Raw genomic sequence first — 144,179 nt, forward strand, 5'->3', positions numbered from 1 at the left:
TACAGCTCTATACGCCATACCCTGCTGGTCTTCCTACCGCTGTCGTAGGATTAAAATCTTCCTTGATGACAGCGGGAGTGGTGCAAGTCCAGAGACATAATTCAGATAAATGAACAGAGATAGCAAGGGAGAAGGAGAGTCAGCAGCACACTATTGCTGCGGTAAGCACACAGCAACTGCCAGGCTTTTCCCTGTCTTTGTCTTATTATCTAGTACAGTATGTAATTTCTTTCCCTCCTTACTTATTTACACCTACTCTTTTTGTATGCAGTTGAAGCTCAGGGACGTATCTGAGCAGCGTGGAGTCCCCTAGCAGCTGTGCTGTATGTTCAAGGGTGTGGGTGCCGGTCGGACATTGGAGCATATGGATGCTTTTGGATTGCTCTTATGCATTGGACCGGGGGACAGATTGCTGCATACAGCACCTTGTGAGCAGCATCTCAAATCAGCCGGCCGAGTAGTGAGAGCTGGAGAGTGGAGGGAGAGATGGAAGATGGAGAGAAAGCGGGAGAGGGGAGGGGAGGGGGATCCTTTCAGTGACAGAGATAGAAAGAGTGGAGAGAGGGAGAGGAGGAGGGGATTGAGAGAAACCGAGGTGGGGGTAGTCACCAAGAGAATGAGTGAGTGAGCGTGTGTGTGTGTGTGTGTACGTGTGTGTGTGAGAACAAGTAGTGCTGCAGTGCGAGGAGGACTGCAGTTTCTGGTGCTGATGGGAGAGCTGTGGAGGGACGTTATTAAGGCATTGTTACATTAACCCTAAGTGCCTGTTTGGTGAATGGGTTAGCCTTTTGTGGAGAACAGGATTACAGGATTTCAGAAGTGCTGGTAAGGGCGTATTTCAACTCTCTTCACAGCATCGCTTCAACACTTCCTTTGAGGAATCTAGACTTCTAGGCTTTACAGGCTGGATGTGCCGAGTGTAGTTTTAACAGGCTGTGTCTAAATAGCTTTATGTCGGTTTTACCATGGTGCTGTGTGCATGTTACTCTCTGGCGCATGTGGTCCAAAGTTTACTCTAAGCTGATTCATAAGCCTCGTGAAGGGAATACTGATCTGCACTAGGATCCAGCTGGGGACCTTGCCTTCACCTATTTTCTTTGCAATCCGTTATGATTCCACACCAGGCAGTGGTTTTTAGATTTTGGGGGATGTAGCTGTGGATCAAATTATTCTCATTGATCATGCCTCATTTAGCTCGCCTGGCGGGTGTAGTACTTCTTTCCTGGAGATTGTCCAGGAGGCTGCCCTGCTGACAGATGCTCTGCTTGCCCCTGTAGCTACATGGTGTCTTCTGCAAACCTCCCTGAGCACGTAAAAAACAAACAACTGGAGCCAGATAAACGGCACATCACATTAAAAAACCTCAGGTGTAATGTATTATAATAATAATGTCACAAAACAGACTCATGCTACGGATGTCTTTGATCTTTTCAGAGTGTTAAGTCAGACATAAAGAGAGGCTGACAGTTGTGCTGAGGAGTATAGAGAGTGGAGGGTGGGGATTTTATAAAGTGCTGCAGGATGCTCTTTTTTTCTGCTGTCTCTCATGGGACATATAGCACAGGCAGCACTGAGGTGACAGTACCAAGGACAAAACCTATCTTGGGCTTCTATACTTCTCACTAATAAACCCATTGCTGACTCTTGTGGGTCTGTATCAGGCTCATCATTAGCACAGCAGAGTATTCATTATAATAAATTAATTCAAATTCATTTGAGCAGACTGACTAAAAATAGATATGGTTATTTTCTGACAAGGAGCAACTGAGGTTTATCGCCAAAACAAGTCCAAATATAACACACTTCTCACATTATGCACAAATATAATTATACCGTCCTGAGGTAACATCTTGAAATACAAACCAGGTTTGGTCCTTCCCCGGGGTCTCTGGTGTTGTAATTATCATCATTACAGTCAATGGCTTGTGTATGGCGCCGTCACATGATCACTGAGTTAAGTAAACAAACACAGTGCAGAAGATGTGAGGACAGAAAATATACAGCTGGGTATATATACAATGACTGCATACATGTTTACTCCTCCAATACCCGGAGTGCAGGAGACTATTTGATACCGAAAAAAGCTTTGAAGGTTCGGTTTTTGTCAGGCTCTAAAACATTCAGGCAGGCTCATTAAGTCTGAACCTCAGGCTGCCGCTCCCATTGGCTCTCACACTGACAAATATTCTCCGAGTCTCTCATACATAACCAGAAAAACTGAGAGGACGCTTTGAAGTTCACCAATCTTATTTTTTTTTCTTTCTTTTGGCTCCCTGCAAGAAGGCAGCTGGTGCCCGATTGCTGAGAACTGCTCAAAAGAAGAAACGATTCTGTGCAGCATCCCAGAGTGTCTTACTTCAGTGGGTGTGCCCTTTTACACCCACATAACCATGTTTTTGTACTTCCTGGTGCTTCATTAGGTTGACATAGTCAGCTTTTACTTCACAAAAGCATGTTCAAAATGACAAAGCCACCCATATTGGACTCGTAGTATGAGCCAGTGATTTTCTCTCTGACACATTAACACAACTATGATTGGTATTGCTCAGGCGCAGGCAGCGTCTCACTCCAGGTGAGAGGTTTGCCCTCCCAGTCCTGGCCCCAGCCCATCTGATGGTGCGTCGCTGGCAGACGACGGCAGAGAGCTTCGGTGTTAAACGGTCAGACTCTGTCACCAGTCACAGCTTCCTGCTGCGCTGATGGGACATTTTCACCACTCTTTAATCTTCAGAGGGAGAAAAGCATGCCAATTTTGTTTGTGAGACCTCTGGCACACATTTTTTTTTTGCACCATCTAGCCTCTTGGAGGAGAGGATTTGTGATGGTCACAGAGAGCGTTCTACAGAGCAGGGTAACACTTTGCTGTGGAGAAAAACATTTTCACTGTGTTTCATCATACTGAGGATGTGTTGTGTAAAGCCTACGATGTTGCAGCAAAACATTTGAATGTAAGATTTTCTTCATGGAAAGTTGAAGATCTGTTCAGTACTTGGTCTAAATTAACAGTTTGACACTTATTCGCTTTATATCGATGAGAAATTAGGTATTATTATTATTTCTGTGCAACTAGCTGCCTGTTAGCTTAGCTTAGCACACAGCTAAAAGCATGGGGAAAAGGTAAGCATGGCTCCATCCAACAGTAACCTACCAGCACCACCTAGGATCACTAACTAACATATTTTCTGTGGGTTTGCGTCATAAGGTTAAATCAAAAGTGTAAAACATCTGTTTTAAAGGGGTAATATGTCATGGCAACTTTCTGGAGTCTCAGCTGGTTGCCTGGCAACTGCTCATGCCCCATATAAAATAATCCGTTACATACAAATGGTGAACTGTCATTTTTTTACCCAGGATTAAACAAAATATGTTAGAAGTTTTAATTAGAGAGATTTAAAGGGACTGGAATTCGGATTCTGCTTTTCCTTTGAACAGAGCCAAGCTAGCTGTTTCGCCTTGTTTTCATGGTTTATGTTAAGCTACGCTAACTGGTATCTGCTTGTAGCTTAGTATTTCATTGGCAGACAAAAAAGTGATATCTATCTGCTTATCAAACTCTCAAATTGAATGTGATCAAGCATACTTCCAAAACCATTCATTTGACTTGAAATACGATATTCTGTTCTTGCAGTCTCTACATATATTCCCTCTCAAAACTATCAGTAGATGTGGCCTATCTGCAGTGCTGCAGAAGCCCTTTCCTCTTTCACAGTTTCTCCACACAGCCTTACATGCAGATTGGGTCACTATCTCTGTGACAGAATGATTAATCGACCTATCAGGGGACAGGGAAAGGGGTTGTGCTGAGGGGGGAGAGGGGGGATGTATGGCAACTGGCTGTAAATGATCCCTGCAGCAGCATTAAAACTCTGGCGCCTCCCACCTCCTTTTCAAGGATGCCTCTTGATAATAGCTGAGTCACATTCAGCTGCAGGTGAGAATAAGCATTGTTTTATCTACAAAAGCAGGATTGTAAATGAGCCTCTCTGGACCGCTCTTTGGGTCAGCACACAATGAGTTATATGAGGAAGAGGCCTTTCTCTCATTCTCTTCAGTGAGACGATGCACAAGGCACCTTCTTGACACCTTTATCTCGGTTGTTGCCCTCAGATCAGCAGTGGCACCAGCAGGATATCCTGATGCACTTCTACTTTGTTGATAAAGGTGTAATTGCCATGTTGACATCTGTGATTGATAGTCGAGGCCTTTTCTTGTAAATGCTTGTATTGTAGTTTGCATTCTGAGTGTTTGTGCAGCCCTGAGGCTAAACACAGGGGTCTGATGCCTCGGTAAATGTCCGGTCCTGCATAAGCAGTTCTGCTGACTGTGTTGCAGATTGCTTGCTGAGTGAATGTGAAAATGTCAGTTGGTCTGTCCGTTGGCACAGAGACTACTAAAAAGGAATGGCTACATTTTTGGCGTCTGAAAAAATACAAATGATATCAGTTAATCAGAATCAGAATACTCAATATCATCCCAGGGTGAGATTTAATTAATTGCCTCATTTTAGAATAAAAGAATGTGAAATAAAATATAAATATTCATACAATAAAGACACTTTGGAGCTAATTGTACTGCAACATATCACAACAATTGATATCGAAAGATATGTATTTGACTATATATACAGTATTGTATTAATAGTAATATGGATATTAATGCTAAAAAGCAGAACATGTAACATGAACTACAGTTATAATGTAATGTGGTATGACTATTTCACTGTTAAGAAGTTCATATAATTAATCTTAGTAAGAAAACAGGAATTATTTTGAAAATAATAATATATAATAATAATAAACAGTGAAATAACCCTTTTTAATGTAATGTTATTTTAAAGCTAACACTAATGCCACAATGATAGGCTGCTTTAAGCTATTTGTCCACCAAACGAGGGGACATAGAAACCTTCAAAAGAGGGATGGGCTGCAGGATTTAGATGATCATTGATGTCAGCGCCTTGTTAGCTGAATGTTGTATTTTAATTACAGATAAGTCACATTACCTCGTCCGGACAGATGCTTGGCACGCTCCCATCGATGCATTGTGGCAGGAGACTTGAAGGCTCTTGGTCAAGAGTTTCAGAATCTGGCTCTGGCACATGTTGTGTACCGTGTGCTGTCTTTTTGGATTTGGCAGAGCTTTTGTCAGTCCCTTGGCTCTCCACCATGAAATGACAATGACAAAAGAGGGAGTGTTCTGCAACTACAGTAGGCCACCTTGCATGAATGTGTGTCTGTTCATTTGACTGTGCATGCCAACTGAGATCTTTTCAGGAATGCACACTGGCATTATGTGCACAAGTGGTGTAGAAGAGATGTCTTTATGCAGCCTAGGATCAAGGAAAAAGCACAGACAAATTCGACTAGCAGCAGCTATAAAGACTAACATGTCAATCAACTGAGGCACCTCAGCTCAATATTTTTAATTACGTTGAGGTAAATGACGCAGAGCATTTTGTAAGAGTTTTATGAGTAATGAGTTGATTTAAATAACTAAATGGCAATCATTATAATGAATTGTTGAATATTCTCCTAAATTCGGCTCAAGCCAAGTTCCATACAGTATCTCATCCTTCCTTGGAAAACAACAAGTAGTTCAGCCATCAGCATCCGCCCTGTAATCCTATTAAAACTCGGCCAAAATGAGACCATTATGACTGTGGGAGCCCCAAGTCCATTTCAGCAGGGGTGAATTACCATAGAGTAGCAAGAGTTCAGGAACAAAGCTGCACATTAGCTCTAATTGAAATAACTCACCATCTCAGCTCAGCTTCCCGTCTACAGTAATGCTCTGTCTTTTGGATCTAATAAAATAATGTGCCCCCCGTTCTCTAAATGTTCCAATACACATTTGCAGCTGAAATGGAGACCAGACAGATCAGAGGTCAGCTGTGACTCAGCATTAGTTGAGGCAATATTCTCTTCTTCGAGTGTGTTTATCATAAATTCAAGATGGCGGGATGTCTTTGAACACCTTCTAAATTATATCCTCGAGATCTTCCACAACTTGGCTCGCACCTAAAATAGCTCAGTGGGATACAGATGAAAGAGTCAGTCCGCATAGCAAATACAAAATGAAAGCATGCAAACGTTCACACATGCAGCGTCTCTTGATCTGCCCACTGTAAAACACATACCACTTTGCACGTACATTTCATTTGCCTTATTCTGAAATCATCTAATTATGATTCTCTCTACTACATAAATAAGTTATTAACTTCATGTACATTTCTTAAATAATCCAACCCAGTTTACTGCAGAAATCGCATTAGTGAGACTTAAAGGAAATGAAGCTGCACAGGATGCTCAGCTACTACTGCTGGAGGCCAAGCACTCTACCCACCCACACATAACCCGTAATGTCACAGATGGCGGGGGCCTCAGTGGGGGCTGAGTGATTTCATTGGGGACACATTATTCAGATGACTTTGTATCTTTTGAGGGACCCGGTTGTCTGGTGGCCTTTGACGACCAATGGTCGCTGCCGCTGTTTCTCTTTGAACACAACACACCTTTCCACAGTGACTAATATTCAATACTTAATTTGCCGCCCCACTGCTCCTGACTGTTGCCCCGAGCTGCAGTCACATGACCTCATGAAAATGTCTCTCCTTTTACAGAAGCCATTTTGAAAGTGTGTGGTGTGCTAAGATATTTGAGGGTTTAAAGCTATGTAATGAAGCATGTGTATATGTAACTCGTATGTATTTGCCACTTAGAGACAGATGTGTGAAATGGTATAGAGGCGAGTTGTAAGGGCATGAGGAAACAATGGATGTCTGGTAGGAGATTGTTAATGAATTGCTGTTCAGGGTACATGTTGTCGTTTAATAAAACAGCTGCATGACTTTAGCTCACTCTCCTAAGGTTGTTTTCTCTTGTATCTGACCTGGGTGCTAATAAGCCCGCGGTAAACCCTCCCCCCCCCCGCTGTCACATCTGCAGGCTGGGGTTTCCTGTCACTGGAGAGGATGTCACATAATGTGGTCAGTAGGTCATCACACGTCACATCAGACAAGGAATCAGCGTTTCTTTGTCATGTGAGAGCAAGGACATGTACTGATTCTAATTAAAGCTTGACAGGTGGGAGGTAATTAAGTAAGAGCACTTAGCCTGTAGGCTTCTTTGAGTGTTTCTAAATGACTCATATTTTTGCTTTAATGAAGATGAAGACAACATATGATGTGATACTCCATTAGGGTGCATGAGTCGGATTAAAATATCTCCTACTGATCTCATTGATCTCTCATACTCTTATTCACTGCATTCAAGTTCCGCCTATTAAATATTCTGCAATGTGCATCCCTGTAGCTTTGGGGTTAAAACGCCCAGTCATGAACCAGAAACGCCCCTAATTGGAGTACAGCTCTTATTTCCTTTCATCTCCTCAGGAAAACATTAAATTATGCTGCAACTGAAATCACATCAAAGCTGTGAAAGATGTTTTCCTATGCTCTAATGATACAAATCAAAGTAAGTCATCATTTCTTATTGTTTTTTGACATTGAATCTTTACAAATGACATAGAAGAAGGTGCGAATAGCTAAGATAGAGAATTATTTGTTTGAAAGCACAAATGAAGAATGATTACTCAGTTTAAATACTGTATGTAATGTCTGTTCCCTGGTGATGGAGAAGGTATTTTTGAATTTGGGTTTATTAATTCAGTGTTTTTGTTTAATCCATTTGAAGAGGGATTTTTTCTTGAAAACAATATTTTTGAAATGAGAGAACCACACAACACAGCCTCTGCCAGTTCCCTCTGATTGGTCCTCAAAGACTGTGGTTTGTTTAAAATAAAAAAAGAATGCAGTTTGCTTTCACCTTCATGAGCCCTCCAGTGACTTTATGTGACACGTTAAACCTTTATGTATCACATTTCATTTCTCAGTAAATCTACTGTGTTATTACGTGTGGCTGCTACACCCTGTTTGTTCGTGCACCAAAGATAAACGTGCTTGATCCCCATCCAACCCCGAGCAGTGTGCTGAGAGATAAGGCCAGATCATACCCATAGCCGCGCCGCTCAGGGCCGGGAAGCCGAACCATTTTGTTTCAACACATACTGATGACTCAAACAGGAACAAAATGAGACGCACATAGGGAGATGGAGCTCAAAACTCCCAGAGATTTTCAGTAATCGAGTATAACATGGAATGCATATTGGATAAGAGGTCTATTTTTAACTTGCATTCGTCACAGGGAACGTCTCGTGTACATGAATGCTCTTGCTCTGGAATCGCCCTGCTCCACACTTACACTGTTAAAACGGGAGCAAATGGAGATAGAGACCCTTGCTTATTATCACTTAATACGAGCTTGCAGCTATCTATCTTATTTTTTTTTTTCTGCATGCATATTCCAGCATCCATCTAAATTGAAAGCCTGATTGCAATGTATTTTGCTGGTCCACCACTGATCCCAACTAAAATACCTCAAAATCATTTGATGGATTGCTCTGAAATGTGGTACAGACATTTGTACGCCTAAGACGATGATTCCTAGTGACTTTGTTGATCCCCTGAAATTCCCTCTACAGTCCTTAGTTATACGTTTCCCCATACCATAATAAAACGGCACACTTTAAATGTTAATATTCCACCATCATTTGCGTAAACATGAAATGTATCCAATACTCAGATTTATGATCAAATCTGCGAGCTATACTTTGTTTTTACAGATCATTAGAAAATGTTAGAATACAAACAAACTAAACTTAGAAGGTTAAAATGAATCTTGCTAAACATCCACGTTTGCATTGTCATTGTTAGCTTGTTAGCTTGTTAGCATGCGGACATTAGCCCCACAGTTATGCATTTTAAAGCTCCTAAGTAGAATCTTAGCATTGTTGTGTTTTTGATTTAGTTTATAAAACCAGCTAGATTGAATACCTAGCATTTTTTCCCTCTGTTTAGAGATTTCATGATTGGTCTACTTCAGGGGTACTCAAATACAAATGTTAAAGGTCCAAAAAAATGTTTTTAATAAGACAAAGCTCCGATGATTACGGTCATTCAACATTTTAAACAATTGCAACAAGATTCTTAACACGAGGTTGCAAAAACAAAAATAATCTGTGTGCAGCAGTTTTCATTGTTATTGCGTCTGTGCTTGATCCCTCAGAGTCGCAGAGCTGCACAGTTATGAATAAAGGCAGCCGCACTCTCTTTCATTCAGCATTCCCATCATTGCTTTATAAATGTCTTGCCCCCTTGTGTGTCCACTGAGGTTCGTCAGGCCCAACACATCTTCAACAAACTCCCCCTTTGCCTCATCATAAAAACTCACAAACACCAGCAACTGAGCATTGTCAGTGGTGCCAGTGGACTCATCCACAGCTAAGGAAATGCACTGTGCATTTTATATTCCATCACAAAGCTGATTAATCAAATCACCAGCCAGTATTTATGTTCTTCTGGTTGCTGTGGAATCTGAGAGGGGGATTTGCTTTATTTGACCTGTCATTTCCTCTTTTTGTTTGCCTTCAAACATGGTCTCCATCACTTCAGTCATGCATTATTTTATACTTCAGTTATTATCCAGTGGAAAGTCCTTACCTACTGGCCTAGTTAAAAAAAAGTGGTTACTTTTTTTTGGCTGGGCAGTGTAGTTTTACACACCGTCTTATTTGACTTTCTCAGGACTTAGAACAGTTTTTTGGGGGCAGACCCCCACAAAGAAAAAACACGTAAGGTCATCATCTTAACAGTTTTGTATGCTCATCCCGTGAGCAGAGCATCATGTCTATTACAGCTGAATGCCGCGATTACCATTTTGTTCAGCAAAACGCCTCACAAAATTAGTAAGATCCAAAGCTTTAGTGCGTTTTGATTCAATGTACAGCCAAACTTGACAGTCTCTTCTCTGTCATTGTAAACCGCAAATACCTCATTCCTTCAGTACTTAGGTCCGAATCAGTCTATGGTCCGAATGCTTCTCGTTTTGCGCCGTACCGTTCAAATGAAATCGCTGCCAATCATATTTCAACGCTCGCGCCATGGGTTGACGTGCGTTACAAGACGTGTGTCTTGTGCTGCATTCACTTGCACTCGGACATTAGAGACGTTCTCTCATAAATGTCCGATGAGCCACAACTTTTCTTTCAAAACAAAGCTGCCAACTGGGGTGGCAGCGCCTATTTTTAGGGTGGCAGTTGCCACCCCATGCCGCCCCGGGGTCCCCGGTAGGTGAAACTAGGCTGCTAGCTACAGTACAGATGCAACTAGATGAGCTGTTAACTCTCGCTCTGACTTTTTTTTTTTTAAACACACATTTTTCCCACCCGCATTCCGCGAAGACCCGCCCTACTGTGCCTCTGATTCGCAGAGTGTTGGTGGGGGGGAAAAAACGCTGACGGGATGCTGAATGTGATTGGACCAATGCGTTGACAGACACACACAGACACACACAGACAGACAGACAGATAGAGCGCTGTTTGTACACAGCGGAGAATTTTGACTCGTTGCGTTGTCTCAAAAATAACACAGATAATACAGATAATACATATGAAAAGTATAATTTCGCTCAGAGTCCAGAGACAGTTGTCGTGCGGTCCGGATCCGGACCGGAGTCCGGACTTTGAGGATGCCTGGGACTCTACTTGATATTCAGTAGGTTAAGTTTGTTGAAATAAAAATCCTGTGCGTTTTTGCAGCCTCAGTCTGCAGATAATTTACAACAAAAGACTAACACTTCCTTCTTCAAAGGAAAGAGGGATTTATATAGTTGATTTGTCTGGAGTGACCACTAATAGCTGACTGTGAAGCAGGACTAATGGCTGTCATAGAACAAAAGCGTAGGTCTGTGTCCTCTCTGTCCATCCTCACTGTCGCCCTCAGAGTGGAGGAGATAAAATGTTGGAGCACATATCCATGAATGTTAATTTAATTGGTCTGGCCTGGTCTGATGTGAGGGGGCGCACCGGATAAAATGCACATAAACCTCCGATTTAATTTGATGTTTTTAACAAGTCACAATATCTAAAGTAATGTTAAATAGAGAGTGGAGAGAGTGAGGTCTCTGATTGATGATTTTTTGAGGATCATACTTATTTCTAAATGTTTTCGAGAACTCTAAAGAGTGCATGTGGTTCAGTTTCCATCTCAGTATATATACGATGTTGGGTGTTTAACACCAGCCTACATAACGGCAGCACTAAAGATACTTATATTTTAAGATATTTAAAACCTGCTCTGGCCCCTTTAATAATATAAGCTCATCCATCCCGCTGTCAGACTCAATTTAAATAATTTATACGCCGCAATAAATAGAGGTAGAATCTGTGGCACCAACTTGGAGAATTGGCACTTGAGAAATAGGATATTCCGCTCTTATTTTTTTGCCCATATAAAGATAAATCTAATAAAATCAACAGCAGAAGTATCCTCTTGTTATGCTTATCATCTTTTTCTGCTTTCTGAATGGAGGTCTCGCCCGATCACTCATCACTCTGTCGGCAGGCTGCTTTCAGCTGCACTTGTCACACTGTGATTTCTGGAACCGATAAGAGCTCTGATTGAACATTTGTTTGGCCTGCGGAAACACCACCGGAGACCGGCTTGTAGTTGTTCATTTATACGGTTAAACATCTTTCCTGGTCAGGCACTGTTGGCCTGAGTACAGGCTCCAGACAAAAACCATGAGAATTGATAGTTATTTCTCATAACTACTGTCGGTAAATCATTGTCCAGTGACCCTCACAACACTAAAGTCGGAAAGTGGCAGACTCTGGTGTAGATGTAATAATCCATCATTTGATGAAATGTATTCTTGTGCACTTCCTCAGTGGAAATTGATTGAATGTATCAAATCCAAAAGGGTTCAGACCTTGGCTGGGTCATAAAAAAACTTTGTCTCAGTATATGGCACTTCCTGTATCGTCATGGAGGATAAGTGTGAAGCTCTTATGATATGACACTTAATCATACAGAAGACAATATGTCAGATTAACAGATATCTTGACAACTATTTTTAGTAAATGTGTCACTCGTGTCATAAAATACCTTCCTTTATTAGTCATAACATATATTAGCTATTTAATAATAATTGAATCTGTGTTATACCGCTGCCGCCTTTGTAGAAAATATGATATTTTTGATACGTTTAAGCTTCATATGGAACATAAAAGGAAATTAATTTCTTTGTAGTATGAAGATACAATCAGAAATGTGTGTGTGTGTGACTGCCTTTGTGCATATTTCTGCATATTATATTAGAGCTGCAGCTGTTTACCTTTCGCCACATTATCCAGAACAGTATTTCAAAAGCTTCAATAGAAAACTAAAAAAGTGTTATCCGTATCATTTTATTTTCTACTAAGACCTCAATACTAGAACAGACTGTGGAACAAACTGACACTAAAGACATTAGTTCCTCCGGAGGACTCATGTATAAACAAGTGGAGCTTGTTCCTATCTGTATTAGTGTTTTTAAATATTTTAATTACTGTGACTGGGTATGATGACTGCTGTGTATGAATTAATTGCCCTTTAGTGATTTTGTTTACTTGTTTCAAGGTCTACCTTTGAAAAAAAAGTCTTGCTATCAAACAGACCTCCTGAATAAATAGAGCTGAACAAAAACTCCTTTATTTCACAAGCTTTTGCATTAATGGAACTGGAGAGACATCAGTGGAAATGAGCAAAACCAGTTTCTGTTTGTTTGTCCGTCTGTGTTTGCTCTTGTGGCAGATGTACAAGAAAGGATTAATGGATCAGGCGTGGACCTTTTGAAGAGACACTCTCTCGAAACCAGGACATATCATTTATGTGTCTCCCATGCAATATGATCCTCTCGGAGATACAGTGCTACAAAGCAACAACACATCACTTACATTGTCTACCATGCAGACAAACTTCTAAGTGAATTGTTGTTACTGAAGGAGACTTCTACGTGTAGACAGGGCTTGGATCAAACAACCAAACTCTGTTCTACCACCTGAGCTACATGACCATTTTGATCCTTTTTCATTATTTAGAAACTTTCAGAAGACTGAGAGTGAAGTGGCTCTGCTTCGTGATTAATTAAGATACCAGTCTTTTATTAAAAAACAAAACACTATTAACAAGATACTCAGCAAATGTTCTCCATCCATCAGAGTGCTCAAGTTAAACAAACCATGACGAGTGGCATTTTGGAAATCCGCCATAAACAATTCCATCATTTAATTTTTTTCTGGTGGATTAATGGATTTTGCTGATGGATTTTATGGTTGTATTTTTCTGATGGATGTGTCATTATGTACTTCATAATGTGTGTGTTATTATTCTTTTTTCTCCTTTTAAATATAGCTTTAAACAAATATGTGCACAACAAACTTGAATCCTGTCTCTTTTTCAAAAAATGATTGGGACACAAACATGAAAATTACTTGACTGATGCGTCAATGCATGTGGATTTTGACACACGTAACAATGACTGTCTTAATCAAAGTGTCTTCCTGCTGTTTTTCAGGGACCTTGTGTGCAGCCTAAATGACGAAGTGGAACTTGTTCAAGCACCAAACAACGCCCATGGTAGCTGCTGACCCAACGGGAGCCAGTGCTTTGACTGTGACTCCAGCCCTTGACGCATTAGTCTCCACTGACAACTCCACCGAGCCCGTCGAGAAGAACGATGGCTTCGACGAGATCAAAAACAAATTCCTCAATGAAATCGACAAGATCCCACGTGAGTGCCACACAAAACACCAATCCTGTTCCGATCAACCAACTTGTATTAATGTGACTCCGAGCAATGATTTCGGAATGAGATTTACTCTTTAGCTGCGGGGCATTGGCAGCCTCATAATGTCTTTATTCAGTATTGATCACTGGCTGCCCTTCCTAATGGCAGCGAAATCTAATTTTCACCCAATGTAATTGCTAATCTTGCACCTCTTACTAAATATATTTGGCCCAGGACATGACATGAAAGTAGGCTAAATGATTGGTTGGTCAAATGTCAAAGTATTTGCTTCTCTCTTCTCTTTCTGGGTGTGGATGTGCCGTCTATACATCGGTCTGTATGTTCTCCTCAGTGCCGTCCTGGGCCATCATTGCCATTGCCGTGGTCGCTGCTTTACTCATTCTAACATGCTGCTTCTGCATCATCAAGAAATGCTGTTGCAAGAAGAAGAAGAACAAGAAGGGCAAGAAGGGGAAGGGGGAGATGGGAATGAAGAACCTGAAAGGGGGAGAGGTATGTTTTTCCGCGGGAGGCCACATCACGGCCGAGGGGATTTACACGTATACTGTATACGAAGCAAAGCACAGCTAACCTGTTTATGAGCGTATTATGTAACAGCTATGGGGCTTTGATACGGGAATAGAGAGAAAACATGCATGCCATGATACTGTCTGTTTGCCTCAGCTAATCATATGACAGCAGTAGCCCTTGTGTGATACATATCTTATCCTAGTTTCCTATTTAAAATGTATTAGATTTCATTTTATGTAGACAGACTCTGTTGGCTTTCTAACCCAGTCAGTGTGTTCTCCGCAGGTGTTAATTATGTTCTTTATCCACCATGATTATTTTCATTTTTATCTTTCTTTCCTTTCAGTTATTTAATGTATTTGTCATTAATGTTATTGTTGCTCTCTCTCTCACTTATGCTTTGGGCTTTGAGTGGAAAATGACAGGACTCTTATCTATTCAGCCCAGCCATTGTTTCCCCTAGTCATTAAAGAGTAATTATGAAAATTAGCAGTTAGCACAATGCTGTTGTTCTCGGGCCTATAATTATTATTCCTTTCCACATACATGATTGACGACATTGACAATAAGTATAATCTAAACGTGGAGTGGTTTGAGCGGCCCTGCTAGATATGACTGTGCTAATGAGGAGGCTTGTCTATCTGTCATTTTCCGCGCTGCCTACAGTGTAGCTGACTACATTTGCTGTGATTACACTTCTTTGGTGTCTGCTGTGAGTTCAATCTCTTCCTTTGTCTCTGCTCTCCTCCTTCCTGCTTTGTGTCTTATGTGTGCTCCGTGTATCTTGACTGTGGTGGACTTCTTTGCCTACGGTAGGTCTGATAGCACGAGGCGCCCCTCTCTGGCCGCTCTGAGTAAGCGCAGACCGGTGGTGGTTGGGGGTGGGGGGGTGGTGTTGGGGCTTGAAAGGGGTTGGATTGCAGTGATGATGACAATGAGTGCTATGGCTTTCTTAGAATTGTGCAAGCTTAGCTGCCGCGGGTGCTTGAGGAATCTATGGGAGCGATTTTAAGCTGCTTCGCAAACAAATCTACTGAACTGATATGCCGCACCGACTGCTATGTCTTGAATACTTAGAGATTGCAATGTTTTTGAAAAAACTATAGAGCAAAGATGTGTTTAGGTGGTTTGAAATGAAATCTCATCCTACGATTGAGCCTTTGAATGACGAGTGCACTCAGCAACTCACTAGAGATCACTAGCATGCATGTGCAAGGGGTAAGCTGGGTATTTGTCAAATAATAAGCGGGAACTTTACCTAAACTGAGAGCTTTGAGCATGTTTCCACCATGACCAGGCCTCGATTGTTGAACGCAACCCAAAAAATGGACAAATTATAAGACAATTTTGGTCTGAAATTCACACGCTGCGCCACACCTGTGCAAACACGCTCCGAGTTCCACGACAGATAAAGCTGTCTGTATCTCTTGACAAAGACCAGCATATTCCCTTGCAGTAGGTACCATTGAATGGCCACAACTTGACTTGAGAGTAACTTTCCTGGATGACCCATGCTGCTGACATACTAGGTGACAGTCATCGACCCCCCTCTCTCCCTGAAGCACGGGTTTCACTGAGGAGAAATGGTGGGCCAGAATGTTTGCCGACAATTTCAGTCGTTTCAAAGTTTAATTTACAGTCAACCAGCTGTTAAAAATACATATTTCCTTTGATAAAACCTCCCACAATTCATCCCATTGAGTTGACCAAAGGGCATACATTCAGACAAACCATGTCTTTATTTTTGAACCCCCACAGGAAGTTTGAAAACAACCGTCTCATTATAGCATGATTTTGCCATGGATGTGTACATTTCACTCAGAACACATTTCTCGCAGAGGTTTGAAAAACAAAGATAAGAAACATACCAGAAATTATGAAATCTGTCTTCATAAATAAGGTAATCCATTTTACATTTGCCGTCAGAAGGAAACTTGGATCCTGCATTGTGTGGCCTGGCATGCTTGAATGAAAAGCATTTAACACAATGAAGATAGAGAATGCCACATAAAAGGATATTGTGTGAGAATGCGTGTGTGTGAGAGAGAGAGAGAGAGTAATGAGGTTTTAAGCATGCATGAGAGCCTGCATGTAAGCAAGTGTGTGTGTGTGAGTGTGTGTGTGCAGTACAGTATGGCGTGCAGTGGGTGTGATAGTGTGTGTATTATCTGTGTGTGTGCCCTGTTCCTCTTCCAGCTCATCAGTGAGTAGCTGGACCCTCCACTCTTACGAGGACATCAGTGTTTTTTCAAGAAGACAGCCATAGGAAAGTAGGCCATACTGAGATACCATCCAGATTCATACAGTATCAGAAATGAAAGTTGACTTTAATATTCATATCAGAGCAAATTGCCTTGACTCGATTAGTCTCGGCCGCCTCTAAAAAGATGACAATCTGAAGAGTCTCTTGGTGTGATGTAAAAGCAAGAGTTATCCATCTTCAATTATCTCAGGAGCATTTAACTGTCAGTAAACTGCAGATTTCTATTCCCGCACATGATCAAGAATCACAATATTTCACATTAGAGTATCAGCCGGAAAAATCTGCTCTCTGTTTTGGAGGTTTTAAATCACATCAGCAATTCAGTTAACTACAATAATCAGGCTGGAGCAGCAGAATCCTATCAGCAGCACAAGTGTGCACACAATAATCAAAAGAAAGCAAACAGTAATATTGTCTGGCCTGAAATAAAGCTGTTTGTCTAGCAGCTCATATTATCAGTGAGACGAAATTCGCCACCAAAGCTTCAGAGCGTTTCAAGAAAAGTGTCAGGAACGACTTCGTCAGGGGTTTCATCAAATCACTTCTATCCCTCAAAGCGCTGTCCTCCAGTTCCTCTCGGGAAGGACGCGCTGCTTCTTGTGACAGCGCCTGTTTGAAAGGCTGTACACGGGGGGTGGACACTATAACAAGAACGCCTTGCTCTAAAGTGCTATGCAGTGCAAAAGCTCTGCAATAAATACTAGTGCTCACTTTTGTATCCAAAAGACAGAATTCTGTTGAGAAAACATCCCATAATGTCCCTACGTCAGCTCTTGCTCATCTTTGCTGATGCAGCGTTGTGCTCTGTGGGATACGTAGGCACCATTTTGTAGACTTTAAAAAAGTTCATATGACTCATTTTGGTTGAGTTTTTTGATGATTGTGTAGCTGCCTGTTTATCTGCCTGTTTAACTGCAATGCAGTCCCTTTACAATCCTAACAAATCCCATTATGTCCTGTTCCTCTTATTTTATCCAACCCCATTACAATTACAGGCAGTTACACAAGTAAATCCATATACACGTTTTAAGAACCACTGATTCATGAGTGCAATTTGACAACTCCCAGAGGTTTTTGCATGGCTGTTGTGTAAGATTGCAGTGTATTATAAGGTGTTCCTGTTTTTCTGTCCACCCCCCTGCATATTGACTATGTATGTAATGTTGTTTCTCTCTAATTTCTCACCCTTGGCCTTTTATCTCTGTCTCTCTCCACTCTTTACACACAAAATAGTCATATTAAAATGGCATTTGTACACTTTCTTGTAGAGAAATTCCCTACATCGGATTGTATCAGATTTGATCAAACCAAAATATAAAACAGCAAATGGTGTCACCCAAGAAATAGTGAAATCAAGTCAGGTTGCAACCGTGGTCACCGATGAACTGATTGCACTAGTAGCAGCGGGGTGACGGGGGTAAGTGGCAGGTAGGTGCTGTGGCTAACCGACTGCTGATGCCCGAGGTTTAGTGTTCAGCACGGCCGCCACCTCCCAAACTCCCTCTCACCCTTCTTCTTCTGCCGCCCGTCCCCTTTTTTCTCTGTTCAGAAAAACCAGGATGATGATGATGAAGAGGACGATGTGGAACCTGGACTGACCGGAGACGAGAAAGAGGAAGAAGTCAAGGAGAAAGAGAAGCTCGGCAAGCTGCAGTACTCCATCGATTACGACTTCCAGGAGAACAAGGCATTTATTTTTCGTCCATTCGTCCAAATGAAAAGCCTTTGACCTGTTCTTTCATGGCTCATTATGGAAATAGAGAAACAGGATCAAGCACACAGTGAAGGGCTTTTGCGTTTGAGCTCGGGGAAACGCGCAGTGACTTTTAATCTCTTCCCTTTGTCCCCAGCTGACTGTGGGAATCCTCCAAGCAGCTGACCTCCTCTCCATGGACAGCGGTGGAACCTCCGACCCCTACGTCAAGGTGTTCGTCCTCCCCGACAAGAAGAAGAAGTACGACACAAAGGTTCACAAGAAAACGCTCAACCCCGTCTTCAACGAGACCTTTGGCTTCAAGGTAAGCTGAAACACGACCAACCTTTTACCTATTACTTATTAAACACAAGCCGTTTGATTCAGGTCCTGTTAGAGGAGAAATGTACCTCCTGTCTTCCTCTATGTCTGTCAGCTTTAAGAAGCTGCTTTCAAACACCTCTGGCCAGCAGTGATGAAAAAATTGCAGCCGACATATTGAAGGAGAATGTGGTAGAGAATCAAATTAAAGGAGAAGGCCACCTCATTGCCTCCTGCTGACACAGCGCTATATAAAAAAGAAATCCGTTTCCTTGTCAAAGTCAGACGAGCTCTTTTGAAGCTGCCTGTTATTAAGTCAAGGCCATTTTCAGCTCCAGGCCAAAGTCATAAACCATATATATTTCTGATCTTATCTGCACCGAGATTTGTCAAAAAAAATAAGGCAACTCCTACACACGACACAGATGGGTGAAATGGGACTACTTTCTGTCCTCTAGATTCCATTCCAAGAAATCGGAGGAAAGACACTGGTGATGTGCGTCTACGACTTCGATCGCTTCTCTAAACATGATGTCATTGGAGAGATTAAAATACCCATGAACACCCTGGACCTGGCCAAGCCAATTGAGGAGTGGAAGGACCTGGACAGCGCCGATCAAGAGGAGGTGAGAGTCCTGCAGTGACGTATAGCTGTTCATTCTTAATACTTACTTCAATTGATATTTAAGGGCAGAAACAATGTGTTGATTATAAGAAAGCTTTCATTTATATGTTTACAGTGTGAATGTGTTGAGAATCACCCTCTGAATCTGCAGCTCCCATCGACTTTGCAGAGCTTTAAATTGGGTTTCCGCTCAATGTAAAATTGTATGTCTTTACTTTGCTGTTGAGCTTCTCTCTCATCGCTCTATTAGGTGCAGGTTTTTTACCAAACCTGCTCAACACCAAACAACAGACAAACACAGTTATAATAATAATCTTTATTTGTATAGCACCTTTCATACAACGAGTGCAGTCCAAAGTGCTTCACATAGACATTTCACAGAAAATGTATCTCACACAGAATACAGATAGCATTAAAAGACCTCAAAACAAACAAAACATTTCAAACAATGAGATTGTACATATAGACTAGTTGGTAAACATAGTGGAGTATTGAGCAAATAAGTTGATCAGAAGAATTAGTGGAAATATTGGGCTTACATCCACCAATGGCCACACACAATATCCCAAATGAATCACAATGTCACCCTGTAACTGACAGATGTGTAAATAGTAACTAACCACCAGCTTATATCCCATATACTTTGCAAACTGTAGTCATAATGCAACATGTTAAACATCCTGAAATATAATAATTAGAACTCAAATACAGTTTTTACTATTTAGAGCAACCTGAATATCTGATTTAGATAATACAAAAATAACCACGGCGACAAGGTAGCATGTTTTCTGTTTCCCAGAAGGACTCAGAGGGCTGAAGGACAAAACTTCTAGTCGTCCTCTGTCGCCATGCAGACGCTCACGTTACTTTTTATCACCATTATGTTGTCCCAGATTATGAAAAACAGCTTTTAATCAATGAAACCTCCCCAGAGCCACCTTGAGATGTAATAATCACTCTAAATTTGCTTGCTGTTTCAGAAATGTTATTAACTTTGTAAAAGGCCAACGAGCTGTACTTAAGAATACTAGTAATGGCTGCTAAGACAAGTAATGGCAGCAGGAATTGTTTGTATTGACAGTGAATGTTCAAATGTTAAATGGGATTTCAAAGGGGCCGTTTGTGAGTTTTTTCCAGCACAGCCAAGACATTTATTCTGCGTCAGACCTGCTTTAACTTTCTCTCCTCATCCCTCCTCCTCACAGCCGGAGAAGCTTGGAGACATTTGCATCTCCCTGCGTTACGTCCCCACGGCTGGCAAACTCACCATCTGTATTCTGGAGGCCAAGAACCTGAAGAAAATGGACGTGGGAGGACTGTCAGGTACATGAGCATCAGATTCCTGCATTTCATCTTCACACTGTCGCATTTGAATCTATTTCAGGGTTCAGAATTTGGCAAATATCACAAGAGCTTAGTGTGTAATGTGGGAGCTTGCAGCGTGACTGCAGAGTAAACAGGAACGTGCCTGAGAGCGCAGCCATTAGGGCGCTGTGCTCATGTGCGACGCTGCAGTGCTCCATGCAGCAGCTCCACCCCCCCCCCCCCCTGGTTCAGCATTGGCCCCATCTGTTGGTGCCTCGCAGCACTGCAACCCAACCCTGCAAAAGATCTCCTATCATACTATTTTTAGGCAGTATATATATTTTTTAGGCATATGTATTTGCTCAAAATACCAGACATGCATTTTAGACGTTCCTCATGTCCCTCTATTTCAGCCCTATTGGAAATAAAAGAGGGGGGAAGCTTCTTCTGAGTATCTGATCAGGAGAATTCGACCCAGATACAGCTAAATGCTGCCGTGATTAAATGCCATATCATGTTCAAAACCACATTAAATCAGCTTTGACACGATTTGACATTCTTTCTGGTTTTTAGATCCCTATGTGAAAATTAACCTGCTCCAGAATGGAAAGAAGCTGAAGAAGAAGAAGACCACAGTGAAGAAGAACACTTTGAATCCGTACTACAACGAGTCCTTCAGCTTTGAGATTCCTATTGATCAAATGCAGGTAAGGATGGGTCCTGCTTAATACTGTATACAAGTAGAACATGGGTGTACTACTTACTGTACAAAGGCAAATGTGTACCTCGATCAATACCAGTGTGCACTAACAAGCAATTAATCATCAGGCAGAGGAAATCCATTCACGCTTGGAAGCAATTACATGGACACAATGATTCTTGTCCCATGCCTTTTATTTAATTTTAGCTGAACATGACTGACAACGCCAGATGGTCTCTTTCAGATAAATCAGACGATGGGAACACATCTGTTTATATGAACAATTTATGTGTTTACACTTTGTTGGTTTTGTACACATTTAAACACTTACTGTATCTATCCAACTCTCAAGAGAAAATGGCCTTTTTCACAAAATTCCAAACTATTGCTGTAATATTATCCTATAACTTACACTTGCGCTACTCGCTATTTATACAGTAGATAGAAATATTTTTTTGTATTTATTTAACCTTTATTTGGAAGCTGTGCAGTGCTTATTAATATCTGAAAATGTTGACAGAAATTAGCCTCAAAGATTTATATATGATCTTTAAAATATGGTTAGCAAAACCTACAATACGAAACTCATTAAATATTGAATATCTAGGGGACAGAAGTGAAATTAATCGTAATTGTATCAAAATCGCGTTCACAATAAGGGTTAGTGGTGCTTCATAAATGTACCGGCCTACAATTTGTATTCTACAGAGTTAGTCAAATATCATTGTTTGGTACAGATCCTCTTACAAAATCCAGCCATGATCATCATATGTTTTAACGATAATGATAATGAGATAACAATGATCAATCCCTTCAATGTGGTGAGTCATATCACACTGCTATATCAGTCAAAATAATCTAAATCGAAATCGTGCAGCACTAAAGCAGGGCAATGAACATTTAAAAATTCCAGATAAATGATCGCAAGTCCCATTTCCCAACACCTAACCAGAGAAACCCCTGTGCTGACACCTCACCATCTGTACGCCCAAACCCAATGTGCAACATCAACTAATAGTAAAGGAACAAACCCTCAAAAAAGGTTTTAGTTTTTTTAGATACCCCTTAGTAGAACAAAGCACAACCATGTTTTTGTATTACTTAAATATGTTTAGTTTATGAAATGGATGGTTGTATACAAATATTTTGTTGCAAAATGTATTTTTTTGGTGGATGTTTGGAACCTTCCCATAACCCGAAATCAGTGAAAATGAAGACTCCTCTGAAGGGGGCTGTGTCTGCGGTATTTCCAGAGATTCTTCATATATCTCTGGAAATATCAAAAGATATATATAAATCACCTGCCTCTTAAAAGTAAAGCCTCTTTCCCCTCCCTCTCATCCATTTAATCGCTGCATCGTTCTTATTGTCCTAATGCTTTCTCTCCCAGAAAATCCTAGCTGTGATCACAGTGCTGGATTATGACAAGATTGGCAAGAACGATGCCATTGGGAAGATCTTGGTGGGAAGCAAGTCCACGGGGGCCGGGCTCAAACACTGGTCCGACATGCTGGCCAATCCCCGCCGCCCCATCGCCCAATGGCATCCGCTGCAGCCAGAGGAGGAGGTGGATGCCGCCCTCGCAGCTCTGAATGCCAAGAAGTAAAACTCCCCCCTGAACACATCGTCCCCACCTCCACCTCCACCCCTCCCCACCATCTCCCCCCCGGCCCCACATATCAGTGTATATTCCAGAAGAACACCCCGACTGTACATCTGCTCCCTCCAAAACCTCCAAAACCCACACCACCCCTTCCTCTCCTCCTCTCTCCCATCGCCACCTTTCAAAAAAGATCCATTCAACATGATGGGAAATATAGTTTAAAAAAAGAAGCATCATGTAATAAGAAATCATGTCATTGAAAAAAGAAGACAAGTTACAGGATGGACAGATACTCCGTTGATTTCATTTAGATCTATTTTTGTATTGGGGTTGTGGTTCCATTAATAAGAATACAGAGTAGACTACGAAGAACAGTAAGAGTGCGTTATGGGAATCTGGTGATAGAGGGGATAAAACATACATTCACTCGTATTGTACTTCTCACCCCTTCCCTTTAGTGACACAGTTTGCTTAGAATAGTGCTTAATAATAAAATGCTTTATACTGCCATATGATAGAGAAATAACACAAGCAGGTCCATTCCTTAGGTGTTTTGTGCACCATTTTCCACACCTGCCAGTTATCATACTAGCTGATTCTATTAGTTTGAGTACATTCCTAGAGTTGGGTAGTGAGTAGGGATAGGCACATATCCAGTTACCCACAAACACACTGCCTTTTTGATTAGTTAACCTTTCCACCCATCGTCTCAGGAAAACTGAGAGGAAACTGAAACTCCATGCCTTTTTTTCTAAACGGGTTCTTATTATTCAAATACTCCACTTGACGAGAATGAAAGGTTGGATCCAAAAGCTTGAGCGCTTGTTTTTTTCGGTGACGTTAGGCTTGCGACTAGTAAAAGTTCATCCATCAAACGGTACGTTAGGGAACAGGGACTGGTGGATTTTCAGTGAAAAAAAAAAAAAAAAAAGGGTATTTGTGTATTTTTTTGACTGCTCAAAAACGGCTGTGTCTGTCATTTGAATAACAACAAGCGAGGAAACATCAGAGCGGGTGCAACACAGACTGATTCCAACCACCGATGACATGATATTTGCAAGGTGTCGATTACTGCCTGCAGTCTACCACCTCCCCTCCCTCCGATTCTGTCTCTCACTCGTTCAGTGTTACTGCCATTAGTCATGGACTTGACACAAGGGTTTTACTTCAAAGGAATCCCTATAACCGTCTTACAGTCATAAAGGAGACAAGCCTTCAAAGTAACAAAATAAGCAATTTTCAACTACCAGGGACGCCTTCCAGTTAGCGGTGTTGTTCTCTTCATTTCTTGATTTTTTCAATCTTTTATTTATCCAATTTTATTTGAACTTTTTATTCCTCAAGCACTTTAAATCCAAATGTTACTTTTAAGTACCCTCAGAAACCAGAGCTTTAATTATTTATGTCATTAGTAACAGCTGGTTTAAGGAAAAGCAAAAGAGCAAGAGGAGTGCATTATGTGAGTTTCTTTTTTTGTTGCTTTGTTTTTTCGGCTCAGCTTTTTGTGTATGTGTTTTGATTGTTTGAATATGACGTTTCTCACTTGATTGCAAGGATATGGTCTGGAAGAAGGCACTGATCCGTGTGTATTTTATACACAGCTTACCAAACTGTTGAATTTAATTGCACTACTGGGTATTATTCTGTTGTGTGTTTTTTTAATGATAAAATGTTGTGAGATTGAATTTTTCTGTGGCACTTGTGGCATGCCAGACAGGTCTCCTCATAATAATGGACTCCTCCAAAATGAAAAGAGACACATTACAATCTAATGCTCCCAGGCTACTTCCATCCTTGTAATTGGTTCAGTTTATCTATAAATTCATAATTTGTTGAAGAAGACTTTTGAGGAGAAAATTCAAACCGTCGTTTGACCAAAACTCCTCAGCCCCGAATAAATTGGTGGAAGCTTGATTGTTCATTAAGGTTCTGACATGTCGGGTGCTTTCCCCCTGCTTAAAGGTCAAGTTATTAATTCAAATCAGGGCTGTCTTTGAACAACATCAGCAAAAAGTAACCGTTGACTGTGTGCAAGAAAATGCAAAGTCAATGTAAATCAAAATGTCGACTTCATTTGGGGTTAAACTAATGTTGGCTCTCGTCACTTTCTCTGTTGGAAATTGTATCTCTTTATTTTTTTATGACCAACATAGACCAGGTTCAGTTTATCATCCCACATAATCCTTTTTCCTCTGTTGATGAAGCAGCACTAAAGAAAAGGCAACATGGAAGCAATCAAACAACCCATTGGTGTGTAGTTCTGCCTATATACATAGTTCATACACGTTGATACTGCATGTTTATACAAAATACTGTACATAGGAGCATGTTTTAGAGACGAAGCAAAAATATCTCGTGTACGTAAATGGGTGTCATTTGTCATTTTAATAACACAAACGAAGGGGAAAAAAGATGCACTGTATATTTTCTAAATGAAACAAATGTGTATTTATTTTCCATGAGGGTCATTGGAGAGAATGTCGTACAAACATTAGAGTAATATTACTAATAACAACCTTTCCACGCCTGAAATTGTTAAGCAAGTGTGTCGTCCAGTACTGTGTGTGAGTTCATGTAGGATGAAAATGTAGCCGCATGCTTGCTATATAATTCCTTGTGATCAAATTTTTTTATTTTGATACCATTTATCTGCCATACGTTCTGTTTCAGCACTTATCTGAAGGCCAATGTGTGAATTATTTCTGGATTTTATTGCTATTGCTTTTTTTTTTTTTTTTATCAAAATATGTTCCAACTTTTTTAATGTTCAGGATGTGGCGGGGGTCTCCAAGTCTGTAACTATTTTCTAATAACAGATTTGGCCTGATGTTATCTGAAATAACTTCTTAGATGAAAGTTGAATAACTCTGCGATCTATAGGTGGATTGTAGGAGTTGTTATATGAAGTCTGTTGGATCATATCTTTATGTGTTTAAAGGGGCCAAAGGACACTGATGACTTGGAATCCCTTCTTCTCCTTTTTACTTTACTTGGAAGTTCTTAATTTCCCACTTCTGAAGTATTTAAATGACCTGAAACCCTTCACGGCTGTGTCTCTTTTACTGTGTTTATTATACAATACGTGTACCTGTATACAAGATAAATGAATAAGTTATAAAACTAAAGCCATAAAACTCTAGCACTAACTCCTTAGAGCTCAGCTGATTAGCTAGAGTTGATTTATGAAGAAAAAAAAAAAGCTGACGTCTTCATTTTCCTTGGCCAGTGTTTCTCTTTTACATTCCGTTCAGAGATCTTTGTTCATCAAGAGGGCAAAAATCCACTTTTATGTAAATGTGAGCTTTGAGAGCAGTTGTGAGTTTAGTAGAGTGAGTGTGTCTTTTTCTACTTTCAGAGCTGTTGATGTCCTTGTTTCATAGAGGTAGCTGATTTTACAGTATCGTGATTAGTAACGTATATGCCTTGTTTTGATAGCATAAATATAATATCACAAATCTCAATAATACTGCTAAAATGATATGTATATACTTATATAAATATGAGAGCGTGTTCTTTTTCTTGGGCTGTGTGCAATTTATGAACCAAACCGGGTCACTTCTTAAGTTTCTCTTCGTCGGATTCAGCAGCAGGAAGTACTAGTGACCACACGTACAATCAATAACACACTGCTCTGAGCTTTGTTGTTGGTTTGTTTAGCATTTTTGCTCTAGCAACGAAACAATATAGTTGGAGATCCAGTGATAGAAAAAGCAAAAAGAGAGAAACTTAAAACAATGGCACCCAAATTGTAAGCCTGAATCCCTCCCATAGAACTATGCATAGTATTACGATTTAGACGCATAGCAGAAAGTGTGTAAGATATAGAGATTATGTCATGATACGGCACTAAAGGATGATCCAATTGTTGGTAAATATCTTTGAGAAGATCAATACCACTGTCCTTCTAATGTGGTATCAATCTTCTTATTTAACTATTGGCAACATGTGTATAATTATTTCCTGAAATGAAATATTCCTTTAAGTTTACCTCCGTTGCTGATATTTCTCTGAAGTAAACATTTAAACTGCCATCCATCTAGTCTGGAAACGATCTCCAAGGTGTTGCACATGATCTAATGCAATATTATATTTACTCACTGTCCCATCACTGTTACTGACTGTGACCAAACGACGCACTGAGAACAATTCAAATACAAGATTTCAGTGTGTTTCTTAAAATACTGCCAGTACCTGGTCACAGTTGCCTGCATTTGTCTACACTGTTTGAATCTACAAAAGCTAAAAAAACGATTCACGCAAACAGAACACGTGAGATGATGAGGCAAATGTGATCACAGGTGAAGTTATAGCACATTTAAGAGATTTATTTTATTTATTTTTATTATACTGCCCGGGTCACAACGGTCATCTAAGTTCTATGGGGGACAGAGAGTGGGAGCTGTGTGTGTGTGTGAATATGTGAAGCAAACAGATAAAGTGTAGGCCCTTTAGCAGAAATGGTGCAAAAACACAGCACTAAGATATATAAACACAATATACAGTACAGGTCTGCATGCAACGGACACATTACTCATTCCTAAATGTACATCTTGTGTATGATCGTAATACTCAAACAATCTTAGTTTCATTTTAAATACGGGGGTTATTCTGTTCTGTGTAGATGTACAATACCTTATGCACAACTGCATCTGAAACTGTGAGCTGTTTCAGCCGTGCGGACAGTTTTCGAGCACCGTTCTCACAACTCTCTGTTTTTGGTTTGTTTTTGTTTTTTGAACAAACGCTGGGATTTAAAAAGGGAAAACATCCAAAGTTCAGTAGATCATTAACCCCCCCAACCCCCCCCCTGTCTAAATGTGTTGAGAAGCCTCTCAGCGGGTACAGACGCCACTTTGAAACACGTTGTCTTGTCTCCTCTATTACTCGCTGTATTTCTTCTTTGTATTCTTGTGCATATGTGTAATCACTTCTTCTGTCCTTATTTGTTTCTGTGATGTATACTTCTAATGTAGAATGTAGGACTGTATTTGAATCAATGTCAGAATCACATTTGCTTTCTGTTTGTGTCTCTGTCCTGTTTATGTGTAAACCAGCTATGTACCATCAGTATGATGATGCTGACTAGGAAGCGGGCTTGTTGATTTCCTCCTCTCGATCTGCTCTTGCTGAGCGTAAAGAATGCCGGCCTTCATGTTTACAACATGGACATACCGTATACTGCCAAACATGCAGGACCGTACCAAACTCCCCCTCTTGAGCGCTTAGTCCTCCACCTCTCATCCCTGATGCAACGAATCTTCTTTTTTCACCTCTTTCTCTTCTTCATCATCTTTTAAAAGCGTGGGAGGACAGTCAGGTTGTGTCCTCTAGCTGTGTTTCTTCGTGTCTAGTGTCGTGGTGCGCGTGTTCATGTCAGTACTTGTGCCTACTGTGGATCGCATGCTTTAGCCCTTGACTGGACACAAACGTTGCTCACCAACTCCTCTTGACCCTTATGTGGACAAACGTTGGGGATCCTTATAAAGTTATCAAGGGAACCAAATAACTTATTACAAATTTATCATATGTGTTACCAGTTCTGTAAAAAAACAAATAGGAAATAAAGGCCTTTTAATTACCATGACTTGTTTGTGTTTTAATATGCAAAACGTTCAGCTCAGCCGGCTGCTAATAATGTGTGTGCCTCTGATGCATAATACATTAATGTCACACTGAGACACACTCCTTTCCTTTACAGTTTATTAAGCAAAGTGTATTATCATTGTGTATTAAGCATGGACACGTTACACACATTTTAACAATAGATACTGTATAGTTCAATATGCATTCTGTGTAGAAATAGCAGACCAATTAGTAGTTCTGAGTAAGTGACCGGTGTGACAAAGATAGCCCTTGTGTTACAGCATCACATTGTTAAAGGAATACTTCAAACACCGGGGACTTTCGCTACTCATCCATTAAAGTGAAGAGAAGACGGGTACCTAAATTATTCATGTCTCTGGCACATTATCCATCACTTGTGCCAACACGAAAGGAATTTTTATGCAAAAGTCTGGCTGTTTCATACATTAAATATGATAACACACTGTTTTAGACCAGGGAGGACTTCCTGTTGGATGACAGTGAAGGCTCCATGACAAAGGAGCATCATGGTTGGAGACTTGTTAAGATTAAACAAAAGTTCAAATATTGTGTTGAACCCAAATAATGAGAGTTAATCCAAACCATTTTTTTTGAAGCACCAGTAAACATGGCCTCCAGAAGTGACCAGAACAAAAGAAGATTACCTTCATGAAGTAATGGTTTATTTCAAAGCTTTATTTTAAGATGTAGCCAGATGTACCAAATAAGTCAATGAACTCAGGCAGTTATTTATGTATCTCAATATCAACACACAACAAAGGATGATAGCAATCTGGACCGAATATAATTAAAAGTGCAGGCAACAGTTTATTCCTCAAAACGTTAGATTGTGCTTGATATTTATTTCGTTGTTGATCACACAATATTGTGAGGTTTAAAATGTCAGCAGTGATTTACGTCGCAATTTTGACATTTGCATTTTCACCAACTAACAATAAGATGGGCAGGAACTGGAAGTCAAAATTATAGATGTATTCCTTAAAAAAGTAAACAAATGATTGAAGATTAGAACTATATGAAATGCATAAATAAATAAATATATCTCTATCACACGACATATAGGACACTGTTTTTTTTTCTCCACAAACACACACACTGTCTCGTCTGTGTAGCCGTTCTGCTGATTTGAAGCTGAATGCTTTACACTTCTCACAAACATTTAAGAATTGGCGACTGAAACTGACAAAGAGAATCTGGCACAAACTGAATTATGTTATCATGGAAACTGACACTAGCGAGCATAAAGGAGTGTTGCTAGTGATGCCCACACACTGTCCACTCTGTAGAAAGTGCATTACACAAAGTAATCTGCATTGCATGGCTGACATACGAACCCCTTTCTATACCAAATACAGGGAACATTTTAGGGTCAACAATTATGTCATATTCAAAATAATAAGGATTTCTCTAACAAAATGTATCTAACTAGTTCTAAATAGTTTTAAGGCGACAGAACTTTATAACAATGTAGTGGCATAGGTATTGTAAGCAGGCACTGCTGAGTGGAAAACCTGAGAATTGACAATCAAGGCAATCACAAAGCAAATCATGCATCTCATTATATCTTTATCATAGAGTAAAAATGTTCAAAATATTATTTTTTTTACAACATCACTAGTCTTATATTAAAGTGTATGCCAGAAGCCGGAACATTTAATTTTCAATGCATTCTTAGACCGGAGCAAACATGTTCTTACCATTAGGAGAACTGCATCTAACAATCCTGTGATGGCGTCAATGATGGTTCATACTTATAGTATGCCTCGTTGGATTCATATCAATATCTAGCTTTTGTTTCTGGAACTGGAGCACCTATTTGTTGCTTGGTTAGGCCTCATTTAACATGTGGTCATTTGTTCTGATTTACATTACAATGATTTTAAAATACAGTCCTATGCCAATGCCAAAGTGGCCTTGGTTTCCTCTATCTTCTGTCACAATTAAAACAATATTAAAAAAACGTTTCTGCAGTGCAGCAAGTAACGTGATGTTTCAGTGTAATGTGTGGGTATAATATTGAAACAGTACTTTCATGCAAACCCCTGGATGTGTTTTATACGGGTCCCTATTTAAATACTGTGAATTAACCGTGTAGATATATTTGTTGCAACTCCATCGTCACACACGGTGAAAACGTACTGAAAATCTTCATAAGTCCCAACAGGAATTTATTTCGGCAGAGCAGAGGAGTCACAACTTGGGACGTGGTGGATAATGAAACTGCCATATCGGGGTTGGAGCGTCCACAGACACAGAACAGGAGCTTCAGACATCTTTTTATTTGGACAGTTTGCTGATGACTCGAATCAGAGCCCCGTTCTCATCCTTCAGCCTCTGGTTGTCTGACTTGAGCTCTGTTAACATCTAGGACAGCAGAGAATAGGAAATGATATTAGAACACAATATAATGATCACATATTCATATTTGTGAAATGGTTTGTTGATGGTTTCTCATTTAAAGCTTTGCACATTACCAGCACTGTTCACTCTAATGGTAAAATATCTTCAATGATAATTAACCACAACAGTGGAGGACATGCTCTAGAGTACTTAATCATGCAAGTGAGAAGTGACTTTGTCAATATGGTCTGCATGTGAAAAGTGAAAGAGAACAACGTCAGAGAGAGAAACTGAGAGAGGGTCAATTTCCCCAGAACTAGGTCATGTCCCTCATGAGGAGCGATGACTAAAAATGTCCAACCTCTTTGCCAAAATATTTCCCCCTCTACTCGAGACAAACAATAAACCTCTGCTCTTAAGCTGTCACACATTACTGACAACTGGTGAATGAGGCGCTGCATCAATATGTTCCGTTTTTAGTCATTCAGATTAAAAAATAAAGTCCCATATAAATCTTATTACTATAGTAATGCCTCGCTCTGAATGTTTTAAAAAGGAATAATTGAACATTTCTGGCTAAACAAACCAAGACACACCCAGTGCTTCCCCCACTGGTACAGGCCTTGCTCATTTGGAAAGTAATGATCTCACACATTTCATTTCCTTTGGTAGATTGACTAGGAATGACTATTTCCCTGGCAAACAACTTTGCATTGATTACACAGAACATTACACAGGGCCCACATTACATTTGACTGCAAGATCAATAACGGCTAAAAAACGTGTTTACTTTATGTTACACACCGCTACTGTTGATGTCTAAATCAGAGGATTACCAAAGAAAAAGAAAGCTCCTAATGCAGTTTTCATGTCATGTGAAGCCCGATGAAACATGGATGTAGCTGAAAATACACTTCAAAGTGAGACAGGTTTTGGGGGGGAAGGGGGGTCAGAAGGGGTTGCCCTCTGTTAGCCATAAAGCAGATTGGGTTAAAAGAGAGCAGAGGGAGATGCATTGCAGTGGGGGGGGGGGGGGGGGGGGGGGGGGGGAGTGAGCATTGGGGAGGGAGGTGCAGGACCTGCCTGAGAGAGGAACACAGCAGAGGACGAGAAGGGCTGTAGAGGCACCAGAAGGAGAGGGGAGTGTAGACGTTATGTGGCTGAGAAGGGGGAGAGGAGGGGAAGAAAGGAGGACAGATGATGTCAGGGGATCAGAGGTCCTCTGTCTCCGGCATGGAGGCCGTCTCAGAGAGGCGGGCGAGGACGCGCAGCATTGCTTTATTCTCAGCCAGGAGACATTCGTTCACCCTCCGCAGGGTCTGGGCCTGAGCCAGAGGAGGGAACGCCTGCACAGAGGAGGAGAGAGATACAGAGGGGCTGACAGAGAAAGCATGCAGGGAGGCAGGCCGTGTGCAAAGAGAAAGACTCACACAGAGACAGATCCACTCACACAGGCACGCGCCCCACTCACTCGCCCATATAGGGGAAGAGAAATACAGAGCTGAGGGACTCGTCAGAAAAACGTACACAGGGAGATATTGAGAAGAAATAGCAAACGTTGAACGAGCAAAGGGAAATATGACGCCAGTTCTCCTTTGGGTTTGAGCTCATCAAACCTGGGCTGTAGAGTGGTGAGATGCTGAAGTGTTATGATATGCATAGCTTTGCAAAGGAAAGGGAATATCAATTCTATAAAAATTGCATAACCTACATTTCTACTCTTTCAAACGTTCGCAAGAGCCTGGTTATAAGTCAAGGGGGAAAAAACTATGTACTCCCCCCGTCCTCTCTACTCGGCCTACTTTTTGAGGTGAACCTCAATGTGGTTTGAAAGAAACATCTGTGGTTTGATGCAATTCCTGAGTGAAAACCACACACACACACACACACACACACACACACACACACACACACACACACACACACACACACACACACACACACACACACACACACACACACACACACACACACACACACACACACACACACACACACACACACACACACACACACACACACACACACACACACACACACACACACACACACACACACACACACACACACACACACACACACACACACACACACACACACACACACACACACAGGGCTCTTTTTATGTTTCAGACTACCCAAACACAATTGTGTTGACATGAATTGACCCATGATAAATTTACGGATGATATCCAGCTGCTTCTTACAAAACCAAAACATAATGTTTTATAGACATTTGGAATCATTCTTTCATTAATTCAGTTTTATTTAATCTGGAAAGATTATGGAGAGCAGGCTCCTATTTACAAGATTTACAGAATATTTAGCATGTGATAAAAACTAAACAAATACAGCAAAAGTCGGCTGTAAAAGGCGCCCTTGGCAAAAGATAAGTGAAAGAGTGAGGAGTGAGAGTGAGGCAAGAATGCATAATGAACCACACACTATTGAGCTCTGTGATGTTAAATTAGATCCGACCAAACTCTCACGTCCTGTAGATAATTCAACAGAGTTGCTATTAATTAGGTTTCAGAGGCTGTCGAGAATAATCTCGTGAAACCCTGCAAGCGGACACGCAGACATGGATACTATTACAGAAGGGAAATGAAGTACAAACATGGCTATAGATGTAAATCCCCTGAAATGACCTAAGTAAATAGTCATTATCCAACCCGTGCTTTCTACTGGAGATGAAGCTCATGTGTGCCATCCAAGGGAGTAACTTTGGTTTGAGAAGTGGGGGGGACACAAAACAGGGGGTCCTCCGCAATGAAACATTGTTATAGATTTAATTCCATTTCCTGCCTTTCTGCAAATATATATTATAGGGACTATAGTGTTAACTAATCCAAGAAAAATGTGTAGTGTGTATAATGAGTGTGCAAACTTATCTATCCATGAACCTGTTTTATTTGTGATGACCTCACATCCTATAGGGGGGTCCGGGGGCATGCACCCCCGGTAAGATTTGTTTCTTTAAATTGAAGTTAAAGGCATCAATCTGGTGCACAAATTAAGAGATTTATGGATACAGCTCTCTCAACACTCATATGAAACAGAACTGTATATATTTCAATACTCCAAAAACCATTATAATATCCTCACAACCAATAACACATCATTGATATACTCCTCTCTCCTATCTTTATCTTACCTAGTCTGCATTCTTTCTTTTTATTTATGCATATTTTACTAATCACTCCCTTTCCAAACTGTGTTTTTAATTTTTTACTGACATTGGAATGACTTTTTAACTTATTTTGAACAACTATATTAAATAGATGGAAATATTTGTTTAGACCAAACCGTTTGAGACCCACTGAGATACCTTAGACTAAAGTTTACAATATAATCACTAAGCGAGTCCTTTACCTCCCTGAGCTGATGTTATCTCAGCCTCTCAGTCCGACAGGAGAGGACTCTCCCTCTTCTTATTGTTGAAACAGCTTTATAATCTAATCTCTGAGCTAGCACCAGATACTAACAACAACCCCCGTAACTCTCTCTCTCTCTCTGTCTCTCCCTCCCTCTCTCTGTCTCTCTCTCTCCCTGTCTCTCCCTGTCTCTCTCTCTCTGTCACACACAAAATGCGCTCCTGCCACAAACACACACAGACGCTCCTCCGTGACGATGACCACTTGCGTAAAAAAAAAGAAAAAGAAAAGAAATTTGAAAAGTGGGAGGGACACAAACGGGATTTTGAAAGGTGGGGGACATGTCCCCCCTGTCCCCAGTCGAAATTACGCCCATGGTGCCATCTATAGCGAGGGAGTGTAATAGCTTTGGTTTGTTGACGCTTCTGTCTCCTGCAGACTCACAACTGTCAATCTCTTATATTACACACAAAACAGCAATATGTGTAACACTCTCACACAATGGTGTAAGTGTTTACAGCTCTTACTAGAAAAAAACACAAATATTTTTGCATCTAAAAGGTGTTGCTTCTATTTTTCCTTTCCAAGTGACCTTGTGAGTGAGTGGCATTACATTCTACCTGAGCTTATCATGTGACGTGTATATGTGGGTCCACACGTGTAAACATGCCTGAGTCTCTGAGAGCATAATCATGTGAAGGTGACAGGCAGGTGTCAATCACTTGTCCGCGTTTTAGCAACCACTCACCATCCCCCTCCCCCTGAGACACCCTGCTCTCAGGGCTGGTACCCACAGCGGAACCGCATTGGGGGGTCCTGCTGAGGGAACCACGACAACACGGGGGTCACATATTTGCTGGTTACAACCACCCTGATGTATGTGTCCTATTTATACTGTCCAGGTCATTGTCTGCATAGTGCACGTTCTCAGACTGGTGCTGGCATTTTATCTCTAATGAGGAGGATAACAATGTTGCTGTAATTTGCCATAACAATGGCATTATAATCGTAAAGTGTCATGTGTGACAAATAAGACCGCGTCTTCCCCGGGCCTGAAATCTGCCCTGTATTTCTTTGATGAAGCAAAGTCCACACAGTGCAGTGCAGGAATTCCTCACAAAAGCAGGTCTTTTGCTCTTGGACAGGGTTTTGGTATTCAGCTGGAACTAGGTCACAATGTTCACCCCGACTGTGGGATAAGTGGAGCAGAGGAGCAGCAGCCCGGACTCCTCCTCAGCCTGGCAGGAAGTGGCCCAGCAGAACACTGTGGGTAATGAGCCTGAAGCATTAACCTTCCCTCTCCTTGACTTCAATCCCACCTGGCTAACAACAACCCTGGAGTGTGCTAATATGTGTCTGTTTTGCTCTGAACACTTTAGGCGTGCTTGATTTAGCATGGGTAAGAGGGGCTTGGTTGGAGGTGTTCTTTCAAGCACTGTTAGTGTTATGGTGTCGGAGGGAAAAAAAAATCTGAGGTAAATTCACACAAAAGAGACAAAATATGCTGTTTAAACCCAGGGTGAGTATGCACAATTGATTTTCGCATGCACTGACCTTTATCTCATCCTCCATGTTTGACACTCTTTTCTCAAGAGCTTGTTTTTCCTGCAAATAAAAAGGAAAAACTGAAATAAATACCATGAGTGAAACACAATGTTACGGTCTGAAGTAGTCAGGAAACATAGAGGGGAAAAAAGCGAAGAAAGCATTTGGTCATCCATCTTCATAATGCAGGAGCATGATCTTATAAAAAAAACAAAATGCCAAAAGGTTTGTAAAGCACTTACCCTTTTCTCAGATTCGACGGCTGTAGATCTCTCTGATATTCTGTCGTGCCTCTATAAAGTAAAATGATACTGTTATTTTTGAAGAACCGGAAGAATTATATTTATTTTGATCATGATTTCACTAAGTAATCAAACGCGCCTTATAGTTCCACACATACATGGAAGAGGATAAGGGTGTAACATCGAAATAATTGACAGTTTTTCTGTACCTGAGTGACTTTGTCCAGCTGGGAGCGTATCTTCACCAGTTCCTGTTTGCTGTCCTGCAACCTGGACTTGAGTTTATCATTCTCATGCAATGCCTCTGCATACATCTGGAAGTGAACAAAATGAAGATTAAGGAAATGAAAGAAAGATGTTCAGAGAAATGTTGGTTTTTCAATACCGTAAATTATTTTAAAAATGTTCAATAACACATTAGTCATTATAACAACTAAATGTTATCAAGGAAACATATTTTCTTTTTTAAATGGTTTTGATATTTGTTTAGTTTTTGACAAAAAGGAAAATGTATAATAAATATAGAAATAAGAGGTTACATACAATAAAAAATATATATACTTTTGTTCAATGGTATTTTTATTATTATTGTATCATTATTTTCAAATGTGCTATATTTTATGTTTATTTATTTAATAATTCAAGATGACACTTGTTTAGTCCATCTGCCTCTCTTCAAAGCAGAGAACCGCAGTGACGCGTTCTAAAACCTGCCTAAAACCCGGAAGTAAACTCCTTCCGGTTCCTTCGCCAAAAAACAATGCAATTTCTCCATAGGATTTTGGAAAATAGTTCGAAATAAGGTCTGTGGTTGACACACATTTAAGAGACGGATCACGTTTTGTTCAGCCGGATAATATCCACATGTCTACCCTACTTTTATCATTTTCGAATCATAAATGTAGTCGCCAGAAGCAAAATGCTAACGTTATGCTATAAACGAACTACAGCAGGGTCGCTGCTTCAACGTCACGCAACTTAAGATCCATATTCAACATTACATTACATTTAGCTGACGCTTTTATCCAAAGCGACTTACAATAAGTGCGTTCGACCAACAAAGAAAACAGAATCATATAAGTACATCAGGTTTCATAGAGCTAAAACATTTCAAGTGCTACTCAACTGGTTTTAAATAAGCCAGCCCTTTATTAGTATATATGTGCTTTGTTAGCAATTCTTTGTTAGTAATTCTATCGATCGGGAAGTGGAGTCGAAAGAGATGAGTTTTCAGTCCCCCCCGGAAGATGTGCAAGCTATCTGCTCACCAAAACTACAGATTCAAAATTGTTCAAGTTGAGCGTTTGTTTTCACAGTTTGCAAGAGCGCAGGTACTTGCTTTCAAGCAGAACAGGGCAAACAAACTTAGCGGGAGTGTTTACGTGTTCGGTGTAATGACGTACAACGGCCTCGACAACTCCTGTAGTCCTATTCAGCCACATGTTAACAGCCATCGTTTTTCAGACACGTAAACTCTTCAAAAATCACCAGTAGGCTCACTGCTGATGTATGTAATGTCGTAGAACAAAACGTGATTTGTCTCTTCAATTTGTGTCAAACACAGACAGAAATTGCATTGCTTTTTGTCGAAGGAACCGGAAGTGGTAAAAATGCTAACTTACTTCCGTGTTTTAGGACGCGTCACTGTGGTTCTGTTTCCACACGGTTCTCATTTCTCCGTCGGCTAGTTGCTAACGGTTACAGCGCTAAACCGAAAACTGACCGTTAAGTTTTAACCTATATATATATATATATATACAGTCTATGGTTTTAACATGGGAAGAACCAAAAGCTAGTCAGTACCTGTCCGTACTGCGGTTGTCATTGACAACCACCGTACAGTTGAGCGAAGTGCAAAACTAGCCACACACAGGACTAGCATAATGTAAACAACGTACGGATTACAACGCTCACAGCGACTTCCCTTTCTGCTCAGGTAAACATTGACCCACTATATATTTACACAGTATGTTGTTGATTGGTATATATTCATACTCTGAATGGCATAAATTGAACATATAACATCATTAGAGTGAGCTAGCTTACCTGCCAGGCTGAATTGCGATCATTCTGCATTAAACGCAAAAATCAGTGCTAGCGTGTTAGCCTTGTTAGCTAGCTCATGTGTTGTAGACAAAACGTATATCTGTTGTTATGCTCCTCACAGAGTTGTGTGTCCCTCTGAAAAAAATGCAGAATCAAAATGCTGCAGAGGTAAGCTTTGCCTTGTCTTTCCAAGTTATCTTGTCCATCTAAATGAGTTGATTGAAATATTTTTTACTAAATGTGTTTGTGATTAAATTACTAAATTATGTATGCATATTGAACACTTCTGGTGTAAAAAAAGAGCAAATGTGAAATCAGTCACTATAAATATCTTATTCAAAACCTGCTAATATTATCCTTTCCTTCAGGTATGTGTAAGTCCATGTTATTTTAACAACATATCAATGTGTAATCCGATATACAAGACACTAATATGAATATTAGACGCAGACTGAAAACTTTTTTTTTTTTAAATGTTTTGGCTCTATGAAACCTGATGTACTTATATGATTCTGTTTTCTTCAAGTTTGTATCTTCTTGGTCGAATGCACTTATTGTAAGTCACTTTGGATAAAAGCGTCAGCTAAATGCAATGGAATGGAATGAATAAAAAGCATCCTTTCTGTGACAAAAAAAAATCTTATTGTTTAATGTCAAATACCTTTTTTCAAGATTTCAAATATATGATACTGTCAACATCCGCTTCCCCTTATATTGGAATATTCTTAAAATAGACAAATCTACCTGGTGATCCATCAGCTTTCTGTACCTCATGAATAATTCAGAAATCATTTTAGAAAAGAAAGATTGTGCTTTTTGAACTGAGGTAAGACTTTACCTTCTTATAGTCTTTGGTAGTGGGGTCTTGCTCTGCTCTGTTCAGAGCAGCCAGCCTCGTCTCTCTCCGAGTGTAAGAGCTGGTCCGGCCCAATGGTTTGTCTGTTACACTCTCCCCACTGGAGTCGTATCTAAAAGTAACACAATCAGTCCACACTGCCACTTTATTTAGGGCATTTATTTCAGATTTCTCTCAGGAAATACAGTTTCATATTACAGGAGAATCAAAAACAAAGCCAAATTCTTACCGTGACAGTCGTTCATGCTGAAAAACAAAAACAAAAACATGTTAGCGTGATCACTCAGCAGCTCAGCATGAAAGCAACACAGTGAGTAAAAAAAAGTCTGTCATGGTTGATACAGATTTTTACATTATGATAAGACCAAACAGAGGCTAGGCAGTGCAATATTTTCCCTTTTGAGACCACTGAGAACAAAAACAAAACTTCCAAGTGAATTATCCCAGCGTTTTCAGAGACCTGAAGTCCCACGGAGAAGAAATGTGTGCAGGAGGGAGATATAATTCACTTAAACACTGCACTGACAGGGTTCACGTGGGTCAAACCTCCCCGGTGGGCCCGGCTAATCTTTTAGAGCAGGCGGCTGCCACGCAAAAGCCTGCAACATAAAGATGACATCATGACATCAGGAGCTAAGTATCCAGTGTGTGATGGGTCGATGCCTGACCTCAGACAGCAGACTGATAGCAGGCTGTCCTGGAAGGCCTTTGCCATGACTAGTCCAGTCTATGGCTGCCAAGTTGCCTTTTGTATTCACATACTGAATTGGTTTCCACTTCACCAAGGAGTCCTGGTATTGTGCTACGTTCAGAGGGCTTGTGTGTTTGTTTTTTTTATACCTGGATTTGAATCAGGTCAGTTTCCAGAATCTATAATACCTCAAAGTTGTGCATATAATACATGTTCTGGTAGGTGTAATTTATGTCTACTGCCTCCCTGTGTTTATGCACGATATACGCTGTGTGCAAAGGGTTTCCAATCTCATAATTCACGTTTATTCAACCATTCAGCCAGATTTGTTCCTGCACTGAACAAATAGATAACTCACTGCCATCAGCTGATAAACGTGGCACATGAGAGGACCATGACTGAAAGTGTTTACTATCAGTTAGAGACAGGAACAAAGAGGGAGGTCGTCATGTGAGTCCAGGCGGCACCATAATGTCTTCACAGTATTTAAGGCAGTCTAGTAGACTTTACTCTCAAATTAAGTTCAAGACTTGGAGTTGCTGCTGGCCAGGGAAAGAAGGCTTTAAACACATCTGATTAGAAATAAAAACAGCAATAAAGGACTTGTGTGGTGGTCCTGTTGGAGACAAAAAGCCGATGTAGACTGCATTAAAAGCTTCGGCTTTATGGGGGAATAATTCATGTCCAAAGGAACACAGTGCACAGTTACTACTGCGCTCACATTTAAAGAGTTGGGGGATTTTTCATGCTGCATCGAAGGAGCTATTCCTCAGCAAGTGTTTACATAACTCAACCAGTGCTGCCTGTCCTTATGTGGTCATGAGCTTATGCAGAGCTACCCAGGAAAAAACAGACCTCCGCGACCTGAGATGAAAAAGGGCCGAAGCCATAAAGAGCTCTGTCTCACTCCAGTGTCTTTGTGCAAGGCTCAGAGGATGCCTCGATCAGATTTGGTGTACGTTCATTAATCAACAGGGTCGATTAGTCCCCTGGGTTTATGAATAAATCATCATGAAGTCTTCTTTTAGGGATGTGAACTGTCACACAGACCTTCACCAAACTCTCTTTTGAGATGATGAGTTCCTGTACGCAAACCGATTTCACACTAGGGGATTAGCAAATTGTTGAAATTAGATCTTTCAAAAACAAAATTCCACTTACATCTTAAGCAAGCCCGGTGGGATTTACAGGAGCTGATTCTTAGTGGAAGAGTAATACTTACAGTAATACACGCTGCTGTCTGAATCTTTTTGCCCAAATGTAACCAAAGCCAGGAAACGGAATCATAGCTGCTTTTCTATTTCTGCTGCACAGATGTGATTCCCTTGTTAGGAGAAACTGAGGCAGAAGTGGCAGACTGTGTGTGGCAGAGCACATCAGCCGAGACAATCAACCAGGGGGGGGTGGGGGGGAGAAAAACAACAGGGTGTCAGGCTGATGGAAACAGCACACAAACGGATGCATGTTTGAACCACAGGCGCTCTGTAAACACAACTGCCTCCAGTTTTATGCTTTGCCAGGACCAACATCATTCACCCCAGGGGGGAGTCAGAGCTATATACATGCAGACCCCCCCGCCTGAGCTCACTGCTACAGTATATAAACCATATTGTTAACAGCAGCTCTCGGGAGCCAATCAAATCATCATTAGGGGACGCTTCCCCTCGTTCTGTCACAGCATCATTCCTTCAGAGATGACTGGATTTTGCAGTAGGAAGGTCTGAGGCACACACACACACACACACACACACACACACACACACACACACACACACACACTCGGTGGTGGGTGTACCACTGAAACTGATACACCACACACATAACCATAAAAAAGTGTCCAACATGTCTTCACTTGTATTACTTCAGCCTTCTATATTACATCATTACAGTTACCTTTATCTTAGCCTTGTTTTCTATTCAATAGTACTGACTCAAAATGCTCCACATACAGTGTTGATAGTACATGGATTCCAACAATATACAAATTACTTAATTCCAGTTAAGACCTGTACAGTATGTAGAATCCTTTTTAATACAAAAAAAAAGTTTGAAATCTACAATAACCAAATGATTACACTAATTCTGCCAAAAAATGACCTTGCCTTATTAATAAATGATTGGTTTGGTTGTATTGGGAGATGAAGCTTGTTTGAACTTCTTTAAACACAGTTAGTTTAGTCCAATGCTTCCCAAACTCTGGTTCAGGCCACTCCACACAGTCACAAGATACATCTGTGTGGTCTTACAATTATTAAGAAGAAAAACCCAAATCCTGCCACACATTTTTTGTTGTTGTTATGACTATTCTCTAACCCTTGCTTTGTTATAAAATATAAAATATTGGTTTACCTCTGGCGTAAAAAAGTTATCTAAATGTTTGTTTAAAAAAAAAGCCTTAATTTCTGGACCCAGTGCTTTAATCTTTAATCACGTGTTAGATTTCTTAAGCTTGTAAATACATGTTTTTGTTTAAAATTATAATATGAACACATACAAGTATTGAAGCTAGTGGATACATTAAGTCCAGTGTAAAGTTCCTCTTAAATGTAGTAGATTGCAAGTATAAAGTAGCATAAAAGGAAATACTCAAGTTAAGTACAATTATACTTAAAGGTAGGGTATGTAAGTTTGAGAAACTGGCTCGAGATACACTTTTTGTTATATTCCATGGAATGCTCTTAACATCCCGATAGCAATGAATATCTGAAGTGCTTTGACAAAAAATCCATAACAAAATGTCATCTGTGGAACCCGTAATACTGTAAAAAGCACGACCAATCATCTGAGCCGGCCCGGCTAAAGTAACTGGATGGCCTACCTGCCTGTCAGCCTTCCATCTGGGCACAAACTTATCTCGTGCCCTCATTGGTCACATGCGCGTTCGTGTTTGTTGGAGGAGGGGCTCTGTAAGGAAGTGGCATATTTTCTCCGGTCGTGTATTTTCAAATTCTAGCGATCTCGAGCTGGTTTCTCAAATTACATACCCTACCTTTTAAGTAAGTACTGTATATGGGATACTTCCACCACTTTGACCAACTGCCAAATGATGAGTCATCCAATGATTTAAATGTGCACCTGATGACATGTCTTGCTTTTGCTCACAGCTGTGAAACATGTTGTATTTTACACAAGAGGACCAGGTTATCATCAAAACACCGTGGTAAGTGCTAAAAATCCTGTATCAACTTGAAGCCACCCCCCCCCCCCCCCCCCCCCCTACCCATTGTATCACATTTTCTCTCATGAAAACTCAAACCAATTCAGATTTGTCTGACATCATGGAAAATGAACGCTTGAGTTTCACCATGGATACAGCACAGAGAAAACTGACCGTCAAAAAAAAAAATGCTTCAAATAAATGACATGGTAGCACTCATTGTGTTGGAATGAGTAGTGTAGTACTGTAGTGTTACATAACATTAGATGAGCTAATGTGTGCATCTCGAAAAGACAGATTCACTTCATATTTCTGTGTTTCTTCCTATCTCTTTAAATGTGGCTGTCACACAGAGTAGAGCTCAATCCGCCGCACTGACATAAACATAAGAATCAAACAACGCCCAGGAGAATAAGCCACTTAGGCCGTAAAAAAAAGAACAGGAAATTACAGAAGGAACATTTCAATCCAAAAGTCCTTTCCAGAAAATGTGCTCAGACTCTCAGAGCAAATACTCGCCTGTCTTACACGAGTCATCAGATAAAGTGAGATGAGTGGTTCAAAACTACTTCATCATTGTAATAAAGTAATCGAGTGAAATGGGAGTGGCGGATTATTCATGCAAATGCACATCATCTAGAAAATCCTGTTTATGGAATGTTGAAGTATCTGCCGGTGTATCTGAACATGCTGTGTCTAAACACAAATACTTCCCAAGGTCTGCCATTATTTCATTATTTTCAATTATTATCAGTAATCTGCTGGTTTAGAAATCATCGCTTTTCCCTAAAAATAGCACATTTAGCTTGGAAAAATTATAAACAATTAATAATTGATTGCAAATAACTGAACATTATTTTAAAACTTTAATCTGCACATGTTTTAGGTTCCACCCAGAGCTTTTGCTGTCTTGTGTTTACATTTCTTTAAAAAAAAATCCCAGAAAACGTAATTAGTTTATGCATCGATCACTTAGAACCATATACATATAAGCTGCAGTGTTAACATTTCTTAACATACTGTACTTGATAGTTGGTAAATAAACTAAGGTATTTAAAATCAATATTTCTACAGCTCAATTGAAATAAATACACATACAGAAATGATAAATAAGACATATATATCCGTCTAACTATGTGAAATAATTACATTAAAAAAACGTAAAAGTTGTGTTTCTCTGTATGATGCATTTCTGGTCTTACTCTGTAGTTTTTGTCAGTAGCGGACGGAGAGGTCGGCGGTGACTCTGTCACTGACTTCCTGGTGCGGGTCAGGTCCTTGGTGCGGGGGTAGTAGGTTGACATCCCCCCCCCCTCTTCTCTGGAGCGGCGGCTCAACTTCTACTGTAACACTCAGCGAGGCCACCACAGACAACAGCTGCCGAGACGCACCGTTTCCCTCAAGCAACAGTGACGCAGATGCCCATGACAGCGCTCCCGGGGAATCCTCAGCAACGACAGGTGTGTGTGTGTATTTAAGTTTGTGTGTGTCTCAGTCCAGATGCACACTCCTATGAGCTGGAGAGAGCTGCAGCTAAGTGTGTTTCAAATGTGTGCGCACGCCTCCCTCAAAGCTCCGACAGTGCAGCGATAATCAGATAAAAGTGGAAAGATCAACAAAGCAAATTAACTTATGTTGCTCACACAAACATGGAAATAACTCTTTAACTAGTAAAGCAAACAAATGATCCTCCCTAGTCTCTGCTCGGTCCACACTGAGGTATTTGGTGAAATGTGAAAAAGTCCAAATGGAAGCAGCCAAGAGAGAAAAGTTTGTTCCCTTTGCTGCCTCTTGCTATGTTCCCCAAAGTTATACACCCGCTCTCTCTCCATCTCCCTCCCTTGCCTTCTATCTCTCCTTCCCCTTTCACTGCTTGGTCACCCTCCAAGTTCCCCCCACCCACCCTCTTCAGCTTTGGCAGTCTGCCAGAAGCTCAGCAATGGCCGGACTCGTCACTGAGGGCTAAAATTGTCCAGTGATGTGGACGGGGATAAGGGGGAACGTGGATCACAAAGCCTCAGATGGAGGGGGAGCTGCAGCAGTCTGTGTACAGGGAGGTCACGCCCCCCACGTGCACACACACACACACACACACACACACACACACACACACACACACACACACACACACACACACACACACACACACACACACACACACACACACACACACACACAATTACCTGAGGAGACATCAACATCCGTGCAGTATCAAGTGACTCCTTACACCCCGCGGTGTGATGGAGCTGAGATGCTGTTAGTATGAATGTTATGCAGTGTTAACACCAAGCACCCGTGGCACATTTCCTCTTACCAAAATGTGTTTCATTTAAATTACATTTAAGCCCTGTAGTATTTACAAGTCATTGGTGATTACGTTCTACATCTGTAATGATTATGTTTTCATCCTGTGGCCCAATGTAGTTTTTAAAAATACGAAGACTTGGTTGTATCTTTTTTTTTAAGACTTCATCTAATTAAAGAAATGGTTTTAAGCTAAGAAGAACCTTCATTAAAAAATGCAGTTGTTTAAGAATAGATAATCCTCTTTCTTAATTAGAGTTAGATGAGGAGATCTACAGCAGTGGTTCTCAACTGGTCAGGCCTCAGGACCCACTTTTTCCTGAGTCAATAAATCGCGACCCGAAATTTTGAACCACTCAAATCCATTCAACAAAAAATCGTGCAGTAATATATACGCTTATAGCGTACATTATTAATTAAAGTGAAGTACAGTGCATACATCCCTTATATCCCTTCACAGAACAAAAGAATGCTTTTTAAAAAAGTTTAATGAGATGATGGAATCAAAGCTGAACTGATTTTTTTTAAATACTAACATATAAACTATGCATTCTGGTACACTCTGAGAAGAAAATAAATACATCTATTACTAACCGACATATTAATATTATTTTATGCCATTGTTTGTTTTTCACTTTGTTCTGACAGCTGAACTTGCTGCTCCACACAGAGAGAAGAGCAAAGAGGAGATAGTCTGTGTGAATTACTCTAAATTGTGGGTAAGGGTAGATAGCCCCCATTGTTCTGTGACCTGTCAATCATCAAACCGGGGGTCATATTTCATTATGTGTTCATTTGTATCTGAAGTTGTACCCATGGATGTATAAAGAGTAGTTCTAGCGCAAAGTTATTCTCCGTGGGGACTTCCGGCAACAATCTTGATTCTGATTGGCCAGAAGACCAGAAGATGTTTTTTCGAGAAGACGATCACTAGTTTTCAAAAAAGTTTTTCTTCACTCAGATATCTGCGACCCACTCGAAACGGGTGGGTTGCGACCCACCCGTTGAGAACCACTGATGTACAGTATACCTCTCTCATTTTAGTACAATAAATACCGTATGAAGCTAATGCCAGCAGCTGATTCGCTTAGTTTCAGTTATTTTATTGTAAAAAAGGGAAGCGGGAGTAATGGTAGCATTTAATAGTCACATTACAAGTTTAACAGACAGGAAATAACATTTTCAATTGTGAGCTTTAAAGTTGCTGGTAGAAAGATATTATTTCTTTTCAAACAGAGCTAGGTTAGCTTTTCCCCTCTGTTTCAAGTCTTTATGCTAAGCTAACCAGCAGCTAGCGGTTACTTAATTTTTACCACACAGACATGAGAGAGTTGTTCGGATCATCTTATGTAACTCTTGGCAAGAAAGTTAACAAGCGTATATCCCAAGATGTCAGAGTGTTCCTTTAAACAACCCCCCCCCCCCCCTTATTCGCTTCCCATAATCTTCAGCACAGGCCGGCTCATGCTATCTTCCTTTTATAGTGAGGTACGCATCACCTCTCTGTTGCTAAACTCCCTCATACTTGCTCAGGGAAAAAAGATCAATGGAAAGATAAAAAAACACAGGAGGAGAGAAAATAGAAAGATGGAGAGAATATGAAACAGAATGAAGGTGATAATAACCCTGATAAATCAAACAAAGACTGCCATGATGGGATGTGAACAACCATCCACACATGGCATTATCACAGAGGTGCTAATTAACCCTTGAGTACCCTCACTTACCTCCTAAGCTCTTCTGAAAAGGTCGATGTGTACAGCTTTTGTTCCTACATTATAATGAGTTGTGTCAATGTGACACGTGGGCTTTGGTGATGCATTGTTTAAAAACTGAATTGGCCACAATAACCACCTTGTATACAGTTTATCTCTAATATATGTTCTACCATTTGTAGCGAATACGACTTGGTGGGAGTGAGCTACATTGGCACTGTTGTTGGTGAGTTTTTATTTAGAGTCAATCCCAGTATGATTGCACCTTTAGTTTCCAGGACTTTGGAGATATTATTATTGTGTAACTCATGAACACAGGAAAACTTCACAAGAGTTACTTGAGTTTTGGAGTTACCAGCAAGAATCTAATAAAAGTGGTACTGTAAAGTAGCATTGGCTGTAAAGATAGTCTTGGTAGTTCTGTATCCCGTTAATTCCCCTTATCATAATCGCCACCATCTCCAAGAATCTAGCAGGCAGCAGAGCCTCTTCGCTCTACACCTGTCTATCTCTCTGTGGCTGGAAGTCCCAGTGGAAAATCTGCTCAGACCATCAAGGAGTCAGGCAGAGGTCGGCTGTGCTGATGGGCAGCCTGTCCTGCTGCCAGTGAAACCTCGCTGCTCGGTATGATTATCACAGACAGATATAGTCCTCTCCGTAACGCTATGAGACTCTCGTGTTACTAACAGATCTGTTTCAGATTCCACCGTGGAGGAACAGCTGACCTGGAGTCAGCTCACAGGCAAACTATATCCTCTCTAATCTATACCCTTATCATCCCTGTGTCCCCTATCATTTCTGTTCCCTGTATTTTCTTTTTCAGATATACAGATTAGCAGTATATCCCCACTGAAAGTGGATCACATGCAGCCCGCAGGTGGAGAATCAGTTTAGAGGGTGAAAGAGACAAGAAATTCTCTCTGAATCCAAGGCTAAGACTGAGCAGAGTGCGTCTCAGTTGGCCCAATATGGTATGGTATGCCGAGACACCTCAGCCATGTGATGTGAGAAAGCAAAGCGACTAAGAGAGAGGAGGAGGGGGTGGCTGGTCCTCCTGGACTGTCTTTCTAAGAGAGAGGAGGAGGGGGTGGCTGGTCCTCCTGGACTGTCTTTCTAAGAGAGAGGAGGGGGGGGTGGCTGGTCCTCCTGGACTGTCCTTCTGTGAGACATTAAGCAGCGCTTCTAGTTAACAGAATCTCTGAACACATGCTTCACAGCTACGATTGCGGTGCATCTCAAAATATTGCGTCAGAGAGGGATTGGCTGCCTTTGAAGCGTACTTAGCTTTGGGTGTAGGAAAGACAGGATGTGAATTATGAAACAATGGCGCTAATGAATATCAAACCGTTAAAATTGTGGGAAATAAATCAGTATTCAGATTCCTTTTTTATATACCATTCATGATATATTAAGTATGTCATGAGCCAAATAAAACATCTTAAGGGGTCTTAATGTGTAAGAGTATTCTGTATAAAGTGAGCTGGAAATATTCACTCTAGGCATGGCATAACAAAATAGGGACATGTTTTGGCTCCATCTAGTGGTACTAAAGAAAACCAACAGGAAACTACTCAACAGCCAGCAGCTGAGGGATCAATTGCTTTCCTTTTTCTTTCTATGATTTATAAGCATGCTTTTCCCCCACAAACCTCTGCCGTGTTGTATTCTGAACGCTCACAGAAATGTCGTTTCTGTTGCAGCGTTGCAGCAAAGGTCATCTCTGCTGCCTTTTCAACAGGGTTCTGATTTTCATCTCTCCACATCCTCTCACCCGCTGCAAATAGGATGTAAGTACACGCATCTATGAATCACTGCTGAAAACAAACAATGACACAACACTGAATGTTGGAGACCCAGGCCCTCTTTCTTAGCTAAAAGAAATAAGCACAACATAATGGTTTCCCCTTGTCCTCTTATAAGATAAGATTTACTTCATTAATCCCAATTTGGGAAACATTTTTGTTGCAGCAGCATAAAAAAAAACAAGACATTGCAAATAATAACAAATTAAAAGTCTAGTCGAATCAAAAACTAGTTCAGTACATGATTCAGTAGATTGCCCAATTTGTGAATTATATATTACGATCGTTCATAATATTATGATTATATAGCAATAGAGACTGATATCCCAGAAAATGAGGAAATGAAGACAAAACTATTTCAATAACACAAACACTGACCTCTGAATGAGCTGTTGCTGAGCAGGCCACAGGATCCAGCAGCAGACGAGTATGGAAGGTTTGGCATTGGAGACTCAGCGATGGCTTCTAACCTGGGTTCAATGTTTCCCTGCTGCACATGCACAAGATAAACAATGAATCTGAGACGTCCTCTAAAGTCACAAACGAATCACTTCTGCAGAGAAAAGCATATATTCACAAATTCCTTTGACTTACATCGTCCATTTTGCTCCATTTCGTGCTGATCTCTGTCCCTGTGGATTCTGTCGGGCTGATTCTGACCCTCCTGTCATCTGAAGAGCCTTTCCTCAGACAGATCCCTTCCTCTGTCTGTCTCTCAGCTGGAGACGCTCCGGTGGTCTTCTGAGCCTCTTTAAGGTCTGTCAGAGTCACGCCCTGCAGGGCAGTCATACAGCTTCATCTGTCAACAGCCAACACACAATCTAATAAAACCTGAGCCTCTGTCAGCCACGTGTTGTTTACCTGTGTTGACCTCCGGGTCTGTCTGGCATGACGAGATTTCGCTTTCCTCTGAGACTCCGCTTCTTCATCCCTCACCGGGGTCAGGTATGACCTGGGTGGGTACAAAAAGAATGGGTAACGTAGTTCAAATAATAACACTTTAACGGGGCACTGTCAAAGAAATATACACAAAGAACAGAAGACGGTATACAAATTCTGTTCAGGGCAAATAGAGCAGACAGAGACAAACCCTATAGTCCGTATCAATCCAACTCTTTTTTAATGTTTTACAGTGCTGTGACTTGTTAAAATCAACAATGGTGTTATCAAATACTTAAACAAATTAAATGGAGCAACCGTAATGAGACACTAATTGGACCTGAATAATATTATAAGTCAAACCCAATCCAAAAATACTTTTATTAGTGTTGAACACTTTCAACTGTGTTAAATATGTGCAATATATATGTCGTTAATAACTGCAATATATACCTGGCTGCTAAATCCTAAGAACTGTTACAGGATGTTTATTTTGTAAATTGTGTAACTTTAATTTAATTTAATTCTATTTCTTATTATATTGTAACTTTTTTTTTACTTTAATACTTTTGTATGCATGCTTCTACGTAACATTAAGCTGTCTTTGGCTCTTTTTCAGCTGTAACAAAGTACATTTCCCTTCTTTGGGACTAATAAAGGTATTCTGATTTTGATTTCTAACTGCTAGGCTCACTTACACCTCATTTGCAAAATGTGTTTGACATAATAAAAACTGTTGACATTTTAAAAATAGGCGATCCTCTTTGAGACAAGCCACACAATTAGATTATATAAAAGGACTGGTTAAAGTCGATATGTATGTGTTTAAGTCTTATATATATGTCCTTGTGGCAGTTGACCACTATGCTAAGTTAGTAATACAGCCTTAGTGTGTTGATTGATAAAACGCTATACAACATTTTTAAGATTGTGAACAATTTATAATCTACTAGGTACATCTTTATTATTAATAATGCAAGAAAATGCCCAGCAGCCACACTCCTCAACCTCCTGCTGAGTCTCCTTAATTGTGCCTTATGCTGGTGTAACACCCAGCTGGTTTACACTCTTTAATAGATTCCCCCCGCATTATGCACCATCTCAACATCTAATTTCAACAGGAAGTAGATCAAATTATAGAGTCAAGAGGTTTTGAAAATGCATTTTCATCTTGTCCTCAAGACCTCAGCTCGATTTCCCCAAGAGGCTTAACACACACACAGAAAGAGCTGAGCAAGCATCAGTGGAGAGGCTCATGTTTTACACCGAGAGCGGACCGCCATGCTCTGCTGCTACGCTTTACAGCTATTGATCTCCCAGGGCTGGAGTCACCCTGAATCCTGCCTGAGAGTCAGCGAGCTGCTCAAAGCTGTCTAATGTAGAAAGCATAGCATATGGACTCTAGTATATAGGGTGATCCCACAAAATGACACAGTAAAATACCCCACAATAAGCTAGCTCCCAAACAGATCCACAGCAGATGAGTTGCTTTTAGGCAAATGCTCCTCTTAAGCAAACTTAATAAAGAATGTTCGTAATAAATATGCTAAAATAGTTGCTAAGAATAATATCCCTGAGCCAATAATTACTTATGTACATACAAAAGCTAATCATGACAGGGACTAATTTACAGCCCCTAAAGTAAACTACAGGCTCCCATTACATCAGTTCAAACAGGCCCACAGCACCTACACAGAGAATAGTTCCCACACATTAAGATGACAAACATGAGGACCAGGAGCGATGCCAAGACAGTGTATTCTTGGCAGGCTGAAAATAAAGATTTTGAAATATAACAGCATGACTCAGTCCTTCTGAAACTTACCTTGGAACAAATGCTTGCATGGTGCCTGTGGAAGGTCAGAGAGTGAGGAGCAGGGATACTGCAGCAGTGCTGAGTGGGAGAGGCTGAACACAATGACTGTTACCGGCGAGTGGAGAGAGAGAGGGAGGGAGAGACTTCCTGTCCATCTGAGTGATGTGCATACAATCGATTTAGACCATCTGTCTGCCAGTGTCTATTGCAAGTAAGCTAACAGTACACACTTTGGTTCAGTTGACAACATGTGCAGCAAACACAATGTTGATTGTGCTAATATTTAATAATTAGTGTTGGGTATTAGTTAATTACAATTTGCAGTAGCTTTACTGCATTTTAGTGATTCAAGAGATTTCTTTGCCAATGTGTATGTAGTTACTTACTGAACCTATAAACAGTTTTGCCCATTAATTAAAAAAAAGTATGTTTATTTTACATTGTTTCCATGCCGTAACCACCTTGATTCAGCTTTGACCGATGAAAAGGTTCATATTTGTATTTTGTGCCTTTACCGTGACATGTTTACCTCTTTTCACCCTCTGTCTGAAACCAGAGCCCAGTCTGCTCTGATTGGTTAGCTGGCTGTCAGAAATTCCCACGCCTTGGCACATCACGTACAATTTGTTGGAGCGTTGGCCAATAGAAGCGCAAATGGTACATAGTGATGTCACTATGTTACTTAAGAAAACAAAGGAATCCAATGGAGGTGTTTCAGGCAGGAGGGGAGTGTGTGGGAGAGAAACTCGTTCTGGAAGGAACTTTTCGTTTTTAGCCTTTGCAGACCAATTACATGCACAACAACCTATGACACACCACAGCGAAGAGGAACCTCCCAAAACCAAAACAGGGCGGCTTCAAAGATGCATGTTGAAGACTGTCAAGATTGTACAAGTCAGTTCCAAAACTGACAACTTAGACAACAGGCCTTTTTCTTTTCTTTTAGATCAGTCCTCAAATGCTTAAAATGGGCACATTTGTGTATGTACTTTAAAAAATCTATTAAGTGGCATGTTTTATTGCCATGCAACCATTTTGTTTTATTTATATAAGTTGTATGTTATATTCCCATGTTAGTGTGTTGCAATCTCCTTCTGTCCCAGCATGGTGAAACCTAGAAAGCCCAGTTATTCATTCATTCAGTCAAACACACATTGAGGTCTCAAGTAGCATGCACGACACATGCTTTGGTCATGTGATGACATAACTCTATCTTCCCTGCAGAGTGCAAGGGGGCACCGACCTATTCAGTCCAACAAAAAATGCAAAGCTGGCATCTGTTCTTTGGGGGATATTTAGGTTGCAAACAGCTGCAAAACAGTGCAAATTATGGTTACCCCTAAAACAAAATGTAATTCTACAGTTGAAAGATTGTTTCCTTCCAAAGTATATGCACATAAAACACATTATAAACACGAATAAATACTTCATTTGTTAGGGACTATTTCCGTCTTTGGGCTGGCTGTTATAGTGAGCATTTTCATCGCAATAAATCAATGTTGTGTTTAAATAGATTTTTGGATACAACCTGAACTCTATAACACTTAGGGTTGAGCTATATCAGGCTTTGGCCCTAAAGACATCCAGCTCCAATTTCTGTTAATGTAATATGATCAATGTGAATTTTGTATGGCACAACAGCACATAATCAAGTATACAAAACTCAAAGAACCAAGGTTTATTTTAAAAACATGAATCTCATACTGACAGTAACCAATGTATTGGTAAAAACTGCATTTTGTAAAAGTGAAAAGTCTCAGTAAATTGTACAGTGGCACCCAGGTCTTATGATAATACCAAGAACTTGCAGAATGGCTACAGAAACACATTACACATGTTTGAAGCATGACCATGTACACATTTGTCATGTCTCCAAAGAGGTAATATTAAAACAACACATTAGATATCATTATTAGTTGATATACCTATTATTTGCCCTAATCACATTCTTTCTGCCTTATTTGAGAATTCACATTATCCAGTTGTCTTCAAAGCATACAGGACTGTCTCAGAAAATTAGAATATTGTGATAAAGTTCTTTATTTTCTGTAATGCAATTAAAAAAACAAAAATGTCATACATTCTGGATTCATTACAAATCAACTGAAATATTGCAAGCCTTTTATTATTTTAATATTGCTGATTATGGCATACAGCTTAAGAAAACTCAAAAATCCTATCTCAAAAAATTAGAATAGTTCATCAGACCAAGTAAAAAAAAAAGATTTATAACAGCAAAACACAATCAAACATTTGAAAATGTCCATTAATGCACTCAGTACTTGGTTGGGAATCCTTTTGCACGGATTACTGCATCAATGCGGCGTGGCATGGAGGCAATCAGCCTGTGGCATTGCTGAGGTGTTATGGATGCCCAGGATGCTTCAATAGCGGCCTTTAGCTCATTAGCATTGTTGGGTCTGGTGTCTTTCAGCTTCTTCTTCACAATACCCCACATATTCTCTATGGGGTTCAGGTCAGGGGAATTTGCAGGCCAATCGAGGACAGTAATGCCATGGTCAGTACACCAGTTACTGGTGGTTTTGGCACTGTGGGCAGGTGCCAGATCATGCTGGAAAATGAATTCCTCATCTCCATAGAGCTTTTCAGCAGATGGAAGCATGTAGTGCTCTAAAATCTCTTGGTACACAGCTGCATTTACTCTGGGCTTGATGAAACACAGTGGACCAACACCAGCAGCTGACATGGCTCCCCAAACCATCGCTGACTGTGGGAACTTCACACTGGATTTCAAGCAACTTGGATTTTGCTCCTCTCCAGCCTTTCTCCAGACTCTGGCGCCTTGACTTCCAAATGAAATACAAAACTTGCTTTCGTCTGAAAAGAGGACTTTGGACCACTGTGCAACTGTCCAGTGCTTCTTTTCCTTAGCCCAAGTCAGACGCCTCTTCCGTTGTCTTGAGTTCAGAAGTGGCTTGACCATGGGAATACGGCTATTGTAGCCCATTTCCCGGACACGTCTGTGAACAGTGACTTTTGATACCTGGACTCCAGCTTCAGTCCACTGTCTTTGAAGCTCCCCCAAATTCTGGAAGCGACTCTTCTTCACAATGCTGTTAAGGCTGCGGTCATCTCTCTTGGTTGTGCAGCGTTTCCTGCCACATTTCCCCCTTCCAACAGACTTTTTGTGGATGTGCTTTGAAACTGCACTCTGTGAACAGCTTGCTCTTTGAGAAATTTATTTTTGTGTCTTACCCTCCTGATGGAGGGTGTCAATGACGGTCCTCTGGACAGCAGTCAGATCAGCAGTCTTCCCCATACTTGTGATTTAGTTTACTGAACCAAGCGGAGTGTTTTTCAAGGCTCAGGAAACCCTTGCAGGTGTTTCGAGTTAATTAGACGATTCAAGTGATTCGTTGAACACCCTACTAGTATACTTTTTCATGATATTCTAATATTTAGAGATAGGATATTTGAGTTTTCTTAAGCTGTATGCCATAATCAGCAATATTAAAATAATAAAAGGCTTGCAATATTTCAGTTGATTTGTAATGAATCCAGAATGTATGACATTTTTGTTTTTTTAATTGCATTACAGAAAATAAAGAACTTTATCACAATATTCTAATTTTCTGAGACAGTCCTGTATTAGAGAACTTGAGTCTTGTGATGAGACCTTATGTGTTGTCCTTTGTGTGTTTCTATTGTTCCCAGACATGTTCAATCGAGTTCAGATCTGGTGACGTTTCGATCCAAGTTTCTGGTTCAGTGGAAGTTTCTTCTCCTTAAACGTCCAACATGCCTCTGCAGTGTTAGGCAGTCCTTCTGTTGGCTTGCTCTAACCTGTCATGTGGCTGTCTTCACACACAAGCTCTACATTTGCAGCTGTAATGTTAACTTATTGGTACCAACAGTGATGATTTGAGTTCTTATTGGTGTTGTTTTGATTACAACTAACTATTTGTGAGTCTACCTCAATGTGTATTTCAATGCCACACAAGATTTAGATACCGTTATGTGCCACAATCTTTAATCCTGGACAGCAGTTTATTCCTAAAGCTCTTTTAATAGTTACAGAAAACTGCTTTTTTCCAAGCATTATTAAAAGGGACAATAATGCATGTCATTTCTGTTTGTATTGTGGCTCACAACAGCATTACATGATGCATAGTCTGAAGAGAAATTAGAATCTGCATAAAAAGTAAGAAAGCAGTAGGATGATGTTACTGAAATAGTTCTTGGTCGAGGACTTTAAGACCACTGTATATTACAAACTACAGGTGTCTGGGTGTAATCATTTAAAGGAAAGTGTTGGGTCAAAGCAAACCTCCAGTTTTTAAAGCACTGAAACACAGTGCTTTCAAAAGTAAAAAAAGAAAATCTATCAACTACAGTTTGTCCTATACTTTAAAGACAGGAATAGTTCTTGTTTATCTCATCAAAGATGCTTTTTTTTTAAAATTATTTTGTTAGCTCTTTAGTTGCCCATGTTGTCTGTGTAAACAACTGGGAGACATTTAGTTACTGTAACAAAAACAGGCATTACTTATGGCTTCAAGTACATTGACAAACAGTTTAGGCAGTAACTTCTTCTTCTTATGGCATTGGCTTCGAGTTTTCCATCTTATTACAGATACTAAACTTGACAAAAAGTGTGATTGGTGAAAAGTGGAAAAGGCTCTGTAGAAAGACAAGTCATTATTTTATGGATTAAGGCTTCTGAGGTTGTTATTGGCAGGAACACCCTGAATCACCCATTTCCAAACTCATGTTTTGAGGTCCAGCGTAGTGGCTAATTTCTTCTGACTGAGGTCTGCCTTTCAAAGAGCAACCATGTAAAACGGCACCAAAACAACAGCAATCAATAATGCGTTCTACAGTATCTGTCCTATTGTTGACTGTGATTTTGTACTGAGAAAAGTTGCCATTCTCCTTTCTTGATATGTCCTGTGTGGAAATGTTTTCTTTTCCAGCGATATGCACTCTGTAAAACAGGAGAAAAAAAGAAATAATTAGTTATATCACAGATTTTGTTTGTACAAGAAGTTCTCTCACTATAATTTCACTTACATTCATCTTCTGGTGAAGCATCATTTTCAAATGGCTCCTCTTCTTCATCCGTCTCTTCCGCCTCCTCTTCAGCTGCTACATCCTGCTGTTCTTCCTCTTCTTCGAACACTTCCTTTTCTTCCAGTCCCCCATCTCCTTCAGACACCACCTCCTCTGCTTCCTGGGTCTCCTCTACAGACTCCTCTTCCTCAGCCTCCTCTGAAGGAGCTGCTTCATCTGTCACAGAGTCCTCCTGCTCCACAGGGGCTACTTCCTGTGCAGCTGCCTCTTCTTCGCTTTCCTCTCCTGCTCCTTCTGCCTCAGTATTGGATGCCTCTTCTTCTACATCTGCAGGAAGTTCCTCCACTTCTTCAGGTGCTGCAGCTGCCTCTTCCTCGACCGCGGAAGCTACCTCTTCCACAGGCTACAGCAATGGAAAGCAATCAAATACATCACATGAGTTTTTAGAAGACCACAGTCTGCACCTCAATCATGTCACAATAATTTACAAGTGTGCTACTTGGACATCCAGGTGTCTCTGTAAACAGTATGAGAAGAAATGACAAACAAAACTATAATCTACAGTATACTGTATGAAGGTAAATGTAGATGTGAATTCCTCGGAGATACCATGCCAGGCAATTAGCTTCTTCAAATTAATGAGATGAAACTCTCATTAGAGTTCCCTTTGGGCACACAGTGAACAGAAATAGTAATGTGTGCTGACAGTTTGTGTGCTCATGCATGCTCTACAATTAGAGATATTCGACAGTGTAAACTGCTTCTTAAACTTTACATTTTCAAACTTTTTTAAAGCCTAATAAGGCTTACACATCTTTATATACAGAGACATATCTTAAGTCTGGTTACAGGCCTCTCAACAACCCTACATATCTTAGATCTGTTCAGCAATTTAGGAATGTCTTTGTATTGAGAGATATTATAACCAGTTTAAGTATGATTAATCGACCAATCAGAGTTTTGTGGGAGGGATTAAAAATGTCAATATAATCTTCCTGCGAAGCCAATTGCCTGACATGAGAACACTGTCACGCTAGCGATTCAGTCTGATTATCAGGGCGAATATGATTCGCTTGTGAGTTGGTTTCCTAGGTAACCTGCTCCTGTATGTTCTGCAGCTGAGTTTTGATCCTGCAGACTGACGTACCGTTTCGACCTGTTCCTCCACTCTGCCCTGCTGGAGCTGTTCATTCTCGATCAACCCTCTGAAAGACAGAAGACACAGTGAGAGGTTAAGTTAAGATCTCCATTTCAATTGTTTTCAGTTTTGGGGAAAGAAATGTCAGAAGAAATAACATAATAAAGTATTGTGAAGTCCCTTGAAGCACTTATTGTTAAAATAGACACAGATAGCTTCATTACATAGCTTTTCTAGTGTGCAACAACAGCCTGTGAACCACATTTCCATTTTTTTTTTTTTACATGAGCTTCAAAGAGAGCTCACTCTGCAAACAAATGTTATGCAAACCTTTAAGCTTTAAAAATCATTATAATAGAGATGTTTATACAAATCAGGACAATCTCACAATGTGAACATGAGGCCTAAAGACTCAGGCCTGGAGTAACACAGAGACAGTGGCCGACAACAGGGCTTTGTCAAAGTCAACATAAAGTCATGGGTCAGAGGAGGTGAGCTATTTTCTCCACTGCTCCAAAAAGCAGCAGATTTTTTCCACAGCCTACCTGACATTAGCCATCTCCAGAGAGCTGGCCTCCATCTGAGCCTGGTAGTTCTCCAGCTGCTGCTTCAGCATCTGCACCTCGGCCGCCTGTCCGTCCATGCTGTCGCTCAGCGTGGCTACCTCATCCAGTTTCGACTCGGCCTCTCCCATGCTCCCCGTCAAGCCTTCCACCTTCTGGGACAGTTGGTCGCTCAGCGTGGACAGACCCTCCACCTGGATCCTGACCACCTCAAACTCCTCGCTCTTGCCTCTCAGCATGCTCTGCAGATGGCTCAGCTGCTCCAGGGACACTGTGGCCTGCTGCATCTCCGCCAGGCGGTTCTTCATCTCCGTGTGGAGAGACATCACCTGAGCGGGGAGGTCAGACGTCCTGAGCTGCTCAGCTGTAGCCAAGGCCATGCCTGCCTGTTTCTGGGCCAGTGCGTAGGAGTCCTCCAGGGCATTCAGGCGGATCTCCATGCTCTCTGAGGCTTGCTGCTGTAAAGAGACATACAGGAGGGATGTTGAGTCAAAATGGCCACTTGGAGTAACCATCGCTCTCCCTGAGATGGTGCAGTCTCTATCTACTGTATAAATGGGTCCCAACACTATGAAAATTATATAAAAGTCCCAGACCTCTAAGATGCCCAAATTAATTTATATTAAAATGCTATATTATTATAATAATGTACTTACAAAAACTGCATTGCTCCTACCTTAAAGTGGTTTTAGGAATCATTTGGTAGATTCTGTTCAAATTCTAATTTGTTCTCATTAAATCACTGTCATGGTAAAGCAATCAAATGCTCCAAGAGAGTAACTACCCAGAAACTGTCCAGGATGATCTAATTAGTTAAATCAATATCAGAATCTAACCAACCATGCCTGGACAGAACATAAAACTATAGTTACTTGCAAAAAGTTGCAGGTGACAAACTGGTGTTTTTTTCAGTTACGTACAGTGTGTTCCTGTCAGCCAATTAGTATTGTGCACATCAGCAAATGTATGAGTCACAAACAAAAATTAACTGCTGATTCAGGAAGTATGTCTGTAACAAGACTGAGCTAGCAAAGCTGCTCTCATGCAAATGTTTTGCCACATTAAATTACCGGAACGTCAAGTGTTGCATAAGAGAAGAAGGGAGTGGGTGGATCGTATTGTTTTGTTTAACTGCTTTATTAAAAAGTTAAAATAATTCTGCGTGGAGCAACTTCAACATGGTTGGGAAACACAGGTGGAGTGAAATACAACTCAAGGCAGCCATGAACCTCTGTTTGCAGTGGTCAGTTCATTTTTACAGATATTTAAAAGTATAGGAAACCAACACAGTATTTAAAAAAACAATGTGTAATCTCACAAACTCAGATGGAACACTTTATGATTGCCTTTTAACAGTAACACTATCTCAGACAGAAGGGTGTCGCCTTGACCATTGTCAGGCAATTATCATATGAATGTTAGGGTTGTAATTACCATACAATACTTCCCCTTCTGTCCGCCCCCCACCTTTCTTAAAGACTGTAATGAAATGACCTAGCTGAATGAATACTCTTCCTGTGTCTCTTCCCTGTATAAAGTCATTGCTTTTCTGTGTAACTTTGTCAGATTTCTTTAGTACACATTGCTGAAGGGTTATCTGTCCTTCCAGCTGGAAATAAATTGATTCTGTTAAATGCTATAACTCTTTATTAAATAATACATTTTTGGTTTGAGCTTGTATCTTTGTTATTTTCTTACCAGAAGGTGATTAAATGTGGAATTTCCACCACAGGCAGCATACTCTATACAGCTCTGAAAGCATGTTTTACTTGAATTATAAAAGCAGATCACTTTTGATTTTCTGTATGAGTGTGAGATCAAGTCCCTGCAGGAGTAGGTCAGGAATAATCCTCATTACAAACGTCAGCAGCTGTGTGGATGTTAGAAATAGCAGCGACGTGTGCTACTCACAGCAGTCAAGCTGTTGACATTTTGAAATCTGATATAAGGCCTGCACTTTCCTTACTTATAAGAAACTGTGTGCTGGGGCCTTTTCTTGTGGAAATTAGAAGAGATTTCTAGTGTTTTCATGACAGGATATTTTTAGACTATGGAAGGAGGCGTGTTGCTCTGTGAATGGCTGCAAACTCAGGTGATTACCACATTCTCAAAGCAACTTTCAATTACTTACCTGGTTATTTGACTGTCTCATATCTTCGTGGGACGACTGTAGCTTCACTATTTTCATCTGCATGCCCATGAGATTGTCTGTTAAGTAGGTTAAAGTTTGGTGCTGCTGGAAACAGAACCATGAGCCAGTGGCACCGCATATTACTATCAGCAGGAATAAAACCAAGTGGAGAGCGATGTTGTTCCCCCCACCGCGAACTTCTGTCTCCGTGACATCGTTTTTGAAAAAGTTATCTTCATGTTTGTAGTTATTCTTCCCTTTGCGATGTTTTGCAGTCATTTTCCCCCACAAAGGACACAATGTTCTAGGCAGGCGAGTTGGTGTGCAAGGAGCCGGAGGGTCAAACAAAGCAGAAGCAAAGTAAAGAGGTTTAAATGTTGAGGCTCCTCAAGCGCAGCGCTGCACAGATCGAGATGGATTCAATCAAAGTGCATTAAAGAACCGAGAGGCTGCAGCGGGTTCTGATGAAGAGGCAGAGAGGAGGATGAGGCAGAAAGGGAGGCGTGGACCGAGGAGGCGTGATCCTCCATTCAGGAAGAGGAAGGGGGAGTCGGGGGTGGGGGAAGGTCGGCACCAGGAGTGGCTGAGCCTCTACCACCATGTGCATTGCTGTCTTCTAATAGAAAAACAACACGTACGGTTTCCCTGGGCTATTTATTACTGCAGCATGTGGTCCCCTCAGTGGGTTACAATGAGGTGACATGACTGTGACTGCATGGAAACCCTCCTGTTGATCGGGATTCCTTTAGTCAATTAACCTTTGTTCATCGTAGGCTACAGTTTACACAGAGATAAAGGTCACCTTCGGTATTTGAGATGTCAACATCTTCTTGGCCTTTGCTGTTTCCATACTCTATCTGACCTTCATTTAACGGTTGAATGCTCAATTGAAACTGCACTTTGGTTAAATAGCCTGTTAATCCTATAGTCTAATTAATTAGGTTTTCTTGCTTTCTCGCTTTTTTATACTTAGCCTATTTGCCATTGGTGCTGCTCCTGTTGTTTGTGGATTTAAAGGGAGGGGTTCTTACAAATGATTGACTTTTCCTGTTGCACAGATTCAACTTTGACTAATAATTTTTTTTAGTGCTTGTGTAGTACCACCTTTTTTTTCTTTGCAGGGTTGTGGGAGTGCTATACCCCAATAAGCAGGTTGGACAGGTTGACATTACTTAAAACAAATCCAATCCAATCCACTTTATTTATAGCACATTTTAATAACAGAGGGTTTGCCAAAGTGCTTCACAATGAACATTGTACACAAATAGATAAAAGGCACACATAAGAATAGATAAAATGCCTAAAGGCTATGGACAGACAATAAAAGCATACAAATAGGTAGTGACAAATGACACTCTCACACGTATAGGATATGTAGACACAGCGGGAACACCTGGACATGTTTCCTGTTAGATGACAGTTTGTACGCACAGCATGTTGCCTTTTGAATAACAAGAGTCTCAAAAAAGACTTAGGAAGAGCATGAGCAGAAACACAGATTGTCAGCATCATGCGTGTTATGTGTCTGGTGTCAGATAAGTATAGTTTCACAATCTGTAGTGCAAACATATCAACAATCAGCTGTGAAAAGATAATGTCGAACCACAGCCATCTCTGATTTGAACCATGAGACAGAAAACTCTGTGACAAAAACGTTTTAAAACCATCCAATGAACTGTTTTATTTGAGTATTGTTTTGTTTTTCTAAGCAATACAGTTTAAACAAAATTCCATCTTTTCCTATTGTAAATGTTGCATTATATCCAAGCGACACTTCAATTTAAACAACATGTAAAATATCTAAACTTTAAAATAAACACTGCTCATATTGTGGGGCCTTTAGTGTCTTCACTCTGTAAGAAAGAGATCAATTGTTTAGCATCATTGAGTATGTTCTTTAATTCACCTATCCTTTGAAATAAAGTGTCTCTCTCACCACTGACACTGAGGGTGGTGGAGCACTCAGCCCGTCCCAAGGCGTTCTCTGCAGAGATGGTGTACTCCCCCATGTCTTTGAGGCCTACGTGGAGAATCAACATGGAGCAAACTCCACACGTGTTGGAGATGTAATAGTTGGTATTAGTGTTCAGGCTGATGTGATTCCGATACCAGGTGATACGAGGTGGGGGGTTTCCCTTCACTGCACAGCTCATGTAGCACTCATAGCCTTTTGGTGCAGTGTGAAACTTCAACGGTACAATGAAGGTTGGAGCACATCGCAAATCACAGTCCTTAATGGTCGGTATATACACCATGACTTTCTCTGCAAGAAATTACAAAAAGTTAGGATGTTCCCTGTGAATATTAAGATTTTCTTACCAATTTACCTTTCTTCTTCTCCCTCCTACAGGTTGGTGACTCTGACGGTGCAGAGATGCCCATGTCGTTTTTGGCATACACCCGGAAATGATATTCCCTCCCGTGCATGATGTTGCATACTGTGAACCTGTTATTGAAGAGTCTGTCAGCCACTATGGTCCATGTGCGTTTAGTGGAGTCCAGTTTCGACACTGTGTAGTGGAGGCGGTCATCACACTTCTCATCAGGAGACGGTTCCCACATCACTGTCACCGTGCCGGGCACATTTTCATCCAGCTCTACCGTACCAGGGGGCTTCGGATCATCTGTAACCACAATCAGTTTTAGTGTTTCATTCATTAACACTTATTTGATATAAAAAATATACAGTGTTATTGTTTTAGTTTTACCTGTGACCCTGACCTCTGTACTGAATGTCTCCTGTCCTGCCATATTTTTCACCAGAATGGAGTAGATGCCAGAATCAGAGCGCTCAGAAGAAGGGATCAGAAGCTGGGACGAGCCGTCAGAGTTACTGACTGTAAGTCTCTTTGACACTGGCACATTGTCCTTCACCCATGTAATAGTCGGGCGTGGAGAGGCCTGTGGAAAAGAACATTAGCAATGCAGTGTTTCAGGCCTGAATGTATCCTCAGGGTTTTCCTCCTGATTAGTTTAGCAGAACCAGTTGTCCTCAGTGTGTTGTCAATAATGAAGCTAAAGTAGAAATGTCACCTCAAAGTGCACTGTGATCCTGACAGAGTTCCCCGCCTTCACCACCATGAAACTCTTCATTTTGTGGTTCGTGAACTTTGGCCTCACTGGAAAAATGAGCACAAACGATGAAAAGTGCTTTGGACAATGTTTAACTTCATGAGGTTTGTTTTAAAGAGTGAGAAATGGAAGGTCAGTTCCCTGAAAATATTTCTGTAAACATCCAACACAACACTGATCATATAGAGAAGCATTGCATTATATGTACTAAGAAATATGGGACTGTAAAGAAACAGAATATAAAGTAGATTTCAGTCCCCAAACTTTCCCTTGTTAACTTTCTGCAAAATGTAAGCTGCAAACCAACAACATATTCCAACAAGCATTAACATACCAGGTGATGGCATTGCGAGGACATAGTTGGGCAGCTCCTCTGCAGCACCATTTCCTCCATCATTAAACGCAATCACTCTCACCCAGTACATCTCCATGTGCCTGAGGCCTTTCACACGGAAGGAAGTGGTGATGATGAGGGTGATGTTACAGCGGGACCATTCAATGCAATCTGCAGGACGAATCTCAACAAAATATCCCTTTGCTTCATCCTGTTCCCCAGGTTTATCCTCAGGTTTGGTCCAGGTCAGGACAAAGTGGGTGTAAGAAGTTTCCGTCACCTTCAGGCCTATCACTTTACCAGGAGGCTCTGGGGTACACAACAATAAAAATTATGCAATTACAAATATCAGATGTTTAAGATTTAGGTAGTTATTTTCTGATCTGACATTTTATAAGTCTAATAAATATGATCCTTTTCAACGTCAATACAAATAAAATACTTCACCTTATTAGGCAAATGTTATTGATTTCATATGCATTTAGAATGTGTTCATGAATATATCAATTGTTTTAAGCATTTGAAAAAAAGTTGCTCACTCTTTGGATCCCGTGCAAAAACAAAGTCTGATGCGTTGCTGTTTTGTCCGACTCCGGAAAGGTTTATGGCAGAGACTCTGAATTCATACTCCATCCCTACCACGACATCTTTCACTGCATATTTCTTTTCTAAATCAGAGAATTAAAAACAACAAAATCTCAGTCTTATGGTCTTCATTGCAGAATTAAACTACAATCAAATAAAAAGGACAAACCTTTTATAAATTCATCCATGGCATTGACAACAGTCCAGAGATTACTCCCTTTTTTGCGTTTCTCCAAAATATAGCCCAGGAGACGTGAGCCTCCTGTTTTATTTGGTGCAGCCCAAGAAATATTGATGCAGTCGTCAGAGGCGCTGACCACCTTTGGAGGCGCTGGAGGGCCAGGATAAGCTGAAACGTGCAGAGATAAATTGGTAAATTATATAGTCAGAGCTATTTTTACAGTTGTGTGACTCTTCAGTTTAATAGCAATGCTGTATTGATGGAAATGAAGTTATAATCTGGTCATGTTCAAAGAAAAAAAACTGCTCTGACATCAAAGGTCTGTCCTGTGTTTTCTCTTGATTAACACTCTACCTTATAACTGTGCAGTAAATTATTGTTATTGTTAATCTTACATTAGCACTGTTATGAAATGTTCAGCCTCTCAGTGAGTGAAATAAAAATTAATCATCTAATTAAATGATAATTGATGCATTAATGGAGTGATTTATTAATCTAAAACTTATTATTATTTTATATTTCTCAAGTGTAATAATGTGAACTTGTTATCTCATATCATTGTAACAAAAAAACCATCATTTTGGGGGTTTTTGGGCTCTTGATCGAAATAAAAACAAGTGACTGATCACTGATGCAATGATAAAGAAGAGCAGCAGGGGGCGGTAATGAAACTGAATTGTATGATGATCAAATAAGTATGTTTGACAACTCCTGGTGAATGTCATACTGTCATGGCTTAGTGAGACATTTCTAAATAACGTTTTTTTCTTATTTATTATAATATTTATTGCAGTTATCTTGTTTTCTTGGTGCATACGCCCTTAATTGACACAGGCCACACCTGCCTGAAGGAAGGTTACCAAAGGGGAACCGCAGCCAAACAGTTTGGGGCATTTGAGTCAATTTTAAAAATGAGTTGGACATTTAATTCACTGATCAGCAGACGGATGAAAAACATTTGAAGTGGATATAAACTTGTTTGAAGAATCTGGAAACCTCTTCAAAATGGTTGTAAGTGTTGTTAAACCACTTGTAGCGTTTCTGAAGGTTTTCCTTGATACTAAAGGATGCTTAGCTAACTTAGCTGTTTAGCTAACTAGTTAATTGTGTAAAGTAAAGTGCTAAAGTCTGAAATATAACAACGGCTTTTACATGAAAGGCGTAACTAGGAAGTTCCTCACGATTTTACTCTTTATTTTGTTAGTTTCTTTGGTTATCAAGGTCTGGAGTAGGCTTTAGTGTCATGTAAACAAACGGTAAAATGCTATTGGTTTAGTTTCTCTCAATAAACAACGTTCTTCATCAATCAGTGGACATTAATTCAATGTTAATAATTGATCACAATAATTCCCATACAGATATAATTCAATCATTTAATAGAGACATTTAGATGCAGAAGTTATCTACCCCAGAGTTTTTCAAGAGACATAAACAGGGGAAGACCCAAACCGGTGTTGTTGATCTGCTGATAAACTGATAACCCTAACACTAACCTACTTAAATGAGCCAATTAGACATCCAGCTAAATTGTAGCACATCCCAGTCTTTCTCCCAGCATGTGCTGTCTGGGCTTTTTGCTGACATTAAAGAAAACCTTGATCACAATAAAACCAAATGTCAGCCATCTCGTATAGCTTATATATCTAATATCAATTATTGTGGTCTTTGAGCTGCTGATTAGATGTGTCATCTCCAATACAGTTCTCTCGCTATCTAACCCCAATGTTACTGGTTTCCAACAGCAACAACTTGAGGGGATGAGTGGATTGCGACCATGGATGAGACTGTCAACGTTTCTGTTCACTGTTGGGCCTGACTGGAAAACTTCTTCAAAACGTTGACTCCATGAAGGAAGTGCTGGTGGATGGAGTGTTCTTCAAGCAGACTTCAATAAGTAAGTAAGTGCACGTTTTTTTTGTGTGTGCTTGTATCATGTTTCTTTGTTTGTGTCTGGCAGCCGCTGTGCTGTAAATAACCTGTGTTTGTTTTGACCAGCTGCGGTTTTTTTTTTGTGGTTTGCTGTTCTTTTACATATTCATGGACATGCATTGAAAACCTGTTCAAGATAGTGGACTTTTTTCAGATCTGGAGAGAAAAAAAGATGCCACTTTTTGATTTGATATGTTTATCAAAGTCTTGATTTTTTAAGTTTCTTGTTATTTGCTAATAAATGTCCAAGTATAGTTAACAGGCATTGAACAAAAAAATGGAAAGGGTCCTTTTATCATCTGTTGCATCCCTGTTCTTAAGATTATAAATTAGTAGGTGGGTCAAACTGATCCGACAGACATCTCGGAGGTATTAATTTGGCTCACCTAGTGTGCCGGCTTGCATTTCATCAGTCTCCATCACTTCACTTGTACCCTCCGCCGTCACTGCCCGGATACGGTAAAAATATTTCCGTCCGTGGTCTACATCTGTGTCACAGTAGCTGACCACCCCAGGGATTTCCCCTAATTTCTTCCATGTGTTTCGTCCCACCTGCTGTCGCTCCATTATGTAGTTGGTCACTGGCGAACCTCCAACATCCTTTGGAGGCCTCCACCTAAACTCAATACATTTAGCTGAGCTCTCAGTTACCTCTGCAGGGCCCAGGGGGGGAGTGGGTCTGTCTGAAACATCAAATAAAGTACTTGTTAGAGCTTGACACATTTCCTTACTTCTTTAAACATGACACAATGAATTATGCATTTAAACTAGAGAAACAGCATTTTCCTTGAGAGACAATTATTTTAAGATTTGACAGGTGTAAGGTGGCAGACGTAGCAGAGGCTTGAACTTAATAACTTTTGTAAAGAGCTGAATATATTTCCAAAACACATCTTTAACCTGTCACATTACCACCGAACGAGATTCAACTTTGCTTTCTCCTTTCAGTAGTATTACAGAGCTGCGGTTTGAAAGCAAATACCTCCATCTGTCCAGGCACAGGTGGGCTCAGTGAAATGTGGCTCCCTTTCACCAGATAGAAAAAAGACTGACTTGATTCTTTTTCTAATTATGCGAATGAGCAATGAAGCATTTTATGACACTACTGTTTGCGTTTGATCTTACAAGAGCAAATTCCTCTGTGCTTCAATGCTTGCTGCACAAATCAAATAATTTAGCGTTTGTTAAGAATATATTTTTCTTGAAGGAGTTTGAGTTAATTATTTCTTTGAACTGCTCTGACATTTGTATTGTTGTGCTATGAAGAGCCTAAGATTAAAATCTGTGGGTGATAAATTGATTCCTCTGTCTTGAATTGCTGCATCATTCACTCACCAAGAACAATTAACTGGGAAATTGCCTCGATGAAGCCGTGTTCATTCTTGAGCTTAATCTTGATCTCTCCCGTGTCCTTCCTCTGGCACCTGCTCAGCAGCAAGCGGCTGTGACATGCAGATTTCTCTATCTTTGTGGTGTTGTCATCTAGAAGCTCTTCTCCCTCTTTGTACCACTTAATCTTGATGGGTTCGTGGCCAACGAATTGCAGTTTGAAGATTGCATTGTGGCCCACTTTCACCGTCACAGACTCAGTAAAAGCCTCGAGGTCTTCGGGGTCAAACCTCGGAGGATCTACAAAAATGGGTCGGTTAGTCATTTCAGTCGTATTTATCTGAGACCTGATTCTGACCTTTTCTGTAAATGTATATATTTTACTTTTCCAGTTATACTACGTAAAATCATTTTCTTATTTTCATGACGGACTGTCAAACCTTTCACGTTGATCATAGCCTCTGTTTTACGATGGTCTGCCTCAAAGCGGTATTTCCCAGTGTGCTCTTCCTCACACCTGATTATGACAAATTTATGGATCGCACCATCTTTAATGACACTGAAATTGTCTTCTGGAGATATCTGAAACGAAAAAGGGCAGACAGATGAAAATAAACGAATCAATCACAGTGTTTCCCCTAGGTTTACTGCTTTGGGGGGGGGGGTGCTGCCTGAGTGGGGGGGATATATATATATATATATTTGAATCCTCTGGAGCAGAGAGAGGAGCTGTGGATTATTGTTATTGATTAATGCATCAGTGTTTCTTAGGGTCAAAAACACTAAACTCACAACTTCAAATGAAAGCGTTTAGTTTATTTAATAAAAGAGCACATGTTCAATGTGAAAAGTGACGGTAGTTATATATTAGCAATTTAGTGCTATATATATATATATATATACAAATATAAATAAAAAGACAAGACAATGGTCGGGGAAACACTGAATCAACAATAAGTAATTATAGTTATAATCACTTAAGCAACACTACATGTCTAAAATGATTCTGTCGGTCTCGGTGTTCTTATCGGCTTAAAGTATCTAAACTACCAAATGTTTGGGAAATAAAACAACAAGCAATTTTACAATATTAGTTTTCGGGTCAGTCAACAATGCTAATATCATTTTCCTCTGAAAAATGTCCTTATCCATCAAGCACTTGCTGGCTTCATCAGCGAAGCAGCAACAGTGTTTTTTTGTAGATGGTCCTTTTGACAGATAGTAACAATGCCTTCTGATTTTAAGTCATTAACGACCAATGATTAATACGTCACTTATTCACACATTCCCCTTATACAGCAGAAAATGAAAGGGAAGTTAACCACTGGTGTTGAGATTGCTAAGCAACCATGCAGTATCTGTCCTTGAAAAGTTAATATTTTCACGGTATGATGAGTTTGACCTTTACGACTGACCTTTTTCCCGTCTCTGAACCAGGCTCCCTCACAGTCCTCACTGCTGAGCTTACATGTTAGCTCAGCAGTCTCATTGATGATGGGATTGACATCAGACAAACCACAGATGAAATGAACCCCTGGATCTAACACACACAGCAGGGAACAGTTAGACACTAAGACCATTTTGATCATTTGAGTCATGTCAAATGAAAGGTACTGAAAATATTGGTAAATGAACTACTTATTTGATAACCAGATTAACAGACGCAGATGGAGCCCTTATCCTATGATTTAGTCATGACACCTTTGAGGTTACTTACCAATCACCACGTCTTCTATCAGTGGGCCTTTTCTTTTATGCCTTGAACGTTTGGCAGTGCCATTCCCACCTTCAGTTTCTTCACTCTCATTGGGGCCTTCAGGACATGTACTCGGACCTTGTTAAAAAAACCAGTATGTTGGTATACTGGAAAACAGGAAGTGAATAATGCTAATATAGCTAAAACAACTATTTCTGCCTTTACACTACAAAACAAAACTATACACAGTAATCACTGCCTCATCTTCCATTCATTAAAGAAAACGTTTTGGAACATTATAAAACTGCTTCAGGGTGCATAAAATCCAAACATGTTTTTTTTTCTGGCCATTGTCTTATACTATACCTCCATGCAGTCATTTCTTACCATTGATGGATTTCTTTTGCCGCTTGCTTCGCTTTGAACGCCTTGAACGCTTGAGCGGAACAGCGGCGTTGTTATTTCCATCAATGTTGCTTTCTGCATTGTCTCCTTCTGCATCATCTCTTCTTGCATTGACACTTTTAGCATCGTAACTTTCAGAGTCGTAACTTTCAGAGTCGTAACTTTCAGAGTCGTTACTTTCTGAATCGTCACTTTCTGCATCATCGCCAATTGCTTCATTATCCGTTGTTGTGTCGTTATTTCCTAATCCATTTGGATCTTGGTCTAGAAGCAGAGGAACAAGGACTAGAAAATCTCAGAGTTCACACCAAGGAGAACAATTATATGCTATAGCCTTCACACACAACTGAGTGAGATATTGAATTTATAGATGTTGAATTATTAGTTAATATTTATTTATTTATTTAATTTAATTGTTTATTTGGCGGGGACAATGCACAGTAATGAACACTTAAAACATTAAAATATATCAAGCGTAACAGTGCCAGATTTAGCTTTAAGCTAATTTCCATCCGCAGTCCCTCACATAACATTTTTAAGAAAATTACATTTTACAAACATAGCAAAAACAAAATACATGATATCTAAAAATAGCAAGAGCAGCATACACAAGTGTTCCCTGTTGGTTCTTACCAGATGCTTTTTGTTTCCTCGGGACCTTCTTCTTGCTCTTTGTACGTTTGATAGACCCAGGAGAGGACTCTTTATTTTCATCTGAATTAGGAGATAAACAGCTGATCATTTATTGCAAGATCGTAGAACTTGACCGTGAGATAAAAGGCCTCTTCTGAGTACGATACACTTTACCCAAGCACTAAAGGCCAAAAGTCTTCCTAAAGCTGACATCCAACCATCCAATCCATCCTTAAACTTCTCTTTTCTAAGTGTAGAAGCTTTACCTGTTACCTTGTCAAAATCCGCTTGACCAGATCTGCTGTGTTTCTTTTTATTGGCGCCATCTATCAGTTGGGTTCCTTCTTGTGTTTCACCCTTTGAAGCATCTAATGCTGCTTCTGCTGTATCTCTCCTTGACTTCTTTTTCTTTGCCTTCCCTTTTTGCCCTTTCCTTTTTGTCTCAGACAGAGCACTGGTTGTTGTGGCATTATGCTCTTCAGTTCCTGCTCCGCTGTTCTGACCCAGTCCATTGACCGTAGTTATTTCACCGTCTCTTCCAGTTGTTAATATCCTTCCTTCTTTCAGGCATCCTTCTCCGTGTTTTGCTTTCACGGCTGCTAAAATCTTCTCCACCTCCTCTTGGTTTTTAATTTGTTGCTCTCTGGCCACTTTCTCAAGGTCGATTGGTGCTCCTCCAGCCAAGGTGGTTTTACTGGCTCTCTCAGCAGATGCAGGGTCACCCTCAGCTTGGACGGTATGAAATAAAACATACAGGACATAATTATGGCAGCATGTAGGATCATTCATCAGTACACATTGACACATTGGATATTGGAGCAAAGGTGTTACCTTGAACAACCAGCCAGGCACTGCAGGACGTAATGCCGGCCACAGCTGAGTAGATGCCGCTGTCCTGCTGGCTGCAGTCTCTGATCAGCAGCCGGTGGATCAGTTTATGGTCCGACACGCTGATGTTGTATTTCTCTCCGTCCTGCAGGGCGCTGCCTTTGCCCATCCATGAGATCCTGGGCAGTGGGTGAGTCAGGACACACGCAAAGAGGGCATCTTCTCTTTCTTGAACTTTAAGCTCCTGAATTTTTATAACAAAGTCCACATTGCAAACTGTAAAACAAAAAAAGAAGAAGAAAAGTCAGTGAACCAACCATCTATTCAGTCGGGTACACACAGCTTGTAAGCATTACCACGAGAGGTGCATAGACCCACCAACATACATTTATTAAAACCGAGCCCAACTTTGCTCCCCTTTCCCATCATTTATGGGATTCAGTAAGGAAGGACATCGATAACTTTTCAATATTTTACCATTTATTTGTTGTATTTACTTGCACAATTTTTTCTGTTTTATTGTGTTGCACTGTTGGAGGAGCCTCTGACCTAAGCTTTTCATTTACATAACTACACTGTAGCTATTTACGTATGACAAATAAAAGCCTTGAACTTGTACCTTGAACTTTTACTCCTTTTAATACATAATGGGCCTTAACATAACTTTAGATTTTCTTATATTGCATACACATGGACAGCAGTTTCTATCCAAACCCTTTTCTTGAACCTACGTGTGAACTCTGAATAGAGAAGCTTGACCTCTTCATCCACCAGATTCAGTCCTGTGTGGGGAAGCTTGACCTGTCCGTCCACGAGACTCAGTCCAGTGTTGGAAAGCTTGACCTGTCCGCCCACCAGACTCGGTCCAGTGTTGGAAAGCTTGACCTGTCCGTCCACCAGACTCTGTCCAGTGTTGGAAAGCTTGACCTGTCCGTCCACCAGACTCTGTCCAGTGTTGGAAGGCTTGACCTGTCTGTCCACGAGACTCTGTCCAGTGTTGGAAAGCTTGACCTGTCCGTCCACGGGACTCAGTCCTGTGTTGGAAAGCTTGACCTGTCCATCAACCAGACTCTGTCCTCTGTCTGAAAGGTAGACCTGTCCGTCCACCTGTTGGAGCCCTGTGCCCTTCTGCATTGGGCCGTTTGCATTAAAACCATTTGTCCTCTCAGCACCCTTAAGGCTGGGTTTCTCTGTCGCATCTTCCTTATAGAGAATCACGCCATCCTACCAAGAACACAGAGGAGCAACAGGACAAACATTATACACCTTTTTAATCCTGAATGTGGAAACTCATTAATAGAATTTGTTTGTTATTGTTTTGAATCAGTATTCTTAATTATTTTAATTTTGGATAAAATGATGGAGGGTAATTGTAATTCACTATATAGCATACAAGGGGTGACTACAGTCGGTGTAATACTCTGAAAGAGCTCCACAGGTTAAGAGATCTTGATCTGTCTCTACGCATCTTGAAGCTCAATTTGAAGCTTTAATGAAGCACATAATTATACCTGTTTGCTGATCCTGACAAGACAGGGTTGATTAAGATGGGAGTGAGGGAGTCAGAATTAATGAGAGGAAGTGAGCAGTTAAAATGCATGATACATTTTCACAAGTAAATATTTAAACTACAGGCTGATTTTAACTGATAACTGGATTTGAAGTCATCACAACAAATCCATCATAGTTAGTTAGGAGCTGTATTGATGATTTAGCTGGAGATAATGTATTTTCTTTGACAGCAGTTTGCATACCTCACACTTGTTTTGCACCTTCTCCTTCCTCTCTTTCAGCTTCTTCAGAACCAAATGTATGTCTGTAACACCAAACTCATTACAGATGCGCTCGTAGTCGTTCCTGTCAGCTTTCAGCATCGTGTCCCAGAATCTTTCATCACTTTCCCCGTCTCCTTTTTCATCTACTTTGCTAAAGGTATCAGGCAAACGTAGACATATGTTTCTGCTATGCCACTAACAAGTGATAACATTTAAACATATGCAGAAATATGTTGTTTGATATTGGGATTTCTTACCTTTTCCGCAGCATTTTTCTGAAGTCTGATGGATTTTTGGAATCTGAAAGCATCAAAGTCAGCTCTGGTTTGTTCATCTTTAAAACTATATTGTGTACATTTAAGGTCAGATAAAGCTATGACAGGCTTACTGAACATTGGATCATTTTTCTTTCAATATTAGAAAACAATTAAAATGCCAGCTACAGGCTTTATGACTTCATGCAATAAAATCAAATATTCACAATTATGTTTGGAAGTGTTTAGATTTAAGCTCTTACCATCAACCAGATTTAACGTGGTTGAGCAGACCGCTTTGCCATATTCGTTCGAAGCATTGCATTTGTATGTATCTGCTTCCTCACGGGACACTTTGAATATCTAGATATGCAAATTGAAATGATCAGATGCAAATATTGAACTTGCATGTCTTGATACAGATGTTCCTGTTCATACCATTTTACTGTGATATTCAATACCCTGTATGAGCAGTAACCACTTCAAGGATGTTTAAGTCACTCACCTCTAAAATATGCTCTCCAGTTGATTCATCATATCTACTCAGAAACTTTTTCTTGTCTGTAATAAGCCCTTTGGTTCTTCTCCATGACACTTCTGGTTTAGGATCCCCTGTCGCGACAACCTTGAAAACCGCGATATTCCCTGAAGAACACATGGAGAAACTATTATTTGACCATTTATGACTTTTAGTTTCAGTCAGAGAGACGATGCTATTTGTTTCTTTAATCATTAACAGTCATTTATTGTCATGCACCTCTTTAAAGTAACTGTGTAATTGCATAAATATATCAGTTGTAGTGCTCTGTTATTATGAAACCCACCTTCCTTGATATCCAATGGGGTTGGTTTGCTTTCGAAATCTGGCGTGCTTTTCCCCTCTGGTATGTCTGCTACATACTGTGTGATTATTACTCCGGGGGTCTTGGATTTTGTCCGGATGACAGCTAAACCAAGCCAGCAAAAATAATAAGAAACATTAAATAATGAGCATTGTAGCCTTCTTTACAACCTGACATTCAAAACAAAATCACAGTAGCTTTTGGTAGAGCTATACAGATTTATTTTCTGCCGCCAGCAGATGTCAGGAATGTCAAACAAATTCCCAGTGATGCTCCGTCTGTAACGGTTGTCCCTGCTTATTGATTTTAAAATGTAATGTCACCGCTAATTAAATAAACTAAATGAGGCAAAAGTTGCTCTAAACCGCTGCTATATTGTATATGATGTGTACAAAAATAAGATTTAACACAATTTAATGTTGTATTTCTTCAAATGAACACATATTTACATTAAGGGTGCTCGTTTTAATCGTACAGGCACAAGGTTGCAACCTTTTACGAAAGAGATGTAGTTTGGAGCTATTTCTTGATGTGCTTTTAACATTATGTAAATTCTCATTCTATAAAGTAATTATTTCTAGATGTACACGAAAGGAGTGCAATCGGCAAATATTTTCACAATAAATTAATCTGCCAGTTATATCCTGATTGTTTGTAAGGTTTCAAAGAGGTCCAAAATCAAAGATAATTCTCTTACAATGTAAAAAATAAACCAGCAGATGATGACAATGGAGAAGTGAAAGTATGGCATGTTGCAAATAACAATGAATTCTTCTCAAAATGATTATCAATTATATAAATAGTAGTTAATTATTATACTGTCAATGGATTAGAATGTGAACTAGTATGCTTATTGAATACACTGCTCACAGGGTTAAATAAATACAGTGCATGAAATCCTCACTGTGATCCTCTGGCACTGCAGCTGAACATTTTCCTTATCGGGCTTCGGATGTGCAAAGATAGAGGATCACACAGGAGTCGATAAAGAACAACATTAATCCAGGGATTAACGATTATTATGACAAAGACTAAAATAGGAGAAGCTGCACCCTGTCACACGTTCAACTGAGGGTCACTGATTTCACTAGATCGTAAATACATATTTGATATTATCAACACAAAGGCATGACACGCCACAAGCTGACACACTATTCAATATTACCTAATGCATCTTTCAATATTCATTCCATTATTCATAGCAATGGATTTAAAATGCTCAATGATGTGAATGGAGACCTCAAAATAAAACGGCTTTTAAAAATTGTACCTGTCTTGCTGCCAGACACCTCATTAAAACGCTGGATATATTGATGGACGAGGGAGAAACCTGGAAGAAAGGACACGGTATCAGTTAGAAGAACATGATGCATGCTATGCTGTTGCTGCAGGACATTAAGTGCTAAGTAAATATACACAGTACGTGTCCAACGGAAACGGTTTGTTATTATCTGCCTCTGTGAAATTACAGGCTTCGTCCTGCAAGCATTTTTCAATATATGCAGAAATGTTGGTTGGTGAATTTTGATTGATAGCTTGATAGAGAAGAGACAGGGAGAGGAGTAATGGAGTGAGAGACTGAACTTCAGAGTGGGCGTAGAGGCTGGAAGTGACCCAGTCAGGCATTGTGTGGAAAAAGGAAAGCTCATAGAGGCCTAAATAAACTGCAGCACGGTTACGTCGAGGTAAAGTGCAGCAGGCAGGAAACCTTAATCCAAGGATGTTTTCTCCTCATCCTCAGTATATCACTGAAGCTGGAGAGAGAAGACCTTTACAGTCAACTGGCTTTTGAAGTGCCTGTCACTTGGGCAAACTCCAACTCGCATAGTCCTCATGAATTTTAAGAGTAAATAGAGGTCCACATTGTGTGGTTGGGGTGAATATTTCTACTTTCATCTTTTACAAATGCCATGTCAACGGTCTTGCTATAATATCTTCAATTATATTTTCTTTAAACCTGCAAATAAGTTTGTTGTGGCCACTAGGGGGCAGTGGAAACCATTTTTGAACACAACATTGACATGTATTACCTTTTTTAAGATTGAACTTGCTGGAAAACTGTGTATTATTTAAACATCCAGCCATTACATAGCAACACTATCATAAATATGAGTCACCTAATGAATGTTTAATCCAACTCAGCTCTGTTTTTGATCTCCGCTAACTACTTAAGAAAATATGTATTTTAGCTGATACAGTCAATGCTCCACTATGTTCACCAGCTGCAGGCAGTCTTTAACCGTATCCGTCTGCTGATAAGTGGTTAGTGTAAATCTATTTCACTGAAACACGCTTCCTAAAAAACCCTGCAGCCAAAAACAATGCTATGACATTGAGATTTAACCAAAACATTGAATTTATGGTCAATTAAACCATGTTTGAGCTTTTTTTGCCAAGGTCAAGCATGAGGAGATAAAGATTCATGTGAAAATGAACTGTAAATGAATCCATACAGTACAAGCAAACTCTATTTTACACTATCACAGTTTTTTTAACGTATTTTGTTACATTATCCTAAAAATATAGATTATTGCTGCACACGTTGTTCCAATGTTTATGTCACATCTTCAATAGAATGAGATTAACATATATTTTAACTCACAATTCCAAAGGAAGGAAGAACACTTTTTATACCTTACTATGAATATAAATAATATGGTCGTAGTCAGGCATTCATTATGTACATACAATAAATGTGAAAGGACTAGACTTTCAATTTGTGTTTCTAACTTGGTAATATTTCATAATGTTCCCCCATAAAGTCCTGTTGAAGCCTGAGCATTATTCACTTTGCTATCACAGCAACCACTTCATTTTTCAAAGTGTTTAAAGCCACTGTCTCAACGTCGCCATCCGTCAGTGTTTACAACATGGAGTGCTTTTCTACACGGCAACATCGTTTGTTGACTCCAGCAATATGTTATGTTTTGGCAGGATAATTGTAAACTAATTTTACGACACTCTTTTTGATTAACTTGGCCACAGTTTTACTGTATGTGCAAATGAAATGGATTTGCTGCTCACCTCAAAGCTGGAGTAGGATTTGATTACAGATTATCAATGTGAAATAGTATGATGAGACACAATTGTATTGAATGTTGCTTGTTCTAGTTCAACCAATGTACGTGGTACATGAGTTTCCTCTTTGTTATTATATCCGTTATTTTAGGATTCTTTTTGCCCTTACTACACAATAGAGAAACACCTGCTATGGCTGTTTATCCTGAGACATATAATGCACTTTTGCTTGGTTTTGGTATTTAGGATTAAAATAATATAGTTCCTCTGACACAGCATCAATGTGCTGCTGCACCTATCAATGTTTGCAGAAGATGGAGGTGGATAGACCACTTTATTATTATTGAAATTGGTGGAACATGAACAAGCAGAAAATAAGAAGAGATAGGTGAGAAGAGGAAGGTGGGTTGCTGTACTGTACATCTTCTGTTTGGAGTGGGGCCTGCGCTCTTCTCTTTCTTCCACATTCTGGCAAGAGTTAACAGTCAGTAGAGGGACCTGCAAAAAAGAAATGGGAACATGACCACGAGTAAAAAAACACCAGACATCAATGTGTCCTTGAATTATAAAGTATCAGTACTATGCCTGAAGCCGACCAACAAAAAAAGATCTTGATTAACTGAAGTACTTCCTACTTGTCAACTAATCGATTTGCTGATGGGTAAGAGCAACCTGCAAGTTATCTGTAGATTAACTACATTTGCAAAAGTGCACTGAGTGACTCGGAGCCTAAATGAATAATAAATAGCATAAAAAGCTGCAGCATATTAAATAATTTCTAACCAAACTTTTTTATACCGTGATAACAACAGACTCAAAGCGGACCAGTGCACACCAGCCTGTGTTTATATGCATTCCTTAAATAGAAATAGCCGTTAAAGCTATCCCAAAGGAATGCATCAGCAGCTATATACTTTAAACAGAACTATTAGGTTATTTATTAGACCAAATGTTTTGAGGATGCCAATTGTGATTATGTATTATTACTTTGACCAGAGCAGTTATGAGAGGCAATCTAATATGAGCAGAAAAGATGCGTAAATCAACCAAGTTCGATGGACAAGAACATTTTCGCTAACAAAACTACCACCCACTGGTGTCAGACATAATATTATGCTTTTATTGTCCTCTTACTATAACACCAATGTTTTTCTGAGTGTAACTGGTTCAGCAGTTTCCTCAGCATTGCACCCCTAGATCTGAAGTTAGAATGCCTTGATGAATGTATTTATAAAGGGATGGTGGCAGACACTTTCTATGTATTGCAGTGTATTAAGCTTATTTTGACAAGAAAGATTATGCATGTTTTTATATTCAGAACAGATCTAAGGGCTTACAAACGTTAAGAGACGGCGGTTATTGAGGGGCCAAGTGATATTGAGTGCAGGACACTGACGGTGCTCAGCTCCCAAGCTATAGTTAGCTGTGACCCTTCATTATGGTTACATCAAGCTTCACTGCAGATTATTGCTGCTGTGAGATCCCCTTTCTCAGAAGTAAAATGTTCAGAATTAGAATGCTCTCAACAACAATGGATAGAGGGAAAGGGGGGGAATGAGCTGATATTAATTGTATCTTAAGACAGCTGAGTATTTTCTTTTATCTGTTCATGCGCAATGTTTTCAATGTAAATCGCATCAAGCCATCTTGTGTGATCATTGATTGTTGAAGGTGGAGCATTCTTTTATTCACCACAACGCCAACAAACAAAGAGTGAAAATCAACACTTTGATCCGGTTTTCTTTTATATAAACCTCTGATTCCTTTCAAAAGCATCCCAGAAAGCCCCCTGTTGTTGTACTTCTGTCATTTCATAGACAGTAATCCGCCTGGGTATCATGAGGAAGTATGGGCTGACCTATGGTCTCGATGCGATCCCCTACGGTCAAACACAGACACAAACAAACAGAGAGGAAGATTGGTTTACCTGTCTACAGCCTTGTCCTCACTCCCACTGAGACTGGTTTATGGTATAAACTCGCTGCCTCCTAGGGTTCACTTGATATTAAATCCTTTGGGAAAACAAGATTTGATGTTGCTGCCTGCAAGCTTGTTCCAAGACAGACACTGTCAAGGAGAGACTTCTTCTGTTTAGGCAGATGGATGCTCAAAGTGGGTGGGTTAATATTAAGGGGAGAGTAGTGGGGGTGGTGGTGGGGGGGGGGGGGGGGCAGTGAATGAGGTAAGAAGGGATGAATAGCCTTAGGGAGAGGGAACGGCTACCAATGACAAGTTAGTGGTGAAGTTTGTATGTTACCGCAGTAATTACTAATGACAGCGCGCTCATCTCTCACAACAGCTGCTGACAAGAAGAGAGTTCCTTTTGTGAGTGTGCTATCCCATGCTTTCAGATACCATACACATTTAACCATCATTTGTAGTGCTTTTAGTTACTGTGAAGCATAAGGTTGATTACTGAAAGTGCAAGCACATTAAGCTAAAGAATAACATGTTTAAGTTTGTGCCGTTATCTGTTTGTGTAATGGAAAAATACAACATTATAAAGTTATTTAATTAGTGGTGGCTGGACACATATTGATCTTAATTTGGATTGCTAACAAAATAATATAAAAGTTATCCATTCTCCATTGAACTTAAAGGGAGTAGGACTTTGATATTCATTCTCAGTTTGATCCTCAATTGAACCCCACTGCTGTGAACAAGGTATTAATCCCGATGTCTTCTGTGCACTTCTTATATTACATATTCAAGGTCATGGCATTCATGTGGTATAAGATGTTCTCATGAGGCAGTTGTTGCTTTGGGGAAAACAAGGCATTAATTATCTCAAGGTCATTTACTGGAATGTCTGTTACATAACAATCCAAAATGTTCTGTCTGTACCTCGTGGAACATGTTTTGTGCACCACTCATAACAAGAAAATATTGACTTGAACAGATGTCACTGCAGCAGGTGATACATCAACGGTGGGCTTTAAGAAACTTTGTTTTTGCAGTTGCTGATCTAATTTCCTTATGGGAGGTAACTATATTTAATTCCTGTTATGTTCTCTCCATGGAAACATGGTTGTTTTTCTGCCACATTAGCAGCATGGCTCTAGAAATGGCAATGTTGTTCAGTCAGTCGGTCTGTTGGTACAGCGGTACAACTACTGAACTACTACGGATCGCCGTGTGAGACCCACATGCATGGTACCCAGTGGCGACTCGTAACAACTTTGGTGATCCCTGACTTTTCATCTAGCACCACCGACAGAGAGTTTCCACTCATCTGTACTTTAACTTTCTCATAACCTACTAACGTGTGAAACATAAGCATATAACTCGAGCATGTCACCACGCTAATATGACATCTAGCATAAAAATACTATCATGCTAATACTAGCATTCAGCTAAAAGCAGAGCCCAACAGCTGAGGTCTGACAATGTAAAACTAAATCTGATAAATTCAGTTGAGATTTTTCGAAAATGGCTACAGAAGATAGACTCTTTTAATTTTGCTAACAGCACAGGGCATTGCTTTCACGCCAACAATTTTGTTTTCTAGTGTTGTAATCAGATTAGTGCCACATTTGCGTGTGTATGATTTTTATTTAAAGATCCATTAGTATCCTTTTTCCCCTAGCTTTAATGAAACACCACATTTTTTACTTGATTATAAACATAATTCGCCACCAAAATAAGTGCATAATGTGTGCCAACAAATCTGTTTTTTTAACAAAACACATGTGAAAGATTAATCAATTCTGCATCATGGCATTCAATGAAAACGGCTTAGGGAAGGAATAATACATGGAAAGAGACTTCTGACACATTAGACGTGTCTTTTTCTACAGGACATAGAAGTCCAAACGGTGCCAGTGTCCTGTCATGCTTGTCCTTCCTCGTGCCGTACCTCTAATGCATCTGAATAGGCTCTTGAGTAGGCTTGAGCCCACATAAACCAGCTGGATTAGGAATTAAACCCCCTCAGCCTCCCCTCCTTATATCGACGAAATGTCATGCTGCATAGCTTTCATTCCAGTCATGGGGAACCACAGAGAGCCGCCGCCGAGGTGCTAACTAGACAGCCTGGCCTGCATCTCCGCAGCACAGATTGCCCTCTGAGGGAAACCTCGACAGAACATTAGCTGAGGCCTTGTCACTCACTCTTTAACAAGGAGAGAAGATATTCTTAATTGGGCTTCACTAGCTGCATTCCAGGTAAATTCTCACGTCTAAATGGTCAGAAATAACTCGTCCCAACACGCGGACAATGGGCTTTTTGAGTACTCATTCAAAAATGACGAGATTACAAAAGGTTATGTTTACGCAACAAGCATAGTAAGCAGTTATTTGTTGATAGAGTTTATGCAGTTTAACAATTATCCAATAATCCATAATTAACTAGCACAGTTAAAAAATCAAATGTACACAAATTAGAATAATAAACAAAATGACATATCCCACAAATATAACTACTTTAGAAATGAACACATCAAGATAAGCCCTTTTTGTTTTTAACACACACAGCAATATGCATGGTAGCATACAGTTCAAGAACAGAAAGTTCCCACACACACACACACACACACACACACACACACACACACACACACACACACACACACACACACACACACACACACACACACACACACACACACACACACACACACACACACACACACACACACACACACACACACACACACACACACGTTTGTGATGAGGGTTGTCAAAAAAGCTTTTTTTCAATGCATATTTTTCAATAATTGAAATATTTTCAATACTCATTTTCTTCCGTGTTGATAAATTGGTACCTGCTGCACCTTCTTGCTGGCTGGCTCTCTGTTTTAAAGCACCATCGGCTTGTTCGGTCCTCAACTTGTATGAATGCTAATGTGAAGCTTGTCAGATGGCGTATATAGCAGGGAGATCCATATCAAATTTCCAAGTCAAAATTGTGTTATGAAAGTCCGGCATCAGCAAAAAGTATGGATGCAGAAATATAGGTGTCCTCGCTGTTCCATTAAAACTTTTAACATCTGTGGACTCACATTTTTGGGGCTAGACAAACCAAGCGGTGAGCTGAACAATTTGAAGGACCTTGGTTTTAAATAAAGAAATACTTGCCTTTCTTTTTGACTGTGAAACATGTTTCACAGTCAAATGTGTTAAGTATTAAAACCCTCAGCACTGAGAACTTCATACATATATTTAAGAAGATGTAGCTTGTTTCTGTAAAACCAAGAGGCATTGATGCTGACTAACACAGTTACTTTTAAACCCTGACAACATGCAGCATATAGTAAAAACCATAACTTATAATACAAGTGGGACGGATTTAGAGTGATGTCTGTTATATGGAGCAATTGACAAAAGAAAAAAGAAAAAGAAAGCTGAGTGCCTCTTGCTCTTATCGAGTTAAAGTGTAAAGTTTTAACAACTGATGAGCATTATAAGGAGCATAAATAATAGAAAGGATTTCTCATAAAGTCAGTAGCGTGCATGGATTCTGCAGAGCCCGTTTGTTCATTATGAATAAGGGGTGATGTAAAAAGATCCAGGCAAGCTGCCAGCATCTTCTCAATTACCTTTATGCCACCGACTTTAATGCCAGTAGCTGAAATATTAGACGGGGGCTTTTTCTATCAGATGTAAAAACATTCATACAATTTTGGAATTGGTTGAAATTAAGGCTTCCTTAATAGATTACGATTTTTTGTAGCCGGAAAGCAATATACATTTGTGCTGAATTTCCTCCGAGGCAGGAGATGTTCCCATTTTACATACTTAATGGAGTTATGGGCTTTTTCTATTGCTCTGGTATTTGAGTATTAGCCCAGGAGTAAAGGTTTTTGCGGAATAACTTAAAAGGAATACTTCATCCCCACAATTAGTATTTGGGTATCTTGGTTACTCACCTTGTGTCACCATGAACAGTCTCAAGCTTGTGCTGGCCCCTTACTCAATGGGATGGTGGTTAAGGGACTTGTTTTAAATAGTTTGTTTGTGAAGAACAAACTGGTTAAATTACATTCGGATTATACCGCATAGGACGTGTGAGTGTGAACAGATGTTTTGATACGGTTTTGCTGTTGTTTATCATGGCCCCCATTTACATCAATTCATCCAAAAAATTGTCTTTTGGGGATTTTTTACATTCACCCTGGAGGCATGCAAGAAAAACAACGTTTTCAACTTAACATTGAATGAGTTTCACAATGATGCAGTATATCGATGAAGTTTTCTTTAAGGCAATGATTTGTCCTCATGTCATTTTGCCATGAACTTCTCCCCATTGTGGTCCAATTGCTTGAGATTCTTGTGCTTTGAGGTTTGGATATTTGCTTTCTGTACAGTTTATGTCGATGGCATGGACGTGGTTCCCATAAGCATTACAATCGAGGCATTATGCAAACACATTCATTTTGATCTGACATTTGCTTGCTTTGAAGAAATGCACTAAATATGTTCATGTTTTTAATGATGGATTGCTTTCACATAGTCTCCAGAGCTGTGCCTCACCACTGTTTCAGTAATCAGACCTTATTTCAGCTGCCTGCCGCTCGATCATATTTTATAGTCTATATGCTGTCACCCGTTCATCATTTCTGTAGCGTATGTCTACTCAAAGAGCTATGATTGCGTTGATACATCAGGTGCCTCTTACATGCCCACTGCAGTGCTGATAGACTACTGATGGCTATAAATCACAGTGAGCTGTGCAGAATGTGTAGGGAAAGCAGTAAAAGTGCTGTATTTGTGACACTCACATTCATTGTATTTCCTTCTCGAGGAATTGCCTTATGGATAGTGTTTATTGCCTTTCTAGAAAGCTGCTGGGGGAAACGTGTACATGTATTCTGGGTTCTTGTATTCTTGGCTTCTGACCAAACAGCCCAGACTTTTTTTTTCCCCTCAGTAATGAAAAGCTATTTTTGCTTTGATTTGATGAGACTAGAGGTGATCTGGTGTCCACAACAGAACCAAACAAATGCTTCCCTGAATTGAAAGGCTTAAGCACTCGAAAACAGGACACTCAATACAGACTTGAGAAACAAGGCATCAGTAATCAGACTCACATTTAATCACATTTGATCCTAGTCTGAATTTGTAACATACTGGCTCTGTCTGATGGCAACACAACAACTTGCCTCCAGCCTTAATGGGTGGTGGTGGTGGGGGGGGACTTGTCAAACTATTTCACTCTGGAGCAGAGTCATATGATGACAAGACAGCAAGTCACTGCTTCCAGGTTTGGAGGCGCTGGTAAATGTTTTCTAGTTGTTATGGTTAGCCAAGCAGGTGTTGACTATATCCTTATTAAGCGTATTTGAGCTGTGAAAACGCTATATAAATTAAATGTATTATTATTATTATTATTATTATATTCACTGTACAGATATAACATTGGTTTTGACCTTATTTAGGTTTTTAGAACAACTGGAGCAATATAGCTTGAAAGACTTGAGCAACATGAGACTCAAAGGATATTTTTGGCTTGACACTTCGTCCCTAATACAAAGTATTTGCTATTCAACATTCTCAGTTTTAATATAATATAAAGTTGAGCAAACACTCAAAAACTATTTTCATGCAGTTGTAAAGCTGTCACATTCTTAATTTTGTTTGATCTCATGGTGTTGAACATGCATCGCAATGAGATACACTTCCTTTGACTCTGGAGACAAATTCTTTCTATACATGTCCTATTAGGCTCTACCACCTCTAATTTCTGATGTATATGGATTTGTCTCTCTGATAGCACCAGCTCCATTGCTATAGTGCAGGATAATGTGTTGTACTGTGATATCCGGAAACCAATCCAGGTCAAAGTCCTCTATTGTTGGAGCATCTTTCAGTCTGGAAAGTGTTACACTTGTGTTTAGCTTTTGGTTAATTAGCTTGTCTCCATTTCAATGATATCATTAACAACACATCAGTCAGCTTTGTGCATTCAACATCTGCAAGGCTTGTTTAAATGGCAAGTCTGCACTATTTATAAACTGTTGCCATCAGATATTATGCATTGGTTCTTACATTCTGTTATACATCATTGTAGTTAAATGCAAAAAGCTAGATATTAAACAGAGAACATAAAACACCCAGAATGATTAAATTCCTGACATGTAGCCCTACTCTATTCAACACATTCAAAGTGTTGGTGATAGAACTCATTTAACTTGCAACATTTTCTGTATAAGATAAATCATAGACGAAGGCAATATGACTAAAAAGTCTCAGTCCACTGGCAAGAAAGAAGAGGCAGAGGGAAAAAAGGCCCTCATCGTTGTGAGATAGGGTACCTCCTCGCAGTAAATTGCATTTTAAATCCTTATCACATCTTCCCGGTGGCCTCCATCGTCATTATTTACAGCTCCAACAGCTCCAAACATGAATAATTCTTCCCTCTGACAAATAATCTGTGTGCTCTAAACACTCAGACTCTGGTACTCTGATTGTTGCCTGTAGGTTTCCTCGGTAGAGCCACATTTGAATATCCTTAAGAGCTGACCAATCACTGTACATACCTGAGAGCTTAAGGCGTAATTGCTTTCAATGAAAATATCCTTAGGAGTCCTAAGGGGGTGTCTAAGAGGCAGCCACGCTTCTCATCCATCTAGCATCAACACAGTGCTATTAAAGAGCCACGGCTTGACATAAACAAAGCACAGCCAACAAGCACATTTCCTCCCGGGCGGTGCTGCGATGTGGTACGACTCGCACTACGTCAGCGTTATGGGCTGCCTGGGTGGACGGTGACTTGCGGCTCCGTACAGTTTTGTAGAGATGGCTGCTTCCTAACTTACTAACTTACCGTGTCATCACCTTTCCTATGAACTCAAAGCTTTTATATACACAGGGTCTAATGTTCACCCACTATAGTTGAGCTTGTATTCGCCACACAGTTCAGTCTGGAATATCACAAAACATTGTTTTTTCCTCAAAGGTCCCATGTCATGGCCCTTTCCACTGATCATAATTCCATTGTTGAGGTCAACTAGAATAGATTTATATTGTGCAATTTTCCAAACTCACATTGGTTTCTCATACAGCATCTCTGTAAACGACGTGTATTCACTGAATTTCACTCTCTGCCTTTAACGGCTCGTTGTAGCTCCAGTAGCTCCAGCCCCCACCCTCCCTGTGAGAACAGTGTGCTCTGATTGGTCGTGGACGTTGTGAATCGCGCTAAGCTCCGTGGAGGTGTGGTTTCCTTGTTTAGCGATACACAGCGAAACACAGCCAAACTCACCCTGAGCACACACAAAGTCACAGCCGAAGTAAAAACAATAAGTGTGGCTTGATATTGAGTAAGAAAAAGTTTGATAAACACTGTGAGAATGGGTCTGCAGAGAGAATTTCGCCGCGATCCCAACTGTCTGTTATCAGCCTGCAGCCAGGGAGGAGAGATCAGCAGAGCTGCATGCACTGAGTGTGTGTGTGATGAAGTCCGTGGATTGGTCAATTTGGACCAATCAGCGGGGGCTTAACGTAATGGCTCCGCAGACGTAACGTAACGGCTCCACGGATTGGTCAATTTCGTTCCGGGTACGGTTGACATCATACCGTACCCGCAAGAATCAAATGGACAATGACGTATCTCCAACGAGGCGTTTTGGGGAGGTATTTTCTGTGTTAGTTTTACTCGCTACAGGGTGTACTTTGAGGGTTTGTGACTCTGCAGACCGTTTACATGCATAAAAACCTTCATAACACAGAAGGGGACGGGTAATAACCAGAAAAGCATGACATGGGACCTTTAAATTAATGTCTGCTGCTGCTTCTGTGCATTAAACACGTTATATATAAATATTGTTCACTTTGCACAGTGTGTGTTCTGAATCCGGGAAATGTTACATGGCAGAATGTGTCACTGCTAAGGTGAGTGATTTGTAAGAACAACCTAAACTAGGGTATGCATAGTATTTAGATCAGAGGAATTTATTATTGACTAATACAAATAGGTTGTGTTCTCATACCTATTGGGTAAAATGCTATTTTGCTGTTGGTTCACTCTTAAGCTCATATCCCTCAAGTCGACTCTGTAGTGTAAAAAACAGATTGGTCTCCTTCTCTTTTTAGGTATCCACAAGATGGCAGTAGCTTTCCTTCATCTCCAGTCCACGTGAAATTTAAACCAGTGTCCTGAAAAGATTGCAACATGTAAATAACATGTTACTTTTATAACACACAACTCTGAAGAACCTACTGTTTGATTAATGTTTTGTTTTATTTGTATATAGGATCATAGGGCAGCTCCATATCTTTGAGACATACAGTAGGGCTTTTTCATCCATTTGTTGTAAAACCCATTTCCTTCCTCGAGAGGATTAGGTGCATTTTACTTCACCAGGTGGAACAGAAAATGAGTACAGCCTGACCACTGCAGAACGAGGAGGTTGTAAAATGGAGAACACATACATTATATTCAATTCAGCTTTAATTAAATAATTTTCTTCATTGAATTTCAGGCTATTTTCATCCATTGAATGGCTGTTTCATTTTGCTGGATATGAGAAAAAGACACTTAATGATAGAAGGGCTATCTCAGTGTGATAAATGAAAAGGGCTCTGGGGAGAAATGAGAGACTGTCAGTCTTTGGATGGAACCAAGAAACTGTTCATGGCTGGGCAAAACCTCAAAATGAAATCTGACTTGCAGGATTTAACAATGCTATCAACCCATAATATTTATCGCTTATATTTTAACAATTCAGCTTTTCTAAAAATGATTCTCAAATAACATGAGGGTATAATAAAAGAGAATCATGTGATATGTCTTTTGTCTTTCTTTTTCATATTCATATTTTTTAAAGTTTTGTCCTGACTTTCATGAGTTCCTCAATTAATTCCCGCGTGTTTGATAACAAAACAGTTTCAACAATAATGTTTAACAAGAAAAAAGCTGACATTTAAAGTCCTTAAAGGTTAACATATAACCAAAACATTGATTTGGGAAAATGGTACTGCTCATAGTTACACCTGCAAGAATATAAAATCAGATTTCTCAAATGTGGAAGCATTTGTCATTTGAAATATGTGTCTGTACCACATATTAAAGGTATAATGAGGCTCCAAGACAAATTGGACCAAATCTTTATTGTTGCTTGTTTGAAGAACCCCAAAACATGTGCAGCAGTGCTATTCAAGAACGGTGCATTTCAGTGTCATATTGTCAGTGTCTTCAGAACGTGCCATCTAAAATCAAATTGACATTCTCTCCTATTCCCTTCAGTCTTGAACTGCAGCCATGGAGGCGGAGGCTGCCCCTTGTTTTAGTTTTAAATCTCCTTCTGCCTTCTCTCCCTGCTGTGACATCTTGCATATCATTTATGACTACTAACATTGACCTCCAGTGGTCTCTGTATTTAGCATAATGCACATCTGATCTGATGTCAATTTGGGAATTGGGAGTTTTAACAATAAAGAACAAACTTAAACTTCAATAAATGTTGGTTGTTGAGCAAAATGAGATTTATGAACCAAATGACAAATAATTAAAACACTTTTTTTGGAAAGAAAATAGGTAAATGTAAGAGTAATACAGTTTGATAAACACTTTTATTTAACCATTAAGGAAAATATGTTATAGTATGAATCATTAGCCGCTTTCACACCAAGTACTTTGCCGTACTTAGTTCCCAGTACTTAATCCCGCCAAACTCTTTAGTCCCGGAGCTGTCCTAGTAGATCACGTTCACACTGGAATTAGTCCCTGAGGGAGGATTACGCAAATGAAGCTGCTGACGTCACTTCTTCTTCTTCTGCTTTGGGTTTACTGGCAGACTGCCAACAACTTCACGGCGTATACTGCCACCCGAAGTCCCGGGTAAATCGCTAGAAGCACCGACACCTCCTCATCACTCGACCGCTCCCACGTTTTACTCTGTTTTGTCATAAGTTAGTCTCTCTCCGTTGGTGCGCTGGGCTAATGCTAATAATGCTAATGCGAGCAAATAAAATGGTGGCTTCACAAAACTTTTCTGAGTTTTACGGGGCGCGGTTTGCAATTCGCCCAGCCAATCAGAAATTGCAACCTTTTCCTTCCCAGGAAAGTACCACCTCTCTAGCAGGGACTATCTGGGGGTGTAAAGGTTCGCATGAACTATAGGTTATAGTTCCAGATCTTTTTGGTGCAAAATCCCAAGAACTATCAGAACTATTCCTGGGAAAAGTACTCCGGTGTGAAGTACACTGGATATAAACTCCCCAAATAGGCGAAAACCTCCCAGTTTCACCCACTGTCTCTGCCACCTCCCTCCATGCCTGGCTCCTCCGGTTTGCATCCCGGTAAGTGAACAGGGACTGATCATAAAAAGCACCGGGTGATTCCCTACCGCTATGATTATTTTCTCCTCTATTTTTTGGCATATGAGGAAATGAACTGCGGTCTGGCTCTCCCAGCATACACGCAGTTTGATTGGCTAGCGCTTGTACTGGCAGATTTGCATAAATAGGATTAGATTGGCTGGCGCCTCCATCGTGGCGGCAAAAGTAGAACATTGCTCTACTTTTGCAGCGAGCACCGCGAGAGAAGCTACGCTTTGCTCCCACAATGCAGTTAGGCGAATCGTGACGTCACCTCATTCAAAGTGAACGGGCAGAAGCGTTGAAGCGGCAACGCACGCCGCCGTGTAAAGGGACCGTTATTCCGGTGTGAACGCGATCTACTAGATAGTTCCGGGACTAAAGATTTCCGGGGAACTAAGTTCCGGGAACTATTCCTGGGAAAAGTACTTGGTGTGAAAGTGCCTAATATCTTAATATCAAGGTTCAAGGCTTTTATTTGTCATACGTACATAGCTACAGTGTAATTATTAGTGGTATTATTAGTGACAGTGTGACAACTATTTGAAAAGTTTTAACATTGGCCAAACACCAGGCAAGATCGATATACCAAACTTTACTACCAGGCGCAGCATGTGACGAAGCAGCCTCTTCTGAGAGAACATAATGAAACTGAGACCGCCTCAACCCCCCAGCCAGAAGAAGGGGGACAGGAATTGGGCAAGTGGCCATTTGTCACTGCTCACCACTAACCTCCTAACGGCGTTGCGTCTGGTGTGTTCGGTTCGTAAGATAGTCTTTAAGTTCACACTCATTTCAAAAGCAGAGTTATTAAGAATGCCTGTACAGTCATGCCATGGGGGGGAAGTTATACACAGTCAATGTTTTATGTGTTTCAAACATTTCACAACACTATTGATAACAGTGACACTTCTGTTATACCATTACATGTAAACACACTGTGAAGTGCACATAGGATGATCCTGCTGATACTAGCCGGAGGGGCAGGCTGTAATGAAAGTCACAGCTATCTCCGGTATGTTGTTCAAAGGCAATACAATTTGTGGCTTAACCACAATCTGCACCCCAGGATCTTGTTGTGCCCCTCTTGTCAATCATCATGAAAGAGCGCAGAGACACATTTCCTAAAAAAGACACATTTAACACACTAGTTTCTCTGTATCCTTAAGGTTGCTTTGAGACCTGTTCTTAAGTCTTGAGGGTGTTTTTAGGTTAATGAAGACTATTAAGGTGCATTATCTATTCATCACTAACTCATCAAGAAAATAGGCTTTAAATGATGATAAAATGCACCCATTTAGATACCTGATTACTACATTAGCAACATAAAAGTCATTCATAAGCCTATATTGTTTTTATAACTGTTGCAAAACATTTGTTAGGGTATTTATTCTGGCCAACTGTTATGAAATGAGGGCAAAATGCAGGATTTCATTTCTTTGGGAATATTCTTCACTTGAACTGAAAGATTCGGATGGTTTCCCTGCAACAACAAAAAAGAAGGACAGCAGAGTTCTTTTTTTTCAATGGCTCTGAGTGAAGACTGTGTGTGACTGTAGCAGTTTGAGATCCCTGGTGATATTTGGTGTCTGTGGCTCTCTATCTCTCAGTGAATCCTGCTCCATCAACCAACAGAACACGCTTCAGCGAGACCACGATACTTAACCATCCACTTAACAAGATGGCACAGCAGCAGCATTCTAGAAAAAAAAGGGTCTGAGAGTGCCTATCAGTCTTTGAACTATTGCTTTAACTGCAATGCAGCAGAAGACCCACTTAATACAGAAGATGGCAGATAAGCCATGGGAAATATATATTTATTGCAGATGTATGGAGCAGCAACATTTCTTCATTGTTTCACATCCAAATCATTTTATCTTTTAAAAACGGGTTGGTACGGAAGAGCATTAGGGCCACATGAAAAAAAAAAGTACCGATGGGAATTTCTTTTTTCAGAATTCTGACATTTTTCTCAGAACCCAAAACAAATAATTGTGTGTTCACATTATCATGTCGCCCTAATCCTCTTCCGTAGGTTGGTTCTCCTGTGAATGTAAAATAATACAACAAATGAGCATTTACCTCTTTTTATCCAATGCTAGATGACTTTTTTTGAAGTTTTTTGTTGGACTTTAATGAATAGAAAAGGTAAATTGAGAGACCGCACTACCCCCTTCCCCACCATTCACATGCTTTAGAGACCATATTTGAAAATGTCAAGTTAAGGTCATAATAAAGCCGAGTAATGAAGGTGATTGCAAATTGATTTTTCCCAAATCAATTTCTTCACCTATTACTTCGCCAGCAGAGCTACAGGCAACCGTCCATTATACTCTGCCGTCTTCCTTTTCATCTACTAATTATTTTCTTTTCCCATACAGAATCATGGCACCCAATTTGGCGCTTCTTTTGACATCAATCAAGTGTAGGCTAGACTGAACAAATTAAATAGAGATGACAGGCTCAGCTCTTAGGACAACCTGACAAACATATCCTCTTCAGTCTTCTTTTATTCTTGTCTGCCAACATTTCAAACCAGTGAACCTGTCAAGATAGAAACAGTTTCTCTGACGCTATCGGCACCTTTCCCTTCTCATCTGTTCCTGTCGGGGGTCACAAGGACCGGACCAATCTAACACTTTCTAATCAAGCGGTCACCCTTTATCATCTCCAACTGACAGCTTTAAGTAGCCATAAATAAGCGGGGGCCAAGCTCCTCATTTGTCATGTGAAGGCCTGCTTGCTGTATATCTCCCCCTTTAGAGACCGTAGCTCTTCTTTACAGCTCCTGCCTTAAGTAGGCAATGCTGGGGAATGATGACAACAAATAACTCTGTGATAATAATGGGCCTTTGCTCCTCAATGAGGATGAAAGAAATACCCTCATAAAAAATACATTTTTAAGCTTTCATTTTATTAAACAACAGAGCCTCCATTAACATCACAGAATTTATATTGTGGTGGACCGCTGTGGGAAATTTCCGCCTGCCAGGGAAAAATATGTAATTACATGTACAATGTATCGCCCTGTACATTACCAGGGAAATGTTTTCTACTCTCATCTTTTCTGGTTTCAAACTCAGGTAGGTATATGCTGTATTATTATCCAACAAACCCACATACAAACTTCAAACATCAAACAGCTTCTATATATATAGATATATATATATATATGCTTGTGGCTCTATAGTTTGCACTACACTGTATGTTGCATTATCATCTGTTGTTTGTGTAACAGGTATAGTTGATACACCAGACCTAACACATTGTTAGTGAGGCAGTTTGAAACCATTGGTTCCTCAAGACATTAATTCAAAGAGGTCCATTACACTTTTTGGGGTTATCCCTTTCTTGTTTTTATTGTGCATGCCAATGGTCTTCAAAGGCTAAAATCCCCAGGTTCCCTCCAGAAGGAGTTTCTCTCCCACACACTTTTAGGAATCGTGACACCACAATGTTACTGTCTACTTGCTAGCGCTCCAACACATTGAACATGTTAGGCTTAGGGGCGGGACATCTCTGAGTGGTTGATCAATCAAAATCAGTGCTCACTGGGCTCTGGTTTCAGACAGAGGGTGAAAAGAAGTGCAGCGCAAGACCTTTTTAACGTATTAAAGCATGTAAACATGTCACAGTAGAATACATTTTAAATACAAATATGAACCTGACAAGGAGCATAATATGTTCTCCTTATAAATGTGTCATGCAGTGCTTAGTAATAAGTTTGTGGAGAATTTTTTTAATTTGAGGTAAAAAAAATCACATTTTGAGAATTATAGTGAGTATTGAGCCCCTATTCCAATTTGTCATCCCACATTTGATATGCAGACACTTTAATAAATCGCTGGTGTAAACTGTGAAAAGGTAATTGTAAGCTTCATACCCAGCGGCTGGCTGAAACACACCCTGACTGATTCTGTGATGTAATGCACATTTAAAGTTAGAGATATACATGTAACAAGCAGCTACACAACGCTGTGACATTTAAAAAATCTTTTTTTGAATCTCAGTCACATCGGTGGAAATAATCAGACGAAACGCTCTATCCAGGCATGGCCATACACTTTAAGATGACATGATTTTCAGAAACTCTTTTAAAGTTTTCCTACAATGCTCGTCAGGGAGCAGGTTGTCTTTGTCCTCAGTTCAGTCTTTGGCACATCCTGTCAACATGTTACAAGGCTGCTAGTTTGCTAACGTGGCTAAAACCCCTCATTGATCCCTTCAGATAAAACAACATAACTTGGCTTGGGTATTGAGGAATTAAAAAATGGTTCTGATAACTAAAATGCTATATGAAATACCTAAACACGTGACATTGTCTGCCCTTTTATTACAAATGTTAATTGTCATCATGACAACATGATACCATTACATGATGGCAATAAACATATAATGTCTTAGTGAAATACCATTCTGGAATAAGCATGTATGGACAGTAAATATAGAACTGAACAAAAAGTAAATTTCCGATATATAATTTGTGGATTAGCTGGACTAATGCCAAACAAACCTCTGTGCTGACGTCTTCTCCTGGAGTGCAGAACAGCAGAACATTACTTTGCATGGCAACACAGCGTGGTCCTTGATGTGTGGCTTATCAAGACATTTTTCTGCCATAACTGAGAGATGTAAGCATGCAACTAGGAAAGGCAATACAAAGAAAGGGACAAGGAAGAAAAAGCTTAATTTAAAACCACCCTGAGAGCTTTCACAACCCCACACTTTCTTTTCCTCCTCATAGCCTGAGAGCTTGCGGAAGTTATGCACAGTTGGTAGTGGAAAATGTAGCCTTGTACTGCTTCTGTACAACCATAACCTGAACATACTGCAAAACGTGGGCAGAGGCACTTTCCTTTTTCTAAACGTTATCCCACAAATACCATTTATAGTTGCCATTTCTCTCCATTCAGCACCTGAATCGCCGGCTTTCAAACGTGACCTCTCAAATGTCAGGCATCAGATTTTCCTGATAGAGAAGAGAGAAACGTTTACACAGCCGGGTAGTTGAGACTGACCAGCACCCTCTCAGGACAATTGTTTCCGCAATTGCTCAAAAATGACGCGGGTCTGTTCTTTTGACAAACCCCTCTTGCGACGTAAATATTATAGTGATGACGTTAGTAGTATAAAGTTAACATCGGGCCACAAAGTCTGAAGATGGAAGAATTTTGGGTGGATGGATGGGCTGACGGGACATACAATAATGGGGAATGCTTCTTTTTGTATCCTATTTTTCTATATTAAACCCAAACCAAGTTGCTTATGTGCTTAAACCTTACCGGAAGAACCGTTTTATCTTCAAAACAGCTGTGTGGTTAAAAGTGGCTTCAGAACAGAATTATGATGAATGTATTGATCAATTTGCTGCAAAAAGCTAGATTTATTGGTTGTGTAATTTGTGTTTTATGGGTCCACATCACCTGTATTGATTGTCAGGATCATATTATTACATGCAATCCATCATATAAAAGAGTTTATGATAAACCTTATATAGCTAATTTCATGGGGTCACTGTGAGATCACAGTTTTGTTCATTGGACTGAATGGTATTCAATCATGGACACACAAAGGGATTGCTTAATATTAGCTTTCAGAGGCCATCAACTTGCAGAGGTTTGCATGAGGATTTCACAAGAAAGTGGTAATCATCCGAGACAACTCCACCGGTTTATCTCGTGTTGAAAAGCAATTTATGAAGTGGATGGGTGCCCAGGTCGGAGCCCCCTGAGACAGCTTCTTCATTATGCACTGCTGATCACAGTTTAAAGAGAAGAAAAAGGGCCGACAAGGTTATATTGTCTCTGGTAGTCTGTGAAGAACAACCTAGAAACACATATTTTAAATCGCAGACTAGTTATGTCTGAATCAGAGTTCGCGTTAACCGAATATATTCCGTCTATGACGGAATTATTTTGACAATGACGGAAAAATCTGAAAGCAGTCCTCCTTTTTGACGGATTAGAAAAAACTCAGAACAGCGCCAAAGTTTCCCCGCAGCAGGGCTCCGGTGTTATGCCCTTATGTCGTTTCCAGACCTAACTATGCCGTACAAATCATTGATATGTCTGGGAGTTTATGCTTTATGCTGTGGCGCGCTCCCGCGAGGTACAGTGGGCATGCACAACACGGCATAACACCGGCGCTAATCCCCCCCCCCCCCGCTGACAGTTCACGAGTGTGCTCTAATCTAATGTTTTTCAACATACTTCTTAGACATCATATTAGACAGGCATATTAATGTTTCTCATGTTCCTTATCAATGCCCCATGCCAAATTTGAATTAAATAAAAAAGACTACAAATGTGCACACACACTGGCTGCATCTCACTTCGGTTAAATGAAATCCTTGCATCCCTCATCCCCCCATGTGAATCACACCTGGCACACACAAACACACACACAGAAAAATTTGACACATTTCCCGCTCTTATGTGCCCATCCCCCCACACGGATCACACCTGGCACACGCAATACATGTTCAGTGTCTATTCTTTGTATATTTTTAATGTAGTTTTTCATGTATATCAGTAAATATTGTCTGATACAATATTTACAGTTTGAAAGGCTGTTAAATGAAATTTGGTGATGATTAAAGGTTTTTGTGTTAACCTGTTAAGCCCGAGAGACCCCGGTACCGGGGCACTGCCGCAACATCTTGCAGGAAACAGTGTCTGAAATGTTCATTTAATAAACTATGAATCTTTTATATCCATGTAACGGGAAGAAACTCATCTAACTGATCATTTAAAAAAAATGTCACCCCCACAATGCTAACATTGAGCCTCTGAATTAGCAATGAGCAAAAAATGCTAACAGACTACTGCACGGAAATTCACTCACAAAACCTTATTATTTATCTTTGCTGCACATCTAACCCATCGTTTCACATCGTGAGGTGACACAGAATCGAAGGGTACCCTCATTATCACTCAATTATACGAACTCACGGAGATAATAACAAGAACAGACATCAAAACAAGTTAATCCATAGGTTAATCCAATGTGTCTGTGTCCCTTTGAAATGATTTCTGATAATCCATAAGCAATACATCTGCGTTTCCGTTTCTAGAAGTCAGACAGACAGCTTCACTCTGGTGCAAAACTGAGTGCGCGAAGCCCACACCTTTTTGTTTTAGACTGTGTGTGAGTGGGGAGATTCCCCTTCGATTCTATTGGCTCTAACTGTCAGAAAGAGATGTCAATCACCAAAATCAACCAATGGGTTCCAGAGAAATGGTAAAACCCCCATTTCCACCCGAATCACCTCAGAGGTGGAGTTTATTTTGCTAAACCTCTCTAAAAAGGTCACATGTCACTTGTTTTGCATCCATCTTGATACAGGGTACTTATTATATGTTGTACTTTGGATTCCTAAAGCTTTTAGTCTACCTTACCTTCATCCAAGGGTAGTTTTCACTATAAGTAAAAAATACTTTTTGGACGGTCACTATAATTTACAGTTTTTTACTATGTTCAATCTGAATTTTCTTTAAAATAAAAAACATCTATAGATTCTGACTTTTCTACATCCAACTCACAGGTTTATCATTACTTTGAGAAAAAAGATTATTAATGTAACCCTTTTTAGGAGGGAAGATATGGTCATTTGTTCTGGGAATGTCATTTTCGAGCCTGAGACCTGAAAAACAGGCTCAGGGCTAAACAGGTTAATGCAATAGCAGTTAAAACAGGACCGGTCAAATTTGACCGCGAACACCAAAGTAAGTGGGGGGAATAGGAGGGTTAAATAAAATAAGAACTAATTCTCAAAAAAGATAAACGCCATTCTTAAAATGTATAAACGAACAATAGTTTGATTAATATTGATTAGAGTGCACAATAGAAATAAAAGAATTGAGAGAAGAAAAAGACATATGTTATCTATCAAAATCCAGTTAGATTAACATTCATTGGACTGCACACTTTGTTTGGTTGTGTGGATATGTAGCACATTAACATTTTAAATAGCTCTTAATTACTGACTGAATGGAAATGACAATAAAAGAAAATGTAAAACGGAAAAAGCGATCATGAAAATGTTTCCAATAAATGAATAAAATGATTTTTGACCACTTTGTTGTTCAGACATATCACATATTTGTAACTAAATGATACATTAATTGGAAAAAAACCACCGTATAAACTAAGGAGTGACTCCCGTGAGTTTCATGTGTTTTCTTCACTCTGCTGGTAAACTGCTCTCATGTCAAGAAGCAACAGATCAGTGCATGCGCTGCATTGTCCAATCAGTGAGCGATACACAGTAAGGGGTCAGGGCGAGTGTCTGAGGATTTCACCGGAGGATGGTCTGATGGTTCCTCGATTATCGCTCCTCTGTTAATCGCTCCTCGATCCTCGTTCCTCTGGCACAAATAAGGCCACTGGGACGCTACTCAAGATGGCGCAGACAAATCAACTTCCGGTGATACCGACACCGAGGAGCGAGGAAATGAGAAATAAACCGAAGTGAGACGCAGCCACGAAGACATATCTAAGTATACTGTCAGGCAACTGACTTTAGCTGTTTTTACACGCCTAATTGATTGAATGATTGCTATGTGTAAGCACAGCAGTTACTCCGCGCTAAAGCTAACAATGAGAATTTGAACAATCCTAAGTAGTAGGAAACCTCAAACTATTTTTTTCAAGTGAATCACAGCAAATATCTTTCACATTTTGTGGGCATTTCTAATGTATCACACACAAATATTTCTATTTGAAATGTTTGTTTTGTATTCACGTAGTCATAAGTGTATGGCTTAAAACAACGACCTCCACAGAGGAGGAAATGCTATTAAAATGTGGTCTGCAACCTCATGTTAAACTCTGCCTGTTAGAAATTGAGTGGATTTGATAAGAATATAATAGTAACTTAGACTCAAGTGATTCTTAGTAAAGTTTAAACCAAGTTCTCTCGACCTTCAATAGACGGTATGTCGGATTTTTGGAGTAGAGGTCAAATTAATTCAGATTCACTGACCGGTACACAAATGCCCCCATCTGTTGGTCGGGTGAAAATACATCCTTCAGAATGAATGGACAGAAATGATATGCTGCTGCCAGTCAGAGAGAGCACTTCAGAGGCACCAGGGAGTGCGTCTGCTGCCCTACTGACACTTAGAGTGGATGCCTCCTCTACAGCCCATTTACCTCTCATCTCAGCGTGATGGGTTTGACGGCAGACCTGGTTTTAGCACATGCAGTTGTTTAAGTTAACCATGCTCGAACTTGATGGTGACTGACATTTCTGCTGTCAAATTTAATGCGACTTGTGCTTATATTGGTACATAGTTATTTAGAAAGAATCACGTCAGTTGGTTCCATTTTCCATCTTGATCACATAAGATACAAATATTTTAAAGCATTGGTTTTCTTGTTTACCGACTTAGTAATCAGAGTCAATACAGTACCCGCCCTCTTTTTCATTATGTTTTTAGCTATCATAAATGCTCTGTCTTGTAAATAAATGTTAGCGTTCCCTGAGCTGTCTTTAATTTACTTCCCTTACTCGATGAGCCTCCTGAGATTTCCACAACAATTAGTGAAACCACCATTTTCGCTCAATTTCCCACTAAGTCAGCAATGACAAATATTGAGTGAGGGATCACTAAAATTATGTTTTGTGAGTTTTCTTTATCGTATCTCGAAAGCATAATTGATCACAAAACATGTGTGCTATAAATACAGAACTAAGGGAGATGCTAGAAGACGGTGGTAGATTCTCAAAAATATTTGTGAAATTAATACAAACATATCACTATAGCACCACCTATTGGACATGTATGAGTTTTGCCATGTGAAAACAAATTTAGTAATGATGGGTAATAAGGATTTAGGTAGTTTAAACATTGGTGAAAATTAAGCAAGTCAATGTAGTTTAAAGGTGTTGCTTTGTGGTTAGGGACGCCAAGTCTTGAGCTGTTTTTGTTCCTATTCTGTTTTTCTGATCCCGATGTTAGCATTTCAATCATGTTCCCTTTCCAACTAATAAGCTGACATCTCACAGCAGGTGGACGACCATCATACTGGTAGACTGTAGCCTTCATTTTATCATTGAAAGATAAACATGCAACAGAAGAAACCTGGGTTTTAACCTTGATTTTCAAGATATATTCCCCTACGGTCAGAAATGTTGGATATAAATGGATTTTTACATATTGATGCATCTTTTAATTCTCACTTGTTAAGGGAGCTGCTTCAAAGAAAAGGGAATCAGGAGAAACTGCTCAGCTTGAATGAACCCATCAGTCTCTACTGCAGCTACGCTAACCCTAACCTCTCAAACAATGACAAAGACAATAAAAGTGTTAGAAAACGTATTCACTGTTAATACCTTCTGCTGAGGAATCAAAAAGTTGCTGGGGATGTTCAAAGATTCAAGAATAATTTATTCGCAAAAAACATGGAAACAGTCTCAAGCGTCTCCAAATCCACTGAACTAAATACAACGCTTTCTCCTTCCATTTTGATGAGTTTATCTCTGTCATATGCCATAAATGCTCATATAACAAAATGAAGAACAGAACAAAAAAAAAAAAAGAATATGTAGCTAATTTCATTGAAGCTACCCTGCTCTGTATCTATAGACTGAGTAGTTTATGTATTTATTTATTGATAAACATTATACTTGCTTAACATCTGCATGTCATTACTTTCTTTATCTACTTGTAAAGCGCCTTTGAGCACCAGAATAAGTGCTATATAAAGTGTGTGTGTGTCATCTGACTTGCTAATGATGTATATTTGTGGTAAATGTACTGTGCACACACTATAAATGAAAGGGTTAATATAACTTTCAGATGTGAAACTGCCACAAAAGAATGAAAATGTTTAGATTTTTCATTATCCAGTAAAAAAAGAAATATAGCCTCATTGGGACGAGGCTGCCTGTGAGAGCATATTAATGTAAAGAATAAACGCTGAGGAGCGAGAGTACAGTCAGTCACGCACGCTATGATTAACTGCTGCTGGACTGTGAGTCCTTGGAGGGCCGAACAAAGCAAACACTCCTGAGAGAAAAGCTGCGATGTGTCTAACACACACGCAAACCTGCAGTAAGTACGTTAATAAATCCAAAATGCAAGAAAGTGTGTCCCCTCACTGGAAAACAACATTATGCAACGATGGCATTTATATTAATGTGACACCTAGAGAGCATTGTTGATGTCCTGAAATATTGATTACAGGAGAATTTTGTACTCTGCATTTATTTAGAGATGTACAAAAATATGCAGCCTCTTGCTCCTTCGCCTGTATGGGATCCCCAGGAGCAGATGTGAGAGCAGAATAATTCATGTTGACTAACTGATCGGCTGAATACTGAGCTCCGAAAGTTTAAAAAAGGCCAAATCATTCACAGCAGAGACACGGCAACATTTCATTGTACATTATAATGAGGCAAAAAAGTATTTATTATATTCTATTTAAGTATCTAATTTCTGTTATGTTATTAAACACCAACTGGAGAAGTCACATGGTTTTCATCATGGAAATACGACTTTTACTTTATTTACAGACTGCTTTTGTTATACAGTATAACCCTAATAGAGATGACAAATGTTTGTTCATTATACAAATCATTACATTTCGAGACATTACATTACATTTAGCTGACGCATTTATCCAAAGCGACTTACAATAAGTGTATTCGACCAAGAAGATACAAACTTGAAGAAAACAGAAACATATATGTACATCAGGTTTCATAGAGCCAAAGCATTTCAAGTGCAACTCAACTGGCTTTAGATAAGCCAGTCCTTTATTAGTATATAAGTGCTTTGTTAGTAATTGTATTGCTCAAAGTGGAGTTGAAAGAGATGAGTTTTTAGTCAGCTATCTGCTGTCCTGATTTCAATTGGGAGCTCATTCCACCATTTTGGAGCCAGGATGGCAAACTGACGCGTTTTTGCTGATGGGAACGCGGGTCCCCCTCGCAGTGCGGGTGCAGCGAGCCGTTTGGCCGATGCAGACCGGAGTGCTCGTGCTGGGGTGTATGGTTTAACCATGTCCTGGAGGTAGACGTCACACTGCCTCTTACATTACGATGTAACACCAATATATAGCATACAGTTCATAACTAGAATCAGTGCAACGGTTCTCATTCATAACACTCCGTTCGATGTCTCACTATGGGATGCGCCTCCTCGCGGAGCAAACAGAAGCATCAATCTCATTACGCCAATCCTGATTGGCTGGTGATCTTGACGTCAGCTTCAGGGAATCCACCCACCCTATAAGTAGGTTGCGCCACGTCGCAGCGTCATTCAAACACCTCTTCTCGCTTCAGAGCACATCTCGATAGATCGGTAGCCGGGCTAGCTTAACAGTCCACAGACTGAACCCAAAGGTAACTTTCGGTCGACGGGCGCTCGCCGGCTACTTTTCTGCTTCGCAAGAAGACTGTTAATACTAACACACCAGTTAGTATTGCAATCTACCTCGCTGTTTCTTTCTTCGGAAATAAAGGTAAGGTTTTGATTTTTCAAGCTAGTGACACACCTGTTGCTAGCTTGCCTTCCCTCACTACCGACACCACAGTAGCGAGGACGTCTTTTATTTTTCTCTCTCACACCAGAGGAGGGGAAGATAAAAAGGTATTAACACACCAGTTAATATTCTTTGAGAATAAAATTCTACACAGTCGCTTTTTTCTCCGGATTAACGACAGATGGGGAAATAATTTTTTCTCGGCAACATACCTGTTACGAGCGGGTCCTCTCCACGCCCTAACCATGGCGAACGAGATGGACGCTTCTCTCCCTCACACCAGAGGAGTCAGGGACTCGGAGGCTCGGCTCTGCGGCTGCGGGTTGAAGATATCAGGCACAGACTCACACCAGGTCTGCTCGTCCTGCCTCGGGCTGCATGACGACTACGAGGCTATCGACCACCCCGGCTCGTGCGGGCATTGTGCCCGCTTCACCATCAAGAGCCTCCGCCGACGGCTAGCACGCCAAGCTAGCTTGTCGGGACAGGACCCCCTCATGTCCGCTGTTTCGCCGGCCGGCAATCAAGACATGGGGGCGTCCGCCGCAGAAATTGAGCCCCGCGCTGTGTCAGGCTGGGGCTCAATACCAGCGGCAGCCGCTGAACCGGAGTCCCGCGCCGTGTCAGGCTGGGGCCCGGTGGCGGCAACATCCGCGAGAGCGGAGCCCCGCGCTGTGTCAAGCTGGGGCTCCCAACTGGACCTCACCATGGTCTCGCCCGAGGAGGATGTCCTGGAGTTGGACTACATGGAGGACGAAGAGGATGCCTCTGAGTTCCTCCTGTCCAACTCGGATGAGCAAGAAGATGATATCTTCGTGTCGTCAGCTCAGGCTGCAAAGCCGGGAGTGATGGCTGCTCTCCCGGGCGATAGCACACCAGCTTCGCCCTGTCTGAGCATGGACCTGCAGGCCGTTTGTCAACGCGCCGAATCCAGGCTGGACATCCCATGGCCTGAAATGGCCAAGGAGACCTCCAGGTCTCGCTACGAGGGGAAGAATTTGCCCCAAGCAGCGAGGACAAAGAGGCAGCTCCTTCCAGTCTTCCCGGAGATGCTGGACGAGGTGTCGGTCTCGTGGAGAGACCGCCCCTTCAGTAATAAGGCCCCAATCCAGGGTGCCTCCTCCCTGGACTGTGACAGTATGGAGAGGCTCGGCCTGCTCCGCATACCGCCCATGGAACCGCTGGTGGCAGCCCACCTCCACCGAGGCTGGCTCCGACACCTAGCAGGAACCCCACGCTACCGGTAAAGGCAGACCGGTTCCAGTCAGCGATGACGGAACGGGCCTATAAAGCCGCAGCGTGGTCCACCAGGGCACTCAACATATCCTCACTGCTGACCGCCTACCAGGCGGAGCTCTGCGAGTAAAAACAATAAACAGTCTGTATTCTGTCCCTCTTTTGAGAGCAGCTACGGCCTCTCTCAAAAGGCGGATAATAGACGGGTCTGTGAAGGCACCACCACCACGCGCATGCGCAGTGTCGGGTAGGGTCGTCAACCTGGGGCAGAGTCCTGCACGGGTCTGATTTTCAAGACCCGCACCCGCGACGTGCAATACCGAACCCGCCCCGCTACCCGCACATATTGCCAATTAGTTCCGCAACCCGACCCGACCCGTCGGCACAGGATCCGCAACCCGACCCGAACCCGCATATATATGAGCAGTGAAAACGTAAAATTATTAACACACGCAGTTGCATATTTGTCTAAAAAAGCGTGGGATGTTCGTTATTTTCTGCATCTAGGATGACACCAAAAGCCTCTCAGACGTTGGATTTCGCTCTTGAGGAAGGGTTATTGAAAATGCTGTATTCTCCGCTAGAGAGCTTCACCTCAGCCATTTCGAATGTGGCACGCTCAGAAGCAGATTGATGCGCTGCAGAGGTTATGATCATGCGCGGTCCCGCAGGGGAGAGGTCTGAGGATTTAAACATTAAACTAAATTATTATTATTTTAATATATTTATTATGCAACAGCCACGACCCGACCCGCATCATCATTGTTTTACCCAGAACCGAACCCGGAAAAAAGCGTTTGAAAAAATACCACCCGCAAATCACCTTTTTTGCGGGTCACCCGTTGGGTACCCGCGGGTTCCCGACCCGATGCAGGACTCTGACCTGGGGTACCGCCGTGTTCAGACGCTATAGGGCCCCATAACACAACAAATAGAGACTCAGAGGGAAAGAGACGTGACATCTCCGCTCGCTTTAAGGAGCGAACAGTGGAAGATGCTCACAGCTTCTGCTTGGGTTTTCAAGACAGTAACACAGGGCTACAGGCTCCAATTCGCTGTCACCCCCCCTCGCTTCTCGGGCATTCTGTATTCACAAGCCCGGGGAGAGTCAGCCCATATTCTGGAGCGAGAGATTCTCTCGTTACTAGAAAAGAAGGCTATATCTATAATACCCGCCGAACAGAGTCAGAGCGGCTTTTATTCCAAGTATTTCCTAGTTCCCAAACGGGGAGGGAACGGAATTCGGCCAATACTAGATTTGAGAGCTCTGAACAAATATCTCAAAAGATACAAATTCAGAATGCTCACTCACACATCTCTGCTACGTCTCGTGCGACAAAACGACTGGTTCACAGGGCCGTCTGGTGAGAGATCTCACTTTATGTTACTCTGAGAACTGGGGTTACGTAAGTAACCTATAGTTCTCATTCATAACACTCCGTTCGATGTCTCACCAGACGGCCCTCCTTGCTAAGGTGAAGCGAGAAGAGGTGCTTATTTTGAATGACGCTGCGACGTGGCGCAAGCTACTTATAGGGTGGGTGGATTCCCTGACGCTGACGTCAAGATCACCAGCCAATCAGGATTGGCGTAATGAGATTGATGCTTCTGTTTGCTCCGCGATGAGGCGCTTCCCATAGTGAGACATCTCACTACATGTTACTCTGAGAACTGGGGTTACGTAAGTAACCTATAGTTTTGGTCTGTTTACACATAGTCAAATATGTAAAATTACATATAATTTGTCCGGTAAAATTATGAATTGTTGAGGCCTTTTGGCAGTCCTGTTTATACAATTAGGCGTGTGAATCCGGAACATTATACTGTGATTAAAAGATGGTCCTACTGGATTATTTTCAGACAAGATATTGGTGCAGCATCATGTGAGTGTACTAGGGAAGCTCGAATATCACAAAGTCACGATAAATGTTTGCTTGTGAATCATCATGAGCTTTGTGGGACTATTGACAGTGATATTTTTTGGTGTCTTTATTACTTAAGGGCTATCACTTGTTCATAAAAACAAAGATTAATCATTTTACAGTAGGTCATTATATGTAGTTTCCCTCAATGTGATAAATTGGCACAGTTAGGGAGTTTTTACTTCGATATAGGACTCAATTGGCTGAAAATAATTCATTTCTGTTGGCCAATCGGAGGATGTGTTTGTGCATTCCTCATTCGAATATAAGCTCCATGTTTTGGTATTGTATGACCTTTTAGATTTTATTTTCCATGTAATGAGAAGAATGCATGCAAAGTTGACAGAATGTTCAATCTGTTGCAATAGCATCAAATCTAATGATATGCATTTTATATTTCATAATGAAATACACATAACATGATGTCCATTTCAATATGTACAACTTTGTTTCTCTGTATTATTTGGAAAATAAAGTGCTTCCATGCAAATGTGGTTTTCAAAACAAAATAGATTGCAGGAAGTACTTCTGTATACATTTCTATTTCCATTTAAATTACTGCTTTATTTTATTGCTATTTAACTATATTTTATTACGGTGTCCTTAAAGATTTTATGTTTTATATTAGATTTCTTGTTTTATATTTTATGTATGCGCCTTGACATCAAGTCAAATTCCTCGTATGTGTGAACCTACCTGGCAATAAACCTGTTTCTGATTCTGATTTCTAAATAAATGAATCTACTTCAGCCTGGAGCGGATGGTTAAGAGCTAAACAGAAATGTCCCAGCATGAATATACAACGCTTTTATTGGGGCTGCAGAAATGATATCAAGGGAGGAAGAGGAAAGTGGCTTTGTTCACCAGGGCCGGAGGAATGGAGGGCCAGAGAGACAGTTTTTCATCCTGTCTCAAGGCACTGCGCACCAGCAGGTTCATAATGGCTCTGCTTAATGAGGGCTATGATATACCTCCACCACTTTATTGGAAGAACCTAGATTCTTTCCCTGTGCAGAAAACCATTATTCACTATAAAAGAAGCCTCGTCTCCAAAGAAGCCTAATGCTCTGCATCGGTGAGGACCAACAAAAAAAATCATAGCTATACAAAAACCTTCTGTATATGAAAATACAAACAGAAATTCAATTTACTTTCTTTTATAAGAAAGTTTGAAACCCTTTTCAAATACCACGTGATGAAAAAAGGGGAGCCTTTCTGCACACCATGAAGGAAAGAGAGAAGCCCAATATTATAGAAATGGAAGTGAGATGCATTGGATATGTTTTTACTATTTATCGTTGTTTATTCATTAGTGTTTTTTCACACAGGAAATGGTATCTAAAATTCAGATGCAAACTATGGCTTGTAAAATATGAAAAATAAATCAAACCACATGTGCTGCATGAACGAATAAAGGCCACAGATTACAAGGAAGTGATATTTTAATATAAATGAATGTACAACATTATCACACGAATGAGCAATGTTCAGCTGTGTGTGTGTGTGTGTGTGTGTGTGTGTGTGTGTGTGTGTGTGTCTTCATTTCATGCTGTGCTGTGTCATAAGCCTCAGCACATGACCTCGTGCCATTGTGTCTTGTATTAGATTTTTGGACATGTGGTGAGACATTTCATCTTTACATCGTTTCAGTTCAGGGCCAACTTAAGACAGGCTTTGCAAACACACAGTAATCCACCAGCAGCCACACAATGCAGTCACAAAGCTTCCTGATCCCTCATAGATCCCTTTTAACAAAAACAAATAAAAAAACTGAAACTCACCTTTTTTATTATTTCTCACTTTCTTCTTCTTTATAAGTACCTCTGTGCTAAACAACAAGTTCTGCAGGTAAAAATAAGCTGCTAGGGAGTGACGTTAATTCTCACCTTTTCTTTTCACATAAGGCATTTATATTCAACGTGATCACTGGGGTCTTCATTCCTCTTTTACTGAAGGCTTTCCAGATATAGCTGCGTGAATATGAAGATTTTAGAGACATTGCAAGAGTTACATATTAGTCAATGTACCATATAACCACAGGAGTTGACTGGGCTGGATGGGATGAAGTTAATATCAATTACAATTCAAATATATACTTTTTTGATATTCTACTGAATAACCTGTCGTCATTAATGGTATGGCTAAAATCATTAATCAGATAAATCAGTTACTCTTTTAGAGATTGACTGATATGTTAAAGGTTATTTGCATCATTGCATGAAAAGTAAAAATGTTTTCCTTTTTTAAATGATTGCTTTTCTTTGACATGTTTCTAGTTGAAATGTTTAATTTCCTGTACGTATAGAAGCTTATGTTTCCATGAGCAACATGTGTCCTCCTTTTGATAACTGTTTAAAAGGATCAGGTTGCAGCTCATCAGCATGAAATAAAAAAAAAACGAATCAGATTTTTTGCACAAGGTTTGCTTCTGTGGCTGTGTGCGATTTCATATACGGAGTTAGCACACATCGCTCACTGGCAGATTGTGTCACGCTGAGCAGCATATTGTCACTTCCTCCCTCCCGCTGCTAAAGCATGAGGAGAAGGTTACTAGTTTCAATATCTGTAAAAAAAAACATGAAAATAGATGCTTCACACATACTGTATACTCTTTATCAGGAAAAACCACTTAGTTTAAAGAACACATTTGGGGACTCTTAAGTCACATACACGGAAAATCTCCAGTGGTGCGTTGTCCCCTCAAAGAAAAGCAGCATGAGCTCAGATGAAAATCGAACCCAACATTATTTAATTACTTTTGATACCAAATGGGATTCTACTGATTATCCTAAAGAACTGATTTATATTTTACGAGTACTTAGGGCTGCTCGATTATGGCAAAAATGATAATCTCGATTATTTGGGTCAATAATTGATATCACGATTATTAAAAAGGATTATCCATTCACTTTGAAAACATCCATTTATTGAAAAAAAATGTTTAACAGTATGTTTTGAACAGTTGATTACCCTGAACTTGAAGTGTAATTCAACTGAAAAACCAATACAAATTTAAATAAATAAAATAAAATAAATAATCGTTTTATTTCGATTATGTTTTTTTCATAATCGTTGCAAGCTAAAATCATAATTGCGATTAAAATACGATTTAATTGAGCAGCCCTACTAGTAATAGACATTTACTTTGGAGAGTAAATGTTTAAAAAGGTCATGTCATGCTCATCTTCAGGTTAACATTTGTTTTGTGTGCCTCTGCTGTGACATGTCTCCATGCTTCAATGTTCAGACAGCCCTTTGTTTTTCTCATACTGCCTCTGCTGCAGCACCTCTTTTCACCCTCTGTCTGAAACCAGAGCCCAGTCTGCTCTGATTTGTTAGCTGGCCGGCCCTGTTGTGATTGGTCAACTGCTTATAGATGTCCCGCCCCTCAGCCTATCACGTACATGTTTTTGAGCCAATAGCAGTGTGAGTATTACATAGTGATGTCACTGCAGGAGTAAACAAAGGCGTTCAATGGAGGCGAGAAACTCCCTCTGGAGGAAACCTTGGGATTTCAGCCTTTGCAGACCATTGACATGCATACAAACCAAAGAGAAAACCTCCAAAAAGCATAATAGGGCCTCTTTAAGTAAGTTGCTCTTGACGGATTGATCTGTGTTGTATTTCTTCTCTTTAAGTGTTAGTAGTTCTGTAATTGTATCTGGTGTTGCACTCTGTAGGACACAGGAGGTCAAATGACTTCCATTTATTGAACGGGAAAATTGCCTCATTACGTTTCTTTTCAGAGTTGTACATTGTTTGAACCTTCATAGAAATACCCCCAAGCGAACTCTATTAAAATACATTCTCCACAGAAAATAGCCTGTTGATCTCTTAATGGCTGCAAATTACAGCATGTGCACACTGACCTGTGCATGTTTCACTCTTCAAAGTCAGTCCTTAGTGTGGGTAAACACTCATTAATAGTGTGTAATCATTCATTAATAATGTGTTTTACTGAAGTAGACCTCTTATTTCAGGGAAAATGATCATTTGTGGAGAGAGGTGACTAATTGTAATCTCAAGCTCTTTTTTACTATTTTCTACGGCAATATCCGCAAGTCATTTATCATTAATGTGAGTTCAAGGAGTAGATTAATATTGCTGTAGCAGCAGAAGAGTTTCTTGTCATCGTTTTTGTCAGCGTAGAAAAAGCCAGTCACACGGTCTCTGTTTTCACACAGCAGGGTGATTATAGCAGTTTTACTCTGACTGCAGATGCCAAAACGTATTGAGGAATAATCTCCTGGGCAAACTCACATTATTCTAATAGATGTGTCAGCGCAACGCAGACAGGGCAGGTGGTAGACGGAAACGCAAAATGTTTCACTGGATGGCGGCCACGCAACTTCCATACAAGCTGTTGCATGCTGACAGTGAATAATTGCTCCATACACAAAGCCATTATCGTGGCGTACAGTACAGGGACTCCATGAGGGATTTTGTGGGGGGCCATTAGGAGCTTTTCATGTTTCTCTTTGTTCCATTTTTTTATTTCTTGGCTTTTTCATTTACCATGTTCATTTAATTATCTCCCAAATGAAAAACCACACTTCTCCCGATGAAAGTTTAGGCCATACACTGCTCCCCTCGGTAAGTGAATTGCTAATCATAAAGACAAATGACCAGGCGTGGCAGCAGATGCTCCTCTTAGGAATGGCAGAGTGTTATTAGATGTTTATTGGAAAAAGAGAGAGAGAGAGAGAGATTGAAAGGGTGGATCAGTTAGAGTTACTCTGCTCAGTTCTGCTCCCAATCTTCATTTCAAGTTAATTCACCAACTGGTTGTAATCAATAGCCGATTTCTCTCTACAATGGCCTCATACCAAAGCATTGATGAGCACGTGAACACAATGTCAAATGGGGTAAATCTGTTGACCCTTCATTGGCATTATATAGTCATACATAATCGTTTAGATTTGTGGATGCAGGAATATTAAGAGCCTTCTCTTACATTTTTGAAATATGGTGTTCTTTGTTTATTTCTGTGAACAATAAAGTCATGTCGAGACCCAAATGTATAAGAATAAAATAAAGAATATAGCACAACCTTTTTCTAAATCTGCACAGCCCTTCTGTTAAAACATGTAATACATTGTGTTTTGTAATATATTAGCAACACTTAGTTGTTAGTATTTAGTATATTTATATTCCTGTGTAAATATTTATCTTTTTTTTTCTTTCTGTTAACTATTTTTTATAAATATTTTTTTTTATAATCGGTCTATTTTTGACGTTTCTCCACAACCTACAGTATATCCTTATATTGTTGCAGCACCATACACAAAGCTAATTCCTTGTATGTGTAAACCTACTGCGTTAAAGCTTACTCTGATGAATGCTTTGATCTACTTTTTGTTACTGTCAGTGTGATGATGAGGCAAGGCTACACTTGTTCTTTCTCCAGATCTTTGTTTATAAGCAGGAAAGTGATAAACTGATGCAGCAAAGTTATTTCATTAGGCGGATGAGGGAGGAAGTTCATTCCACACCAGTGTCACATCCTACAAATAATCATCCACTTTCCCAAAGTCATTTCTCGGATCTGAGTCTACTTGAACAAAACAGCCCTCATATTTATGGATTTTAGTTTGTTGAATTATTCCTCTGCTGTCCCAGGATTGATGATGTTGGACATGCGTTTAATCTGTAATGCTTTCTGCTCTGTGGAACAAAACAGAGGGGATATCCAAATACTCATTAGTGATTCAAACTGAGTGCTGATGAAAAGTAAATAGATCCCTGAGTACAGTTAACTTCATGGACCATGACCTTATACAGTCCAGGGGGCAAAGAGGCTTTTTTTAAAACTTCAAATAATAAATGTTTAACACGGGACAAGCCTCAGCCAAATGTGCTACCTGTTTTGTATCCTAATTAGCACCTATATGCTGAGGTGGACTGTGAGAGCATGTTGAAGCAGAAGTATGCTGATTCCTGAATCATTGGAGGACTCTTAATAAATAAAAAAAAACATGTTCTGTTGTAAATCACAAATGTACCTTGTGTTTTTTATACAATTCAAATAGAACACTGGTGTAAACTGATTCCCACTCAGGTTTTATCTCCCCATTTCACTGAAGTTTACAATAAATTAGGGTGTTTTGCAATGACGATATCTTAGGTAATGTTTCAAATCATAGAAAATTAAGATCAAAATGGGAATCAAACATGACTCTTAAAGTAATTACCGGATTTCTTTCAAATTTGAAACATTACATAACTTTTTTTTTCATTTTCAACAAGCGCAGAAACATTCCCAACATAAAAAAGTACAATTATTAAACCCCACTAATCATTCCGATCAGTACCACAGGAACTCTGACCATTTCATTTCTTTTCTCTTTTTTGGGCAACACACGTTATTAGATTTCTTGTCAGTTCTCACAGAAAGTGCTACTCAACCTCATGACAGTAAACCTCATTTCCACATGGCTGAACTTTCTTTCATTCTGTTGAAGAACGGGATCGAACCGAACCTTTTTGATGAAGGATCTAAAATATCTGCCTCACAACGGCTTGAACTGTGCGCAGAGGATCTGTGTGTCTTCCACATCAAATGAAAGAAAATGTTGTTGATGAATAGGAGGCGGTGTGATTTGAAAAGTTTTTCTTGCTGTATCCATTCTTTGCTTGATATATCTGGGTGAAGGGGGGCCTTCTATGACACCTCACGCATGATGGAGGGACCACAACTTCCATGCAGAGATCCAAATGGTTGGAGGCTGCTCATTAATATAGATGGGGTTTTTATAGGAATGGCTGTCGGGTTAAATTATTCAGAGGTTTCAGGGAGACATATGGGCCGACCCCTTCAGTAGCACAGCTAACTGAACACGTAAATACCTAGTGTGGGGCAGGTGAAGCAGAGCAACGCACACAAAAATCTGGTCTGTACGAGAAGAGTAATGGCATGGAGCCTTGACATTCCTAAATCATGAGCTGTAATAATGTCACCGGGCTAACAGCAACTACACACACACACACACACACACACACACACACACACACACACACACACACACACACACACACACACACACACACACACACACACACACACACACACACACACACACACACACACACACACACACACACACACTTGTAATTTGTCGCCAGCACCTGTGTGACATGTAGATGTGATGCATGCAAATCATTTAGTGTTAAAATGTACAAATTATTTTTCGGTTAAAGCTTCTATGTGGATGTTTTTAGATAGGTAATGATATGCAAACAGAGCATGAGGAAGGACAGGAAAAGACGGCACAAACAACTGCGGAGACGAGTTAAAAATAGCAGCAACAATATTACTTCATTCCTGTCAGGACAAGTTCACGTTTGATTGACATCTCCTCACAGACGACAGACTTCCTTAAATCCACAAGCACAGAGTGTGTCTATAACCCAGCTTTACATCCACCTGGCATACACACACATGCACCAACAGTAGCACACACACACACACACACACACACACACACGCACACACGCATACTGAACATGGAGATAAATGAGGGGTTTCATCCTGTGATATGGTCCATTAAGTCACCGTGTCAGTGTGGGGATGCTGTTATTATTGTGCAGTGAGTGATGGTAATGTACATTCTCTGACATGTGAGTCATACTGTGTTGGAATGAGGTTTTGTGTCTCTATTCTGCACAAAATTGTCAGAGGAAGTACTTCAATTATGGTTCTTTGCTTAAGTAAATACAAAAAAAAACATGACATTAAAGTAACCTTTATGTGTACAATGAAAATCAGTCTGTGTATCTGCATTTGGAATTTTGGAAAGTCCACTTAAAGTCTATTTCCTCACACACTCTCTCAGCAGCGAAACCGCCCTCAGTACAAATAAAACAACTCATGGTGCAGCAAATGTTTGCACTTTTGGTGTTGTGCTACTATTCATTTTCTATTTATTTGTATAATTACATTGTTTTTAAGTTTATTTTTGAGCGTCATGCCTTTTAATGATAGAACAGCCATAGAGGGAAAGGGGGAGAGAAATTGGATGACATGCATTGAACCAGACTGCTTCTTTCTAAATAGACCACCCACTGTATTAGGTGAGCTGTCGAGGCAACAAGGTTATAACCCCCAACATATGTATATACTGTTGCTTTGTCTAACCTGTGTAAATTAATAATTGTATTAAGTGGATCACATGTCTGGTGTGTAAAATCCTTATCTTCAAAATAAATTATATCATGGAATCAATGCCTCAAAAACCAAAAAATATCTACTTTGAATTTTAAAGTAGCATTAGATTAGACAGAAGTGCCTTAAATACCGTATATTAGAGTAAATGCACTTGATTGGCTACAGTGGTTATAGTGAAGTCGGATTTATATTCTTGTCGGCTTTTAATTTTAAACCTTTGCCAATTTGCTAAAAGGTTCAGTTTTGAGAATTTCCAACAGCAAATAATGTATTCATGTTTTACAACGAGATCTTATCATCACACACACTGCTGGTGTAATTTCACCCTTTTAAGACGGGTTAGGAGCTTTGTGTGTTTGTTGGTTGTTAGCTTGTACGTCATGTTCCTCTTTGCAATTTTAAAGAGGGAGTCTTGCTGATGGAATATTTATCTCTCCTCAATAGGGCTCCATTACGCTGTCTCGCAGTTTGTTCGGATTATTTGATGTCCAGGACAGGCTGCTGTTATTCATAATGAGTTTTCTTCCTGGGTGATTTAAGTGTTTGTACTAGATATGTGCTCATTTGAATTTCAATTATCAGATTCCGGTGTGGACACTATTGCCATATGATTGCTTGATGGAGCATGTGCATAAACTCTTCAACTTGTTGGGAATAATCTCAATGAAGTGGCTGTACACATATAACGTCTGCTGAAATATCACCTGTCATCTCATCTTGTACACACACCCTTCAACATATTTGATAAAGAGGCAGGCTGATGCTCTTATTCAAACAAATTGAGCTCTTCTTCCTGGGGGAAGCATAATGCATCATGCATAAACTGTTAATGCCTTTCCTTCATAACAAACTGCTTGAGATCATCTTTGTGAATATTATAACGTTAATGTTTTGTTCTCTCTACTTTTGCTCTCAACCAAAATCACAAAAAATACTGTAATGTCACTTTGTGCTGTCCCTTTGGAATAATAAAACATTCATCTTAGGGGTAGAAACTATATCGATATTATATGAACATCATTATGTGAGACTGAAGATCATCTTATATTCCGGGCATACTTTATATAGGTGTTGTCTTTCCCTGTTTTTAAAAGCTGCATTAGAGTAATGATGTGTTTTTTTAAAAGATAATTTTCTCCCTTTACCAGACTTGTAGCTTTTCTGTTATCAGTCATTTAAACGTCCCCTATTATATTATTTTGCAACAATATATTATGGGTCTAAGATATATACAAAACGTGTCTGAAGTGTTGGGCTGGAAATAACAAACAGATCATGGATTGTAGCATCCCATAAACCCTTCTGTTTCAGCCCCGTTTCCTTGGTTGTTAATTGGCCCAAAAGATCGTTATGACATCATAAAGTGGCCAAAATCTGATCGGCTCATTCTCAGACAGGTTTTGATATAAATGGATCAGGACAAAAAAGAAGAGACTCTACCTTCCCGAAACTCTTTACGCAGAGGCGACACATATTTATGTATAATAGACATGAAAAAGTGGATTTTGCATAATAAGTGACCTTTGCTACATGACTGATGACTATTCATTCAAATGCTCATTCTTGTTTTAAATATTTGGGGAACAAACAGTTGGTCAATCCTACAATATAGTCACAATATAATTGTTATGAACTCAGACACTCAGGATGTAGGACCCAATTGCACGACCTGGGAGACAGAGGTAAAGTATTGGTAAGATACTTTATTTTTCCAAAAAAGCAAGATGAACAAAAAATGGTCACTATCGAATTTGAGGTTGAGATGACAAAAAAAGAGAACAAAATGAAATCGCTCACGTAGTGAGGAACAAAACTTTTCAAGAGCACGAAGAGAGCATAGACCTGACTATGGCAAGAGACAAGACAAACTGACACTGAACACTGGGAGACAGGGGAATTTAAACACAGGATAACAAGACACAGGTGGGGACAATCAGGGACGGGGCTGATGCTGATGAGCACAGGAGACACACAAGGGAAACAGGTGAACACAATCAGACAATTAGACACACCAGGGAAACTAACGACAGGGAGGAAAACACAGGAGCCTCATCCCAATACCCCTCCTCAACTCCTCTCTTCCCCTCCTCTGGGACTTGACCCAGAAATCGATCAAGACACGCCATTTTGAAGGACGTCCCAATAGCTGAAATGCACACGGAGGAGTCGAGGAGGGGTGAGGGAGGAGGTGTGCGGGAGGAGACGAAAGGGAGGATACACGAGAGCAGACTACGTGGAAGTGTTTTCACTACTTGCGTATAAAAGCCTCGCCCCCAACTTCACAGCTGGTCGATTTCAACAGAGGAAAACAGAGAACTGGAAGATGAGTGGAAAAGCGTCACATAAATGTTTAAGTGCTCACAGCTCCGTGGGAATAATTATGTGCAATTCATTTCTTAAGGTTATACTAGCAATTTGAGTCATGTTTAATGATCTTGAATGTCACTAAAACAGCTATTAAGAAAGCTATGTCATAAATGGCTAGATTTTGATAAATAACAATTATTTGTATTGTTTTGTGTTAAGATATTCAGGAGTTAAATTATTTAAAATTCACAGTCCTAAATGTAGGTTTGTGGTGAATGTGGGGATCTACAGGACACACATTTTCAGAGTAAAGGCTTTCGCATTACTATCATTATATTTTTATTTAAATGTCGGCTACATTTTACATCAAAACGGAACACAAAAGCAGGACCAACCATCATACATTGAATTCCTTGACTAACAAGAGAAAGATTCATTCATTTAAATAAATGTTTAACAACAAATGGGCCGGTTCTAAGGGGTTCTTCAGTTAAGCCCGATGAGAGGGGATACAGCTGTGCACATGTCATCATTAACAGACGTCGTTTAAAGGTGACGTTTGAGTGAACGAGGACATCCCAATTCATACCTGAGGACTCCTCTGTCCTCACGTCACCTCCTCGTGTCTCTCGCTCGCATCTTACGGAGGCGGAGCTAACACGCAAGGAAGGGATGCGAGTGAGGGAAAGGAGGAGTCGAGGAGGGGTATTGGGATGAGGCTAGGGAGAAGGACCAGACAATACACAAGGAGGAAAACAGGACAGGGAGAACAGAACAGCAAAACACCCATTTCCAGACACACCAAACTAAAACCGTGACATGACATCTGTTTTTTCCTCTCATTATAAATACTGAACAAATGGGCACTTCACCATGAGAAGTATCACTCATATAGAACATTTGTTATGACAATTATTCTACATGTTCATGAAACATATGCGGATTGGATTTAAACAATTCAACACATGTTTGAGTATTTGATGAAGTTTTAAGCAAGCCTTTCTCTGTTGTACTAAAACAAACATATCAATAAAAGGAAAACTAGTGAAAAACGACAAACATTAATTGGATTGATGAGCCTTTGGGACAGAAAGCTTGTTAGACATATACAGCTCTCCTTAAAAACACACTTATTGGTTGGTTTTATAATATATTTCATACGAAACTTTATTTTCTTTAAATCTTGGATGGTTGATGATTGAAGCAGCCCTTCTGGAGTTTGGAAATATATTTAGTGCACTTTGGGCGATGAATAACCTTTGGAACTTTGTGTAATTGTTCCTGTGGTGAGGAAAATATCGGATTTAATGACAGACATTCGCAGCACTTACCAACACAGTGCTTAACTACCAGAATCCTTTATGTGCTGACTTTATAATGAGGTCTACTGTACACTCACAGCCAGGGTCAAAGGATAACCTTATAGGCGTTTGACATTTTGTTATATCTTCCAGTTCAATTATACTTTCCCTTCAGAGAACTCTCTTCATTACTGGAGAAAGGAAACAGTCAAGACAGTGTGCCATTCCTTCAGAAGACACTAGAGGAGAGATTATTAAGTGAAAAGAGGTCTCAATAAAACTCTAGCTACAGGCTGTCTGTAATGGGCCAGAGACCAATAGTTTCTACCTCTTTACTTCTCTGATCACACCCATCTCCAAACTCTGCTTTTATTTGAATGTTAAATAGACGGCTGTGAAGATCCTGAAGAAGTGTCACTATGGTGTTGACCAAATATTTGCACAGACACCTGGCAAAGTAGTCATAACTGCATTTTCTTGTGATATGCAGATGTATTTTGGGATATGAAACTTAAAGATCCCATGTCATGCTTTTCCGGTTATTACCCGTCCCCTTGTGTGTTATGTAGCTTTTTCTGCATGTAAACGGTGTGCAGAGTCACAAACCCTCAAAGTACACCCTGTAGCGAGTAAAACTCTAACGGCCCCTACACACGGCAGCGTGCGTTGTCGCTTGCCGGCGGGGGGGGGGCTGAAACTCGACCAACAACCAATCACATGAATCTCCCGCCCCAAACACACAAGCACGCGGTTTTATTTGCTAGAGCTTGTACTGGCATATGATTCGATTGGCTGACGCCTCCGTCGAGGTGTCAAAAGTAGTACTTTTGCAGCGAGCACCGCGAGAGAAGCTACGCTTTGCTCCCACAATGCAGTTCGGCGAATCGTGACGTCACCCCATTCAAAGTGAATGGGCAGAAGCGTTGAAGCGGAAACGCACGCCGCCGTGTGTAGGGGCCGTAACACAGAAAAGACCTGTCTGTGCTGCCCCAAGACGCCTCATTGGAGATTTCTCTTTTTCCTCCTGGGTACAGTGACGTGCCCATACCCAAATGGACCCATTGGTCCAAATGGACCAATCCGTGGAGCTCCTCACACACACACACTCTCTCAGCAGCGAAACCGTGACCTGCTGGGGGGGGGGGGGTGCTAGTGGCGCCTCGCAGATGGGGGTGCTGCAGCCCCCTCAGCACCCCCCCCTTCCCGCGTCCATTCGCGATGTCTCGTTGTCTGGCAAAGCAAAGCATTGTGGGGATTTTAAGGACGCAAAGTCTACCCATGTGCAGCCTCGAAATGTCCCCCAAACCAAGGACGCGCCCTCGGTGGAATTCCAAGTATGCTGGAGATTGGAACAGTCCTTTGGCGACACTCAATGACGTAGCATCCTTGAAATATTGTCTTGGAAGCCAGAATCCTCGAGATTGAGAAACGGCCAGAGAAAATGACAAAAAAAAACTTTACTGTTGCCGACTTCGCTAGAGATTTGTTTCGCTAGCAGCAGTGAAGATAGAGCCTCAGAACCTGAGGTCTTCGACTTGTTGAACACAAAGACAACTACAAGGATCCATTTGGACATGGGTAAGTGTAAATATTACAGTAATAGTGTACTTGCAATCTGTGGGGAATACCGCGAAAATTAACAATAGGGTTATTGATTTCTTTTTTTTTTATCGATAGTCATGAACTTTTTCTTGGGAAAAAATAAACTCCATTACGTTTACACTGTGTTAACGTGTTTTATGTGTAAACGTTATTTTAGTGGGTAAAAGTGAGATTACATGTATAGATGATTCAAATAATCATTTATTCGTCCCACAACGGAGACATTTACAGTGGCTATAGACATGTTTTTGCCATCGATTATTTGATCATACCTTCCTGTACAGATGAGACTTTGTTATAGATTTATTTGCCTGTGATTATGTTACCGTCCTTTACAGATGAGACTTTGTTATCAGATGTATGTATATGTGTGTCTGTGATTTTATACTGAGTGTAAAGCAGGGGTCGGCAACCCCTGGCACTGGCACGCGGCACCGTAACCAGTGGCACACTAGGAATAAGTGGAATAAGTGTGCAAAAATATTTAAATTGTATTTTCGGATCCTGAAGGAGACCGCCGCCAGAGCGCGTCTCCCCGTTACCTGCAGAAGGAAGCCATGCACGCAACGCAGCCCCGCTCTCTTTATCTCCAGGTGACATTCTGCCGCTTTCCTCCGTGGTGCAGTGCTGATCGTTTCACCACGGAGGAAAGCACTTCACTAATTCCAGTACCCAAAAGGAGCTGTACAAATGCCGCAGTTTTTGCGTGGCTGTGTATTTAGTTGAAAGCCCAGTGGCGATCTGCTCATCTCTCATCTAAATAATGTGCTACAAAGGGGCGGACTGACCATCTGTGTGTTGAACTTTCATGTCGGCTCCCAGACCGTAGTCGAGGAGGGAAGAAGCAACAAGCTTCAGGTTCAATAACCCACTTTAGCTTAAATGACTGGAGAGAGGTGAGCTCTTCTTAGGAGGCCGTTGCATTTATTTAGCTGTTCTTCTGTTTCACAAAATACATCACAGACCTCTGTTTTTCTGCTGCCTCGTTTCACTTCCAGAAACAAACACACGTTCCCTCACTGTCGCTCTACCATCCACACACACACATGCACAAGCCACACCCCTCTTTCTCTCTCTCTTAAAGGGACAGCGATCTCATCTCACTCTGCACGACCCTAATATCATAACATGTGTGTTCTGGATAATCACAGAACGGACGATCGTCCTTATTATTATGCCGTTTAAACCAATTATTTAAATGTGTTTGTTAAATTCGACATCATGTAAGTTGCGCTGACAGGTCCACACACTACTTCCCCGCAGCCCCGCCCTCCTGCTGATAGTTCGCTCCTCTAACCCCCCCCCCCCCCGTTGATAATTCTCGATCGTTGGCACGCTGATAATTTTTTTTTTTTTAAATGGCACTTCATATCAAAAAGGTTGCCGACCCCTGGTGTAAAGTAACTGGAAATACCTGTGTGAGAGAGAGAAAGAGACTCCTGTCCCACCTCCCAAACTTTCTTTTTATGTGTGCATTGTTATTTGTGCTTGAGCAACATTTTACTTGAACTTTATTTCAATGAAATTAGTAGTAATTATTGTACTACATTTTAATTTGTTTTACAGAGATGTTTCACAGCTGCCTGTATCACAGTGCTATTTCAAATGAGAAAAATGTTTTTATTTTCAGCAAGTATTCCCTTAATGATTTCACGAACAGTACTTATTAATTTGCGCAATGGGCAACTCGACATGGTGGTGATATTACATTTATTGGGGGAATGTTCAGAAGATGTGGCGTTTTCTTGGTAATTTGTGGGAAATTAAGAGAATATTGCATCCTGGGCTTAAAAACCATGCAAGGAAAATTGAACAGGAAAATCCAATTTGAGAATCCCATTACTTAATGTGTGAGTAGGAGAGACAATCAGTGGCTCGGGTTAACAGGTCTGGAAACAGCAGCATACTAAAGGATTATATTTGTGTAATACTTTCCTCATAACAAACTCATGCCCTCTGACTCATATTTCTTCTTTTTAAAAGGTTTTTCCTTTCCCCTAACTTATAAACATACCATCTTCTTCTTGAACTGATTTAAGCCTCTCTGACAAACATGTGCAAAACCCATCTCCGAGGAAATGTGGATAGAAAGGACAAGATTTAAGTGTAAATGCGTTTACTTTTTGAAAACAGGGCACCTTTCAGCCCAGAGAGAGAAATAATATATCACCAGTGAAACAACTTCTTAGATAAAGCTATTAGCATATGTGTGTGTGACTTCTACTTTAACCTTTTTAAGAGTTACTTCTTTTTTTCTTTGTTTTTGAGTTCAAATCAGGATGTCTGTTTTTATAATTACACCTGACATCAGGTCTGTGTTTCCGGTCAGGAGGTCAATGAGACTATAGTCTCTTCAGCAGCAGGTGGTTTGTCAAATTAATCATATGCAAAGTTGTTTTGCCCATATGCTCTTTTTAATAATCTTAATTGGGTGTCATAGCTGCTTAGGGGTCCATGTGTAATAATTGTTATGTCCTACGTTCTGTTACAAAACTTATTTTCCCTAATTCCAAAAACCTTTAGAATACTGTACCAATCGTATGAGACAATGAAGTCAGTTCTTACCCTAAACCCTAACCCTGACAAAAAAAGGGTTCATCATAAGTTTACGTAAATATGTTTCATCTAACCTCTCCCTAGGATTGATTCCTTTTCAACGGTCTCTGCACACTCGGTTAAAGCTATCTGCGAGCATCCTCTATGTACCTTCAAAGTAAACCAAGTGATGAAGGCAGGCATCTGCTAATGGTTGAATTTATTATGACTGACAAATGATCTCATTCCAGTTTCTAACAGATATGTCTCCAATGCTAAGTGGTTGTCAGACAGCATGCTACAAGTTGCATTTAGATGTATTGCTACCTCTTTCTAAAGAAGTCTTGTAACATCAAGGCCCCTCCTTCAGTCACAGAGACTCTGTACCTGCATGGAAACTAAATCAGTGTCCTCCAGGGAGAATTTTCTACAGTGGAAATGTTCAACCTCAGCCATGACAAAAGTGACTTTGCTACGGCAGTGATGTGTAATATTAAAATGGCTGAATATGATTCAATTTGTCTTGGTGGCCTAACTTGAAATTTCCCTTCAGACACTTGGACATGTCTTGACAAGAATATTACAGGCTGGTTTAATAACACTATCTCTTTGGAGGAAGACCAAAAAAAGGGCTAAATAAAATGAAAAGAACCATCCAAATAACTCAACTTGCAATGTACTCTGAGGATTGCTGGTAGTGAAAATATTCCTTCAATCGCCCCCTAACCCTAGTTAAAGTTTAAAATAAGTATCTTATAACTAAGGTGTTTAGGTCTAAAGATTTGCGGATTCATGAACCAAAACTGCATTATGTGCTGCACATTAGGGGTACACTTTTCATTAATCTCGACATAATTAGTTATTGTAATATACTGTCCAACAGTGAGAGAAAACGGTTAAGAAAAACAGAACTATCTTGCTTTCACAGAACAAAAGAGCAACACCTGTAGTTTGAATCTTTCTTTTCCTATTAAAAGGAACAAGCTCTGCAGTATAATGGTGAGCGAAGCCAAAGGGAGCAGAGACTTTATTAGACCTTGTAAAATGTGCATTTCCTACTGGGGAAGTGTACTATATATCACAACTAATAGACTATACAATTGTGTACATACTGCTGTGTTGCTAATTGTGCCGGGCAGGGGATTCACTTAGAAGACACAAGGCTAATGATAATGCTGTATCAGTGATCATCCAGATGGCAATTTCAACCCTGCAGTAAAATGCACTATAAAGATAGTTTCACCAGCTCTACTTTTCATTAAGAGTGGCTCTTAAATATGTCAGTTTTATTGATAGTATGATATTTTCTCAATTTGTTCAAGGCTTATGCTGCGGGTGTCGCTGAACATATCGATCCACCATCAAACCGAGGTTAAGGTTGTGGCTCCACTGATTACCGCAGAAACTCTAGTACACAGTTGTCATTCAATCCCGACTTTGAAAGAGAAGTTGCAGCTCAACACTGGCCTTGAGATCTTCCCCACGTTTCTTTCCAATTTAGTATTTTTCACTAATGGTGAAATCAATTTCCCCCCCATCCCCCTGACAGTTTCTCCTCTGGCAGATCCCAACACTTTATGGTTCAGCAGTAAAATGACGAAATTGGGAAACCTGATTATTTCATGTGGCCAACACGTTCTAGCCGATTTCGCCATTTCATATAAGCTCTTATGATCACAACAAGGTCATTGATTATTTTGCACTTTACAAGTTTACTGCGTTTAATGCATTTAGTTATCATTTACATATTTTATTAATCTGCCAATTCCTTTTTCAATGAAGTCAGACGACACTGGAAAACGACCATTAAAGGGACCAAGGTGTACACCTTGTTAAAAATAAAACATAACGAAATTATTTTGGTTAGTCTTCATCACTATTCAAACAAACACTACAAGTTTGGGTGAAGGAAACCCGAGTAAAAAGCTAAAAGAAAAGCCGGCTCTAACGGTTTTCCCCCTGCTCTCTCTATCTGCCCGCTGAGCAGCAAAATGCCTAGATGATTCCTGGTCATCAGTTATATTTACCAGGCACGATAGTGGAAAATATAAGAGGCCGTTTTAAAGGTCACCTATCAGGATATTTTTAGCCAATAGCATGGGTCTCAGATATATAAAAATATATAAAAAACATGTCTATAATAATAATAATTAAAGCTGCAAGCAGCGTTGAGCGGGTCTTCAACGCTCCGCAGGCTGTTGTCCGCACGTCGAAGTCAGGCAGATGTCTCGAGGACTCGGCCGTTGGCAAACGTGGGAAGTTTCAGGCCGATCGGACGACGTACATAGGAGTTACAGCAGTATAATAATTATTGTGTTTGATGGCGAGTGATCGGTCGCCATGGCAACGGCATTTGATGACACCCCATAATACGCCTAGATGTGTTTAGGGCTGCATCGTTATCAAACCTGTGAAGTCTTGGGGCGTTTGGAGCATGTTCAATGGAGTTATGAGAAAAGCGTGTTTCATGGCAAGGGATCTGTCGCCATGGCAACAACATTTGATGACACCCTATAATACGCCTAGAAGTCACACTTGCAGCTAAACAAGGGTCCGCTCCCTTCAGGTGGAGGGTGTAAATGCAGCGGTGGGCCTTGGGACAAACTCCCATATCTCCGGCAGAAACAGCAACTGTCGTCACAATAGTCTAATATCAACATCTTTTGGACAACAAATAATAAATACTATATTATATATATGAGCTGCTTGGTTTTTGCAACATTCCCCTGAATAATTGTGACGATAATTGTTGATGATACTGTGGTTGTACTTATAGCAACACTCTTTTGAAGGTGAATCATACTGTGTTTTCTATTGAATTGCTGCTGAGACCAACTCAATAATATAAAGCAGCCACACTTGTTTTTAGCAAAACAGTCTTTTATTAGAAATATCTTGTATAAAAATGAACATGCTCTATACATTTACATTTTTTTTTTCTATAGATGATAAATATCCAGGCACTGTAATTCTTTTTTTATAATTCAGTACATAAAGCAGACATGATCAATCCATTTTAATAACGTACATTAACTTCATTTCAGTCAGCACTTACATATTCTATTTTGTAACACAGACAAAGTGTTTTAGAAAAATAAAGGGGAGGGAGGGGGGGTTGTGGCAAAAAAAAAAGCATTAAATTATCATATTCACAAAACACAAACAATTCCACAAACAATACTTTATCAACTGATGAGAAAAACAACATTTGCAGGAGACGTTTGATGAAGCTGAGAGAATCATTATTTGACCCCAAAATATTAGTTACATTTATAATCCTCTGCAGTAGTTTTTCCTTCTGGACATTACACCTTTTTCTCTCGAGTTGTTCACATGACTTCTTATGAGATTTGACATGCAACATACATATTTTTGCATCGCTGAGGATTACATTAATGAGACAAATTCCAGAGTTACTGTTTATGACAAATACTTTAGAGACTGCAGACAGAAATGGAGTTTACACACTTAAATATAAATTGTACATTGAGTCCTCTCCACTTCATGTTTGAACCGAATCCACTTGAAAGGTGACGTGTGCAAAGCAAACGACACCATGGTCCGTGGAAAGAATGGCAGGAGGAATTGAATGGGTATGAGGCACAGAACGAAGGCACTGGCCCTTATTTATCAAGCAGTTGAATCTTCTAAAATGTGAGGCTTTCAATCTTACTTTACAAATCAATTAATGCTAGAAGAATGAGCAGCAACTATGTAAAAATCTAAAGATAAATACATTACAAACTCAAAGCGTTCAAAAAGTATTTTAAGTTCATGGAGACAAATTCCACTTTAGCTTAATTATGTTTTGAATGTATTTATACTGTATATGTAATCTGGCAATTACCAAAATACTTTTCTCTAGGACTGTTAAAACATAGCTAAAGTGCTGGGTCTACAGAGATTGTATTGGTTCTGTTGAAAGGTAAAGCACTACTTAGGAAATGCTATGCCTGTCATCCACCTAATTAACTTTGAACATTTATGCCGTTTGAGGGAACTGAGCTTACACCTTTTCCAAATGGGTCTCCATGCTGAGTAGATGCGTGAGCCTAATTTTGTGCCCAAAATACTATTAAAACTCTCATTATTCATTCCCACTGGAGCTTCAAAATGCATGACCCAGAAAAGCAAAACAATCCTTTGCAAAGAATACAGATTAAAAGTTCATTTATCACAAATCATAGGAGGTCCCTGTGTAATACTCTACTATGGAAGCTATATAATCATAACACCACGCTTTAGAAATGATATACCTGGGGACTGATTCCTTTACAAACCAAGTGATGTTTCTAGCTCCACTGCAATACCGAATTATATAAAAAAAAAGAAGGTGTGTAGGTGTGTATTTTAAAAAGGAAGTGTTCCTTTTGGTGAAGTATTACATCTAATGTTTTCTGGACTGTACGGGGAAACATGAATTTCTGCTCACATTTATTTTTACTAAGGCTTCAACAAGTGCGTGATAAATAAAGGCCAATAAATTATGGGATGCTGGGATGTTTGCTTCAACAAGTCTTGAAGTACTGGCTGACGTTTATGGATTGTGGTATACTGTAAACTATGACATTATTTAATGGCAATTAAATTTGATGTATAAACATGATTCTTTATTCAACCCAGTTGTGGGTAATGGTCCAAAATGACATCTCCACTGTGAATGACAACCATGACAAATGTTGCATTCCAAAGACATTGACAACACAGCACAGTACACGTGATGCTCCCATAAGCATGCTCTGGGACTGTACACTAGGTTTGCCAAGATGATGTTAGCATCATCATCATCATCATCATCATTATGAAACATTTATTAAACAAAAAGATAAACTGGGATGACCCACTGCTTTATTTTCAGGTGTTTCAGATAAGATCATGTAGGAATACTGAATGTACTGTAGTAAGGCATGTACCATTTAAACAGTACTGCAGCTTTAATAATACCGGTAACCAAAATAATGAGTATATTTTTATACTGTTTCATCTTGTCGACTGCATTTGACTTGAGCTAAAACAGAACGCGTTTTCCTCCCCGTCTTTGTTGAAATGAGACAAAAAGATTGAGCATCAGAGATCTGAACGGAAATTGTGTGCTTTACACTTCAGAAGGAAAACATACTGTAGACTCCAGGTGGTTTACTCCTAGCCTGCATCAGGAAACGTCACTGTTCAACGCTCACTTGTGTCTGAGAAAGGGTGGGAAGAGGATAATTAACTGTCCAATCTCCCTAACATCTCCCATCTCTCTCATCTCTGTAAATCCACTAATTTCTCAACCATTTGGCATTCAAGCATTTTACCTGATGCTCTAGAAAAATATGACATCCTTTCTATTCATGGAGTGACAAATTCCCATCTTTCCACCCCAACCCTCCTCTGCTGTAGCAGCTTGGAAGTCCTCCAGTATATCCCCAGTATTCCCCACAATCAGGTGATTCTTCCTCAGGCAGGCCCTGGCTCCGCTTCCTCTGTTCCTTCTCCCGGCTTAGATGGCATGGTTACTGTAGCTTATGTATGTCTGCTTGGAAGCCAGCGCTGTAAGTGAAGGTGTGGGAGAAGAGAGGAAAGAGTTAAAATAGGAGAGATTTAGGCATGAAACGCTAATCTCTCAGTGCTTATGTTTGAGTCCAGATTGATGGAGGGTTCTATTTATGGATGTCTTCATCTAATGAGTGCAGGTGGAACCAATCAGACTAGCAGGGTGTTGGGATGTGACAGCTGTATTTTAAGGAATGACGTCTCTTCTATCTTTGTATTGCATTCATAGAGAAATGTGTAATATACATATCTGAAGGCAGTAGAAACGGACTTATTCAAACTGCTACAGTGATACAATGATGCAAAAACAGATAAGGGCTGTTAATAATAATAACCGTTAGAACTGCCTATATCTTTAATTAATCATAGTTGTTTAACCTTTGAAATGCCAATAAGTACTTTCAGCACAATTTATCATCATTTAAAATGACAACTTCAGAGTTTATTCTTTTTCATATTCAATTGTTAGTTAAAAAAAGTCCTGAAACATTGAATCAATTATCAAAAAAGCTATGTGTTAAATGTCTTCCAATAGAATCGTATACTATTCAACAATGGATTTTGGACATTTTTGTAGCATGGGGGGGAAACTATTGTTAAAGGGAATGCAAATCGTCACATTGCAGACATTTTAACAGCATATCACTATGAAATATTTGTCAAGACAGTGAAGTAGATGCAATCAGATTGAATAGGCTTTGGAAATGGCCATATCAACCGAAGTGCCTGCCATTAATGTAGCATGACAGAAATCAGGGAAACTTCTGTCATTATGTTTTTCTTCACAGCTGTAATATCATTCAATTTGATCAGAAATTGCAGCACATATAGCGCCACAGGGCAGATCACAGCAGTGGTATAAAATGCAATAGTAACCATTCAAATGCAAGTCTTTCTCTACATGCAAAGACCTGAATTATTTGTCTGTGCACCAAGCAAAACATGCATCAGTCAGTCACTGTATTACAGTACCATTTTTAATGTAAGGTGAATTACCGGTAGATAATATGTCATCTGACTTGGGACTATACGTGTTTTCATCCATGTTTGATAACAGTTCTCATTATCCTTTAACATACTTTTTTAAGATTCATGGCATTTTATATGAGCTGGGATTAAAACACATAAGACAGACGACCGCAGGGCAGACCACAGTCACCGTGAGAAGCCCGACCCGTGGTGAAACATGACTGTCATACATTATAAGTACCTGTGTATGTGCAGTCATGCTCCTATGCGCACATACGTCTGTGTGCAAGTGTAATCGTGTACATGTGTGCCATTTCTTTTAATAAAACTGTCCTCAGCGAGCATGCTTGGAGTGGTGGTAATCACACTACCAATCTGCCAATCTGCCCACAGCAGGCTTGGCTGATTGAATATGTCAGAGGGGATGAATCCAATCAGAAGACAGCTAAAAGCCAGAGTCGGGGCCAAAGTGCCGTAGAGGAGAGAGATGTAATGGTAAATGTTTTTGTATATTTGTCAGTGCTACGTTGGGTGTATGAATGGGGGGCTGTGTTCTTGCCATTTCATCCAAAGCATCTCTTCCAAGAGAAGCATTGATAAATGAACCTTATTTGAATATTTATGTGCTGCAAGGCCAAGATAAATAATAGATGGTCCAGAAAGAATTGGGCTTGGCAGACCCATCCGTCTTTCCCTGTTCTCTCTTATTGTTGTTGTTGTCCCATTACCACAAATTCCTTCTTTTGTCAACAGGGAAATAAATTACAGGGGACACATGGCTATCACTTGTCTCCTGCACTCAGGCAGAGTGGTGTCATCTTCCCACATTAACAGGCTTTACCATGCTGATCGGCCATTTTACAGCACCACTCGCCAATGTTGTCTACCCAAGTTAATGTTTGTTGGTCAAGGGTGGATTTGTGAGGGTGTGATTACTGCCTCGTGTCATTCAGAGTGCTGTATTTTAGTCGGGGGCAGCAGGGATGCTTTGTGCGTTACAGGCAGGCACGGGTGTTGTGGTGACCATTAGCAGAAATGAACAGGTACAAAGTGTTCACAGATAATAAAAGGGTAAAGTCATTATCTAATCGGGTTACCTGAGAGCCTATAGTCCCTCACAAGGCTGCCCTCCCTCAACACAGTCTGACGCATAAGCACAAAGAGCAGTTGTTAGATTCACAGTTCAAACCAGAGGGCGAGAATCAGCACCTATAAATGGGTCTGTAATAGGTTCAGATATAATGGCTCCTTTCTGAGGTCGAAAGAAGGCATTCATGCAATGGGCGCAGGTTTTTGAGTCCTAATAAATATAATTCCACATTGTTCAGCCTGTCGGAGTATAACATCAGGACCTTGGGTAATCAGAACTTGTGGGGTTGCTAGATTTAAAGCCTGCCCCGACACAGGGACTACTCGTACACTTTATCTTGGTGACTGAAATATCCTTTTCTCCAACACTGAGCTACTCGTTTGCTTAGACCCTTTCAAAATCAGAGTAGGTTGGAGACCCTCTCACACCTCCTGATTCACAAATCCAGTGTGGTGAGAATGGACTTTTTTTGTAGTCAAAAACACAATTATCCTGGTGAAACAGAAAAGTCACTTCTTCCTAAAACATTTCGTGGTACTTTACAGTATAAAAAATACATATCAATGGTTTGATTCTAAGAACAGCAATATGCAGTGTATAAGCATGTTTTTGTCCTTCGATTGGTCAATGAAATTATTAAATAATGGGCATTGGGAAAGCTGAAAAACTATGCTGTCTAGAGGCTAATTTGAAACTCCTCCTAACCATTGTTATTATTCATAAAGTTCTGTGTATGGCTCATATTCAAAAAGAAGGCATGATATAACACCACTTTAGTTTGCACCGACATGGAAACCTAATTTCTTGTATGCTCACATAAGGCCTGCTAATTTTTCAGAACTGCTGAAGTGCAAAACAACACTTGCATCAGTTATGTTCACATAAAAGGAGTTCATTATTTTCAAGTAGCCATGTGTATTCTATCACTGCTTTCATTTTAGAAAGAGGCAGCTCATTGCATCAGCATAAAATCCTCCTGGTCGAGGCTGAGTGAACATGTTTTTTCGTCTCTTGGTGATACCTACCTTGTGTTTCAAGACTTTCACAGAGCTCGGACTTGGCCTCTCCGTTGGGCCTCAGGCCTCCTTTGGGGTTGAACTTGTTGGACATGGTGGCTGCAGTGACCACAGCCTTCAGGCTGCGCTTGCGCTTGGGTACGTTCTGCTCCGGGTGGACGAGAATGACGTAGACCTTCGGCATGTAAAGCATTCCTAGAGAGACCGATGCACTGAGGCTTACAGAGATGGTCAGGGTTGTGGTCTGGATATACATCTGTATTATGCAGGAGACACAAGCAAACAGAATCATTTGTAGAGGCTGCACTGACGGATAGATTTTCATGTGCAAGTTATATAATCCAGGTTTATCTGAGTACACTTATTGTAGAGCCTGCAAAGTTTGAATAAGTCGGAGGTAAATATGATTTATAACTTTTATTCTCAGAGCCAATTTTCTGATAAAGCTGCAGGAAGAGGAATGGTTTCTAGGTCATGTGATGGCAAATAGAGAAAGGCTTTTAAGGTCTCATGAAAGAGAGAAGCTGACCTACTCAAGTAATATACGCATAGTAAAGGATCATATTTTCATGTAAATCACAGCTTCATATATAAAGAACAGCACACAGTATCACATACTACGACATAGTGATGGCATACAGTATCCTTTATTATTTTTTGATGTGCTGGCTTCATCTTTCCTGAGCTCCACTTTCATTGCTGCGTTTGTTTATTAATGACGCACAAGTCAACTAATGACCCCTGATAGGTGTCTTTGTAGTCTATAGATTTATTTGACACCCTGAAGTTGTAGACAGCAGCATACAGATTGTGTGCTAAAGCCAGTGACAGATGCAGCTCACAGCTGGATAGCAGATATATAGCCACAGGCAAAAGCTATGAAGCGGAGAGAAACATCCTATAGCGTGTTAAAAGTCCCTGCAAGTGATTTTTCATTTATGATAATCATCCGACCTAGAGCTCAGACCCAGTCCGTCTCTGATTTGTCGGATGTAGGGAATGTGGTGAGTCAGCGCTCGGGCTGTAAAAAATATAATAGGTAGATCATATATGATATTGACACATGCATATGGAAAAAGAAAATATGGTTTCTTCAGTTTGAAACTCTGCTTTCATTACCAATCATGACACATTTTTAGAAGTCATTCCTTTTTTCACTGTACACACATTAATTAGAAAACAGAAAAACAACAGAAGAGTTGAATTTGCCTTCATAACATTCCTAAGGTCCCTTGAAGATGATGAACACAAGGCAAAGAGTGGAGTGCAACACAGCTGGCAGACATCCTTCAAAAGGATTCGCCCGAGGTTTGGTCTGACATTACATTTGCAGGCAACACAAATGACGGAGTACTTTGGCATGGGAAAAGCCCACAGGGCAGTGTGTCAACAGTTATAAGTGATGTTTCCCTGCATGGGGTCATGACATACTATATGTTGTTTTTTGTCAGCTTGTACAACATTTATCTTCACATTTCAAAATGCTTACACATTTTTCACAAACCTTTGCAGCAACACAACCATCTGAACTGTAAGTAAATGTCCATCAGTAATAATCTGACTAAAATGATAGGTACTTTAATATGTTTTTTAGCTTGAGCTTCCCTTTAGTTTAGTGTGTCTGTGTGCATACTCTACCATACACAAGGTAGGTAAGGCATTATCTTGTAGAGCATTAAGTTAGGGCTGAAAACGAAGATGGACAATATAAAATGAATAGGTGGACCTGTCTTACAGTGACAATGATATATGCGTATGTAATCAAAAACAAACTAAAGAGAAGCCTTGCAAAAATTAAGTTCCCTCAAGCCATGTCAGTTGAAAAATGTCAGAGTGAAATGTGAGTGATAGGGCATTGTATTCCAGCATACTGCAGTGCGAGCAGTCCTGGGTGAAGGAGGGGGAGAGTTGTAATCTCCTGAGAAGATTACACGTGGCCTGTGGTGAGTTGGGAACAATATTGCTACCCCTCTGGAGCGCAGAGTGGAGTCACTCTGTGAGGGTAACCGAGACCCCTGTCCACTTCCATTGGGCCTGGTGACATATATATTTTCTCTGACACACCAATATGATTGCCAATCTGCTCCAACGGAACAGCGAGGGAACAGGTCTGAGGACGGGAACCTCGGAGGGTGCAGCCTTTATCAAGCTTTTTGGAAGTATAAGGCATTAAATCTGTTGTGTAGACTCTTGACCCTACCTTTTACCCAATTGTTTTGGATTTAAGTTATTTGCAAAATATCTTATCTAAATGTTTTCTTTTGCCAAACAGGATTTTAGGCATGAATCCACTACTAGTACCTACAGACACAATGCATTACTTTCTTTTTTTACAGAAACTCCTGAAGGAAAATCTAGGAGCTGCTATAATTTGTTATTATGCTGCACCATAGCATTCCCATACTGATGATTATTTTGCTTTTAGTATTTGGACTTTTCCACTCTGATTTTTTTAATGTACGTCTTTGTTGAGCAACCTGAAAATTAGCACTCGTAAGAGCTCATTTGTGATTCACTTTCAACTGACAAGAAGCATCAGCAGCTGCAGTCATTTCATGCTACTTCACAAATACCCGTTATCTATTTCCTTGTGACTGAATGTGCAGTGATTGAGTACTTGGTATTTCCACTCGGTGGAGCGGAATCAAACACACACAGAAACACAATTTAAAGAAAACATATCCAAGCAAACTTGAGGTGAAGGAATTATCCTCACGTAACAGCTTTAAAAGCATTGTAGTCCCCACAGTGGAGCACAAAGCCCATCATACTGTATACTGATGAATAGCGACAGTATCTACAAACAAAAGAGGACGTTCCTTTACTATAAACATAATTTGAGAGGCCATTTCCTTCACAATGAGGCACATAGGAAATATAAAAGAACTCAAAATGGAAAACTGACAGCCAACATCCAAGAGTAAATTAATTCACTTCTAGTTTGTTCTTTTTCGGTGAAAACATTTGATGAAGTGACTGCTCTGGCATCTGTGCCCAAATAAAAAAATAGGAATACAAATTCAATGTTTATGTAGATATGGGATATTTACCTTTTCTGCTGATTGTGAGGTCCCAAAGAAGATGGGGATGAAGGCAAGCCATACGATGCAGGTGGTGTACATGGTGAAGCCGATGGGCTTGGCCTCGTTGAACGTCTCGGGAACACCTCTGGTCTTGATGGCGTAAACTGTGCAGGTGACCATAAGCAGCATGCTGTAACCCAGCAGGCAGATGAGGGAGAGGTCTGATATGTCACATTTCAGAACACCACGGGCAATTTTAGGATCGGATGTACGCTGATCCTCATAGTCGATGATGGCTTGCGACGGGTCGACACCGAACCAGATGCACACTCCGAGGAGCTGAAATGATATCAGGCTGAACGTGATGACTAACTGCGAGGCGGGGGAGATGAATCGAGGGGCACTGACCGACATCTTGCCCTGCTCAAAAATCCTGTAGATCCGATTTGTCTTGGTTAGCAATGCCGCGTAGCTTATACTCATACCCAGGCCGAGGAAAATCCTTCGCAGGGAGCATATAACCACATCAGGAGTGGAGATCATGAGGAATGTTGTAGCATAGCAGAGGAAAATACCCGTCAGCAGCACGTAGCTCAGCTCTCGACCCGATGCCTTAACAATGGGTGTGTCATTGTAGCGTACAAAGGAGACGACCACGAACAGGGTAGCCATGATGCCCAGGACGGCGATGAGGACTGGGATCACCGCCCACGGAGAGCTCCACTCCAGCTGGACAATGGGAATGGAATCGCAGCCAGTGTTGTTTGCATTAGGCCGCAAATCGAAGCGGCACATCTTGCAGGTGTAAGTGTCTGCCTGATACTGGTAGCCATCACAGTTCTCACAGTGCCAACAACAGGGGATTCCCTTCACCGTCTTCTTGCGCTGTCCGAGGCGGCAGGGTTGGCTGCAGATAGAGGACGGGACTTCCTGTGATTCACCAGGCCACTGCATCCCATCCGTCTGTGGGGAAAAGGGAAGGGAGGGAGAAAACAATTGGCAAAACTACCAGTTTATTCCACCTCATCATACTAACATTGTTTTAGTCATATACTCATGTCCTTCTATACTCACGTAACCCGAAATAGTTGCATAGCTACTTCACAATTATTCAGTATTATCACATTTGGGCAAGCTCATAATCAGCACTAAAAAGCACCTTTAAATGTTAGAATTGCCAAAACAAGAACACAATTCACTACATGTTGTCCCGTCGCTTTCAAATTCATACATAATGCATAAGGATACAATTCAATTAACACTTAGGATTTTTTTACACACAAGTGCATGATTGAATTAAAAACAAAGTACATTTGGATATTCACCACATGAAAGATTCAGCCTTTTTATCAAGACAATATTGTGTCAACTCATGAATTATAACTCAAATTCGCTGTGTAATTACCTCCAAGGAATGTTGCACTTACTGAGGGAAAGCTAAATAAACACAGTCTGCGTGGTACTGCAGTCTCAACAATACTGCATCATGTGCCTTCTCCTGTTAAACTGACATTATTTATTTGTATAACCTTGTAGCTTAACTTTTTTAAGTAAGTTAGGCTGTGAAAATGGACAGGCAATATTCCATTTTTCAGATAAAGATAAGGATGCATTGTTCCTCAGAAGGTTCGGCATTCAAATCATTTATATTTGTATTTAAATGAACACAAGAATATAGAGTCTTTGCTCCATGTATCGAAAATAAAATGGTGTATTCCTGTATCATGCAATGATGGCAATTATCAAAACAAGGATTAGCCGAAAAAGGCTTTATTACTGACAGACAGAATTGTGATTGGAAATGTAGTGTTAATACTTTCCAACTACCTCTGTATTGACTAAAAGCATTCGTTACCCTGTGTGTTTTAAATTCCAATGCCAACCAGAAAAGGGAATACTCAATCGTGAATGATCAGCACCAAAAACTGGCACTCGGATTGTAGGAAAAGTCAAACATACATTCTTTAAGACATATTTAAAGTAGTATTTTAAAAACGGCATACGTTTAAGTAGAGCTGGTCTGTCCAGTGACCAATGATCTTGTACTCTGTCATGTTGTTTGTGATCTGGTATTGGTAGATTTCATAGCGTCCAGGAGCATCTCCGTTCACATTGAAGATCACCGGGGTGCCAGCAATTCCTGAAAAAAAAAAGTTATGTGGCTTTGAGAGGTCCAGCTTTCAACAATACAGTACACACCCGAGCAGTTCCCATAATGCTCTTGGATGCAATGAGGCTGCAAGGGGACTTCTAGCTAATGCTGTTATGGTGTTAATGAGGGGAGCTGAATAGATGTTGACAGCCGTGTGGTCCTGGTCCTCTGAGGAGGGTCAGGGCTGCTGTCCGCTCATGTTCCCTGATCATTTCACACTCCTTCATTCTGCTTATTGCCCCGATTGCTTGTTATCCACACGGTCCATCCAGAGTGCTAACGGATGACAGAACTGATTTCGATTACCACTTTGAGATCTCTCTCATCTCTCGGCTTTCCTGTTTCTGAGTCAACAGACAAAACCCCTCTCCAGCTTCACAACTTGTTATTAAATGTGGTGTAAAGGAACGGGAAGTTCACAGATTTCATGATAAGAACCCACCACAGAGTGTCTGTGAGCAAAGGGTCATTAATTGCATCCCAATCTCTGTCTGTTTGCTCCTTCCAAATGTGTTTTCACTTCCTCAATAGTCCCTGAATACTGAGCAATTCTGTAACATGTTGTAGTGGTTGTTGAAAAGCGAGGCTGAAAATGCCCCTAGTTAACTTGCATAAAATGTGTTTTGGATTACCCACTGTCAATATTTGGATGTTGTGTACAGTACATCCGAGAGCTACTTCAAAGAGATAAGAGTGCATTTTTGTGCAAAGGATATTCATCATGTCCAGACGCCAGACTGTGTGTTTTCCAGCATTTGGGTGGGAGTCATTCATTTTCAGCAAGTATTGACTACACTCCCCTCATAAGAATAAAAGGAATTATTTATTTGAGCGTGTTGTTCCCTTGAATAGGTCTCGGTATCGATTGAACCTTTGAGTCAAAGTTGGAAACCTGTGAGTCAAGCTTTCAGAGCAGACCGGTTTATTTCCGTCTGCAGATGTGTGTGTGTCAAAGATCTGATCAAACCCATGGGATGTATTGCATTAGTATAATCCTGCTGCATTATCTAGAGGGCATGTCAAAGCAAACAGCAGGCAGTCATGTGCAATTATGAAAATGTTCTTGCCCATCTCAGCAATACAGGGAATTGAGTGGGATGTATATTTCTACTAATTTGATTTTCGTAATCGATTAGTTTCACGTCGTAACTTGCAAAATTACATTTACAAGTTTCAGGCGCAGAGAGCAAAAATTAGCAATCTGCAATTCTGCATATTAATTAACCAGGTCAGGTTTTTAAGGAAAACACTGCATCAATATCTCTTTGGAATTAAAGTGTGTGTCTGTGTGTGAACATACCGATGTATAAACATGATCCACTTTACTCACTGCAGGTTTTCACAATGGCTGTGAAATGTGTCTTTATTGTATTTGATCCTCAAAAACTTCTCAATCTTCCCAGTGCCTGGTCAGCTAGATTTTCTCTGTAATTTAGGGGAGGCTGTGGCGCAGTGAGTTAGTGCGTTGGTGTTCAGGTCAGGGGAGCACAGGTTCAAACCCCACTGCAGTCAGCATGTCGTTGTGTCCCTGGGCGAGACACTTCACCCCAAATTGCTTCTGTGGGGATTGGCCACAGTATTGAGTATGTAAGTCGTTTTGGATAAAAGTCTCTAACATGTAATGTAATTTATGCAAACCAAGCACACATTTTCATGATGTTGCTATTGCAGTTAACATAAAATATCCCTCCAATCTATTAAAAACCATTAGCTTATGCCAATAAAAGATTCAATGTGTTTGCAATGTTTTATAAAAACTGATCAGAACAAGTAATACATATTGCTGTTTGAACAGGGTGTCCGCGGGGTCTTAAAAAGTATTAAAAGTTGATCAATCAATTTAGGTATTACATTTTGTAGCTTGTTTTCAATAAGCATATAAATATTCCAAAGAGGTTGTATTCTACAGTCTGCCTGAATGTAATCATTGCGTAGATGTGTAGTGTGATTCTGTGTAGTTTATTTCTGGCATCCCGTTGGATCTGACGTCATCTGAACAGGACATCGCATGCTCACTGCTTGATAGCGCGTGAAGGTCCGTTTACCCCGGTTGTTAAACAACATCGTTATAGGGAAATGCAAATGGTTGGAAGATAAGGAGGAAGGACAATCAATACTGTATATAGTAAATGTGAGGTAAAGTGTGTCGCCAATGTAACCGGTTAAAACTCCAAGTGGCGATGAGGTCTTAAAATGTATGGAAAGGGTCTTAAAAAAGGTCTTCAAAGGTATTCCATTTGACTTCAGGATTCCTGCATATACCCTGTTGAAGCATGTATGCCGCTTTGATGAAGGCATTTTCTACACCCCTAACAAATACAACATAATTACTGTACTTTGCCTCAATGCAAAGAACCAAGATTCAGAGCAGCTGGAGTCTGTAATTGACTTCTATTGTAAATGGAAGCCCAGCCTTACATGTTTATTAGTCGTTGGATTGGGCCGAGTTAAGGGCCAGTGTTGATTATCTTTTCAGCCTTCCCTCTTTTATGACACTAACCTCAGGAATACTTCATCCCCCCAGACTGTATCGTACCCTCTCAATTTGCTGCGAAGCCTAATATTCCTTGTTCCCTGGACAGGCCAGATCCATTATTAAAGAGTATACACACACTTTAATTTGACATCCTTTCATAGATTGCTGTAATAGCTTGCATTGATCTGAACAGAGGAATACATCTAGTAGATGTATATGAACACACCATATAATGCTCTGTGTGATCCTGTGATACATCCAAATGAATATACTTCTCAACCTCATACCTCAGCTTTAATTGACAGTGTGTGAACCTGATGTTACAGCCAACCTTTAATCACACTATTTTCACAGCTTCACGATCAGGTTCACTTTATGTTTTCCTAGGTTACCTTGAAAAACCAACCAACCGTCCACTGTAAAACATGCATTTACAACCATTGAGTATGGTTGTAAAAGTATTATCTTAATCTGCAATATTCATAGTGCTTGGGTTTCCTCTTTCCTTTAGTCAGCAGCGATTATCTGTAGACAATTCCCAGAATATACTGGAATCATGTGGACAATCCCGTTTTTAAATTCTCAGCAGAAAGACTCTTAAAAGCAAGGCAGTATCCGGTAATGTGCGGATTGATTTGTTTAGCCATGCCTGTACTAAGCCCAAAGACTTCAGTGCTGACGAGCCATCCAGTAACATAACACTAGGTTTAAAGAAATGCAGGAAGAAGTGAAGTTTAATTCTATCATCGGCTATACTTCAAGGCAAGGAACGTTTATTTATACAGCACCTTTTCTTAGACAAAGTGCTTTACAGGCAATTGATAGAAAAGATATGTGTGACATAAGATCCATTAAAAGTATAGAAAAGTTTAAAAACGAATTGATAAAGAAACAATTAGAAAGTATTTATACTTTAATAAAGAAATGGCTACAGTTGGGGCATATCTTAGTTCGTAGGGGAGCTGATTTCCGCAGTGGACACATAATACCCAAACACATTCTCATCACATTTTGATTGAACTCCGGCGAACACCAGCTCACTCGTCCCTGCAGACTTACCTGACTTGCACCCAGCAAACAAATCGGCTATTTATTTATATTTTGGTCCAAGTGACTTTACCTTTAAAAACAATTCTATAGCTTTCTCAGAGCAAGTGCAGGGATCTAATAAGACATGTGTTCTCCTTCCTTAGTGTTTGTGAGTATTTTATCTGCAGGATTTTGAATGAGTTTATCATCTTTGTGTTTTTAAGATGCCAAGATACTTATTCTGTTACAGCTTTAATCTAGCCACTGAAATGTAAATCCTCATCAACGATTCTCGATGTGTTGTTTTAGAATCAAGATAAGCACTGAACGTCAGCTAACCTAATTTTCCGCAGTGTAAAATGCTTCGGTAAGATTCAATATCACCAGCTGTTAAAGTTCCCTTCATACTAAAGCTTTACTCCAATGCTTGAGAAATTGCACTATATTTTAAATCAAAACAAATATGACTCCAGAAAACCTCTTCATTCAACTGACCTGCTTGCATAATAAGTGCACTGAGAGCATACACTCTGTTTGGGCTTTGAAGATGTGGCCTACAATAAAACACTGAGTGCTGCAGACTTTCTTTTCAATATCCATTAGGGAAGAAAACTAACCGCTGCAAACAAAGTGTCAGGTTCACCTTTTAATATCCCGAACAATAAAGGTTATGTTGACTACATTACTAAAATAATGCACCCATATTTAAGTCAGACCCATGTTGCCTTGTCTCTTTACTACTTTGTGTTTTACTTTGCACCTCGTAATCTATAAACCAAACCACCTCTGGGGAAGTAAATGCCACATCATGCCTTTTCCTTTAATGGTGTTGTACATTTTCTAATGCAACCTTAATTAGTTTAACAACAAAGCTTATCATTGTTTCTGCTATCCCTCCTCTGTTGCCCTTTTGAGGCTGCACGATACCGTGTGCCTTCAACAAACAACAACATAATTCAGAATTGGTCAACCGCTTAGAGACATTCGCCCCCTCATCACGTACAATGTGTTGGAGCGCTAGCCAATAGAAGCCCGAGTTTTACGTATTGATGGTGTTACAGAAGTAAACAAAGGAGTCCGATCGAGGTGGGGTAGTTCTCCAAAGTCCCCTTTGGAGGGAGCTTTGGGATTTTAACAGCCTATTTACAAGCTATACAGTAACACTCAGCAGGAAAGGGAAAACCCAAAAAGCATAATAAGGCCCCTTAGTCAAATACATGTAATTCAACTATTTATCTAAACCTGGCTTGAACAAAATAAGTTATATGGCATTTAAGCAATACTACAATACAACTTTTCTCCAGAACAGTGCAGTTTAAACGTATGCAACCCCCACATTGCACGTTAGGGTTACACAATGGACTAACCAGTAGGAGTTTCTAACACCTCCAGTTGTGTTCATTAGCCACACGGTATCACTGATGCTTGGAATGAACTCTGAATTCAGCAGCAGTGTTTTACTTCATCCAGAAGTTCCTTTGTTTTAAATTATTCCTGTTGTGTACCTGCAGTGGTGTGACTCCCCCTCACCCCACGACCCCCCCCCCCTGTAATTGTCATACTAATAAATGCATCCTTTCCTCTATAATCATCTGTGAGGGTGGAGCAGCTTTGAGATTGTGTCAAACTGCTCGCATTAGATTGTGCTTGATTGCATGAACACTTTGACCCTCTTCTGATCCGACATGTGATTAACTCAAGTTGTAAATGCTGACGCTGACCTGAGTCAGACCCTGCTCTGCATACTTGTGTGTTATTTTATAAGAAACCAGCACATGCTGCTTACATGACCTCCTTATACAAATACTTTCTTTGAACCTATAAGCTTATAATTAACCAAAGTTTAGAAAGTTTCTAACCTTATATCGAAAATTGCACATATGTTTACATCGCAAGTGCATCTAATATTTCTTTGTATGTATTTGTTTCCATATGTATTATTTGTATATATAGAGGCATAGCGAACATTCCTTGCATCAGAAAATACAAATTATTTGTATATATATATATCTTTCTTTTTGTTCTTATCTTTGTTACTTTTTTATATGCATGTGTATACACGGGCAGCATTGGTATTTGATTTTGTTGTATCTCATGCAATGTCATTAAAGGAATTCCATTCAATGTGCATCTTACTTTCTTTGATAATGTTTAATTTGTATAAGTATTCATGTGTTTATACTGTAAACAACAGCAATCTAATATAAGAACAAGGTATTACTATGTTAAGCTCAAGACTTACAATGAAGCTACAAAGCTTCTGCTGTACAAAATCCACAACAAAATGAACTCAGGAGACTTTAGTAATACTATTTAAACCCTTTAGGCATTATATACACACACAGAGAAACTGTAAAAGAGCATAAGTGCAATCCACTCAGTTTTTGTTTGGTATTTAAATGTTAAAGCTGTTGTTTTCCTGAAGATTTTACATAATAGGGTGCCTTTTCTCTGCTTACAACGGCACACTCATGCTAGAAAGGGCTTTTGCATAGTTATGATAAAACAGCAGTATACAGTAGATGATGGTTAGACAAAGGAGTCCATTGGCTGCATCTTTTCGTAACAGAAGGATTAAAATCACAAACTTCAATTAAACTGTATGCTGAGGCAGATACTGATGTTAATATTTCTGATATGGATATATCGTCACGTAAAAATATATACGCAGATGCCATCAAAAAATCTTACAGTTCAAAAATCAAGAAGTCAGTGTTCTGTGGTGGTCGAACTATGTATATCGCTTCAAACCTTGTTTGGGAATTCCTGTATTTCAATGTCTTGTTACTAATCAGCCTATACAGTATATACACCCTTACGATACATTGGAAAAAACACCCTCCCTTATGTATTGGTTTTGTTCTAGTGGTAGATGCCAATTTGTCTTACAACATGAAAACTGAATAAAGAAATGCTCAGAAGGGGTTGCATTAAGTTGCAGAAGCTAGTTGAACATAGAACACACAGAAACTTTGGCTCATTAAATAGTTTGAAGGTGTTCAGCTGATGCTTTTTTGTGTGACTCGAGATATGACATCCCACTGTATTTAATAGTAACACTAAAACATGTATTTTCAGTCTACAGAGAACAGCCACAGGGAAAGGGAAACTATCTATGCCTGTATTTGATGGCTCTGTGCGGTAACTCTCTTCCCCCTTCTCATTTATGAACAATTTTTATATCCATAGCCAGTGCACTTCAAGCAGGAGATCTCTTGCGTGGGCAATTCAATGCTGACAAGATAAGGCGGGAAATCTCACAAAGGACCGTTCTTGCACATCATCAACTACGATAAAACGCGCTGTTCTGCTGCTGATTGTCACCCTCCTACGGATCTCAGCCTCTTATACTTGCTGGGAGTAATTTACATTCAGTAGCCTGATAATTGGAGGCCATTGTGTACCCAAGCTTGTTTCACCCATTTTTTATTCTACCATATAATGTACATTTATCAGAGTGCTTGTCAATTTACATACAGTACATGCATGCAGTTCTTTGTTGGATTCTGAGTACCCACCTGTGAAGTTAACGTGGCGGATGTACTTGAGCAGCAGAGTGCCGTTGATGGATTCCATCTTTGAGCAAAGGCCGACTTTCCCAGGGCAGAGGTCTTTGTGCATGTTATGTAGAGCATGAGCCATGGCATAAATCGCGTCAATCACAAACTGAACCTTCCCCTCTTGTTCGTAGGATGAGTCCTTCCCGATCCGCTCGTGGTCTAAAAGAAAAACAGATATTACAAATCATGGATTTACATACTTGAAAGATTCATAAATACTGCAGGACATATAACTCACTCAGTTTACATATAAGTAAATTGAGCGAGTTGACTTTATGAAAGTTCCCATGATGTCTTTTGATAGCTTAGTCATTTTATCATGAGAGACTATCAAGACTAGAATATTCAATTTGAATGACGAACATAAAAGAAGAATAAAACTGATCCACTGTCAAAAATGTAAGAAATAAACAGTGATTGCTAAAATCAAGGAATGAAAGCCTTTCAACCGGCTTGATTACTCAATTGTGAACCCATCATTTGTTTGAACCATATTTAGTCTATTTAAAGATTGGCGAAAAGTCATTTTTTGTCCTCATTTGTCTCACTTGCAGTAAAGAACAGCCGTTGCCTTCCTCTGCACCATGATGTAAAGATCCTGAAGAATTAGTTAAACTTTCTAAGCAACTATTTCTCCATATAAGTTGGGAAAACGCTTCAGTAAGGTCGGGAGCTCTCTCAGGTCTTGTTTATGTGAACTCTTAGTGTTTAGTCACGTGGCACCTCACATCCATCACAAGTGCAGAGCGTGATGGAGGGGTTAGCGGGGGAGTGGAAGACACAGCAAGACAGGCCTTATCGTTCTTCAGCATTAATGTAATTAGTTATGACAGGTGTATATTAATCATAGCTGGGGTTGTTCTAAAGCTTTGAAAATGTGTTAACGGCTGAGCAAGGTTTCAATTATCAGCGTAACGCTTTTTGTCTCTAGCCAATACCCTGCTGGATAGGTTGAGCAGAAAGAGTGACAGCAGGACTTTTTGAACTGTGAAATTTCACATGTTCTCATGTCTGAATATGCATCCTGCTGTTTTCTCCCTTATAATAATCTGACAGATTTTCGATTCAAATCCATGGATGGATAAAACAACGTCCAGCATAACGCCTGCACACAGCATGTTACAATAAGTGATCAAACTAACCCTAGTATCCTATCATTCAATGCATGTGAACTGTCGCACTTTATTAAAAAGGAAGTCAAATTCACTCGATAAAAACCTTGATAGTGACATTGATTCATTGTCATTATCAAAATATCAGTGGATTCACAGAGAAGCGAAGATAAGTGTCCCTCACGCTCACAACAATGATCCTAATCAAGACTCCAACGACATCTTCTGTTTTCAAATGCATCGGAGAAGCAGACTGAGAGAACAGGAAACGGACTTACTATTAGCCATCAAAACTATTTGAACTTGCATGTCTGAATAATATAAAGCCTTAAGGAACATCAAGAGGACACATTATGCTCATTTTCAGGTTTGTTTTTGGATTTTGTGTGTGGGAGAGAAACTCGCTCCGGAGGGGATTTTAGCCTTTGCAGATCATTTACATGCACACACAAATGTTCAACACACTACAGGAAAGGGAGAAACGCCCACAAAGCATCGAGCCTCTTCAACCCTCCTGTTGTCTTCGGGTCAAATCTGACCGATTTACTACTTTCATCAATCATAACTTTTTTGTTTTAAATTCAATTGCATTAAGGCTTTATGATATCCTTCACAGTAGACATTCGAACATATACAATTGCTGATCACCACTTTCATTGAATTGTTACCGGTCAAAAATGACCGCCATAAAGAAAAGGAATCAGTAACCATCCGGATCAGATCACACACACACACACACACACACACACACACACACACACACACACACACACACACACACACACACACACACACACACACACACACACAGCCTACTCTAGATGTGTGTCCCCCTAATGTGCCCAATCCCCCCCATGTGAATCACACCAGGCTGGCACACACAAACACGTCACACACAGAACAATTTGACACATTTCCCACTCTTATGTGTCCATCCCCCCCACACGGATCACACCTGCCACACGCAATACATGTTCAGTGCCTATTCTTTGTATATTTACTGCAGTTTTTCATGTATACCAGTAGTCTGATACAATATTTACAGTTTGAAAGGGTGTTAAATGATATTGGGTGGTGATTAATGGTTTTTGTCTCAAATTTAACCGCAAACACCAAAGTAAGGGGGGGGAAGCGAAGGCAATAGGAGGGTTAATGTCAAAAGACACGTGTAAATAATAGAAATCTATAATTTCACAGATAGATGAAGTTATGTATGACATGTCTGTAAAGGGCATCAGTCAGTTGTATTAGAATGCGTCATTTTAATGACTGCAGCAGATTTGGTTCTGTATTATTAACACAACTGAGTTTAAGTCCAAGTTTTGACTTTATAAATAATAGATGAAGCTAACCTTTTGTTTGACTTACCATACAGTTATCTGTTCTGTCCAGATAGTGCAGCTGTGATGAGGGAGGCTGATTAAATGCAGACCCACCGCTTAAACAATCTTTTTACAACCAATCCCTGCACTGCTTTTCGTTCATTCTAAAGGGCTGCATATTTTCACTATTTCTTAACAAATCCATTAAGGCTTACAATATGGTTTCCTGTATTTTTGTGTAGTGTTATTTCCAAGAGT

General features: G+C 40.1%; 5 protein-coding genes across 12 annotated transcripts in view; 1 reads left to right on the forward strand and 4 right to left on the reverse strand.

Annotated features, from left to right (window-relative positions):
• The first annotated feature begins 685 nt into the window (after positions 1 to 685).
• LOC307035056 (synaptotagmin-2-like) lies at positions 686 to 28,286 on the forward strand. Of its 2 annotated transcripts, XM_079674023.1 has the most exons (9): positions 686 to 825; positions 13,452 to 13,667; positions 14,017 to 14,177; positions 18,008 to 18,145; positions 18,309 to 18,476; positions 18,931 to 19,098; positions 20,303 to 20,420; positions 20,976 to 21,109; positions 22,493 to 28,286. In XM_079674023.1, exons 2-9 carry the CDS (start codon positions 13,472 to 13,474, stop codon positions 22,706 to 22,708), a joined length of 1,299 nt encoding a protein of 432 aa, XP_079530149.1. In that variant the 5' UTR covers positions 686 to 825; positions 13,452 to 13,471; the 3' UTR covers positions 22,709 to 28,286. The 2 variants fall into 2 exon arrangements, with proteins under 2 accessions (XP_079530149.1, XP_079530150.1); XM_079674024.1 differs by lacking the exon at positions 686 to 825 and having other exon boundaries at positions 13,460 to 13,667; positions 18,017 to 18,145.
• LOC307035059 (protein phosphatase 1 regulatory subunit 12B-like) lies at positions 26,380 to 51,120 on the reverse strand. 6 transcript variants are annotated; one of them, XM_079674029.1, is made up of 12 exons: positions 51,086 to 51,120; positions 49,243 to 49,333; positions 48,976 to 49,155; positions 48,760 to 48,871; positions 48,229 to 48,353; positions 38,942 to 38,958; positions 38,695 to 38,824; positions 36,020 to 36,124; positions 35,811 to 35,861; positions 35,578 to 35,628; positions 31,733 to 31,809; positions 26,380 to 30,673 (listed from the first exon to the last, which is right to left on the reverse strand). In XM_079674029.1, exons 1-12 carry the CDS (start codon positions 51,103 to 51,105, stop codon positions 30,667 to 30,669), a joined length of 966 nt encoding a protein of 321 aa, XP_079530155.1. In that variant the 5' UTR covers positions 51,106 to 51,120; the 3' UTR covers positions 26,380 to 30,666. The 6 variants fall into 6 exon arrangements, with proteins under 6 accessions (XP_079530155.1, XP_079530158.1, XP_079530156.1 ...); XM_079674032.1 differs by lacking the exon at positions 31,733 to 31,809 and adding an exon at positions 34,772 to 34,839; XM_079674030.1 differs by lacking the exon at positions 31,733 to 31,809 and adding an exon at positions 34,772 to 34,842.
• A 1,619-nt stretch (positions 51,121 to 52,739) lies between these two features.
• LOC307035057 (uncharacterized protein) lies at positions 52,740 to 60,501 on the reverse strand. Its single transcript, XM_079674025.1, has 5 exons — positions 59,940 to 60,501; positions 57,791 to 58,266; positions 57,255 to 57,312; positions 56,108 to 56,510; positions 52,740 to 56,021 (listed from the first exon to the last, which is right to left on the reverse strand). Coding segments are annotated over exons 1-5 (1,218 nt in total). The 5' UTR covers positions 60,219 to 60,501; the 3' UTR covers positions 52,740 to 56,019.
• A 578-nt stretch (positions 60,502 to 61,079) lies between these two features.
• LOC307034706 (immunoglobulin-like and fibronectin type III domain-containing protein 1) lies at positions 61,080 to 78,861 on the reverse strand. The gene is made up of 26 exons (XM_079673578.1): positions 78,748 to 78,861; positions 77,242 to 77,318; positions 75,073 to 75,132; positions 73,785 to 73,907; positions 73,466 to 73,605; positions 73,224 to 73,323; positions 72,964 to 73,006; positions 72,686 to 72,857; positions 71,663 to 72,155; positions 70,935 to 71,207; positions 70,370 to 70,831; positions 70,104 to 70,184; positions 69,453 to 69,734; positions 69,087 to 69,203; positions 68,785 to 68,909; positions 67,810 to 67,951; positions 67,376 to 67,669; positions 66,427 to 66,723; positions 64,100 to 64,279; positions 63,885 to 64,013; positions 63,346 to 63,654; positions 62,973 to 63,058; positions 62,648 to 62,840; positions 62,267 to 62,563; positions 61,876 to 62,202; positions 61,080 to 61,792 (listed from the first exon to the last, which is right to left on the reverse strand). Exons 2-26 carry the CDS (start codon positions 77,285 to 77,287, stop codon positions 61,788 to 61,790), a joined length of 4,776 nt encoding a protein of 1,591 aa, XP_079529704.1. The 5' UTR covers positions 77,288 to 77,318; positions 78,748 to 78,861; the 3' UTR covers positions 61,080 to 61,787.
• Positions 78,862 to 123,493: 44,632 nt separating this feature from the next.
• The window catches only part of LOC307035045 (metabotropic glutamate receptor 4-like), a 197,070-nt gene continuing 176,384 nt past the window's right edge, over positions 123,494 to 144,179 (reverse strand). For both annotated transcript variants that reach the window (XM_079674000.1, XM_079674001.1), the window contains 5 exons: positions 141,446 to 141,646; positions 134,274 to 134,410; positions 132,298 to 133,233; positions 129,257 to 129,503; positions 123,494 to 126,169 (listed from right to left, as the gene is read on the reverse strand). In XM_079674000.1, coding sequence (XP_079530126.1) covers positions 126,120 to 126,169; positions 129,257 to 129,503; positions 132,298 to 133,233; positions 134,274 to 134,410; positions 141,446 to 141,646 — 1,571 coding nt within the window. In that variant the 3' untranslated portion in view covers positions 123,494 to 126,119. The remainder of the gene's footprint in view (positions 126,170 to 129,256; positions 129,504 to 132,297; positions 133,234 to 134,273; positions 134,411 to 141,445; positions 141,647 to 144,179) is intronic.

The sequence above is a fragment of the Notothenia rossii genome (genome assembly GCF_949606895.1).
Source record: "Notothenia rossii genome assembly, chromosome: 4".
Classification (NCBI taxonomy): Eukaryota; Metazoa; Chordata; class Actinopteri; order Perciformes; family Nototheniidae; genus Notothenia; species Notothenia rossii.

Coding starts and splice junctions, on each gene's coding strand:
- LOC307035056 (XM_079674023.1), top strand. CDS start 13,472: ATGACGAAGTGGAACTTGTTCAAGCACCAAACAACGCCCATGGTAGCT. Junction 13,668..14,016: donor TGAAATCGACAAGATCCCAC/GTGAGTGCCACA, acceptor TGTTCTCCTCAG/TGCCGTCCTGGGCCATCATT. Junction 21,110..22,492: donor TTCCTATTGATCAAATGCAG/GTAAGGATGGGT, acceptor TTTCTCTCCCAG/AAAATCCTAGCTGTGATCAC.
- LOC307035059 (XM_079674027.1), bottom strand. CDS start 51,105: ATGCAAGCATTTGTTCCAAG. Junction 35,629..35,810: donor CCGTCGAATCTGAGAAAAGG/GTAAGTGCTTTA, acceptor TTTTATTTGCAG/GAAAAACAAGCTCTTGAGAA. Junction 31,996..35,577: donor ACATGGAGGATGAGATAAAG/GTCAGTGCATGC, acceptor TCCTCTGTGCAG/GCGTTCCCTCCTCTGGCTCA.
- LOC307035057 (XM_079674025.1), bottom strand. CDS start 60,218: ATGACTGCAAAACATCGCAAAGGGAAGAATAACTACAAACATGAAGAT. Junction 57,313..57,790: donor CTGGAGATGGCTAATGTCAG/GTAGGCTGTGGA, acceptor TCTGTCTTTCAG/AGGGTTGATCGAGAATGAAC. Junction 56,511..57,254: donor TGGAGGAACAGGTCGAAACG/GTACGTCAGTCT, acceptor CCATTGCTGTAG/CCTGTGGAAGAGGTAGCTTC.
- LOC307034706 (XM_079673578.1), bottom strand. CDS start 77,287: ATGTGGAAGAAAGAGAAGAGCGCAGGCCCCACTCCAAACAGAAGAT. Junction 73,324..73,465: donor CTGGAGAGCATATTTTAGAG/GTGAGTGACTTA, acceptor TTGCATATCTAG/ATATTCAAAGTGTCCCGTGA. Junction 64,280..66,426: donor AATGCAAGCCGGCACACTAG/GTGAGCCAAATT, acceptor TGCACGTTTCAG/CTTATCCTGGCCCTCCAGCG.